Source organism: Ursus arctos, unplaced genomic scaffold (assembly GCF_023065955.2).
Source record: "Ursus arctos isolate Adak ecotype North America unplaced genomic scaffold, UrsArc2.0 scaffold_9, whole genome shotgun sequence".
Lineage (NCBI taxonomy): Eukaryota > Metazoa > Chordata > Mammalia > Carnivora > Ursidae > Ursus > Ursus arctos.
In genome coordinates, this window is record NW_026623111.1 from 31,479,880 (window position 1) to 31,597,228 (window position 117,349).

At 37.6% G+C, this 117,349-nt stretch overlaps 1 protein-coding gene and 1 non-coding gene across 5 annotated transcripts; both read left to right on the forward strand.

The window, feature by feature from the left end:
- The first annotated feature begins 42,078 nt into the window (after nt 1-42,078).
- UBE2K (ubiquitin conjugating enzyme E2 K) lies at nt 42,079-112,675 on the forward strand. 4 transcript variants are annotated; one of them, XM_057309525.1, is made up of 8 exons: nt 49,819-50,250; nt 54,554-54,648; nt 83,560-83,653; nt 87,753-87,811; nt 96,760-96,842; nt 106,465-106,564; nt 109,821-109,949; nt 110,273-112,675. In XM_057309525.1, the coding sequence occupies exons 6-8, from the start codon at nt 106,475-106,477 to the stop codon at nt 110,345-110,347; spliced, it is 294 nt and encodes a 97-aa protein (XP_057165508.1). In that variant the 5' UTR covers nt 49,819-50,250; nt 54,554-54,648; nt 83,560-83,653; nt 87,753-87,811; nt 96,760-96,842; nt 106,465-106,474; the 3' UTR covers nt 110,348-112,675. The 4 variants fall into 4 exon arrangements, with proteins under 4 accessions (XP_026364546.1, XP_057165508.1, XP_057165507.1 ...); XM_057309524.1 differs by lacking the exons at nt 49,819-50,250; nt 54,554-54,648 and adding exons at nt 79,080-79,158; nt 81,338-81,396; XM_026508761.4 differs by lacking the exons at nt 49,819-50,250; nt 54,554-54,648 and adding an exon at nt 42,079-42,440.
- LOC113262561 (U12 minor spliceosomal RNA) lies at nt 57,301-57,449 on the forward strand. The gene has a single exon (XR_003318845.1). It is a non-coding gene; the product is annotated as a U12 minor spliceosomal RNA (small nuclear RNA).
- Nucleotides 112,676-117,349: the final 4,674 nt, after the last annotated feature.

The window sequence follows — 117,349 nt, forward strand, 5'->3', positions numbered from 1 at the left end:
CTTTTACAGTCATCAGAATAAATTAAATTACTCATATTTTGTAGAGTTTGCTGTCTCATTACTATCATGCTATTTCCTCAGATAGAGAACATGAGTTGTATCTTCATAATTTAAAACTGCAAAGGGAACCAAATAAGATTTTGGATGTTCATTTTTTCTGTATAATAATATATAGATAATATTCTATTTACTAATTTTTAGAAAGTAATAAAATTAAGATAAATTTGTACAATGATTTTTCAAATTTTTTGCAATATATTGAAAAAGGGGACATGGTGAAGGAAAATACTGAAGTTTCATGAGTAGAAATCTGAATAAGAAAGACATTTCTTTGGATTAGGAAAATAAAAGGCAAATTATTTGTCCCCTGACATTGGGGATAATGTTTAATAAGCAAGTGTGGGTAATATTTAATAAGTGTGGAGAAGCAGTGTGATAGCTTCAGTATGGTTGCGATTTGCCTTTCCACATTTCTTCCTTTTAGAAGACATTACTTATGGGCACGTGGCTCGTTAGGTGGGTAGAGCATGCAACTTCTTGATCTCAGAGTTGTGGGTTCAAGTCACACATTGGGTGTAGAGATCGCTTAAAAATAAAATCTTTAAAAAAAGATATTACTTATTTCATTCTCTGGAACACATTAAGCACACACACACAAATAAAACTAGGGATTATTGAGTTCTGACAGTTATTAAGCTATGTCTGTTTTTATTCCACAGGCTTTATCTAACTCCTCACCAAAGTATTTCAGTCTCTTTAAAGTTTAAAAGATATCATCTTCGGGGCACCTGGGTGGCTCAGTCAGTTAAGCCACTGCCTTCAGCTCAGATCATGATCCCAGGGTCCTGCTTCTCCCGCGCCCTACCCCAACCTGGGTGCATGCTCACTCGCGTGTGTGCGCTCTCTCTCTCTCTCTCTCTCTCTCAAATAAATAGATCTTTTTAAAAAAAGATGTCATCTTCTGCTGTCAGAATATTCTTTCTCCTAATGTGATATGTAGAATTGTAAATCTTGAAGGAATCCCAAAGCATTACAGGAGGATTTTAAGTACCCATTTCCTATTCCGACTATTATATTAAAATTTATCTGACTAAATCCACAGCCTTTTAGCTTCAGCCACATTCCAAAATGCCACCTATTTAACTTTCCCTTGCTAGTGGAAATCAACTTTAAATTGTTAAAAAGAATCTAAATGCCAAATTAATGGGAGATTAAAATAGATGAAAGGATGGTCCTTTCCTGAACTAGGCTTTAACCTAGGATCAGCTATGACTAGTAATCCTTTGGCTCTGGGAAGGAGGCGCTGGACCTTGAGTAGGAAAGATAATTAGAAACTAAACTGGGATATCGGGGATGCTCTGGAATGTTCATAGATTCAATCCTATAGGATTGTGGGTCAACAAAAACCCACAAATTTAATTAAATGGTACACTAAATATTAAAATGCTCTGCAAACAATAATGAACTAGACTATTAAAAAACCAATTCTGAATGATTTGTAATATTAGTGTTATGCACATATTTGCAAGTCTCTACCACAAATGATGCACTTATGCTTCTAATTATATGAAACAGTTTGAAAGGAGTCTAGCTCAAATCATTGTATCAGGGATTGTTTCATTTTAAGTGAAAAGGGGTCCTGTTTTTCAGCCCACAGCTAAGAATATATGATACTAAATACTACCCTCCCCTGGGACACCTGGCTGGCTCAGTCAGTGGATCGTGGGACTCTTGATCTCAAGATCATGAGTTTGAACCCCACATTGGGTGTAGAGATTACTTAAAAATAAATAAATAAAAATAAAGACTACCCTCCCCTAACCCATTCTGTGTTTGAAGAAGCATCAGCTTTTGGAGTCTACCCCTTCCCCATTGGGTCTAGTGAGAGGTATCAGTTAAGAAAACTATCACAACCCCCACTATTATCCCCTCCCTCATGTAAGGGAAGACAGGAACAATGAAAGTTGCCTTTTAGAGGGAATACAATGTTCTAAAGAGAGGGCATTCTCTCTCCTTACATTGTGAGGGAGAGTAGAGAATTTCCCCTTCCCTAAGATTAGGAAGGGAGTTAACAGAAGAATCATTCATAAAGTAGAGGTGCTTCAACCCTCTGAACTATTACCTGCCTCAATAAGTTGAGAATCAGTGATTGCCTCTGGTCTAAAAATTGCTAAGCCATTCACCTGATGCTGCTAGGGAACAGAAAAAAGAGACATGAGAGGGGCGCCTGGCTGGCTCAGTCAGGAGGCTCAGTCAGTAGACCCTTGATCTTAGGGTCATGAGATCAAGCCCCACATAGGGCACAGAGCTTACTTAAATAAACACATAAGTAAAAAAATATTTTAAAAAGACATGAGAAAGTGAGTACAGCTGAAAGAGGGGGGTGTCAGCTGGGTAGTGGGGCAGTCTGCATACCTACTGTTTGGAATGGCAAGTTTCCCAAGACTCAAGTTGTACTACGTGGTACAGCAGGGCCCTAACAACCACCCCATCACCACACATGCACAAATGTACATGCGATGCCTACCCATACCAGCTATGTATTATCTCCAGCTCAAGTGGGCAAAGAAATTCCAACTCCAAGTTCTGAGGAGAGAAAAACCCCATTAGCCCAGCTCAGTCCTATCCTGGTCCAATTGGCTAGGGACTGACGAGCAATATTATATGTGAGCAAACTGTTGGAGAAGGAGGCATGGGCAAGCTCATTTAAAGAAGTGAATGGAAGGGAAATGAGAGACATCACAGCACAGTTATCTGCAACCAATATTTTGATGATAACAAAATTGGGAAACTGGCCCACTGTAAGAGAAGATATGTTCCATTTCCTGACTGAATCCTCCATTTTGAGGTAAACATCTCAACAAGAACAATGTCATTGACCTACAATATCAAATAATGTTTAATATAAAATTTCATTGCCACTATGACATGACTGTAGTTGGCAAAAGTGGTTACATATTTTATCTCTCCAGTAAATTATTTATGGAAGACACCCCCACAAAAAAAAAAAAAAAAAACTCAAGAACAAAAAGAGAGAGTACTCATTTGGAATAATTGTAATTTTATTAATCATTATGTACCTGACTTCTAGGCAAAATGTTTTTTGGACCATAAGAAGCTTCACAGTATACAAGTAATCATCATTATCAGCAATAATAACAAACACCTATAAAGCACTTATAAAAGGTCAAGTGTTTCTGCTGCTACAGTCATGGTTAAGTCCAAATAAACTGAGCGCCTTCTAAAAGGAAATCATTGTGTGGAGTCCTGGTGCTGGAACAACTGGGATTCCATATTAAAATTTTTAAGTATGGGGGTACCTGGGTAGCTCAGTCAGTTGTGCGTCCCACTATTGATTTCGGCTCAGGTCATGATCTCAGGGTCATGAGATCAAGCCCTATGTCAGGATGCATCTGGGGTGTTGAGCCTGCTTGGGATTCTTTCTCTCCCTCTCCCTCTGCCCCTTCCCCACTCACGCTCTTGAGCTCATGCTCTCCGTCTCTCAAACAAAATCTAAAAAAAAAAAGTAAAAATATAGGAACAAATACAATGCACAAAGATCAGTGGTTGCCAAGATTAGGAGTGGAAAAGGGTCATAGGGGCAGCGGGAGGGAATTATTTCAGGTGTTCAATTGTTCTGTAGCCTGTCTGTGATGGTGGTTACAAGAATCTACACACGCAAAAAAAAAATCTATACGTGCATAAAATATCATAGATATGTACATTACACTGAAAACATGAATTTTTATGTATTTTTGACAAAAAATAATCTGCATAAAGCGCTTCCTTGATACTTTGAAAAATATTACCTTGTATTAACATATGTATAATCATAAGTATTAATATATGTATACATCCATGAAGCTAGCACCACAACCACAACCAAGAAAACTAATTTATCACATCCAAGTGTTGCTTTTGTAATCCCTCTTTCCTCTTCATTCTAGCCCCTCTTCCCCAATACCTAGGGGAAGAGGGGCTAGATATAATAGCTTTATTGGGGTGCCTGGGTAGCTCAGTTGGGTAAGCGTCTGCCTTTGGCTCAGGTCATGATGATGCCAGGGTCCTGGGACTGAGTCCTGCATTGGGCTCCCTGCTCAGTGGGGAGCCTGCTTCTCCCTCTCTCTCTGCCTGCCACCTCCCCCTGCTTGTGCTGCCTCTCTCCCTATCTCTCTCTCTCTCTCTGTGTCAAATAAAATCTTTTAAAAAACAATAGCTTTATTGAGATATGATTCATATACCATAAAATTCACCCTTTTAAAGAGTACAATTCATAGTTTTTAGTATAGTCATAGATTCGTGCAACCACTACAACTTTCTACTTTCAGAACATTTTCATCATTACAACAAGAAACCACATAATCAGTAAGAATCACTTTCCATGCACCTCCTTCCGGCCGCTGGAAACCACTACTATACTTTCTGTTTCTGTGGATTTGCCTATTCCGGCCTAGCAGTGGGATTGCTTGGCCAAATGGTAACTCTAGGTTCAGCATTAAAACTGTCTTCCAAGCAGCTATACCATTTTACAATCCTACCAACAATGAATGAGGGTTCCATGCATTCCACATACATTCTACATTCTCACCAACTTGTTATTGTCTTCTTTTTTTTTTTTTTAATATTTTATTTATTTGACAGAGAAAGACAGCCAGCGAGAGGGGGAACACAAGCAGGGGGAGTGGGAGAGGAAGAAGCAGGCTCTTAGCAGAGAAGCCTGATGTGGGGCTCGATCCCAGAATGCTGGGATCACAACCTGAGCCGAAGGCAGACGCTTAACGACTGCGCACCCAGGCGCCCCGTCTTCTGTTTTTGAGCCACTTTATTGGGTATGCAGTGGTATGTCACTGTGATCTTGACTTGCATTTCCCTCATGACTACTTAAGTGGGGCATCTTGCAGGTACTTTAGTGGTCATTTGTATGTCTTCCTTGGCGAAATGACTATTCATATCTTTCACATGTGTTTTAAACAAATTGTCTTTTTATTGTTGATTGTAAGAGTTATTTATATATTTTGGATTCAACTCCCTTATCAGCTATATCATTTGTAAGTATGTTTTTTATTCAGTGGATTATCCTTTCACTTTCTTGGTAGTGTCCTTTGAAGCAACACTTCTTTGTCCTTTGAAGGGAAGTGCTTCAAAGTTTTTAATTTTGATAAAATCCAGTTTATGAATTTTTTCTTTTGTCACTTGTATCTTGGTATCATACCTAAGAAACTATTGCCTAATCAGAGGCCATGAAATTTTACCCCTTTGTTTTCTTCTATGTGTTTTATTGCTTTAGCTCTTAGGGCTATGATCCATTTTGAATTACTTTTTATATATTATGAGCTAGGGGCCCAGCTTCATTCATTTGCATGTGGAGACCCAGTTGTCCCAGTACCATTTGTCGAAAAGATTATTTCCCCCCATCTTTTTAATGGTTTTAATCTCTGACTGGGAAATACGTCTGTGCAAAACTCACGCATCACTTAATTTCTAAGCTCAGTATCATCATACTTATTTAACGTCTACCAGAGTTGTCTGTCATCTTATGACCTGAATATAAATATTCATAGTTTTAGTTTGCTTTGACATCTGAGAGATGTCCAGGAAGTAAGCTATATTTGCTTTTTTAAAAACCATGTTTCTGGGGTACCTGGGTGGCTCAGACGGTTAAGTGTCTGCCTTTGGCTCAGGTCATGATCCTGGGGTCCTGGAATCGAGGCCCACATCGGGCTCCCAGCTCAGCAGGGAGTCTGCTTCTCCCTCTCCCTCTGCCTGCCACTCCCCCTGCTTGTGCTCTCTCTCTCTCTCTCTGTCAAATAAATAAATAAAATCCTTAAAAATTTTTTTAAAAACCCATGTTTCCTAGTACAGTAATAATTCACATTATTCTTTAGAGACAAAAAAATGTAACTCTTTACAATGTTATTTAGTCCTATAGCTTCTTGTATAAACATATCATTTTTTAAACTGCAAAGATATTGGAAGAACATTTACTTATATCCAGTGACGACTTCGTTAGAGCTAGAACATAGGTTCTGCACCTAGCTTCAAAGTTTACTTTTTAAACAAAATTTACGTAAGTTAACAGAAAACATTTGTGATGGTTTTGTACCGTGTTAACTTAGTTAAGCAAGAACTGAGTCCCAGAAATTTTCTTCCTTACGTAGTTACAGGTTAGCCTGGACCACAAGAGACATTTTGGACGAGGGCAAGATTTGGAAAGCAGAGGTGATAAAGGAGCGATCTTAAAAAAAAAAAAAATTATTGCGACATAATGCACTCTCCATCTAACCATATAGCTCACCCATTATCATCTTTTTGCACTTGAAGGGTCACTGCAACACACCACATACTGTTGCAGTTCCCACACATAGTCACTGATTTGTTGGCTCACTTTGGAGGTGCGAGGCAGCAGCGGGGTCCAGAGCAACTCTGTCTCCTGCTGGATCTTCTCCTTCAGCTTCTCCAACTCTGACTCCTGAGTCAGCCACACATTTAGCTTCATAATGAAGGATACTAGCCTCTCTTGCAAGTTACCTGCATCTCTCAAGTTCAAGGCTTAGAGGTGGTAAGGGACCAAAGCAGGTTCCAGGTTGTCCTCATGGGTTCCAGTTTATCTTTGCTCTTCCCTACTTCATGTCCATTTTTCCTTCTGGATTGCCTGCCATGTTGTCTTCAGGCCCAGCACCACACACAGAAGCAAAAACCACATATAAACTATTTAACCAATTTCCACAACTGCATAAGGTCAAATTCAGATAGCAAATCCTATATCATTTCTAGCGGTACTGTTTCTCTGATCAAATCCTGTTACATCATTACACACTTAGAATCTTTGAGAATCCTTCCTGTCAATAAGACATCTAAGTGTATAATTAATGAAGAGTCAACTGGCCTATGCAACCTTCACCCCTAATTCCAAAATGCTTGTCCGGAGAGTGTTTTATCCAATTGGTTTTTGTGAGCTCTCGTTTCTTACAATATTCAGCTCAAGATTATCACTGGGATATTCCCCCATATTCTGCTTTAGTGTATCAGATGAACACTGAGACTGGATGAAATGGCCTGCGGGTAAAAAATAAACTTTTAGGTCTCTTGAATACAGGAGTACAATGTACAAGACTGGTTAAACTTGCTAATCAGCCTCTTAGGGTCACAGAATTAATTTAAGGGATATGGAATGCCACTATATAAGGGATAAAAATTAAAATGTTAAAATTTAGAATGTATGATTTTAAAAATGTATGTCATCTAGGTATCTTTTTTACTTTAATGTGTAATTCTTACAGATAAAGTTTTTAGTAGAAATTTCTCTCCCTACTGGGTAAAATTGGAAAGGGAATAATACATTAATTGACTCTTTGACTGGTACTACTTGGAGATGCGAAATGAGATCCTTTAGAGTTACTTAAGCCAGGCCTTGCCGGCTGCTACTGCAGAATTGGGTCCCTCATTTCTTTTTTTTTTTTTCTCTCTCTCTCTCTTTTTTTTAAGATTTTATTTATTTATCTGACAGAAAGAGAGTGTACAAGCAGGGGGAGCGGCAGGCAGAGGGAGAGGGAGAAGCAGGCTCCCTGCCGAACAGAGAATGCGGTGGAGGGCTCGATCCTAGGACCCTGGCATCATGACCTGAGCCGAAGGCAGCCACTTAACCGACAGAGCCACCCAGGTGCCCCTAGGGTCCCTCATTTCAACTGATTGTTCAAGGATATCAGGCAATCCACCTGGTTCACTGACAGCAGTTCCAGAACACAGGGTCATGGAAAGCAGTGGCCCAGTGTCAACAGTAGATGGCAAAATTCTTGTGAAAGAAAAGAGCAAGTTGGTCCAGGGCGCTAACTTACGGGCAGTATTCCTGGCAGGGATAGAATTAGATACGAATAGAAGTCCTATTCTCTGACTGTCTAGTGACTCTTGGGCTGTAACCAAGGAATTTGCAGTCCGGCCTGGCAAGTGGGCCAGACACTCACTGCTTAATCAAAGGGGTACTGCTCTTTGGAAATCTTTATGTAAATTCCAAAGGCGGACAAAAGTGAAGCATGTTGCTGCTCACCAAAGAAACCCGATGCAAGGGATCAACACGTTTGATCTCTTGAAGTGGTAACCTGGGTCCATGAAATGAGTTGACATTAGGGAACTCAAGCCAAGAAGCAAGGGACCACATGACAAAATGTACCAGTGGCCTTCACTGAAACTCTAACCGTTAATAACATTTCTGTTTACAATTAGCCTTTGGCAGTATTCCCAGGGGAGAAGGTCCAGCGCATAGCTGGCCAGTAGATAATATTGACCCCTTATCTATTGCTCCAGGGGAACTTAGATGCATAGTGACAGAACTTGATACATATTCTGGGTTGGGTTTTGCATACCTAGTGACTGAAGCCACTGTCTTTAAAACTACCAAAAAGCTGGAACAAGAATATTGTGCCCATTTGGCCCTCTTGGTTACATTTCCTCAGATCAAAGCACTCACTCCTCTGCCCACAAGGGGCAACAACGGGCAAAGAAACATCACAGTCAATGGACCGGCTTATATTCCTTATCACCCTCAAAGGAGTTGATTAATAGACAATTAGAACTGTCCTAAACACACCAACTACTTAAAAAGACACAAGGATTGAAGGATTGGTCTAAAAACCTCTAGCTTGTGTTTTGTAACTTAACATGAGGGAGGCTGAAGTTGGGTCTGTTAATCAAATTGTTAAGCTTTTACAGTGGAAGTAGGGAAAAGAGAGTGGGGGATAATAGAGGCACATAAAGAAAGGTCTTTCGTGGTTTATGACAATTTCCTTTTTTTAAAAAAAGATTTTATTTATTTCAAAGAGAGAGAGCACGAGCAGAGGGAGGGGCAGAGGGAGAAGCAGACTCCCCACTGAGCAGGGAGCCTGATGTGGGCTCGATCCCAGGACACTGAGACCATGACCTGAGCCAAAAGTGGATGCTTAACCGACTGAGCCACCCAGGCGCCCCAGACAATTTTCTTTTTTAATTCTCTCTTAGTCCATTTGGGCTATTATAACAAAGTACCAAAGACTGGGTGGCTTACATACAACAGAAATTTATTTCTCACAGCTCTGGAGGCTGAAAGTCAGGTATCACAGCCTGGTTGAGTTCTAATGAGGGCCCTCTTTCAGTTTGCAAACCACTGATTTCTCATCAGATCCTCGCAAGGCACAGAGCAGAGAGCAACAGTCTCCCTCATGACTTTTATAGGGGCGCTAATCCCACTTATGAGGGAACGACCCTCATCTAATCCTAATTACCTCCCAAAGGCTCCACTCCCTAGTACCATCACACCGAGGGGAGGGTTTTGACATAAACTTCGGGTGTGGGGATGAACACAAACAATCAGTTCATAACTGATTGGTAGTCCCTGGCCTGGATATATAATTAAGAGTTCCTGAGGTTGATAACATAAAACAAGGTAGTATCTACTAATTTGAACCCAACACAAGAATTTTGAAGAGATTGATAGGATAGACTATACCTTCCCCCACTTTACCAAGTTAGGACTGACTGTACAAATGTTCTGTTGCCCCATTTTCTCTACTTATTCAATCTGATCCCCTAAATTTGGAACGGACTGAAAGCTAAGTCCAAACACATCTCATCTCATTACCAGCTACATGGACTAGCCCAGGGGCTAAAGCAGAAGGATCTTACTCAGGAGGAAAGGTTTGAATTAAAATTAATGATTAATGAAAGAAGAGTGAAATTATTGCTGAAGGGAAAGGAGCTGGTAAATGGCTTTTACAGAAGGGAAAATCTAACAATGCTCATGAGGCTTAGACAGAGACTTAGAATAAGAGAATAATATTCTGTCTTAGTTTAGACTCAGGTGTCTGTTTCAAGGGACGGAGCCTGCCAAAACCTCTTCTTCTTTTGAGGGGCGCCTGGGTGGCTCAGTCAGTTAAGTGTCTGCCTTTGGCTCAGGACATGGTCTCAGGGTCCTGGGATTGAGCCCTCCCTGCTCAGTGGTAAGTCTGCTGCTCCCTCTGTCTCTCTCCCTAGCTTGTGATCTCTCACTCACTCTCTCTCTCTCAAATAAATAAATATAATCTTAAAAATAAAACAGAAAACCTCTTCCTCTTTTGAAGAGCCAGAAGTGAGCTGAAGAAAAACAAACTTCCAGGAATGGTCTACCTTCTCAAACCAAATGGTGAAAGTGGGAAGTTCTAACTATGACTCTACAGGAAAATACTAATGTGGCTATGTCTTTTGGGTTTTGTTTCACAGGACATTATCCCTACAGAGGAGAATCGGCCTTTCCAAGGAAGAGGTAGCCTTGATTAATGATAGATTGCTTACAGGTCTTAATCGTTCTGCAGATATATACCTTACAGTTCAGAGAGCTCTAGATTAGGAAGGCAGAAGACTCATAAAGTCAGTATAAAAATATGAGAAAGTTTACGCTGATATTACTTAGGGGTTTAGTTTCTGCTTTAATTCATACGATCTCCTCAACGGTTATTCCAAATGTTTGTTCAGAGTCTGTGCATGCGTTTCAACTGTAAGGCAAGTTAATTTCTGTGGAAATGGGGATAATTGTTTTGTTGTAAAAAGATCTTGACTGCTGATTAGCATGGTGGACTGAACTATGACAGTTGATTCCCACCGTCCAGAAATGAACTTGCGTTGTTTTGCCTAAGTTCCTGCATGGCACTGACCCCTGGCCAAGGCATGAAACGTGTTGATTGACAGTGTTGTTTCGTAACCCTGGGTCTGAGGAGTTTCGGGGTAGTTACGATTTGTACCACTTTGTCAAGATTGGTTATTACTGTCAGTGAGACTAATGCTTTATCACTGGTCTCAGCTCCGCTGTTGAGACCAGCTATTTAGCAGGAATATACCTACATGACCAGTAAAATGTAACAAACTCCACCCAGGACTCCATTTTGGGCTTTTTGCTTCCACGATATTCCATGCACACATCAATGGCTCCTGATCTGAGATAGAAACTGTGTCTGGCTTCAACCTTTACGGGAGGCAAACAAAGCAGCCTACCCCAGCCTCTCCGGACCCCTGACAGTGAGGCTGACTTTGCTGTGATGCAATCTTTACTTTAATGCCATTGGTATATGGCTTTTTTTTTAACAGACTGTAAATTTGTAAGCATTGTCATTTTGAGTCTTGGGAGTGTTCTTGAGCAATAAAACCCTGTTTGACTATTACTGTCAGTGCATGTGTAGGTGTTACACATTACCTTAAAAAAGCCTAAGAAAATAAGGGCATGCAGTTTAGGTTATCATCACGGACTCTGTTTAAAAGATAGGAAAGGAAACAAAGGATGACTGAAGGATGTAATAGTACTTAATTTAGGAGGAACATAATAAGCAGAATATTTTGACTCCAAACCCCACTACTTGAGGGGGGGGGGGTCAAAACTGGCTGCTCTGGTTCCAGTTAGAAACATCCTCAACACACAGCAGTTTATTTGAAATTAGAACACTTGACTAAACTTTCAGCTGTTATGATAACACACTGAGGTTGGCCAAGAGTATGGTCAGATTCCAGAGAATGATTTTATGATATTTAAACTTATAATCCTAGAGTTTCCCCTAACGCCAAGTTAAAAGCACCATGTTTCATGTCTAAAATGAGACAGTGGGGAAATTTAAGGAGCGCTATTGATGAATAAATTGGTATGTTTGGTGAAATACTTTGTAGCATCCCACGTGAGTTGAAGTGGGAATAATTTGGAAACCTCCCCATAGAAAAATGTTCAGATCTTAAATATAAGTTATCTAGGACTAGAGCAAAAGTTTTGAGAGAGCATAAGATTAGTTAGAGCCAGCAGATAAGAATGAAAAAGAGATGGTATTTGACAATATTTTGAAAGCGCAGTGTGAAAGCAAAGAAATCGTACCCTAAAATTATAGAAACCAAGATATTTGCAGCTGAACCAGGGACAAAATCTAGGACAGAGTTTTCCCTAACCGAATGATCTATATGGGTGGAGGCCTGCTTTTCCTACTGGAAGACTGACCCTACTTTCAAGCATAATTTAGGACCTGATATCATTTTCAACAATTAAATCATAGGACAACTGAGTAATGTAAGACAGACACTGTGGTTATTTGATGACTGAATAAACATGACACAGGAAAAGAACACACAGTCCTTGGCTTTGATAAATAGTTCTCCACCCAAATACTGGAAATCACATAAGGAGCAACTGCCATTAAACTATGGATGACTCTGTCCATGAATTACTTGGAAGTAGAGTAAATAGATCATGAGGGACAGTCTAAAATAAAACTTGATGGTCATTGGTCAGCAGTAGCTGAGCATTTTTGATGTGCTGCTTCTTGTGCTGTGTGTTACGTACAGAATGTAACTCACAGTAATGCAATAGGTAACGTTATTGTTACCTTTTCACAGATGAGGAGACTGAGGAGCATTAAGTCACTCCAGTTTTCAGACATCAAGCCCTTGTTTAATGACCTGTGCCGAGTGGCCAGTGGCAGCAACGGAGAAAGAGTATCTGAAGGGAAAAAGGCAGCTCACTAGACTTGAATCACCAAAAGTGATGACTTCAAATGAAGAATTCGTAAGAATTTATTCTAGCTCTTCTTCTACACATCATGCATAATTTATACGAATCATAGCACCAATTAAATTTCCACTTTTATAAAACATGCTCTTTTATTCCTCATTCATTCATTCATTTTTTTCATCATCATCATCATCATCATCATCCAGTGTTAACTGTAGACTGCGCATCGACCTAATATACTAAATCTTAATCAAACAATCAACCAATAAAAAAATCCTTACCTTCTGCTTCCTGGTATGCTGAGGATTTTAACAGAGGGCCACTCCCCTTTAATAAAGCAAAACAATCCCTGCCTACACAAATTTTGAGAAGTTTGCACAACACAAAATAATGCAAAATAAAAATATGTAGAGGCGCCTGGGTGGCTCAGTCGGTTAAGCGTCTGCCTTCAGCTCAGGTCATGATCCCAGGGGCCTGGGACCGAGTCCTGCATGGGGCCCCCTGCTCAGCGGGGAGCCTTCTTCTCCCTCTACCAGCTGCTGCCCCTGCTTGTGCTCTCTCTCTTTCTGCCAAGTAAAGAAATAAAATCTTTAAAAAATAATAAAAATAAATAAAAATAAAAATACACAAAACAGAGACTGAGCTGTCTGATAAAGAGGTCATTCTTTGATTTTCTCTTTCTTATATCCAAAATGTGCACATTTAAACTCCTATTCTGTGAGGGAAAAAGTAACAAGAGAACCACTAAATTGACATTATGTACGGTAGACTCTCTCAAATGCAACAGGCGCCTAATACTTCTCATTGAAATTTTACATTTTAACCATTTTTGTTATATTAATAGTAAATATGCTTCAAACATTTCTAAAGTCACCAGTGTACTCTGATGCTTCCAGTGCTTTTACTAGCACAAAATTAACTTTTAGTTTAAAACTTCTTTTGTTAAATATGACACCAACACTTGAGTTAAGTAAGATCACAGTTCTTCAAGTGTTCTTGCTTTTGGTTACCCTTTCCATATACGTTCATACAATGTGCTTTATTAGTCAAGTTTCCCACCATAATCAAGCAACAGATAATTACTGAACATTTGCCATTTGTAAGACTTTGACGGATATTGTGAAAGAGAAAAGGAATAGATGACAGGGCATTTGCCTATGAAGAACTACACTGACTGGGAGAGATCAGAAAAACAAATGGAAAGTGAACTCCTCTTAAAACATTCCTCCCGTGGCTGCAAAGAAGCTGTTGCTACCCTGGTTCCACAAACACCTGCCTCTCTGGCCACCATCACTTTATTTGCTGGCTCCCATCACTCAGCATTGACCCTTTCACATAACTCTTCCTCAATGTCCTCTTGTTCTTCTCACTATACACGGTCACCCTAAATGACCTCAATTCTTCCACGTTTTCACATTAACGTCAATGCAAATGACTCCCAAATCTGTACCTCTTTGTGCTGAGGAATCCCATTTCCAACTGCCTGCTGGATTCACTCCAGCAGACTGCGTGGTTATCTCCTCTACGTGCATCACACCCCAGGTCCAGAGGTAGGCTTCACTGGGCTAAGAATCCTGTCCAACCTCCTGGCTAGTTATTGGTTTATATGAGTACAAGGCATTCTTTTTGGTCTCAAGAATTGAGTTAGTGCTGGGTGTGAGATTCATTCTAGGTATTGACAAGGGAATAAACAGAGAATGCCACATGGAGAGATGGCCTCTTTTTTCCCCAGTATAGTGTAGGGAATGAAAAGGTTTTTTTCTTCCTATCTAGGTTCTTTGGCCGGTCTAATAATGGAATTGACATGAGGCAGATTAGCAGGAGAAAAATTTAATTTCACACTTACAGGAGCTCATAAAAATATGATCGAAGTGACCAAAGCAGGGAGTTTTTATACCTTTTAGACAAAGACACAATAACTTTGTGAAGAACTAACAAGACAAAGAAGTTTGGGCTTGGGGTAGCAAGTTCATGAAGAAGTAACTAGGTTTGTTTGTATAGCCTTCTCGGCCCTGAATTTCTTATTTCCAGCAATAAGGATGCCTTCTACCCTCCAGGTGCAAGGAGGGCATGCCTCACATGGGGGATTTATTTTCTGTCTTCAGGGGGACGGAGAAGGAGAGTGTCTTTCTTGCACTGATGGTCCATAAGTAACTTTAATTCAAAAGAATCGAGATGCCAAAGTGGCGTATTTGGGGGCAGCCTGTCCCTGAACCCTATCAAACATCTTGTGCATGTATGAGGCCAGAAAATTTGCAAGAATCTTAAAAACCAGCCTAAGGAAAAGGCTGACACAAGGAAGAGAACAGAGCAAGAGAAGGGAAGTGGAACCGGAGGTACTTTAGGTTAGCCTGAAAAACCTGTTCCACCTCCAGATTTCTTCTTTTTTTTTTAAGATTTTATTTGTTTATTTGACAGAGAGAGAGACAGCCAATGAGAGAGGGAACACAAGCAGGGGAAGTGGAAGAGGAAGAAGAAGGCTCCTAGCGGAGCAGGGAGCCCAATGCGGGGCTCGATCCCAGGGACTTGGGATCAAGCCCTGAGCCAAAGGCAGACGCTTAACGACTGAGCCACACAGGCACCCCCCACCTCCAGATCTGATTTGTGAACCCAATACTTTCCTTATTATTCCAGCCCATTTGAGTAAGGGTTTATGCCTCTTGTAGCCAAAAGCATTCTAATTGACATACTCACTGTTGGTTAATGGACTCATCATGGACACAATCATTTACAGAGTCATTGGGATGCCTCCCTCTTTCACAATCACATTGTTCTGTGGTTTCTGCATCCACAGTCTATCTCGCCTTAGCTCCTTCTTTTCGTCCCTTATTGTCATCCCCCATGACCATTACCTTTGACCTTCAGTATTGCAATGCTTCCTAACTGAAGTCTCTCTGCTTTTAATCTTTCCTCTTCTTTCAATTCATCTGACATGTTTCTTTCTGCTAGTAACTTTTTAGACAGAGTGAAAAAAATTTTTTTTAATAAAACATAGGTTGATGCCGTAACTTTGCAGAAATTCCAACAGATTTCCATAACCTATAACAGCATTTCCTAAATGTATTCCATTGAATAGTAGTCTCAGGAAAATATCAAAGAAAGGGTTTTATGATCAAATACATTTAGGAATTTCATCTCTGGTAGCCAGATTCTGAGACAGTCCCCAATGATCCTTCCTGTCTCTAGGTACTTACTCCCTTCTGTGGTGCCTTCCCACACTGTATCAGGATCAGTTTATGTGAGCACCAGAATATGGTAGAAGTGATGGTATGTTACTCCAGGGTTAGGTCATAAAGGTTAGCTTCTGTGTTGGTCTTTCTTGGATCACTCAACATGGGGAAGCCAATTGCCATTTCATGAGAAGAGGTCCATGTGGCAAAGAATTAAGGCCTTCAGCCAAGAACCAGAGTCCACCTGATGGCTTATACTCTTTCTCTACTGGAGTGCTTAAAAGAACAATGGTGGAAGAGCCCTTTCCTCCTTATCACCTTGTCTCTTCAACCTCCACAAATTAGTACAGACTGTGCTGGAATAGAAAAATAATCATTTACAAAGGAGAACTATAATATACAAGAGATGAGAGTTAACATATCAACAACTTGAGCTTTCCTTTGCATTCTAGAAGGGAAAGCACCCAAAGACTTCATTGGGAGGGAGCCCTCATGGGTCCCTTCCCTCCATTCCTAACAGGACAGTCCAGGCTCTTGCACCTGCTTCGGCTCCAAACATCTCCTCTTCAAGATAGTCCTACAACCCCACACTATTCTTGGAAAAAAATCCTGGTCCTGATCTTTCTGTAGGAAAAAGATTTCTTCCCCTGGATCTTTCTCCCACCATCTGCCCGAGTCTAGGCCTTATTGTTTCAAAAAGGGACTATAAGAGGAGAAGTCAGCACAAACCAGTATAAGAAGGCTGACTATATTGCATATTAATACTAATCTGCTTCTGCTGGGCAGGGATTTTTCATCAGTGGGGTACCCACCCTTAATGACTCCAGTCTTCAGTAATTTTCTGAACTTCAACTAGGCAAGCAGCAACACTGCCAGTCCTTTGGTCATTTGTAAGGTAAGTATATCTCCTGAGGACTTGCATTAATGATTTATCTTGAAGATATCAAAGTCTAAATTCACACTGAAGAAAGAATGTGTCCTCTGCCATCAAGACTCCTCGTTGTGTTAATAAGTTCCCAACGGTTTCTTTCCTACCCCTCCAAGGAGCTTGAGGCCATTACAAAATTACTTGCTGGCTTTTACAGTCCCCCTTCTCTCTAACTCAGAGATCAGCACCAGCCCCAGTTGTGTTCTTTAGACTCAGACAGTCCTCCCGATAATAGGTGAGAAGGAAATTATTAATACTTTCCATCATTAGGGCATGGTCCAAAGAAAGCAAGAATTGGAAAAGATCAGGGAAAGGGTGCCTAGTTGGCTCTGTCAGAAGAGCACTTGATCAGGAGCACAAGTGACTCTTGATCTTGGGGTCATGAGTTCTAGACCTATGTTGGGTATAGACATTACATAAATAAGCTTAAAAAAACTCAGAGAAAAAAAAAATGAAGTTGATAGCTTGAATGCAAAACTCCAGGAGAATGTTTTCATGTTTATTCATGCAACTACTATTTATTGAGTGCCTGCTATATGCCAGGCATTCTAGGTGCAAAGACAAGTAAGATGTAAAACATGATTCTCTGAGAGCTCATAGCTTGATGGAGGATCGATTATTGAGAAATTGTTTGGCCAGATGTTTTAACCTCCAGTCCGGTCCTCAATTTGCTAAATGAACCACCTTGATTTCCTTGTCCTCAAAGTGCAATTAGTAAAATTCCCTCAGAGTCTTGAAACTTAATTGCCTAGGCTCTTGAGTGTACAATATTTGATTTGGACAAATATGTGATCTTTAATTCCTGTTTCCTTTCCTAAGTTGATTTCAAAGACAGACTAATAGAAGTCAAACTCTAGATCCCTCTTTAAAACTAGATCAAATCCTAAGCAGCCAGCTCTATGTTGCCTTCTCCTGGATGCCTTCAGCTGCCAAGAATTAAAAGGTTCAGAAGGCATTCTCTCAGAGAAAGAGAGAGAAAAAGAAAATAAAATCAACAAGAACGAATGAGTCTCAGCTATTGCGGAACCTAAAGTCCCAAACGTTTAAGACGAAAAGGCCTCTAGGGGCGCCTGGTTGGCTCAATCAGTAAAGCGTGCAAACCAGGTTGTGAGTTGGGGTGCCATGTTGGGCGTGGAGCTTACTTTAAAAAAAAAAAAAAAAGGCTCTAACCAAATAGTCCAGGCCAGTCTAGTTCTCTATTATTCAGATTCCCTTCAATTCCTTTATAAGTCTCAACCAAGTGTTCAGACACAATCATTTGGGGGGGGTAAGTAGGACATTTGTCTACTCACCTTCCTACAAGCCAGTGCTATTAAACAGTATTTGCATTTCCATGGTAACTCAAAACCCTCCCCTTGTCCTCCTTCATTATGGATTCGATGCATTTCCAGTTTCTTTCCTGTAAGGTACAGTTAAGAGAAACAGGATGGCTGAGATTGGGAAAAGGAGCCAGTGCAGTCCTACAGAGCCACTGATTAATCATAAATTCGCATTTTTCAACATAACATGATGGAGAGCTATGGCATGGGAAGCAGTTCCTATATATTACATTATATTAAAGAGAAAAAACTTGCTTTGACCTCATTTTCTTCTCATCCCTTTTCTCCTTTATCGCTTTTTGCAGGTTTTTGTTTCTGTCTTCTTTTTATTGGATTTACATTTTTCATTGTGTCCTTTATCTCACCAGCTCTCCTTTTCCCTTTTTTTTACACTCCTTAGGACATTGTAGAAATGTATATTTCTAAATTGGTTATGCTGTACTTTTTGTTCTTGAATAGATACTGGGCAAAAGGAGGAGTTCAGGATACAAGAAATTTGTGTTATATTCATTTTCTGCCTCAGTAGAGAAATAGTGCCTTCTAGTGTTTGCAATAACATTTCGTATTTGCACCATTTCCATTCCGAAAAGTAAAATGATACTTTTACTTTTCATAGTTCTACCTATTTATTAAATATATTGGTAATATTTTTATTTTAGGGACTTAAATGTCAGGATCATAAAACATTTATTTAATGAGTTGATGATGGCACTTAGTCCAAATTTGTGAAAGGATTAGAAAAATGTATTCTACTTAATCCATCCCCCAATAAGCAGTCATCGGTGGTCACCAACTGGTGAGGAAACAAATCACAAAAATATGATTCATGATATTGCCAAGATTGCTAAAAAGATGCCATAAATAGAGAATTGCAAAAACTGGTTGCTTGATGGCACCATGAACAGGAAATGTTTCAGAAGGGTTGCTCAAACTTTTTATCCCTCAAGGTATCCTTTTGGGTTTTGACATGGGTTTTGAAGGGATTTGACTGACATGTCTTCTTTCATTCTGCTGCTTGTAAGTCACCTCTGTTTCTCCTAGAACTGGCCATGTTCCTTGGGAGAAGAGCTGTTCTCTCAGAGAAGCAGATATATTCCTTACACAATTTATCAGTTGTGAGAAGTTAGCTGTTGCCCAGTATTTCCCAACTTCCTGAGGCTGGATATGCATTCCCTAAAATGGATTCTCACTTGTCGGCTATTATGAAAACATGAGGAATAACTCTGTGCATGTGCATATCTATGTATTGTATTAGGGTTCTCTGGATATACAGATACAGATACAGATACATAGATATAGACATATCTATAATTATATACGTATCTGTTTTTATGTATCTACATGTACACATATCCTAATGGTTCTGTTTCTATATATTTCTCTATATTTATTTTTATAAAGAGATTTAATATAAGCCATTTGCTCATGCAGTTACAGAGGCTGACAAATCCCCAGATCTGCAGGGTGAGTTGGCAATCTGGAGACCAAGGAGAGCTGATGGTACAATTCCAGTCCAAGTTCAAAGGCCTGAAAACTAGGAGAGCCAATTTTCAGTTCCAACTCAAAGGCTGGCAGGCTTGAGACCCAGAAACAGTTGATGTTCCGTCTGAGTCTGAAGGCAGAACAAATTCTCCTTTACTTGAGGGATGGTTAGCCTTTTCTTTTATTCAAGCCCTTCAACTAATTGGATGAGACACACCCCCATTTGGTGGGGGAATGTGCTTTACTTAGTTTATTGATTCAAATGTTAATATCATCAGAAACACCAAAATAATGTTTGACCAAATATCTAGGTACCCTATGGCCCAGTCAAGTAGATACATAAAATCACTGTTATTGTTAACATATACAAATTAAAATATGTTTATTCCTTTGAAATGTTTACAGCATCTTTGTTCTATACATATTGTTTCAGTATTCATTATTTGAGTCTTATGAATTTCTTTCTTCAAAGCAGTGGACTGTACAATCTCTAATGAGTTATTGTAAACAGTGTCTTTACAAATAACTGGAAAGAATATGGAGGTAATATTTATTGAGCACAAACCATTTATCTGGGGTTAGCTGTTTATACATTTAATTTTCACAATAATCAACTGAACTAGGTAAGATTACTATCATTTTAGAGATGAAGAAGCTGAGACTCAAAGAGGCTAAATAACTTGTCCCAATGTGGCAGAATATGACTCTAGAAATAGAAACAAATCTTAAATGCTCATATTCTTTCCACTCCGATTTGTTATCATTAACAAGCTATATTACTGAGGCAAACTAATCAACTTCTTCAGGCCTTGCAAATCTCTTATTTGCAAAATGACTATGAACTAGATGACTTCCTTTTCTTTTAAATATTTTATTTTTTAAGTAATCTCTATACTCAACATGGGGCTCAGACTCACAACCCCAAGATTAAGAGTTGCATGCTCTACCGACTGAGCCAGCCAGAGGCCCTTGAACTAGATGATTTCTTCGGTCTCAATTGTTAGAGATCATGGCAGACATTTCCAATTATCTACCCACTATCCATTAACTTATTCTTCCTTGCCAATAGGATAGAGACAAACTCATTTAGCATACTTCCTGTTGCCTTTCACCTTTACCCTTATTCCTAACTGAATACAGACATGACGCTAAAAGAGAAACAGCAGGTCTCAATTCCTTGGTGCAATGTTTGTTTTCTACTGTTCCAGCTAAAGATCTTTTCACCTTCATCCCAGGATCTAATGTTGGCCTTCAAAGGACAGTGTGTTCACCCCAGGGTCGAAGCAAAATGATTATAGGTGTGCCAAAATAAATTCACATAATTTAAAACCATGCGTTTTTCCTGAATACAGGGAAAACTTTGTCATTGAAGTAACTTGGAAAATACAGAAACATTGGAAATTTAAAAAATAGGAAGCTTGTTATTCCTCAATTAAGAGAAAGACAAAACCGTTTTTGACATTTTGCTGTGTTTGAATTTCACTTCTGGTCATAGTGGAATGATCGACTGTGAAACTGCATTAAACATATTCAGCAACTATTTTCAGGCGGTGTACAATGAACAGCATAGACTGCAGTTTCTGAGAGAAAGAGATCCATGAGGTGAGTCTCATGATTGATCAGCTCTCTGCTTAGGGAAACTTTCCTAACTGTAGTGCAGAGGGCTTGAATTTGAGCAGAGCATAGGCATCCTGCTGAACCGAGGAAGCAGCATGAGAGTCTGTGGCCTCTGGGTTGGCTAAAGTCTTGGGGGCAAGGCACTGGAGAGGAAGGAGCTGAATAGAAGGGGGGTGTTCCAGATACATCTAGGTCTACATATCTAGATTATATACCTATATATATATTGTTCCACTCATCTATATAGCACTACACACACACACACACAGAGGGAGGGAGGGAGAGGGCTTGATATAGATATATAAATATATATAGTTATAGATCTCCTATCAACATAGAAAAAAGCATTAGATAAAATAAAATAAACATTCATGACATAAATTCCCATCAAATTAAGAATAGAAATGTTCTTAGTCTGTGTAGAAACATGTACAAAAACTGCAGCTAGTATCACTTATAGGTGGACAAAGGAATGCTTTCCGCCTAGGACTGGGCATAAAGATAGGACATCCACATTCAACACGTTTAGTATTTTTGTATCGAAGTCCTTAGCTAATGCAACAAGGCAAGAGAAAAAGATACAGAGATTCAAAAGGAAAAAATAAAACTGTTTCTATTCACCGATCTCATGACTGATTGCTTACAAAGAAAATCCTAGAGAATACACCAAAAAAAGTGCTATAATTAACAAACAGATTTAGCAGAGAAGTAAGGTTAAAGAATCACTTGTATGTCAATGTGTTAGCAACAAACTACTGGAAAATAAAAAATTTTAAACGCTACTCATAGCATTTAAAAATAACATAATTAGGAATATATTGAACGAAAGGTGTCCAAGACTTCTTCACTGAAAAAAGGTAAAGCATGACTAAGAGAAATGAAGGATCTAAATAACAGAAAAATATATCATATTCATGGGTTGAAAGATCCAAAATTGTTAAGATGTCAGTCATGCCCAAATTGATCTATAGACTCAATGCAATCTTAATCGAAGTCTTGAAGAAATAGACGAGCAGATTTTTAAATTTATTTGGACATGTAAGAAACCAAAATAGCGAGAACAATTTTGGATATCTTGTTATTTCAACACTATTTGTTGAAAGACTTTCCTTTCCCATTGCATTGCTTTGATGCTTTTGTCAGAAATAAACTGATCTTATAAGTGCGAATCTACTTGGGGCTATTTTGTTCCATTGATCTATTTATTGATTTTATGCCAGTACTACACTATCTTGATTGATCTATATGACTGTCGTTTCTATGGCTGGTTCTAGAGCCTGTCATCCATGGGGCAAGCACTCAGGAAAGGAAGATGGATGGAAGTGGAGGAGGCAAGAACAAACTGAAATTTGTGGGGTTGAGCTGGACATCGATAGGGTGGACTAGAACTCAGGGAGGCCTTTCATCACCTCCCAGCTTCCAACTTTAATGATGGCGGTGTAATGCAAGGAATCCAGCTGACCCTTCTTATCAAAGAGCTAGTTAGGCACCCTCCCCAGGAGGTGAAGAAGCTGCGGGAGGAGATCTGGCAGGAGCTAGGGTTGCTGTACTGTCCGCTCCAGCAAGTGAGCCAGCAGATAGGAGACAACTATAAGGCTTGCTGGTACCCTGCACTGACATTACAAGTGTAAGAAGAAGATGGCTGCTACTTCACTTCTGCCGTCTAACACTCACGCAAAGTAATCCCTCATGGCCCTGGAACTATGTGTTGGGCAACTATTCTCCATAGTTCTCTCGCTTTTCTGTACATTTTTCGAGCAAAGACAGTGTCAGACTTTATTTTGGAATATTTTTTAATATTTTATGTATTTATTTATTTATTTGAGAGAGAGAGAGCACGAGCAGGGTGGGGAAGAGACGCAGAGGAAGAGGAAGCAGCAGACCTCCCCCCCCCCCCCCGCCCCCACCAGCCATCTGGCGGGGAGACCGACGAGGGGCTGGATCCCAGGACCCTGAGATCGTGACCTGAGCCAAGGCAGACACTCAACCAACTGAGCCACCCAGGCGCCCCTATTTTGGAATATCTTTTAAAAGATATTTGTATAGTGAACAGCCTTAAAAGAAAGAGATAGCGTCTTCCTCTAGGACAGAGGGTTCATTTGTTTGCTCTCCAATATAATAAGACAATAATGTAATAATGACACCTTCCAAGGCAAAGGTTGGGCAGGTTTGCTTGCAGCCCATTATAAAAGATTGGGAGTTTTCCTGGGGCGCGTGGGTGGCGCATTCGTTAAGCGTCTGCCTATGGCTCAGGGCGTGATCCCAGCATTCTGGGTTCCAGCCCCGCATCAGGCTCCTGGGCTGGGAGCCTGCTTCTTCTTCTCCCACTCCCCCTGCTTGTGTTCCCTCTCTCGCTGGCTGTCTCTCTGTCAAATAAATACATAAAATCTTAAAAAAAAAAAAAAAAAAAAAGATTGGGAGTTTTCCTAAGCTCAAAGTCCTTCAGCTGTGACACAAACCCATTACACGTGTAGCACCCACCTGAGTCCACTTCCACGTTGCCCCCGTGGGGGGGTGGGGGTGAGGGCAAAAGAAGCTGTATGAACATGAAGCTCATGCTGCCTGCTTATGCTGTGAGAAATAAAGTCCTCTACCTCTAACCTGGTGTCTCATGTCTTCTGCCAGATCCACGAACTGTGGCAGGCTTTTCAGAGGGTAAAATCTGGAAAATGTGGTTCCAGCTTAGCTAAATTGACCCAACACATCCACTGCAGAGAGACAAAGGGACAGAGGACTGAGAGGTGAGGGAGGGAGGAGGTATGTGGTAAAATGTTAGCAATTGATAAATCCAGGTGAAAGCTATGTAGGTGTTCATTACACTATTCTTCTTCTTCTTTTTTTTTTTTTTTAGAAAGAGAGAGAGGGCAGGGGAGGGGCAGAGGGAGAGAGAGAATCCCAAGCAGGCTCCATGCTCAGCGCAGAGCCTGATGTGGGGCTCAATCTCACAACCCTGAGATCATGACCTGAGCTGAAATCAAGAGTCAGACACTCAACTGACTGAGCCACCCAGGCGCCCCTACACTATTCTTTCAACTGAAATTTTACAAAGTAGAAAGTCAAAAGGGAAAAATCACCCAGATTGCTATGTGAGACAGCAGAGTGGGAAGAGCTGAAGCAGGGATATTACTTTGGAAGTCTTAAGCAGCTAACCAAATGACAAACCAGAAATGTAGGAACCATTTTACCAACTTCCTTTCCCACACCCAAACTATCACCAGGTCACTGGGTTAATGTAAACTCCTAGTCAGCTTAAACTTTGGCATAATTTCTTTTTCAGTACCAATATCTGGATTGGGGCAAGACTAATAAAATAATCTCCTAATTGGCAGTCTTGCCTCCAGTCCAGCCCTCTCTAAGTCATCCTCTGAATTGCTTCCAGGATAACCTTCAAAGATCTTTTCTGACCATGTCATTTCCCCACTCAAAACCCTCTGCAGGGGCGCCTGGGTGGCACAGAGGTTGGGCGTCTGCCTTCGGCTCGGGGCGTGATCCCGGTGTTCTGGGATCGAGCCCCACATCAGGCTCCTCTGCTCTGAGCCTGCTTCTTCCTTTCCCACCCCCCTGCTTGTGTTCCCCCTCTCGCTGGCTGTCTCTATCTCTGTCGAATAAAAAAATAAAATCTTTAAAAAAAACAACCCTCTGCAGCCACGGATGAAATTCAAATTCCTTTACACAGCCTGCACGGCATCATGATCTGGACTCCACACTTGACTTACACATGCACCAGAACAATGGCTATGTCACCCTCTTCTCTATATGGTATTTCTGCTGCCTGGAATGTCCTTTCACCTTGACTTCTTGCCGCCTACCTCTTCATCCTTTCATATTTGGTGACTGCAACACTCGCTGATGCTGAGACACTTCCCTGTACCTCGCACGCAGTGAGAAGTTCCTCCTCTGCTCCATTTCACAGCCTTGCCCATGCTTCAGTTGTTTCACACATCACACACTGTTATATTCTTTATTGACATGGCTGTCTTCCCAACGACGCCATGAGTGTCTTCCAGGCAGAGACTGACTCATTGTTGTAATCCAATGCAAAGGACAGGGACTACATGTGGCAGGTGTTCCAGAACCGCTCATTGAAGTGAACTGAAAATCCTGTCACATTAAGAGAATTTAGGAAGGGCAGAGAAGAGATGAAATACTGAAAATGCCAAACATAAACTTTGCGTGGCCGAATTCTAAGATGCCCACCCAAAGAGTCAGCTCTGAGTCACCTCTTTGAAGTTTGAAAACACATAAATGAAGCAACTGGGTGTAGAATTGTAACCACTTTCTTTGAAGAGGGTTTCTTGCTAGCTATTTGGAGAAATACAAAATGATGGCAAATATCTTTTTTTTAAATAGGAAATCTATGGAAATTCAAATCAAGAATGAAAACATAAGGCTAATTCATGGACAGAGAGAATGAATAACTTGGAAGAGGGAAAATGGTATAAACAAAATCTCTATTATTGATAGAGTATCTCTTTTTCTCCTCCCTGAATTATCATTTTGTACTCTCTGAGAGACAGAATTCAATTTCTATTCCTACCATTTTGAGAGGTCCTCCATTTTAATCTGAAAAAGCTGAACTAAGAGAAACGAGAATAGAGTGGTGGTTACTAGGGTCTGGGTGGGGGGAGTGGAGGAAATGGGGAGAGATTGGTCAAAGGGTACAAACTTCCAAACTTTTGGTGGTTAGAGCTAATAATACCATATTATATACTTGAAAGTTGCTAGGAGAGTAGATCTTAATGTTCTCACCACAAAAAAGAAATGGTAATGATGTGACAGGATGGAGATGTTAGCTAATTCTTTGGTGGTAATTATTTTTGCAATATTTAAGTGTATACCTTAAACTTACACAATGTTGTATGTCAATTATACCTCAATGAAGCTGGGAAAAAAAAGATCTTTGTTTTAACAATAAAGTGGTTGAATTACTGCCTGAAACTCTACATTTTAGAAGAAGCAATAGGATACTTTATGGTTATTATTTTTTATGTAGCAGAAGAGCTCTAAAATGCTTTGCAATAAGCAAAATAATTTTAAAAGCAAGGTTTTGTACTAAACTGTCTATGATACATTTTAATAAATTAATCCAAAACTACTACCTTGTAATACCAGTGTTTAATAGCACCAATGCATAAAGGCAGCGTCAGGAAAAGTGACGTCCTCAGCAAGAAGAACAAGGAACAGAAGGTGTAATGATAACAGATGACAGAGGGAAAAGCAGAATTCACCAGCTCCTACTTTGCTTTCATTTTCCCTCACAAAGAATTATCCTCAAATTGGAAAAGGTGAGAGCTACATGTGAAAGAGAGAATTTTAGTCCAAGGCAGGTGAGGATGTAAGAAAGCATCCAGCCCTTTAGGTAATCTCGCTTCTCTGTTTTACTGAGAGAATTTGAAATGTGGTCTAACTTTGTTGGGAACCGGAGAGGTGCCAGAAGACTGGAGATGGACAAATGTCCTCATTTTCTAAAAGAAGAAACTATAAGCCTGTGAACACATTTTTTCCTTGGCAAAATTCTGGAATGGCAAATTAGACAAATGGTTTGTGAATCTTTTAAAAAGTGGTGAAAATAAGACACAGCATGAATTCACTAAAAAACAAGTGGATGTAAATGAAGTGTTCTTTCTAATAGGGTTCCGACTCTCCCTGGTCTGACCCCTACAGGGTGACACAAAGGAGGAAGGTGGGCCTGGGAGTGGGATGAGGCTGAATTCCCTTCCCACCTCCCCCACTTACCAAAAGTGAGACTTGGACGCTCAAATTCTCGGAGCCTGTGTTTAACCCAAATGTGACGGAGCTCCTTTGGGCTAGCTCTGCTCTTACCCAGGGACTTACTTGAGACCAATCTCACATGTGGTCTTATTACAAAACAACGATTCAGACTTTGAAGGCATTGATAAATAATGGCGGTTATGTTATACACGACACAACAAAACTTCTTAAAAATCCCTTGTCTAATCTGACTCTTTTGTTAAAATTCTTCCCCGTGGGAATCTACATCATCTCCTTCACTTCTAACTCCCTCAAAACAAACAAACAAACAAACAAACAAACCACCAAAAAAGCCCACTCTCCACAGCTTCTCCAGGTATACCTCTGCTTTCGGTATAAATATTTAGAAAATGAATATGTGTTTGCTAAAATCAGACCATACTCACATGTGCCCTAGGGAGCCTGAATTCTTGTGTCACATCAAAAATTAAAATAACAGTACCTATGTCAGAAACTTTTTAAGAGGCCTAGCTTAAAAATTCTATATGAAAAAGTTTTGGTCTTATCACTCAGTAAGTAGCAGCCATTATTATGCACCACTACTCTCATTACTGTGATAGACAAGAAAATCGTATGGACCATGCATATCCTTAATTTTTCAAGGCATTTGACAAATCTTCATGGGCAAGAAGGGTTGGATGGTAGTACAGTTCATTGGAAGTTTAAACAATTCAAACAACGGTGAAATAGAAGTTTCTAGTAGTTTGTCAGAGGCTGCATGGCCCTATCCTGTTAAACATTTTCATGAATCACTTAACATAATGGAGCACATTGGACATGTTAATCAAATTTGTGGCTAATACAAGCTTAATGACAAAACCAAGATTCCAGAAGATCTGAAAAGGCTGATACAAAAAAGTAATTTACTATGGCTTAATGTAAAATCGAGTTACCCCAATGACTAACTCTTACGTAATTATAGTACAGTAACAAATCCAGGAATTAGACATTAGTACAACATGTGTGTATAGTTCTGTGTCATTTTCTCAAATGTGTAGATTTGTGTAACCACTGATACAGTCAAATCTATTGGTGTTGACATTTTACCTTACCTCCGTTTACGTTCCTTTACCGTCCCACATTTATAATAAAATTGTCTTAAATATTTCCTCTACATACATTGAGAACCGGATTAGGTAGTATTATAATTTTTGTTTCAAAGGCCAAATGGAAAACTCAAGACAAGAAAAGTCTACTGTGTTTACCTAAGGTTTTGCTCTTCCTGTGTTCTTTCTTTCTTCCTGATGTTACAAGATTCTTTTAGGGGCGCCTGGGTGGCTCAGTCAGCTGAGCATCTGCCTTCCCCTCAGGTCATGATCACCGGGCCCTGGGATTAAGCCCCACATCGGGCTTCTTACTCAGTGGGGAGCCTGCTTCTCCCTTCCCTCTGCCTGCTTCTCCCCTTTCTTGTGCTCTTTGTCAAATAAATAAATAAAATATTTTTTAAAAAGATTCTTTCTTTTATCATTTCCTTTCTGTTTAAAAGAGAACTTCCTTGGGGCACCTGAGTGGCTCAGTCGTTAAGCGTCTGCCTTCGGCTCAGAGCGTGATCCCGGTGTTATGGGATCGAGCCCCACATCAGGCTCCTCTGCTGGGAGCCTGCTTCTTCCTCTCCCACTCCCCCTGCTTGTGTTCTATCTCTCGCTGGCTGTCTCTATCTCTGTCAAATGAATAAATAAAATCTTAAAAAAAAAAAAAAAGAGAGAACTTCCTTTAGCCACTCTTTTAGGGTAGGTCTAATTTGGTGAATTGGTGTCACATTCTCTTAGTTTTCCTTCATCTGAGAATGTCTTGATTGATCCTTCACTTCTGAAGGATATTTTCTCTGGATAGAGAATTCTGGTTTGACAGTTCTTCTCTTTCACAACTTCAAAAATGTTGTGCCATTTTCTTCTGGCTTCTAAGGCTTCTAATGAGAAATCTGCTATTATTTCTATTGTTTTCTCCCTATAGTAATATTTCATTTCTCTCTGAGTGCTTTCAAAATTTTCCCATGTCTTCAGTTTTCAGAAGTTTGGCTATGATGTGCCTTGACATGGATTTCTTTCAGTTTATCCTATTTGGATTCAGTCCATTTCTGGCTACTGCTTATGGGTTTTTTGGTTGGTTGGTTGGATGGTTGGTTGGTTGGCTTTGCCAAATTTGGGAACTTTTCAGTTACTATTTCTTCAAATATTTTTCTAGCCCAAAGAATGGACTCTTCTCTTCTTCCTCTCTGTTCAGGATTCTTCTTCCTTCTTCCTCTTTGTCCAGGACTCTGAAAATATGACTATTAGACTTTTTACTTGTAGCCCCACAAGTCCTCAAGATTCTGTTAATTTTTCTAAAAATCCAATTTCTCTCATTGTTCAGACTGGGTAATTTCTTTCTTCTTTTTTTTTTTTTTAAAGATTTTATTTATTTATTTGACAGAGAGAGAGATAGCCAGTGAGAGAAGGTACACAAGCAGGGGGAGTGGGAAAGGACAAAGCAGGCTCCCAGCGGAGGAGGGAGCCTGATGCCGGGCTTGATCCCAGGACCCTGGGATCACGCCCTGAGCCAAAGGCAGACGCTTAACGACTGAGCCACCCACGTGCCCCCAGACTGGGTAATTTCTATACTTCTATCTTCAAGTTCAGCAATTCTTTCATCTGTCCTCTCCATTCTTTTGTTGAGCCCATCCATTAAGGTTTTGATTTTGGTTATTGAATTTTTTAACTCCAAATTTCCATTTGTTTCTCCTTTATGTATCCTATTCCTCTTCTAAGACTGTGTCTCTTTGCAAAACTTTCTATTTTGTTCTTTTTCTTTAAGCATTCTCCTAATTGCTTGTTGAAAGATATTTATGGTATCTACTTTGAAATCCTTGTGAAATAATTCTAACATCTGTGTCATTTTGGTTTGGCATCTGTGGTCTTTTTTTCATTCATTTTGAGATCATCCTGGTTTTTGGTATAAGTGTTTGTTGAAACCTGGACATTTGGGGTATTAGAAGACTCCAGATCTTGTTTAGATCTTGTGGTTTTAGCAGGTTTTTCTGCTGTGGTGCGTAAAGGGGGGAGAGAGGGTCTACTTCGTTACTGCCAGGTAAGGGTGGAAGTGTTGGTTCTCTTCCATGATACCTTGGGTGGAGGAAGGGGCATTTGATTACTACTGAGTAAGGGTGAGAGTTCTGGCTTCCTACATGGCCTCTGCTGATACCGTGGATGTGTGTATGCATTGTTACCACTGACAGGTGGTGAAAGTCCTGACTCTCTATTAGGACTCTTCTGACAGCCTTCAGCAAGGAGGAGGAGGGATGTCTTGTGTACAGATGGAAGGCCATGCTCCCCAGATGGTCTCCATGGACACCACAGGGAATCCTATGCTCTTAACCACCAAGCTCTTCACTTGGCTTTCTCTGACACTTACTCAGGCAGGAGGATTGGGATGACTCATTATAGCCTGGAAAAAGTGGAAGTCTAGGCTCCCCACTGGGCCTTTGCTAGTGACTGTGTGGGTGATGTCACAGGTTTTTCTTTCTTTCTTTTTTTTTTTTTTTCCTGTGACGTTTGCATAAAGCAGAGCAATTATTGTTTAAAGGTTTTTTGTCTAGCAAACTATCCCCTTCCTGGTCCTTTGGCTAGAAAAAAAGTCTTTTCTTGGGGACACTATTATTTTAAATCTGTGTCCATTGGTATTTCCAGTATCCAGTCTGGAATAACGCATTGAAAAGAAAATCCAGGAACTCACCACCATTCCTTGGGCCTTAACATCATTCGCTGCTCTGCTTTCTCTTCTCCATGTATTCAAGGATTTTAGTTGCACTTAGTGGAAGGAATAGGGGAAAGTACCTCTATCCCATTTCTTCCTGGATGTAGAAGGCTGTGCTAACTTTTAAAATCCTCATGTCAATCCTATGAGGTAACTGCTATTATAGCCATTTCAGATGAGGAAACTGAGTACAGAGAGGTTAAGTCATTTGCCCAAGATCACACAACTAGTAAGTGGGGATGAGATTCAAATCTGAGACAGTCTGGTGCCAGAGCCCACGCTCATGACCACCACATGGGCTTATGACAACCATTTATTTATTCATTTCAGTCATAGTATCATCACATTTAATTTCATTCATTAATTCAAAATATATATATTGAGCACCCATTATGAAGCATCTTTCTTTCTTTCTTTATTTCATTCTTACGAAGACAACATTAAAAAGACATGGTCTCTGGCCATAAGATGATTACAGTCTAGTAAAGGGTATAGAAATGTAAATAAATAATCATAATAGGACATTATGAGGGTAATACTAGATATATGTCATAGATACAGTGACTGCACAAAAGAGATTGTTAAGTTTGTTTGGAGAAGGAAGGAAAGTTTCACAGATGTTTAATTTGGATTTTGAAAGAATAGGATGTCAGTAAATGGATGAGGTAAAGAAGGATTCCAAGCATAGAGAACAGCATACACAAAGGCACAGAAGCATGAAAATAGATTGCATCACATGTTTGGGAAGCAGTAAATAGAATGACATAGCTGTTGTGCGTGGTGCCTGTTGTGGGGTGGATGGTAGCATTGTTTTTCTCATATTATCCTGATGGTGCTTATTAAACAATTCATTATTTCTCTACCAATTTGAAATGTCACATGTATTACATACTAAATCTTTATAAACTGTTGGATCAGTCCATTCTCACTATACTATCTACTCAGAAAATGATTTGCTTCTCAACAGCTTTAAAGTATATTTTCACATCTAATAGTGTCTTTCTTTTTCAAAGATTCTTAGATTTAGAATGAAATGGTTCAGTGAGGGGGGAAAAAAAGCCCCTGGGAATTTTAGTTGGAATAGCATTAAATTTATAAATTATTTTGAGCAGATGGGAAAATCATTAAAATTTTGAGTCTTCCAATAGAGAAATGTGTCTTTTTATTTGAGCCTTCTCAATAAAGTTTCATGTTTTTTATGTGCTATATAGTTATAATGTTTATTGCTAGATAATTATTTTAGTTTTATTTTGTGAAAACAATTCCGAAATTGATTTTTTAATTATACAAATACATACTGAATTCATGTCAAAGTTTTATTTAATTCATTAATGAGACAATCAGTAAAATTCTGAGCTCCTTCAGAAAAGGAGATCTAGGGGTACCTGGCTGGCTCAGTAAGAAGAGCATGCGACACTTTTTTTTTAGAAAGAGAGAGAGAGAAGTTGCCTGAGCAAGAGCAGGCAGGGGCAGAGGGACAGGGAGAGAGAGAATCTTTTTTTTTTTTTTTTAAGATTTTATTTATTTATTTGACAGAGATAGAGACAGCCAGCGAGAGAGGGAACACAAGCAGGGGGAGTGGGAGAGGAAGAAGCAGGCTCCTAGCGGAGGAGCCTGATGTGGGGCTCGATCCCATCACGCCGGGATCACGCCCTGAGCCGAAGGCAGACGCTTAACCGCTGTGCCACCCAGGCGCCCCGGGAGAGAGAGAATCTTAATCAAGTTTCACAGGATCTCATGACCCTGAGATCATGACCTGAGCAGAAATCAAGAGTTGGATGCTTAACTGACTGAACCACCCAGGCGCCTCAGAGTATGTGGCTCTTGATCTTGGGGCTGTGAGCTCGAGCTCCACGTTGGGTGTAAAGATTACTGAAAATAAATAAAATCTTTAAAAAAGAAAAGGAAAAGTAGAAGCATACAGTTAGTGGGAAAAGGAATGCTGAAATAAGATCGCTAAATTAGATGCAAAACTGGTCAGTGTCCTAAGGGACAATAAAATATAATCTTGGGCTTATTCTTACTATCAACAGAAAAAAAAAACACATTAATCCTATTCATTTCTATAAATTAAGCGCAACTATTACAGGAAAACATCTGGTCCCTAATCAATTATTGGTTAGAGTTACAATTTCTGAGTCAGAGATGATCCTTGTGCAGTTTATTTCAAAATGCTCTAAAAAAATACTGAAGCACAGAATAGCCAACACAATACTGGAAAAGAAGAACAAAGTTGGAGGATTGACCCTCGCTGACTTCAGGATTTACTATAAAGCTGCAATAATCCAGACAGTGTGGTACTGGTGAAAGAGCGAACAAAGAGATCAATGAATAGAACAGAGTACCCAGAAATAGACCCAAACAAATATGTGCAAAAAATATATCTATTTGTATGAATAATGAATATAGTGAACTGATCTTTGACAAGGAGCAAAGGCAATCCAGTGCAATAAAGATAGCCTTTTAGCAAATGGTGCAAATAAATGAATCTAGACACTAACCTTACTTAAACCTATCAGAAAAATTAGCTTAAAATGGACTTAACTAAAAAAATCACAAAACTATAAAACTTCTAGAAGATAAAATAGGAGAAAATCCAGAATTTTTAGATACAACACGAAAAGCATGACCTATGAAAGATGTTATTAATAAATTGGACTTAATCAAAATTTAAAACTTCATCTCTGCAAAAGATATTGTCAAGAGAATGAAAAGATAAGCCATAAACTTGGAGAAAGTATTTGCAAAATACATATCTGATATGGCACTCACATCCAAAATATAGAAAGAACTTCTAAACTTCAACAATAAGAAAAATATATGTCATTAAGGAATTGTGAATTAAAACAATAAGATATATTATTAGAATGGCTAAATTCCCAAACGCTGACAATGCCAAATGCTGATGAGGATGTGGAGCAACCGGAACTCTCATTGCTGGTGTTGATGCAACTTCAGAAGGCAGTTTGGTTGTTTCTTTTTCTTTTTTCTCTTTTCTTTTTTAAAAGATTTTTATTTATATATTTATTTTACACAGAAAGAGAGCACAAGAGGGGGAGCAGCTGAGGGAGAGGGAGAAGCAGGGAACCCAATATGGGGCTCATCCCAGGACCCCGAGATCATGACCTGAGTTGAAGGCAGCGGCTTAACTGACTGAGCCACCCAGGAGCCCCCCCACTTTTTTTAAATAAAGATTTTATTTTTAAGTAATCTCTATACCCAATGTGGGGCTTGAACTCACAACCCTGAGATCAAGAGTCACACACTCCACTGACTGAGCCAGCCAGGCACCCAAGTGGCATTTAATTTTAAATTAGCATACACTGTGCTATTTGTAGGTATTCTAATGAGATTCTATTTTCCCCAATAAATTGGTAGTTTCATGACCAGAGTCTATATCTTATTCCTCTATGCATCCCTAGCAGCTAAAATAGTTACTTGTATACTCATAAATGTTGATAATAGTGCCTTTTCTTCAAATGTAAACCTTTTGAAGAAAGATAAGAATAATCTGTGTTTAAAGGCTTGAGATGATCCCTTATATACATGGTCAAAGAATTTTCAATAAAGACTAAGACCATTCGTTGGGGAAAGACAATCTTTTCAACAAATCTTGCTGGGAAAACTGGACATCCACATGCACAATAATGTAGTGGGACCCATATCTTACACCATATTCAAAAATTAACTCAAAATGGATCAAAGACCAATAAAGTAACAGCTAAAGGGGCACCTGGGTGGCTCAGTCATTAAGCGACTGCCTTTGGTTCAGGTCATGATCTGGGAGTCCTGGGATAGAGCGCCACATAAGACTTCCTGCTCAGCGATGAGTCTGTTCCTCCCTCTCCTTCTGCCTCCTCCCACGTGCTCATACTCTGTCTCTGTCTCTCTCAAATAAATAAATAAAATCTTTAAAAATAAAATAAAAAATAAAAACAACCTCCTGGGGAGGAGGGGAAAAAAAAGAAAAATAAATACACAAAACTGTCTCTCCTAATGTTAACTTAAAAATATACTAATAGGTTAAAGATTTGTAAGAATTCACAACATTGTTAATACAGTGAAATCATAAAAAGGAAGATAAAATGCAGTTGCATCCAATTCTGAGCACAGTGCTTTTGCTGAGATGTTTATATGATATGTCTGTCTTCTGCTACTTTGGATTATGATTTTCATTACAGCTATCCTATGTAGAGAAGCCTGGCCTCTGTAGGGTCTCCTGAGAGTGCCTAAGTCATGTTGCTTGCTAGCTTCAGAGGGCACAGGGAGAATTGTCTGCATATGCTTCCCTAAAACTCTGAAAGAGAGACTTAAAGCTGGATTGTTTACCATAGAAAGGAGCCATTCCCTAGGATGGTACAGTTGAATGTTCAGCTACAGTGATCTGCAAGTGGCTATGCATCTCCACCCCAAGGAGCATCAAGAAAGGGAAAGATATTTATCTATTATTCATAGGGCAATACCTACAGTGGTCATTCTCAGTTGGTCCTTCTGAGTTAGGTCATCACCCTAATGGGGAAAGTTGTTACACGGGGCGCCACTAATCCTAATGCAGGGGCTCCAGAACAGTAGAGAGAGAGAGTGGTAACTTTCCTCAATGACAGCAATATCCAAGAAAGTAAGAAATTATCATTGTACCTTGGTGTATCAGACAGGGTCCTGGCAGGAAACAGGTGGTTAATCAGGAGAGTTTGTTAAAGAGACTATAAAGAGACAGGAAGCTGACAAAAGCTAACAATAGTAGAGACTGCTTGGCACCTCCAGGCTTGAAGGGGTAGAGGGAGCAAGATTACCAGAATCCTAAAAGAGCTCTAGCAGTAGCTGTATTCAGAGAGCTGTTGGACAAGAACTGCAGCCTTTGGTAGGGAAATATAGCATTGCTGATCCTTGGCCTCATTTCCTGCCAGAGCCTCCCATTCATTGGCCACACTCAACGGGAATCCAGAAGGTAATGAAGTCTTATTAATGTCAGGACAATGTTGCAGATCATACTTCCAGAATCTAGGGGCACAGCGTAGAGAATGTTGGAGAGCAGATTTGCAGGAACAAACGAAGACTATCTGACCAACTTAATGAGGCTTATATGATTTATGAAATTCTGTATTCTAAATGAATTATAAATGATTGACATGATTGAGGACTTGAGTAGGTAGAAGATAGTTGTGGAGTTTATTTAGTGGGAAGTTCATGGCCTTTGAGAAGACCAAAGGAAGGGGATTTTGAAGAGTGGCTTCTAAAGGATTTGGGATCTTTGTGTTGGGGCCCCAACGACTCTAGGGTCTAAAATAGAGGACTCTGGTTTAGAGAACAGAAAGGAATTAACCAACTCAGCAAAAACAACTGAGATGGTCAGCAGAGGGCAGTCTACCGGAAAGTTGGCTAGTGTCTTAAACATGAAGTGAAGGCCCTGTAGTCATGTCCCGGTTGTAGCTGCATATTCCTTGGAAAGAGTGAAATTATAAAGTCCTTCCCTCAAAAAGTTCCCACCTAAAGAAACTGTGCCTAACAGGAACCAAATCAGTAACTTAAGACAAGGAAACATATTCTGTGCTATTAAAGTCAGCTTTCCACTCCAGACTGCAGATATTCTGAAAGCCACAATGGTGGGAGTTCTGCTCTATTCTCTAAATTTGGAATCATATAATGTGCATTACAATCAATACTGTGGTGCCCACTGGCACGGAGCTAAGTTTAGAAGTTCGACTGCGGATCTAAATGCTGTTTTCCACTCTTGCCGCTAGAGCTCCTCACCCCAGCTGGGGTGGGTAGGGAAGAAAAGCCAACAAGATGGGAAGGGCAGGATTCAGTGAAAGAAAAAAAGGCAAAATGACCTCAGAGTTATGACTGGCTGTTTCAAAAAAAAAAAAAAAAGTTAAATGAGAGGCTTGGGTAGAACAGGCAGTGATGAGAGAAGGAAAGGAAAAAGGTCTCAAAAAAGCTGACAAACACAAGGTCAGGAGAGGGCAGTAGGGAAAAAAATTGCTCTGCCTTGGGTAGAACAAGAAATCTGAATCTAAAGAGCAGTAACAGTAACTAGCAGGAACTACAAAAAGGAAGACTTGCATATTTCGAATGTTGGCGATTATTATCAGGGCTCAGCAAAGCACTATTATGCTTGCTGCATTTTTTTTACATGAATCAACAGATCAAAACACATTGTTCTGTTAGAGGCAAGGGAAGAGTTACCAGATTAACTCTCCATCAATCTAAAAGCAAGTTGACAACCATCATATATATAATGTTTATGTAAATTACGTACGCTGAAAGTGCGTGACTTTTTAGATCTAACCCTTGTGTCTAAGCTGTACAGTATACTCAAATATTCTTAGGACTCCTTTACACTCTAAAAATATTGAGGATTCCAAAGAGCATTTGTTTACGTGTTGTGTTAGAAATTAAAACAGAAATTATTGGAACATTTATTTAAAAAGAACTATGATGGGGGGCACCTGGGTGGCTCAGTCGTTAAGCGTCTGCCTTCGGCTCAGGGCGTGATCCCAGCGTTATGGGATCGAGCCCCGCATCAGGCTCCTCCACTGGGCGCCTGCCTCTTCCCTCTCCCACTCCCCCTGCTTGTGTTCCCTCTCTCACTGGCTGTCTCTCTAATAAATAAAATCTTAAAAAAAAAAAAAAAAAAAAGAACTATGATGGAGCGCCTGGGAGGCTCAGTCGGTTGGGCTGCTGACCCTTGATTTCAGCTCGGGGCATGATCTCAGGGTCATGAGATTGAGACCCGCATGGGCATGGAGGCAGTTTAGGATTCCCTCTGTTATTCTCCCTCTGCCCCTCCCCCCGCTTGCTGTTGCTCTCTCTTTAATAATATAGTTACTATAATAAACCAAAAAAACTATAATAAACCTATTACATACTCACATAAATAATATATCTTTAGTGAAAAATAATTGTATTTTCCAAGATAAAATCTCTTTAATACCTGGCTTAATAGAGCACAGCTGGATTTTCATACATGCTTTTGCAGTCGGTCTGTGCATATATTGTTTTGGTTGAAGTGTATGAAGAAAATCCAATCTCATATAAATACGTAGTTGGAAAGTGAAGATATTTAAATAACTTTTTCAGATAATTGTGAATATTATTCTTCAGTACTACACTAAATCCAGACAAGTGGTCATTCCTCCAAGGTTAGTTGCAATGTGGAATCTGAAATGTTACCAGTGAATTTTTTGTACTCTGTCCAGTGAATTTTTTGTACTCTGTTACATTAAAATCCATTGGTCTGTCTCAAACCTTGAATGGATGTTACACCCATGCATGATTTTGTAACATCATGCATTGGTCATTTAGAAAATATTAGTTCACTGACTTATGAAGATCTTCCAAATATTAAGACATTTCATTGTACAATTTCAAGCAATCTCATTTATTAATTTCACCACCAATTTAATCAAAACATCTTTAAGTGTATTGGGAAGCTGTCGAGTCACAGGGTCAGATATATTTTCTAAAACTCTAATTTTTAGTTGGAAGTTTGAATTTTATCATTGGCAACATATTCTGCCAGTTGTTTTCCTTGGTATGACAGGCTCACCTAGTTCATTTGTGATAAAATGTCTGCCAAATACCCAACCCTTGATAAACATAGTTTGTCTCAATCATTACTTTAAGTAAAAATAGGGTTCCATGGAAATAGTGCCTAATTTAGCTCACATTGTGCAAATTCTTAACCATGTGCTTTGGTATGCAGAAGTGCTTTCTCTATCCTTCTCATGAATGACACAGAATATTAAAAAGGCATGTATTCAAAAGTTGAAGTTTAATAAAATCAATTTCTTTTTTTTTTTAAGATTTTATTTATTTATTTGGCAGAGAGAGAGAGACAGCCAGCGAGAGAGGGAACACAAGCAGGGGGAGTGGGAGAGGGAGAAGCAGGCTCCCAGCAGAGGAGCCCGATATGGGGCTCGATCCCAGGACTCTGGGACCACTCCCTGAGCCAAAGGCAGACGCTTAATGACTGAGCCACCCAGGCGCCCCTTAATAAAATCAATTTCTACCGCTTCATCAAACACATTCTAAAGTGAAACTGGTAAAAAAAAAAAAAAAAAGGGAGGAGGCACCTGGCTGGCTCAGTCAGTAAAGCATGTGACTCTTGATGTCAGGATTGTAAGTTCAAGTCCCACACTGGGTGTAGAGATTACTTAAAAATAAGATCTTTAAAAAAAAAGTGAGGGGCGCCTGGGTGGCTCAGTCAGTTAAGCATCTGCCTTCGGCTCAGGTCATGATCCCCAGGCCCATCAACATTTAGTAAAAATGTAAAAAAAAAAACAGAAAAAATAAAAGTGCAATTCTTAGTTCAAAAAAAAAAAAAGTAAAACTGGTATTTTTTTTTTTTTTTTTTGAGTAAGCTCTATACCCAATGCAGGGCTCGAACTCAGGACTCTGAAATCAGGTCGGATGCTCCACCAACTGAGCCAGCCAGGTGCCCCTGAAACGGATATTTTTTTCTTTTTCAAGATTTATTTATTTATTTTGGGGGGGAGGGGCAGAGGGAGAGACTCTCAAACAGGATTGATGTGGGGCTCCATCTCACCACCTATGAGATCATGACCCGAGCTGAAACCAAGAGTCAGATGCTTAAATACTGAGCCACCCAGGAATCCCAAAACTGGTATTTTTAATAGTGAGTGCATGGTATTAATAAAATTATTACTAGCACAGTAATTGTTTTTGTTCACTACTGCTTTTATGTCATCAGTGCAAATTTCAACAACAGTAAAAGGAAAATAATGTCTTTTGTATTATGATAATAGTTTGGTCATTGCAGACTGACCCCTGAAAATATATCACGGACCCTGCATTTCTGTGGACTAAACTTCGAGATGATTTCTCCCTATCCCTGATAGAATGTAAGTCCTGCAATTCCAGAGTTTTTCTGTTTCTTGTTCACTGATACACCTCTAGGGCCTACATCATGCCTGGCACATAGTAGGCATTCAATAATTATTTGTTTAATTAATGACCTTTTAACGAAGTAATTAACCAGAACTAGATCATAATAGTGAAGAGCTTATAATGTGCATTACTGGAAACTCGTTTTTAAAAATTTAGTTTTGAATAGGTAAAATAAACAAGAGGGTACATGGTGAAAATTCTCCCATTTTGCCTTCTCCAAGGCATTTAAGTTGCCTTCTCAGAGATAACCCCTACTGTCAGTTTCTTATGAATTTTTCTAGTGATATTTTGAGGATTCACAAGTATTATATACACAAGCATATTCCTTTCTTCCCTCACACATATGGTGGTATACTACACACAATATGGACTGCATAGTGCTTTTTCAAAAGTAAACTTTTTCTTTTGGAGTAATTGTGGATTTATAGAAAAGTTTCGGAGATTCTTGTATACTCTTTACTCACTCCTACTAATGTTAACATCTTACATAACCATACTACCATGTCAAAACTAAGAAATTAATATTGGTACAATACTATTAACTAAATTACAGAATTTATTTAGATTTCACTAATTATGTTCTTTCAGTTCTAGGATCTAATCCAAGATACCACATTGCAGTTAGCATACTGCTTTTTTTCCCTTAAAATGTACTTTGGGAAATCTCTCATATCAGTTAATATGTAGTTGCCTTATTCTCTGGAAGGACTGTAGAATGACTTCCTAGAGGTAGAATTTCAGGGCCAATGATTATGTGTGTTTAAAAATGACCAGCGGTGCCTTGGTGGCTCAGTCAGTTAAGGGTCGGACTCTCGATTTTGGCTCAGGTCATGATTTCAGGGTCTTGAGATGAAACCCTGCGTCGGGTTCCATGCTAAGTGGGGAGCCTGCTTAAGATTCTCCCTCTCCCTCTGCCCCTCCCCCGCTTTCTCTCTCTCTCTCTCTCTCTCTCTCTCAAGCGAAAAAAAAAAAAAGACCAAACCCCTCTCCCCCAAAGAAATTAACATACTCTTCTAAGTAGTCCCCCTGTGATTTGAGTGTTTCAAGTTTCTTCGAAGTTCCAAGATTAAGATTGGAGACTGAATGAAGTTGACAAATGTAAAGTACTCAAAACAGTTTTTGCACACTTCAAAATAATTATTTTTAATGTGCTGACACAAATAAACAGCATTGCATGGTTTACATTATAGCAATAATTCTTTGTACCATGACCCACACATATAGTTGATTCCTCTTAGGACCACTAGGGGGCTCTGCTGGAAGGGTTTTTATAATTTATGTTAGTCCACTTAGAGAGATGTTTCCAAATGATGCTTTAGAATTCTGACCTCTTAAAACCTGAAGAGATCATTAATCCAGCTTCCTTAATTGCAGATGAGGAAACCAAAGTTGGCCAAGATAGCTAGCATGGAGGAAAGCTGGAATCAAAAATCTCCTCTTGGTTCCTATGGCAGAAGTTCAAGAACTTTTTTTTCCATGTGCTTCCACTTGAATGATTCACTGCCCAGAGATATTTCCTTTTTGGTGCCATAATTTTAGTAATTTTTGCTAAGACCGTGTATTTGTGATATTTTTCTAGGAGGATACTTTACTAATCGATCAGGTGAAAGAAGCTCATGAAATAAAAACTTCTAAATAACCTTTATTACTTATTCCAGAATGTTCTAAAGTACTGCTCAGCACCAAAACCATATTACTTACTGAAACCCTAGCAACGACTTTCAAATTGCCTTTCAAACTGACTTTCCACTTAAAACATTTTACTCTTATCTCCATTTGTTCATTCAATATTTATTGAGCGCCTACTAGTGCCAGACACGGTTGTAGGCCCTAGGCTTATAGAAGTAAAGCTACCGTTCCTCCACAAGGAGCATCTATTTCTCCATTTTTCACTTTAATATACAAAGTATTTTCACATGTTTTAGTTAAGTGGTTCTTATAGTGTGGTCCCTGAACCAGCAGCAAGAGTAGCAGCATCTGAGAACTTGTTAGAGATGCAAATTATTAGGCCCACCCCGCACTCTAGGGATGGGGGTCTAGCAACCTGGTTTTTCTAACAAGCTCTTCAGGGATTCTGATGTACCCTCGAGGTTAAAAACTATTTAAACTCGGTATTAATTATTTAAGTAGCTCAAAGATCAACATCTGGCTTCTAAATCCAACTCAGGCATCTACCTGGGGTACCTGTTTCAAATACCCCTGATGGGACCCAACAATGACCGCTCTTACTTCAGTGACGCGTAGTACCTGGAATGATCGTATTAGTGGTGGCACTCTAATGGCTTCAGAACAAAAAAGGACCGCAGTGGATTTTCCTGGGCTATACCAACAGAAAATGTGCCGGATCGAGTTCTGGAATGGTGTTTTTATACACTAGACACAGGCACATTAAGTCTGTGAGTTCTGGGTCTGGCTGAGTCAGGACGGCGCTCCTAAGCGCTCGTAGCTGAGCGGGGCCGGGTGAACCCGTTAGGTTGGACTCAGCGTTCAGGCAGAGGCCATGGACTGGAAGCCCTGACCACACCACAGTGATTTCAAGAGGGGCGGAGGAACAAGAGTGGACCCGGGAGGCCCTGGCAGGGCCGGCCAGCGCGGAAGCCGCACCCTCCTGGCCCCAGACGCCTGCAGGGCGGAGCCGCGCGGCCGCAGCTCGGCCAGAGACGCGCGGCGCGGTGCGGCGCGGGCTCGCGTTTGAGGCGTATGGGGCTACAACGGGAGCGGCTGCGCCGCCCGGCCGGGTCAGCGTCTTGCGCATGCGCGGACCCGGCGCCATTTTGGTGGCCGGGCGCGGAGGTGATTCCACACTGAGGAGAGCGCGGCGGCCGGGGTGGCAGTGGCAGCATTCGTGTGCTCGGGTGTGAATCGCCGAGGGAGGAGGCGGTGGTGGAAGAGGTGGCGGCGGTGGCGGTGGTCGTAGCGGTGGCGGAGGAGGCGGGTACGAATCAGCTGCGGGCGGAGACATGGCCAACATCGCGGTGCAGCGAATCAAGCGGGAGTTCAAGGAGGTGCTGAAGAGCGAGGAGGTCAGAAATGAACTCCCGGACATCCCCCACCCCAGCCCAGGGCGGGAGGGTTCTTCCAGCGGCGACCCCAATATCCCCGGTAACCCCTGGGTGGCCCTCCTTGCGGTCGCCCTTCTGCCTGTGGGGAAGCAGCAGTCTCCCCCTGCTTCCGTCGCCTTCTCCTCCCCTCCCTGGGCCCTGGGATGGACCGCCTCGGGCGGGTGGTCTGGAGAGGAACACGGTTTGGGGGGCAGATGGAGAAGGGGGCACTTCTTGGAGAGGTGTGAGCTCTAGAGAGAGCCCCGAGGCAGTGGCAACAGCTGGAAGTGTGGCTGTAGGGTGTGGAGGGAGCAGGCCGAGCCTGAGAAAACCCGGGAAGTGGGTTGGGGGAAGGGGAAAGGTGGTAACTGGATCCGGAGAGCCGCGCTGCTCAAAGGCCCACACTTTTGAGGGTATTCTACGTTGTAGCCTGTTTGGCCTCCACTGTCCTTTCCTTTGGGAAGGAGCGGTAAAAGGCCTTAGGTATTGATGAAAGAAGGACGTTCAGAGTTCCTCCCTCCCTAGTTCGGTGTTGGGAGAGAAGAGGAGACATAATGGGATACTATTTTATTTGAGTGGGAGATACGGGAATTTTCACCTGAGGTAGGAAATTAATTCCAAATTAGATCATTATCTCATTTTCACCGACCCCCGCAACCCCCAGTTTCTAGGCCTCTTTTCTGTTGACATCTAAAGCTTTTTGATTGGGTGAAGGCAGGTTGTTTGGTGTCTTAAAGGCATTTAAATATTTTTCGTTAGGAAAAAATAATGGTACGAGTAGCTTATTTCAAAATATTGTTTACAAGTTACAGATCAGAGTCTCTTCTAAGACAATGCCTCTGTGACTGTTGTGTTGTGCCATGAAACTTCATTATGATGTCCCTCATAGTTAACTTGATTCTTACTTTTGAAAAACAGCCCTATTAAAAACATGGGATTTCACCAGATCAGTACATTATTATACCTCCTTATCGAGTAGGTTTGTCCTAATGTATCATACCTGAAATTATTAAAAACATTTTTTTGTTTCAAGCTCCTCTTGAGTCTTGCAGAATTTACTCTGATGTTGCCCATAGTTGTTTATATAGTATATTCAGAATATCCTAGTGATTTGACTCAAAACTATGCAAGAATCAGTACAGTTTTTCAGACCCAAATCAACAAGAATGCCAAGTTGTTTTTCCTCCTTGGATTTAACAAAGAGAGATGAAAAAGTAATACTGAAATAATTATTATTTTGAAGATGTCACATATCATTATTGAATGTATCATTACTATTTGTGTTTTCTCTTATGTTGAAACTTTGATAATCTAAATGATTTGTGAAATTCAGCATTCTAAGTATGTGATGAGTAACAGATATAAGTGATAGTACTTGAGCTTTGTCACTATTCTACAGTGATCATTTTTCCAGTTAGACATGTTGAATATAATTCTTTAAAATTAACTTAAAAATAACAAATACTAGCAGATTTATTGAATGTAGTAGTCTATAAGAAATGGTCTGTTTTACAGAGCATGTGTATGAACTCTGACCTCTGTATTTGTTCAAGTGCCAAAACTCTGAATGGAAGGATGACTTTGTATTTTTGCGGTACAGTGCAGAAATAGGGTCATAAATGTCTGTACTGTTAATACAGTGAAACAATGATTCTAACTTTTTATTTGCAAGAAAATATATTCCACGATAGTTGACATATATATATTCCTAATGAAAGATTGAGTTAATATAGTTGCCAACAGCCTAAAACATTTCCTCTGTAATAAAGTTGTACAAGCCTGAGACTTAATATAAAACTTTCAAATGTTTTATTTTCTGTTACTTAAAAATGGTAAGTTACTGCTCTCGTAATTCATATGGTATCTTTGCTTTATGTGAGGTGACTTTCACGATATTTTTAGTACTTCAATTAAAGCTTAAAAGAAATCTAGTGTCGCTGTAGTGTGCATATTGTTAAAACAATACTGCTCTTTATATGTAAGGGATGCTGAAGCCTTGCTTCACGTAAGCATTATAGTAGTTCAGAGGAAGAGAATAGAAAATGCAAACAAATTGTTTTTTTGTTTTAAGAAGAGTACCTTTATAAATCTGTATGGAAACTTCTTCTAGAAAATAAGTTGCAAAGTACATTTAGGAAAGGGTCAGATAATTTAATCTTGGATTATAACCAATAAATAGCTTTATTTTCACCAATATTTTATTTCATCGATAATTAGTAGGCCCAGTTCTGTAAGTGGATTATGTTGATTACTTTCAGCTCATTGAAGGACTTGTTCCACGTGTTTCCTTTTTAAGTGTGGGAATGTAGTATTTTGAGTGTCTGGTCAAGTAATCAAATATTTCATCATTTCATCTATGTAAATCTCCGTGTTTACCAAAGTTTGTTTCATATTCTCTTGTTTCCTAAGAATACCGGTTGATTTAAGGACACTTTTTTTTTTCCCTTTTAAGTTGTCTTATAAAGATAGCTGACATTTGGTGAATTCTGACCATAAGAAGTTACAAGTGGCCATTCTTGGAGTGTGTTAATTAAAATATAGTCTCCAAGATAAATCAAATGTGAAAAGCAAGGTGCAGAATAGTGTGGAGGAGGCCACCATTTGTTTTGAAAGAAGGGGAAAACGTGTATTTGACTCAATGAGAAATTGGTGAAATTGATTACTTGTGTATAAGGGAATTGGGTGTCTGGGGTAACAGGCATCAAAGGATCCCTTTTGAGTTTTGAGTCATGCCAATATGTTATTTACTTAATAAATAAAGGCATCTAGGCCTTTTTTCCTTGAGACTGTTTGGAAATCCATCCTTTATGTGTCAGACATTAATTTTAAATGTGTGTGAATTTTAAGTAATATTTCAAATTGCCAGGAATGGAAAATTGATTAAAATACATTTTACAGTTATTTTATGAGTCGAATTACTAAGTGTTGATTGTGAGGATATAATAAAACTATAATCTGTATTCACACGTTGTATTATTATTGCTGTTACCTAACCACCATTTGTAGAGTGGCTCTTAGTACCATTTGTTTATGCATTATTGCTGATTTTCAAGAACAGTTCTTTGAATTAGATTTACTATTTCTTAGATGAGGACATTGAGATTCAAAGAAGTTAAATTATTTGTCTACAAACATACAGCTTTGGGATTTGGATCTAGGTCTGCTTTTGTTTATATTGTACCACACTGTCATTACTTTCCAAGGATAGGCATGCTTTAATTATTTAAAAATAACTGAGACTGGTTTGTATTACAGGTTATGGGATTTAAAAAAAATTTTTTTTATTATATTATGTTAGTCACCATACAGTACATCCCTGGTTGGGTTATGGGATTTAAAAACAACCTAATTTAATAGTTTAAACATTAAAATAAGTGTCACCTGGGGCAGCCTGGGTGGCTCAGTCGGTTAAGCATCTGCCTTTGGCTCAGGTCATGATCCCAGGGTCCTGGGATGGAGCCTCACATCAAGCTCCCTGCTTAGCAGGGGAGCCTGCTTCTCCCTCTCACTCCGCCTGCTGCTCCCCCTGCTTGTGCTCTCTCTCTCTGCCAAATAAAAATAAAATAAGTGTTACCTGTAAATTACTTAAAGATTAACTTGCATGTCAATATGCAAAATACTTAAAATTTTTTTTTGAGAGAAAGCGTGCATGCACTCTCTCTCAAGCGGGGAGAGGGGCAAAAGGAGAGTGAGAGAGAATCTCAAGCATACTCCCCATTGAGCTCAGAGCCCCACATCGGGCTCCATCTCAGGACCCTGAGATGTGACCTGAGGTGAAACCAAGAGTTGGACACCTAACAGACTGAGCCACCCAGGCACTTCTGCAAAATACTTTTAAATTTGAAGCTCAGTGAGATAAAATGCCCTTAATTCAGTGCACATACTCTAGTTCGTTATATGTTATCTGTAGTTTTTTCATACTGTGATTGTACTTTGCTAACATTTTCTAAGATTTCAATAGGGAATATTTAAAATTATGGCATTACAAATTGATTTTGTGAAAACTGCTGTCGTATAAGTTCTCTTTTAAGTGTTTAAATGGATTTTATATTTAGTGTTATTTTAAATTTAATATATTTGATCTAGTTTGATCTATAGAACTAGTTGGCAAGTCTTTAGAAGGAAGTCTGTTGCTTTCTGTAGACCCTGGTTTCTCATCCTTAGCACTATTGACGGTTTAGGCAGATAATGAATTCTTTGCTGTGAGTGGCTCTTCTTTGCATTGTAGGTTGTTTAGTAGTACGCTGGCTTTTATCACTGATTTCCAGTAGCGCAGCTAACCCTTCTCCCTACCTCCTTACCCTTTCTCCTTGCCAGTTATATCAACTAAAAATGTCTCCAGACTTTGCCAAATGTTGAGAACCACTGCTGTAGTTGAAACTCTTTAGAAGAACATTTCGGACTATTAACTTTGTAAGATGTGTGTAGTATATTTTATCTAAAAGATGGACAGTAAAGGTACAAAAAGGTTTATAGCATGGCTCCTACTAGCTTTTAGTGATTTTTTTTAAGATTTTATGTTTGTTTTCCCTTTGTAAATGATTATTTTTCTCTTTTAAACTTCTCCTTTTTGATTGAAAGAAAAAGGTGAAATTCCTTGCTGGAAATGAATGTAACCAGAATTTGAACATTTTTTTTTAAGAGTAGAAAAGCAGTTTTTACAGTTACATAAGTTACAGCTCTGTGTAACTTATTTATATAGTGTGCCTTATGGGGTTCTGGGTGTGGGCTGACTGAGGAAAGCTTTTGATGGGGTTAAAAAAAAATTGGAGCCTGTCCACGTAATACTGTTTGGGGTGCATATTTTGTTTTATTTTACTATTATAAAGACTTTGATCCCTGTCCATCAGGCATCTGGGTGCATCTGGGATTCCCTAGCATGTCACCCCTTTGTGAAGAATATATATTCTTATTTTCCAGTAAATAATGTTATCAATAATTATTGAGCATATTGACCACAGCTCCAGAAAATTTACTTGGTTGGAGATAAATAAAAATGTTAGGTGCAAAGAGTAAATATTATGGGAGTTTTGAGGGCATGTGTATGGAGGGAGGGTTTTATTTTGTTTTGTTTTGTAGTTTTTATTTTAATTCCAGTTAATATACAGGGTTATATTAGTTTCAGGTCTATAATATTAAAGGGAGGTTTTTGAGCTAGGTTCCAAGGGAAAGTTAAGACTGACCTCAAATTTCACATGACGGTGCCAAAGGAATTAGAGGAATAGTGGAATTTATAAGTAAATGATTTTTTTCTGTAGGCATCTGAGTTGGAACTAGGGAGCAGAGATTATTGACAAAATTAAGTAGGAAACACATGTACATATTTAGAAAGGTTGCATGCACAGCTCTGATACACACATAGTTGTGGAATTAGCATCTAAGTATCTTCGCTGTTTTCTTTAGGAAAAAACCACCTTCTTCACGCTGAAGTAAAAGGTAACCATAAGGTATCTGACCAGTACCCAGATCAGGTCTGAAACAATATTACCAATGCCACAGTAACCCCCAGCCATCCCTTTGCAGGGACTTTCCTGATTTACAATAGTACAGATTAGCTTTGAGTATGTTTGAGTGAAAGAGTAGACGCAAATGTGTACTATATGATTGTTTTAATTTTGAAGGTTTTCAGAAGATGCCCTTCAAAATCTTTGTTCAGGGGGCACTTGGGTGTTTCAGTCAGTTAAGCATCTAACTCTTGATCTTGGCTCAGGTCTTAAACTCAGGGTTGTGAGTTTGAACTCTGCATTGGGCTCTGTGCTGAGCGTGGAGCCTACTTAAACACAAAATCTTTGTTCAAAAAATAACAGTAGTAGTGTCTTAGAAAATGTGTTAAAATGCATTGCGTATTTGAGTTGAAAGATCTAGGCCAAATTCCTCATCTATAAGATCAGGAGACTGAGGCCTGAAGAGATTGTTATTTAGTGATAAACAGACTGGTTAATGAACCCAGGCTTTTTGCATAACAGTTCATCCTAACCATTATATATGGTTGCTTTATGGGACTATTTTTTTCATAAATAATACTGTAAATGCTAAATGACAGTTTAATATTGACTAGTGTATTTAAGTATATTTTGCCTTTTTTTTTTTATCTTGGTGTGAGAACTTAAATTTGGTAGGAGGCAGAGATATTTCACTCCTTAAGCATGATACAGTAAATTTAGATTAGTGATTAAGAACGTGGGCTTTGGAATTAGATTTGCTTTGAGTCCTGGCTTTTCTATTTAATACCTGCAGCATTGACTCTATATCTTAGTTTTCTTATCTGTAAGAATGTAGGAAGGTTAAAGGATCTTTACAGTGCTCAGAGCAATTCTGGGACATATGAACGGATAGCTGTTAACATGTCAAAATTAGCTGTATGTTCATATTCTGCTTATTGTTGTTTTGGATCATAAAGGTTTCCTTTGGTGGTGTAGTGATAGCTCTATGTGAATTTGCCTGAAGAAAAGATTTTAAAAAGGGGGCTTTAGTACTTTTTTTTTTTTTTTAAGATTTTATTTATTTATTTGACAGAGATAGAGACAGCCAGCGAGAGAGGGAACACAAGCAGGGGGAGTGGGAGAGGAAGAAGCAGGCTCACAGCGGAGGAGCCCGATGTGGGGCTCGATCCCATAACGCTGGGATCACGCCCTGAGCCGAAGGCAGACGCTTAACCGCTGTGCCACCCAGGCGCCCCGGGGCTTTAGTACTTCTGACAGACAGAGTTTCTTTGTCATCTATGTGCGAACAACCTGTGGCGAACGGGAATGCAAAAGAAAAATATGGGCCTTGTTCTCAAGGTGTTAATCTTACTTTAGGAGACAGTTGTAAATTGGGCAAGAGTTTGTGTTAAAATGTGACCTTTTTAATTGAAAAAGAAGTACTTTATTTGGAAGTCTTTCAGATAATACAGCTTTACAGGATTATTTGGGATTTCTTGGTGTGGCTCTGATTGCCTTGAACTGCACCAAGAAGTCTAGATTCTAATCCTGTGGTATATGTAAAGTAATCTTGAATCCCTTGGTGAAATTCCTATTTTATTTTATTTTATTTTATTTTATTTTATTTTATTTTATTTTATTTTATTTAAAAGATTTTATTTATTTATTTGACAGAGAGAGAGACAGCCAGTGAGAGAGGGAACACAAGCAGGGGGAGTGGGAGAGGAAGAAGCAGGCTCCCAGCGGAGGAGCCTGATGTGGGGCTCGATTCCAGGACTCCAGGATCACGCCCTGAGCCGAAGGCAGGCGCTTAACGACTGAGCCACCAAGGCGCCCCAATTTTATTTTTTTTTTAAGATTTTATTTGAGAATGAGAGAGTGCACTCGAGAGCATGGGTGGGGAGAGGGGCAAGGGAGAGGGAGAAACAGACTGCTGGCTGAGCAGTGAGCTCGATGGGGCTCCATCCCAGGACCCTGAGATCATGACCTGAGCTGAAGGCAGACGCTTAACTGACTGAGCCGCCCAGGCGCCCCTAAAATTCCTATTTTAGAATTGGGTGTTGGAAGATAGAAAGTGGCGGTCACATCCATCTGACATCCGTGGTGTTCTCTTATGTAATTTTGCAAAGGAGAGAACTTCGGTTCATTCAAAACCTTTGTCCTTTTTCTCCCTTTAGTTCTTTGCTTTTACTGCAGATTTAAAATACTAAATACTTAAGAGTTGAATGCCTACTATCTGACATCTTATATGTATGGCAGCCTTATGAGATGGATGTTGTTCTTATTTTACAGATTAGAAAATTACAGCTCTGAAGAAAGTAGGTAACTTTCTCTGTATCAAGCAACTTGTTGGTGGAACGGGTTGAAAAGTAGGTCTCTGACTCCCAAATATTTACTGATTATGGTGGAAAGACTAGTGTGTACAATCATTTCTGCTCCTTGCTACCTGTCCATTATTTTTAAAGGTGCTTTTTAAAATTACGGAATATTTTAGATTTAGAAGTTTAGAAAACAGTAGGTGAGAACGCCTTTATGTTCATGGTATAGATTTAACAGATCTTAACTCTCTCATACTTGGTTAACTCGCCCTTTCCCCCAAGAAATAAAACATACAGATGAAGTTCACTCTGTAACCTTTGCCCTTTTCCATTCTCTTTCTTAGAAGTAACCACTCTGCGGAAAATGCCTATATCCTTCCCATTCATACTTTTGTTTTTACTATTGAAACCATAGTATTTTTGAGTGTAAAAGCACTTTTTAGTGTTTTTAAAAGCTTAAAATTTTTTTTCATAGATGATTGTTATATTCTACATCTCCTGCAACTCTTCTTTTTATTTTTTTAAAAGATTTTATTTACTCATTTGAAAGAGGCTAGCGACAGAGCGAGCACAAGCAGGGGGATAGGCAGAGGGAGAGAGAGAAGCAGACTTCCCGCCAAGCTGGGAGCCTGACATGGGGCTTGATCCCAGGACCTAGAGATCATGATCTGAGCTGAAGGCAGACACTTAACCAACTGAGCCACCCAGGCACCCCTCCTGCAACTTTTCTTTTTAGTGTTACTTTTTTTTTTTTTAGAATTTATCCATGACAATGCATATCGCTTTGGTTCTTTAAATTATGTAGTATTTCACATCAGTTTTTTTGTTGTTTGTTCATTTTCTATGTGCAGCGTGTAGTTTCAGCTTTTAGCTGTTGTACCAAAAAAAAGCATTGAATGTTATTATACATGTTTTCTTGGACACATACGAGTTGTTCCTAGGAAGTAATATTGTAGGATCTGAGTGTATTTGCATCTTCTGCATTACTGGATATTGCTTCAAGCTACCAATGATTGTATCAATTTACACACTTCCAGCAGTGTATAAGAGTTCTAGTGACCTGACATTTCTAAGACTTATATTTTTGTCAGTCTGATGGATGTGAAATGGTAGCTTATTTTAATTTTAATTTCCCATGCCAGTAGAGATATTAAACATATTTTTGGGTTTATTGGCCATTAGGGTTTGTTTTTTTTTTTTTTTTTTTTTTTGCAAACTTAGTGTTTTCATTCCTTACCCATTTAAAAAAATTTGGGGCACCTGGATGGTTCAGTTGGTTAAGCATCTGCCTTCAGCTCAGGTCATGAGGGATCGAGTCCCACGTCTCTTGCCCTGTGCAGCCTGCACAGCGGGGAGTTTGCTTCTCCCTCTGTCCCTCCCCCCTGCTCTTGCGCTCTTGCGTGCGCTCTATTTCTCTCAAAAATAATAAAAATCTTCAAAAACTTGCATGGTTTGTATTTTTCTTACTGATTTACAGGAATTCTTTATATATAATTTTATCTACTTCCATTATGTGGGTTAATTTTTAACTTTTTTTATGCTTTATTTTGTAATTGTGGTATACTACACATATAAAACTTACCATCTTGTACAGTTTTAAGTTAGAGTTTCAGTGTACATTATTGTACCACCATTACTACTATCCATCACCAGAACTCATTTCATCTTATAAAACCAAAATTCTGTATCTATTAAACGCTAACTCTACTTCTCTTGCCCAGCCCATGGCATTCATCATTCATCATTCAACTTTTTGTCTCTGTGAGCTACTGTATTATACGTTACTTGTCCTTTTGTGACTGTTTCATTTTGCTTAACTTTGTCATATCTTTTGTCTGAAGTTTAATTTTTTAAAAAAAGATTTTATTCATTTATTTGACAGGGAGACAGTGAGAGAGGGAACACAAGCAGGGGGAGTGGGAGAGGGAGAAGCAGGCTCCCCCCCCCCCCCCCACCCTGGCAGGGAGCCTGAGGCAGGACTCAGTAGCTGAAGGCAGACAACCAACGACTGAGCCACCCTGGCACCACTGAAGTTTAATTTTTAAGTAGTCACACTTTTAGGGGGGCTCCTGGCTACTCATTTGGTAGAATGTGTGACTAGATCTTGGGGTTGTGAGTTCAAGGCCTGCGTTGGGGGTAGAATTCACTTAGAAAGAAGTATGTCACATTTTTCTGTTTTTTTTTCCTGTATGGTATGCTTTTTGTATTTTGTTTCAGAAATCTTTTCCTTAATTATCATAAAGATATTTTATATTTGGTTATAGGAGCAAATAAAGGTTATATTCCTTAACTGCTGTACTCAGGCTTCTGTCTCTACCATAGCATATGGAAACTACTTCTCTAGGCATTACCAGTATCTTCCCATTTGTCAAATGCGGAGTAACTTCTCATCAGTCCATTTTGTACATCTTTTACTTCATTTCTCAGAGCTTGCCTCTTGGGTTGCTCTGATACTGCTGGTTTTCCTTCATACTATGTTATTACCCTTTCTAAGTTGATTTCATCCCTTATTCTCCATTTATCTCCTAAATCTTTGTTTCCTCTTTTGCATTCCTTTTGTTAATCACTCTAGGTCAGGTTGTCATATCCCAGATGGACTATTTATAGTAAAACAGCTTGCTTATTTACATTTATTTCTCTGTAGCCTCTGTTCAACCCTCCTGGTGCCATGCCATAGGATGGATTTATTTATTTTTAAAGATTTTATTTATTAGAGAGCAGGGGGAGGAGAAGCAGACTCCCCACTCAGTAGGGAGCCCGACACGGGGCTCCCTCCCAGGATCCTGGGATTATGACCTGAACCGAAGGCAGGCAGACGCTTAACTGACTGGGCCACCCAGTTGCCGCCGTGCTGCAGGATTTAATTTTTAAAATATGATCTTGTCGTTTTCCTTTAGTTTCTCTACTGCCTATTGCATAAAGTCAGAACTTTGATACTTTTGTTGTAGCCTACCTTTCTTGACCTGTTCCCTGTCAAGTCTCAACACAGTTGCATGCATACACATACTTCACTCTGTCTCAGACCTTCAGCTACACTAAATTGCTCACCATTTAGTTGTTTTGTTTGCCTGGAATAAGCCCTTACCTCCTCCTTTGCCTTCGAAATGTACTTATCCTAAAATGCCACTCCTGATAACCTTTTGCGAAAATAGTTTCCCCCTGTTTTCCAGTGTCATTTTGTCAGAATTTTGTTAGTTACTATATATATATATATATCTTGGTAATTGTACATATGTCTTTCTGCTCCGGCCAGATATCATTGAGCTCTTTGAGGATACTTATTCATCTTTTTTCCTTCATCTTGTATAGTGCCTGGAATTGGTAGGCTTAGTAACATTTACAGTAAGTCAAAAAATTTTTGATAGACATCTTTTTTTTTGGAGTTGCTGCTGAAAGTGCATAAACCTTTGCATAGCTGTTAGGGCAGGCCTTTTATTCTGTTAATTATTTTCTTTTTATTTATTTGTTTGTTTGACAGAGAGAGACAGCCAGCGAGAGAGGGAACACAAGCAGGGGGAGTGGGAGAGGAAGAAGCAGGCTCCCAGCAGAGGAGCCTGATGTGGGGCTTGATCCCAGAGCACCGGGATCACGCTGTGAGCCGAAGGCAGACGCTTAACGACTGCGCCACTCAGGCGCCCCACTGTTAATTATTTTCAACATTTTTGGGATTATATATTTTTCTAGTGATTACAAATGCAGGGCTAGTATATGTAGCTTTCTTTCTCAAGTGACTGTGGGTACTTTACTTTTAGGTTTCTTTGTTTTGTTTTTGTGGGGTTTTTTGTTTGTTTATTTTTGTTTAATTAGAGAGAGAGAGCAAGAGAGAGACCGAGACCGAGAACGTGAGCAGGGTGGAGGAACAGAGGGAGAAGCAGACTCCCCACTGAACAGGGAGCCTGATGTAGGGCTCTATCCTAGGACTCTAGGATCTTGAGTCCTGGGACTCAACCTGACTGAGCCACCCAGGTGCCCCAAGGTTTCTTAGTTTTATGTGAACTATCCTATTTGGGATTGGCATAAAGTGTGGGTTGTCTGATACTATGGTTTTTCAGCAGTGATAATACATTTTGCTTCATTTTTCTTAAATCCTTCTTAGTAGTTTCTTTTTTTTTCTTTTTAAATAGAATATATTGAAGTTTATGCCTCTATTGAACATTTGGTTATTTCCAGTTTTTGCTGGTGCATGTGTGTAAGAATTTTAGGTGTGTATCTGAGAGTGGTATTACTAGGCCGTTGGGTGTTTGGATGAGATATTAAGTGTTTGGATGAGATATTAGGTGGTTATATGTGTCAAACATTATTTTTATCTGTAGGCTTGGTCATACTTTGATTATATCCTTTGGTGTTTACTTAGGTGCTTTGTCTGCTCTTAGGAACTGTGAGTGTGAGTCATTGAAGGAAGAGACTTATCTTATATTTTCAGTTCTCCATTGCTGAGCTCATTGCCAGGTAAGCAGGAGGCTGTTGTTTTCCCAAATGAGTTTAAGGATTTTTTTTAAGCACCAGGGAACTTATCCCCAACCATTATGAAAGTATAACTGCTTATCCTGCTTCTGAGACTAGGGACTTTATAATATGTTGATAAAGGTAGCCCATAGATGAGGTTGGGTTTCTGTTCAGTGTTAAGTGTTGGTAATTTGGTTAGTTTGTGATTTGGGGTGTTATAATGTCAAAGCCAAAAGCTGGGAAATAAGATGGTGGGAAGGCAATTTTTTTTTTTATTTATTCTGTAGTTTTCTCTGTTAAAGATCTCAGGGGGCATCTATTCTGTATTATGTATGACATCATCTGTATCACCATGGATTAACTTTTTAGTTTAAGTCTACATTTTTCTTCATTTTATTCAACAAGTATTTATTGAATGCCATCTGTGTTGTTAATAAAACATAGTCCAGGGCACCTGGACTGGGTGACTCAGTCTGGGTGGTTCAGTCAGTAACGCCTCTGCCTTCAGCTCAGGTCATGATCCCAAGGTCCTGGGATTGAGCCCCGCATTGGGCTCCCTGCTCAGCAGGAGTCTGCTTCTCCCTTTGCCCCTCCCCCTCCCCCTGCTCATGCTTGTGTGTGCGCGCGTGCTCTCTCTCTCTCTCTCTGAAAGAAAGAAATAAAATAAATAAATAAATAAATAAAATCCTTTAAAAAAAGACATAGTCCATGCTGTTATGGAGTAAATTATAGTCTAGTAAGGCAATGAAACATTGAACAATTTTATGTGTGTTTGTTGAGTTTAAGTAAGGAGAACGGTTGGGGTGGGGTAACCTAACCTCAGGAAAGAGTTCCTTGGGAATAACCCTCCAACTGATAGTTGGGAGGGTAAGTTGAAATTAACTTAGTCATTCGTTAGGATGATCAATTCTTATATGCATACAGAAAGCACTGGTAATCATTATACAGTCAATGTAGAATTGCTTTTCCGTTTTAAATAAATAGCCAGTTTCTGTGAATACAAAAGTAACAAATGTTTGCTTATTATTGAATTTTGAAAAATACATCGAGCTATAATAAAGTAAAAATTATCTGTAATCCCACCCTTGGGGATAAGTCTTTGATTTAAAATATTTTTGTTTGGGGCGCCTGGGTGGCTCCGTCGTTAAGCGTCTGCCTTTGGCTCAGGTCATGATCCCGGGGTCCTGGGGCCGAGCCTGGCATCGGCATTGGGCTCCCTGCTCAGCGGGAAGCCTGCTTTTCCCTCTCCTACTCCCCCTGCTTGTGTTCCCTCTCTCTCTGTGTCTCTGTCAAATAAATAAATAAATAAAATCTTTAAAAAAATAAAATATTTTTGTTTGTCTATGAAATATTTCAAACATGTAGAGATACACCTTAATTTTGGTTATTCTGTTGTTTTTTTCTTTTTTTTAATGTACGTGTACATATATACACATGTTTAGAAGTTTTTAAAAGAGCTTTGAATATAATTCCAATCTGACTTTCAACCCAGATTTGTAATTTGTAATTTTTTCAGTGATTTGAAGCTGTCTTTCCCTACTAAACTCCCTACTTTTTTTTTTTTTTAAAGATTTTATTTATTTGAGAGAGAGCGGGCATGCACAAGTAGGGGAAGGGGCAGAGGGAGAGGGAGAAGCAGATGCCCCACTGAGCAGGGAGCCCAATGCTCCCTGAGAAGCTCAAGAGTAAGCATCATGGGTCATCTTTATATCATCGTTACCAACAGCTCTTTTATTTATTTAACAAATATTTGAGGGCTCCCTTTATCCTAGGTACCATGATATGTGCTGAGACTATAGTGATGAGTGGGGCAAGGTAAGACAGGCAAACAAGTGATAAAAGCAACACAGAGAAATACAATATTGTATAGATGAAATTAATTGTTTTTGACTGGGTGTTCAGAAAAGGCATTTCCTAGGACTCTTGACTTAAATTGAGATCTGAATGATAAAGCTATGTCTTTAGGGGATGAAAACATTCCAGATCAGAGGAAATAGTGAATGTAAAGGCCATAAATTAGGAATAAATTTGCTATGTTTAAGCAAGCAAAAGGTTATTGTGGTTGGAGTATTGTAGGTAAGAGGCAGTGAATGATGCAAGATGAAGTTGGAGATGTAGGCGGAAGCCAGATCACATAAAACTTCTAAGTCCAGAGTAAGGAATTTGTATTTTAAGTGACTCTGAAAGCCATTTGAGGATTTAAAGAAAACCAAAAAAAATTTTTTTAAAGATTTTATTTGTTTGAGAGAGAGAGAGCGCGCGCGCACAGTGGGGGGGAGCAGGAAGGAGAGGGAGAAGCAGGTTCACTGAGCAGGGAGCCTGATGTGGGGCTCGACCCCAGGACCCTGGGAACATGACCTGAGCCGAAGGCAGATACCTAATGACTGAGCCACCCAGGCACCCCTCAGAATTTTTGTTTTTAAAAGACCACTTTGAGGGCCCCTGGGTGGCTCAGTGGGTTGTGTCCAGCTCTTGATTTCAGCTCAGTTCATAACCTCAGGGTTGTGGATCAAACTCCTCATTGGGCTCTGCACTGGGTGTGGACCCCACTTGGGATTCTGTCTTTCCCTCTTCCCATTCCCCCTCACCCACCCCACCCCCTTGCAAGCTTTCTAGATCTCTCTTGCTTTAAGAAAACAAACAAAAAACGCTTTGATGCCTTTAACTTATGACTAAGGAAATAACAATTTGGGGTGACGCCTGATTGCTCACTGCTAATGTGAGACGTGTTTTTGAGCAGGTAAAGGTTGCCCCTAAGGTTACTCGTCTACTTTGTGGGATTGTTGGGAGTCAAGATCTTCCCGTCCCCCTTTAAAAAAAAAATACCACTTTGGCTGCTGTGTGGAGAATGAATTGAAACTGAAGATGTAAAGAAAAAGGATTTAGGAGTTAGGGGTTGAGTTTGGCTGGAGTAAAGTCAAGACTGGAGAGAAGTTTCCCAGAGTTGCTTGGTTGGGGATTTTACAGTGTTAATAAACTACTAACTTTCAATTTACCATTCTTAGGAGTTTGACCCTTGTCCTTAAACTCTCAAAATGCCTGTCAGAGGTTCAGACCACATGTCTGAATTTCAGAAAGGGTAAGGCATAACCCATATGTCCGCTGAGTTCACCTCTTTAAAGAACTTTCTGAGAAATCCCATTGAATGACTTCTGTTTTTATTTTTATTTTTTTTAATCCTGGACTGTGTCATAACATCTTCTTGGTAAGGGAAACTGGGAAAAATTTTTTTAGCTGAGCACATGCTCCCCAATTAAAATCAGGGTTTCATTAAGAAGGCAAAAGGAGAAAGGAAATTGGTTAGGCATCTTGCCCTGTGGAGGTGGTGAGTGGCAGGAATGAACTAAGGAAGACTTTTTGGGAAGCCTTTCTAATAGCCTAGGCATGAGATGATTGTATTTTGGGATTATAGTTGAATAGGAGGCTGAAGAGAAGTATTTGGGATATATTTTAAAGGTAGAGTCACAAGAGCTTGTCGATGGTGCAGATGAAAGGTGAAGAACCTAGAAAAACACCTAGAACTTTGTCTTTAGCAACTAGACAGTTGGTGGTGCTATTTTCCGAGATGGGAAAGAGCGGGAGGAGCACATTGAAAGTGTCAGGGAATTAAGAGTTTTGCTCCGTTCTTGTTAGGTTAAAGCTTAGACTGGGTGACTTACGTCTAGGAGAATTTGGTTAGAAAAGGAGGGAGTCTAGGACAAAGTTCTAGTTTTTGTCATGGACCCCTAGCATCTTTTGTGGTTGAGCCTAGAAGAAACATTCAAAGATAAGGAGAGTGAACTATTAATGATATATTAGGAAAACCAGGGGAGTGTGGTGTCTTTGAAACCAAGAGAAAACAGAGTTCCAAGAGTGGTCAACTTTGTCGTGCTAAGGGAGAGAAATGACCACTGAATTTGCAGCACAGTTATCATTGGTGACCTTGACTAGAATATTTTCATTGGAATTGTGAAGATGGACGGAGTTAGTAAGAGGAAGTAAGGTGAGGAACTGGCAGCTGTAGTCAACTTTGTAAAGTTTTGCTTTGACAGAGGAGCAGAGAAGAGAGGGAGGAGCTGCAGAAGAATATGGCTTCAGAAATCTTTAAAAAAAATTTTTTTTTAAGATTCTGTTTTAGAGAGAGAGCGTGCACACAAGTGCGGGCAGGAGAGGGACAGGCGCCCTGTGCTGAGCTCAGAACCCGACTCGGGGCTTGATCTCACAACTCTGAGATCATGACTTGAGCCAAAATCAAGACTCAGATTGCTTAACCAACTGAGCCCCCCTCCCCAGGTGCCCCTTACAAAATTTCTCATATTCTATTATGCTTATGTGTTGATGAATGGGAGAAATTGATTATGCTAGAGAAAGGAGGAGTGATTGAATTTGCGAAGTCCTTGAGAAGAACAAGGGGGGTATTACTAGGATAAATAGAAGGATAATCTTTAATAGGAGTGGAGACACTTAGGGCAATGTTGTTTTCATTTGGGATTTGTGGTCTTCACTTGAACATGAGACCAATTAATGATAGTTGTGTGGCAGACACAGGAAGGTGGTTTTGTTTTGTTTTTTTAAGTTAATTGGGGAATGAGTTTAACTAGCAGTGGGGCTTTGCCATATGAGTACCATGAAGGAACAAAAGTATCAAGGTTAAGGAAGGGAATGATTGATAATGACGGAGAGTGGGTGATGTTTCATTAAGCCAGCTAATAGCTGGGTTTGGAGTACTAAATAGTGAACTTCATCTAAGGAGGTCGGGAATCTGAGAAACTTGAAATGGATTTCAGAGAAGGTGTGATTTTTGGTGATGACAAAATTATGTGTATGACCATGGGAATAAGAGCTTACAGTCTTTAAATATTTATTAGAAGCACAGTCTTTGTCTCCTTACTATTTTTTGAGAATTTAGAAATGTACGAAGATGATGAGTATAAGCAGCAGTCTCTCATTAGGTACAAATAGCTGTTGCTAGTAACATCCTTTTTTGGTTTTTTATTTATTTTTTATTTATTTTTTGTTTTTTAAACCAAATCAATGTCTTAGTATGTAGTATACTGCTTTGCATTTTTTTTTTTTACTCTTAATGTATTTTATATTTCCTTCCTTCCTTCCTCAGTAGGCAAGACCTGAGTTGAGATCAAGAGTCAGACATTTGGGGCGCCTGGGTGGCTCAGTCACTTAAGCGCCTGCCTTCGTTTAGGGTCATGATCCCTAGGTCCTGGGATTGAGCCCCGAATTGGGCTTTCTGCTCAGCGGGGAGCCTGCTTCTCCCTCTCCCTCTGCCTACTGCTCTACTACTTGTGCGCTCGCTCTCTCTTTCTCAAATAAATAAATAAATAAATAAATAAAATCTTTAAAAAAAAAAGTGTTAGATGTTTGAGTGAACCACCTAGGCACCTGGTATATCTTATATTTTCTATGTGGTATTAAATATTCTTTTTTTTTTTTTTTAAAGATTTTATTTATTTGATAGAGACAGTCAGCGAGAGAGGGAATACAAGCACGGAGAGTGGGAGAGGAAGAGGCAGGCTCCCAGTGGAGGAGCCCGATGTGGGGCTCGATCCCAGAACACCGGGATCACGCCCTGAGCCGAAGGCAGATGCTTAACGACTGCGCTACCCAGGCGCCCCATATTCTTTAAAAATGTTTACTGTTTAGGGGTGTCTGGCTGGCTCAGTTGGTGGAGTGGGCAACTGTTGATCTCGGGGTTATGAGGTTGAGCCCCACATTTGGTGTAGAGATTACTTAAAATCTTTTTTTTTTTTCCCAAGATTTTATTTGTTTATTTGACTGGGAGAGAGGGAACACAAGCAAGGGAGTGGGAGAGGGAGAAACAGGCTTCCTGCTGAGCAGGGAGCCCGATGCAGGTCTCTGTCCCAGGACCCTGAGATCATGACCTGAGCCAAAGGCAGACGCTTACGACTGAGCCACCCAAGCACCCCAAGATTACTTAAAATCTTTTAAAAAATGTTTGTTTAATATTAAATAGCATTAAATAGTAGTATTTAATTTATAGTAGTATTTAATTTATATATTTAATATTTAGTATTACCTGACTAAACCATTCTTTTTTTTTAAGTTTTATTTATTTAAGTAATCTCTACACCTAACATGGGGCTTGAACTCAACGACCCTGAGATTAAGAGTCTTGCTCTTCTTCTTTTTTTTTTTTTTTTTTTAAAGATTTTTATTTATTTATTTGACAGAGAGAGACAGCCAGTGAGAGAGGGAACACAAGCAGGGGAGTGGGAGAGGAAGAAGGCTTCCAGCAGAGGAGCCTGATGTGGGGCTCGATCCCATAATGCCGGGATCACGCCCTGAGCCGAAGGCAGACGCTTAACGACTGAGCCACCCAGGCGCCCCATTTTGCTCTTCTTCTTTTTTTTTTTTTTTAAAGATTTTTTAAATTTATTTATTCGACAGAGATAGAGACAGCCAGCGAGAGAGGGAACACAAGCAGGGGGAGTGGGAGAGGAAGAAGCAGGCTCATAGCGGAAGAGCCTGATGTGGGGCTCGATCCCACAATGCCGGGACCACGCCCTGAGCCGAAGGCAGACGCTTAACCCCTGTGCCACCCAGGCGCCCCAAGAGTTTTGCTCTTCTAACTGAACCAGCCAGGCGACCCTAAACCGTTCTTTTATTGAACATTTACAAGTTGTTTCTGTTTTTCCCAGTGTGTGTGTGTGTGTGTGTGTGTGTGTGTGTGTATTGAATGGAGTATCTTTATATAACTTTTACATGAATTTATTTCCCTAAGATAGATTTCCTGGAAAAAAGTTACTGGGTCATAGTGTCTGAACTTTTCATATGCTGATGACCAAAGTGCTTCCCAGAAAGTTTGTTGTAAATTACTCTAGCACTGGCACTGCATGAGGCAGCCAGTTTCATCATATTCTCACCATTAATACAATTTTTAAAAAGTCAAACAGAAAAATCATTTGTCCAATTTTTTAAAATTTTATTCAACTTTTTATTAGAAATTTTCTTTCTTTCTCTTTCTCTTTCTTTTCTTTCCTTCCTTCCTTCCTTCCTTCCTTCCTTCCTTCCTTCCTTCCTTCCTTCACCTATCAATTTGCAAGAGAGAACATGAGCATTAGTGGGCGGAGAGGGAGAGGGAGAAGCAGACTCACCACTGAGCAGGGAGCCTGAAACGGGGTTTGATCCCAGGACCCTAGGATCATGACCTGAGTTGAAAGCAGATGCTTAACTGAGCGAGCCACCCCAGGTCCCCCTTATTAAGAAAATTTGCAAGTGGAAAGTTGAAGTATACTTATATTCCCACCACCTAGATTCAACAGTTGTTAATGTTACTGATACGAAGGTAATTCACTACCAAAATCTTGAGATTCCATCTCCTAAAAATAACATTCTTTTACATAACTCTAGTATCATTATCCTACCAAAGGGAAGGTTAATTCCTTGGTATATAATATTCATATTTCCTCAGGTTTTATAGCCTTTTTTGCCAGGGGTGGGGGGGGGGAGCATGTTCTACTTAAGGTCTACAAATTGCAAATGAGTATAATTTTTAGCGTTTTAAAATTTACATTGGTTCTCTCACATACACCCTTTTTTTCTCTTTTTGATACTGAAAATCCTGGAGATTCCTTTATGGTGGTGCTTTTTATATTTCTTGTAACCTGGGAGTTTATGTGTAAAGATTTGACTATATTCAGGTTAAACATTTTTGGCAAGAAGACTCCTAGTGTAGTAGATATTTCATATTCAGTCATTAATAGATGTGTAATAATATCAGGTTGTCTCACTGTTAGCGATGCTAGGTCATTTGATCCTTGCCTGCATCAGTTATTTCATTGGGGGTTGTGGAAAGTTGATTTTCCTAATTGCCAACTTTACATTGCTTAGCTAATATTCTCCTCGAAAGAAAAGTTTTCCATCATCAACTGGAATGAAAATTATTATCAGAGTAAAGATTTGGTATAGTGGTCACCTCCAATGGCAATAATGGTTTTTCCCTTTCTCTTTTTTTATTATCAGTATGTGAATGTCTTGGTCACTGTAGGCTACCATAACAGAATACCATAGTCTGGGTGGCATAAACAACAGAAATTAACTTTTTCACAGTTCTAGAGTTGGGGATTTTAAGTCACAGCTTCAAAAGTAATTTGAGATCTGTCTCTGTTGTTTGAAATTCTTGTGGTTAAAATAACATTTATGCAAAATGAATTCGTGTTGGATTTATAATAGTGTTTGTGTTTAGGTGAAAGGATTACTGGTAAGTGGTAGAAGTGATGGCATATTTTCTTGTCTTTTCCCTTTTTTAAGAAAGATATAATTTTGTCTCAATTTCAGATATATATTCTTTGTCAAATTAAGGTCTGTATTTGTCAAATTAAGGCATTTCCAAATACCTTTTTAATTTCTTTAGATTTTGTTTGTTTTTAAGATTTATTTATTTTAGAGCATATGTGTTCCGGGTGGGAGGGTGGGGAGAAGGAGAGGGAAAGAGAAACTTAAGCATGTTCCTTGCTGAGCGTGGAGCCTGACTCATGACCCTGAGATCACCACTGAAGCTGAAACCAAGAGTCCTGTTCTCAACCAAATGCACCACCCTGATGCCCCTTAATATTTTATTTTTAAGTAATCTCTACACCCAACTGGGGCTCAAATTTACAACCCCAAGATCAAGAGTCTCATGCCCCACTGACTGAGCCAGCCAGGCACCCCCCAAGTACTTTTTGATAAAAGTTTTCATGGAATGAAATCATTCTTGAATTCTTGGAATAAATCCCTCTTGGTCATAGAGAATAGTACTTTAGTTTGTGATGCATGTTAACTAAGATTTTGTTTAGAGTTGTATATCTTTTTAGTGAGACCTGCCTGTATTTGTTCAGAATTGTGCTGGGTTAAGTTTGTGGGTGGTGGTCAGAGCCATGTTTGTTTTATAAAATGTGTTTATGATCATTGTACTCATTTCATTTTTTTGAATCAGTATGGGATTATTCTTTGTAAATTGGGGTATGTGTTTGAGAACCAAGTGGCTTTTTAGAGTGGTTGCTGAAAGGCATATTTTTTGTGAATTTCTTTTTTTGTCTTAATGTTCTGTTCATGTTCAAAATTTTTGTCAATTTAGGTAGTTTTTAAAAAAATCTCTTATGTAATACATTTTATTTATTATTTATGATCTGTTACTAATATGTAGCAAATACAGGGTATGTTTTACTTCATTTTTTAGTTTCTTTTTCCCACCTTTATTTTACTTATTCTTTATCTTGTCTATTGAGCCCATGACTTTTCTATTTTATTTTACTTTAGTTCCATTGTTTTTCTTCTTTTGGTTTCGGTTCCTTAGTTTTGTTATTTTTTCTTTTTTGCTGTCAGTGCTTTTTAGCATTTAAAATTCCTTTGAATTTTCTTAGTAATATAGGAATTTGGAAGGTTAGAAAGTTGTTCTAAATTAAGGGTACAGGGTCTTTGTGAAAATTTTTTCAATATATTTCGATGTAGAAATATACAGAGTAAAAGTTTTCTTCTTTTTTTGGTGGGGGGGATCATTTACTAGAGAGAGAGAGTGGGGGAAGGGGGAGAGGGAGAGCGAGTCTTAAGCAGACTCGGCACTGAGCCTGCAGCTTGATCTCATGACCCAGAGAGAGCCAACTGAAAACCAAGGTTGGATGCTTAACTACGCCACCCAGGTGCCCCAGAGTAAAAGTTTTCAGTACTTACCCCTTCCTTCCTCTCCTCAGTCCTAATCCTCTCTTTCAGGGGGATCTTTCAATAACTTTTTCTATGCATTTATATGTTTAGTAAATACAGGAATTTTCAGTTTATGAACTTTCTTAAATACGAACAAGGGTACAACCACACTAAAAGTATTCTAGCTCTGTGTGTGATGATAGTTGTTGTAAAGGAAGGCTTGTGCAATATCACAAGATTTAAGAACAACAACTTTTTGTACCTCCTGCTTCCGCAGATGCATAGCTTCCCTCATCAGCATCCCCTACAAATTACCAAGGTATAGGTTACATTTGTTATAATTTATGAGCCTACACTGATACATCACAATCACCCAAAGTCCATAGTTTACCTTAAGGTTCAGTCTTGCTGGTGTTTATTTTATGGGCAATGTAATATGTAATGACATGTGTCGATCATTATATCATACAGAGTTTTTTTTCTTTCTTTTTTTAAGTTTATTTTTTAGTAATCTCAACACCCTACGTGGGGCTTGAATTCATGACCCCAAGATCAAAAGTTGCATGCTCTTCCAACTGAGCCAACCAGGTGCCTCCCCAGAGTATTTTCTTTTTTCTTCTACTTTTTTTCACATAAAAACATTTTTATTTTTATTATTTTTTAAAATTTATTTTTATTAGCATATAATGTATTATTTGTTTCAGGGGTACAGGTCTGTGACTCATCAGTCTTACACAATTCACATTGCTCACCATAGCACATACCCTCTCAGTGTCCATCATCCAGCCACACCATCCCTCCCACCCCCCTCCACTCCAGCAACCCTCAGTTTGCTTCCTGAGATTATGAGTCTCTTACGATTTTTCTCCTTCTCTGGTTTTGTCTTGTTTCATTTTTTCCTCTCTTCCCCTATGATCGTCTGCCTTGTTTCTCAAATTCCACATATCAGTGAGCTCATATGATAATTGTCTTTCTCTGATTGACTTATTTCACTTAGCATAATACCCTCTAGTTCCATCCACGTCCTTGCAAATGACAAGACCTCTTTTCTTTTTTTGATGGTTACATAATATTCCATTTTGTGTGTGTGTGTGTGTGTGTACACTACATCTTCTTTCTCCATTCATCTGTTGATGGACATCTGGGCTCTTTCCATAATTTGGCTATTGTGGACATTGCTGCTATAAACATTGGGGTGCGTGTGCCCCTTTGGATCACTACATTTGTATCTTTGGGGTAAATACCCAGTAGTGCAATTGCTGGGTCATAGGGTAGCTCTATTTTCAGCTTTTTGAGGAACCTCCATAGTGTTTCCCAGAGTGGCTGCACCAGCTTGCATTCCCACCAGCAGTATAGGAGGGTTTCCCTTTCTCCGCATCCTCGCCAACATCTGTCGTTTCCTGACTTGTTAATTTTAGCCATTCTGACTGGTGTGAGGTGGTATCTTGTTGTGGTTTTGAGTTGTTATTTCCCTGATTCTGAGTGATGTTGAGTACTTTTTCATGTGTCTGTTGGCCATTTGGATGTCCTCTTTGCCTGTTTTTTGTCTGTTTTTTTTGCCTTTTTCGTTTATGTCTTCTGCCCATTTCTTGATCGGATTATTTGTTCTTTGGGTGTTGAGTTTGATAAGTTCTTTATAGATTTTGGATACTAACCCATTATCTGATAAGTCACTTGCAAATACCTTCTCGCATTCTGTCGGTTGTCTTTCGGTTTTGTTGACTGTTTCCTTTGCTATACGAAAGTTTTTTTATCTTGATGAAGTCCCCTTAGTTCATTTTTGCCCTTGCTTCCCTTGCCTTTGGCGATGTGTCTAGAAAGAAGTTGCTGTGGTTGAGGTCAAAGAGGTTGTGCCTGTGTTCTCTTCAAGGATTTTGATGGAAACCTCTCTCACCTTTAGGTCTTTCATCCATTTTGAGTGTGGTATAAGGAAATGGTCCAGTTTCATTCTTCTGCTTGTGGTTGTCCAATTTTCCCAAGACCATTTGTTGAAGAGACTGTTTTTTCCATTCGACATTCCTGCTTCGTCGAAGATTAGTTGATCATAGAGCTGAGGGTCCATTTCTGGGCTCGCTATTCTGTTCCAATGATTCGTGTGTCTGTTTTTGTGCCAGTACCATACTGTCTTGATGATTACAGCTTTGTAATAAAGCTTGAAGTCTGGAATTGTGATGCCACTAGCTTTGGCTTTCTTTTTCAACATTCCTCTGGCTATTCGGGGTCTTTTCTGGTTGCATACAAATTTTTGGATTATTTGTTCCATTTCTGTGAAAAAAGTTGATTGTATTTTCATAGGGATTGTGTTAAATATGTAGATTGCTCTGGGTAGCATAGACATTTTCACAATATTTGTTCTTCCAACCCATGAGCATGGAATGTTTTTCCATTTCTTTGTGTCTTCCTCAATTTCTTTTATGAGCATTCTGTAGTTTTCTGAGTACAGATTCTTTGCCTCTTTGGTTGGATTTATTCCTGGGTATCTTACGGTTTTGGGTGCAATTGTAAATGGGATCAACTCCTTAATTTCTCTTTCTTCTGTCTGTTGTTGGTGTATAGAAATGCAACTGATTTCTGTGCATTGACTTTATATCCTGCCACTTTACTGAATTCCTGTATGAGTTCTAGCAGTTTTGGGGTGGAGTCTTTTGGGTTTTCCACATAAAATATCATTCTCAATGGCGAAAAACTGAGAGCTTTTTCCCAGAGTATTTTCATTGCCCTAAAAATCCTCTGTTGTCATCCTGTCCATCTCCCTCCCCACCACCACTAGTGCTGACCTTTTTACTGTCTCCATAGTTTTGCTTTTCCAGAATGGCATATAGTTGGAATTGCACAATATGTAGCCTTTATAGATTGGCTTTTTTTTCACTTAGCAATAGGTATTTATGTTTCCTCTGTATCTCTTCATGGCTTTGATAGCTGTTTTTATTCTATATATGTACATGTAATAAATATATATTTCATATTCCATTATCTGAATGTATCACAGTTTATACATTCATCTACTGAAGTACATCTTGGTTGCCTCCAAGTTTTGGCAGTCATGAATAAAGCTGCTATAAACATCTGTGTACAGGTTTTTGTGTGGACATAAGTTTTTAACTCCTTTGGGTAAATAACCAGAGAGTGTGATTAGTTCTGTAAGAAACCACGACTGTCTTCCAGGGTGGCTGCATAATTTTGTATTCCCTCCAGCATCAGTTGAGAATTTCTGCTGCTCCACATCCTTGCCAGCATTTCGTCCATATTTTGGGTGTTCGAATAGGTGTGTAGTGGTATCTCATTGTTTTAATTTGCATTTCCCCTGTGGCGTATGAAGCGGACCATCTTTTCATATGCTTATTTGCAATCTGTATTTCTTGTTTGGTGAGGTGTCTGTTAAGGTCTTAAGTTCATATTTTGTGTTGTTTGTTTTCTTAATTGTTGAATTTTATGAATTCTTTGTGTATTGTGGGTAACAGTCCTTTATCAGATATGTCTTTTGCAGTATTTTCTCCCAGTCCCTTTTTCCTTCATTCTTACGACATTGTCTTTAGCAGAGCAGTTTTTTATTTTAATGAAGTCCTACTTACCAATTATTTCTTTCATGGAGTGAACCTTTGGTACTATATCTGAAAAGTCATAGCCATACCAAGTTTATCTAGATTTTCCCCTTTATTATCTTCTAGGAGTTTTATACTTTTGTATTTTAAGTTTAGGTCTCTAATCCGTTTTGACTTAATTTTCATGAAGGGTGTTGTAAGGTCTGTGTCTAGATTTTTTTTCCCCGTATGTACGTCTATGGAGAATATTTGTTGAAAAGACTGTGCTCTGTTATATTGCCTTTGCTCTTTTGTCAAAGATCATTTGACTGTATTGTATTTATGGGGGTCTATTTCTGGGCTGTCTATTCTGTTTCATGGATCTGTTTGTTCTTTGGCTAGTACCATGTTTTGATTACTGTAGTTTTACTGTAAATCTTGAAGCTCGGTAATGTCACTCCTCCATTTTTTTAGTTCTTTGATATCATTTATCACAGCTTTTTGAGTTTTCCTCATATAGTTCTTGCACATATTTTGTTAAATTTACACCTCAGTATTTTGGCTTACTCTGGTGCTAATGTTAAATGGTATTGTGTTTTAAAATTCAAATTCCAGTTGTTCATTGTTGATATATATAAAGTGATTGACTTTTGTGTGTTAACCTTGTATCCTGCAATCTTGCTATAATTACTTATTCTCGGAATTTGACATTTCTTTCAGATTCTCTACATGGGTGTCATTTGTGAACAAAGTTTTGTTTTTTCATTCTCAATTTGTACACCTTTTCTTATTGCAGTAGGTAGAAGTAGTATAATATTGAAAAGGAGTGGTAAGAGGGGATATCCTTGACTTGTACCTGTTGTTACTGAGAAAGCTTTGAGTTTCTCACCATTAAATATGATGTTAGCTGTAAAGTTTTTTGTAAATATTATCAAGTTGAGAAAGTTCCACTCTATTCCTAGTTTATAGAGTGTTTTTATTGTGAATGTGTTTTGGGGTTTGTGAAGTGGTTTTTCTGCATCTATTGGTATGATTGTATGGTTTTTCTTATAGCCTGTTGTTGTGATTGGTACATTAATTGTGATTTTTGAACATTGAATCAGCATGTATACCCAGGATAAATTCCACTTGTCATGGTGTACAATTGACCCTTGAACAACACAGATTTGAATAGCACAGGTCCACTTATACATTTTTGACAAATACAGTACAGTAATGTAAATGTGTTTTCTCTTCCTTATGATCTTGTTGGTATTTTCTTTTCTCTAGCTTACTTTATTGTAAGAATACAGTATTACTACGTGTAACATACAGCATATGTGTTAATAGTTTGTGTTATCAGTAAGGCTTCTGGTCAGTAGTGGGCTATTAGTACTTAAGTTTTTGGGGAATCAAAAGTTACATGCAGATTTCCAACTGTATAGGGCATCAGCACCCCGACCCCCTTGTTGTTCAAGGGTTAACTGTATAATTCTTTCCATTCATTGTTGGAGTAAATTTGCTAATATTTTTTTTGAGGATTTTTGCATACGTGTTCATGAGAGATACTGGTCTGTACTTGTCATTTGTTTGTCTGGTTTTGGTATTAGGGTAATACTGGCCTCATAGAATGAGTTAGGAAATACTTCTTGCTTTGCTTCTACCTTACAAAAGAGATTGTAAGCAGTAGAGAGTTGGTATAATTTCTTCCTTAAATGTTTGGTAGAATTCATCATTGATACTATCTGGGGCCGGTGCTTTTTGTTTTGTAAAGTTATTATTGATTCAATTTCCTTAATACATATAGTCCTATTCAGATAGTCTATCTTTGTTGAATTTTGACAGATTGTGTCTTTCAAGGAATCAATTCACTTCATCTAGGTTATCAAATTTTTGAGCATAGAGTTCTTTGCAATATTACTTTATCTTTTTTTAATGTCCATGGGATTAGTGGAGATGGGTCTTTCATTTCTGATATTTAGTAATTTGTGTCTTCTCTCTTTTTCCTTAACCTGTCTAGAGTTTATCAATTTATTGATTGTTTCAAAAAACCAATTTTTGGTTTAGTTGGCTTTTCTGCTTATTTCTTGTTTTCAATTTCATTTATTTCAGTTTTATTGTTTTCAGTTTCACTGCTTCAACTTTTAAATTACTTTCCTTTTCCTTTGTATATAATTTGTTCTTTTTCTGGTTTCATAGGTGGAATCTTAGATTATTAATTTTGACTTTTTTCTAATATATGCATTCAACACAAAGCTCCCTCAAAGCACTATTTTTATCACCTCCTGCAAATTTTGATGTTGTCTTTTCGTTTTCATTTAGTTCAAAATATTTTAAGATTTCTATTAATATGTCTTCTTTGACCTATGTGTTATTTAGAAGTGTGTTGTTTAATCTCCAGGTGTTTTGAGGTTTTCCAGCTATCTTCCTGTCATTGATTTCTAGTTTACTTTTATTTATTTTTTAAAGATTTTGTTTTTAAGTAATCTCTACATCCAGTGTGGGGCGTGAACTCACAAACCCGAGATCAAGAGTTGCATGCTTTACCAACTGAGCCATCCGGGTGCCCCTGATTTCCAGTGTAATTCCATTGTGGTCTGCAAGTATACTTTTTATGATTCCTGTTCTTTTGAATTTGTATGATTCCTGATCTTTTGAATTTGTGTTTTATGGCCCCAATTATGGTCTAGTGAATGTTCTATTTGAGCTTGAGAAGAGTGTATTATTCTCCTGCTGTTGGATGAAGTAGTCTATAGATGTACATTAGATCCAGTTTGGTGTTTGCTGATCAGTCCATCTATGTCTGTCTGCCAGATCTCTCAAATAGTGGTAGAGGGATGTTGAAGTCGGACTATGGTAATGGATTCATCTCTTTCTCAAAGTTACATTATTACTGCTTCATGTGTTTTGAAACTCCGTGTTTTTTCCCTTAAGATTTGTCTGTTTAGGGGCGCCTGGGTGGCACAGCGGTTGGGCGTCTGCCTTCGGCTCAAGGCGTGATCCCGGCGTTATGGGATCGAGCCCCACATGGGGCTCCTCCGCTATGGGCCTGCTTCTTCCTCTCCCACTCCCCCTGCTTGTGTTCCCTCTCTCGCTGGCTGTCTCTATCTCTGTCGAATAAATAAATAAAATCTTAAAAAAAAAAAAGATTTGTCTGTTTATTTATTTTTGAGGGGGGAGGGGCAGAGGGAGAGAGAATCTTTTTTTTTTTAAGATTTTATTTATTAGAGAGAGAGAGCGCGCACGCTTGAGCAGGGGGAGGGGCAGAGGGAGAGGGAGAAACAGACTCCCCCTGAGCGGGGAATGTGACATGGGGCTCCCAGCCCAGAACCCTGAGATCTTGACCTGAGCCAAGGGCAGCCACTTAATTGACTGAGCCACCCAGGTGCCCTGAGAGAGAGAGAATCTTAAGCAGACTCCCCGTTGAGTACGGGCCTGACATGGGGTCGATCTCACAACCCTGAGATCATGATGTAAGACGATATCAAGAGTTGGATGCTTAACTGACTGAGCCACCCAGACACCCCTGAACTCCGTTGTTATGAGAACAAGAGAGAGTGGGGGGAGGGGCAGAGGGGGAGAGAGAATCCTTAAAATGTGGGGCTCTATCTTAGGACGCTGAGATCATGACAGCTGAGATCATGACAGCCGAAATCAAGAGTCAGACACTTAACTTACTGAGCCACCCAGGCACCCTCTTTTGGCTGTCCTTGAATAATGCTGCCATGAAATGGGTGTGCAGATTATTCGAGACCCTGCTTTTTGAGCATATAGTCGGAAGTGGAATTGCTTGATCACATTGTAATTCCATTTTCAATTTTTTGATGAGCAACATACTGTTTTCCATTGTGGCTGCATTCCCACCAGCAATGCACAAGGCCCCGATTTCTCCACATCCATGCCAACGCTTGTTATTTTCAGTTTTTTTGATAGTAGCCATCCCAGTAGGTCTGTGTATCTCATTGTGGTTTTGATTTGCATTTCCCTAATTATAGTTATGTAATGATGTTGAGCATCTTTTTATGTGCTTGTTGGCCATTCGTATATCTTGTGGAGAAATACCTATTTAAGTACTTTACCCATTTTTTAATTGGGTTTGTTTTTTGTTGATTTTAAGAGTTCTTTTATATATCCTGGATATTAATCACTTGTCATTTATATGACTTGTAAATAATTTCTTCCATTCCGTAGGTTGCCTTTTACTCTGTTGATTGTGTTCTTTGATGCACAGGAATTTTACACTTTGATGTAGTTCCAGTGTATTTTTATTTATGTTGGTGTCATATCCGAGAAATCATTGCCAAATCCAGTTGTCATGAAGCTTTTAAGTTTTCTTAGTTTTATAGTTTTTCCATCTGCTTTACTGTTAATGTGTCTTTGTCTTTATATTTAAAGTGAGTTTCTTTTAGATAGCATATAGTTGGACCTTTTTCTTTATCCACTCCAATAATATCTGTCTTGTTATATTTAGATTGTTGACATTTAAAATTATTGTTGATTATTGTTGATATATTTGGATTAATGTCTGCCTTTTTATTTTTCACTGTATTTTTTTTAAGATTTTATTTATTCATTTGAGAGAGAGAGAGAGAGCACAAACAGGGGGAGAGGGAGAAGCAGACTCCCCGCTGGGCTGGGAGCCCAATATGGGGCTTAATCCCAGGACCTTGAAATCATGACCCAAACCAAACGCAGATGCTTAACCATCCCGAGCCACCCAGGTGCCCCTTTTTTCTTTATTTTATTTGTTGCTCTTATTCTTTCTCTTTTTTGTCTTACACTCTTTTTCTGCCTTAACTTGTTTTATTGAACATTTTATATGATTCCATTTTTTTTCTTAGCACATTATTTGTGCTTTTTCTTTTTCTTTTTTTTTTTTTTTTAGTAGTTGCCTTTGAATTTGCCATATATAGTTTACAGGTACTCTTGGTAATAACGCTATACTACTTCACAGGTAGTGTGAGTACTTTGTAGCAAAATTCACATTTCCTCCCTCCTGTCTATTATAACGTTTGTCATTCGCTTCACTTATCCATAAGGTAAAATCACCAGATACTTTGTTGTTGTTATTGCTTTGAACATACTCTTATCTGTTAGATCAATTAAGAATAAGAAAAATCAGGGGCGCCTGGGTGACTCAGTCTGATAAATATCCCACTCTTGATTTTGGCTCAGGTCATGATCTCAGTGTTGTGGGATTGAGCCTCACATCAGACTCTGTCCTGGGCGTGGAGCCTGCTTGGGACTTGCTGTCCCTCTGCCCTTCCCCCACTGTCTCCCCCCTACTCCCACTTCCCGCCCAATTCTCCTCCCAAAAAAGGATAAGAAAGATCGAAGATTTTATTTTACCTTTATTTTTTCTCTAATGCTCTTTCTTTATGTAAATTCTGAGTTTCTGATCTATATCACTTTCCTGCTTCCTGAAGAATTTCTTTTAACATTTCTTGCAAGATATGTCTGCTGACAACAGATGTCCTACTTTTATTTAAGAAGTCTTTATTTATCTTTCATATCTGAAGGATAATTTTGCTGCATATAGGTTTTAGGTTGATAGGGCTTTTTGCTTTCAACACTTTGTTTTTGTTATTATTCTTTTAAAGTAATCTCCACATCCAACATGAGGCTTGAACCCATCACCCTGAGATCAAGAGTCACATGCTCCACAGACTAAGCCACCCAGGCTTCTGCTTTTAACACTTTAAATATTATATTCCATTTTCTTTCATGATTTCTGAAGAGAAGCCCAATTTAATTTTTATCTTTGCTCCTTAATAGTCAAGGTTTGTTTTTTCTTCTGATTTCTTTCAAGCTTTTCTCTTTGTGTTTGGTTTTCTTCAGTTTGAATATGATATGCCTAGCTATGGATTTTTTGGGATTGATCCTATTCTTTATTCTCTGAATTTCTTGGATCTGTGATTTAGTTTCTGTCATTAATTTAGGAAAATTCTTAGTCATTATTGCTTCCGATATTTCTTCTTTTCCTTTTTTCTTTTTCTGGTATTCCTATTAGTTGTATGTTATTCTATTAGTTGTATGAGATTCTATTTTATCTTTTTCATTTGTTTTGCCTTTGCATTTAAGATTTTGGAGTTTCTGTTGACATTTTTTTTCTAGCTCACGGATTCATTTTTTGTTTGTGTTCACTTCCTAACGAGCCCATCAAAGGCATTTTTATATGTTACAGTTTTTTTAAAAGATTATTTCTAGCATGTTCTTTTAATTTCTTGTTAGAGTTTCCATCTCTTTGCTAACATTACCCATTTGATTTGGATGTTGTCAGCTTTTTCCATAATGGCACTTAGCATATTAATTGTAGTTTAAAATTTTTAATCTAATTCTAGCATTTCTGCCATCTGAGTCTTTTTCTGTAGTTTTGTTTTTTGGTATGCCTTATAAATTTTTTCTTGAAAGCCAAAGTCACAAATGATGTACTGGGTAAAAATAACTGAGGTAAATAGGCCTTCGGTGTGAGACTTTATGTCTATCTGTCCAGGGATACTGTTTGCTGTAGCTATAGATATCAGAGTCTAAAAACTCCTCTTATGCTCTTGTTTTTGTCTTCCCTGTTGCCCCTGCGGCTAATTAGAGACATCTTTTTTTTTTTTTTTTTTAAGATTTTATTTATTTATTTGATAGAGAACGAACAGGAGAGGAAGGGTAGAGGGAGAGGGAGAACAGATTTCCCACCAATCAGGGAACCTGATATAGGGCTCAATCTTGGGATCCCAGGGTCATTGACCTGAGCCAAAAGCAGATGCTTAACCGAATGAGCCACCCAGTGCCCCTAGGGACATCTTCTTAAGTCAGGTCTGAGACATGGCAGTTCTTTGAGTTAGTTGTAATCCCCAGTTATTATACAGGAGCCTTAGTGATGTGGTGGTTGGGGGAGGGGAAACAGTCTATAGTCTCAGTCTTTTTTTTTTTTTTTTAAGATTTTATTTATTTGTCAGAGAGCGTGCACAAGCCGGGGGAGTGGCAGGCAGGTGGAGAAGCAGGCTCCCTGCTGAGCAAGGAGCCCCATTGTGGGACTCAATCACAGGATCCTGGGACCATGACTTGAGCTGAAGGCAGACGCTTAACCGACTGAGCCACGCAGGTGTCTGTGGGTCTCAGTCTTTTGGGGAGTCTACCCCCCCAAGCTGTGACCTTCAAAAGTGCTTTTCATCCCCCCCCCCCCTTTTGATGATACTGGAAGAATGGAGGGGTTTGGTATAGGGTATTTCCCTTCCCTCAAGTTGGTTAGATCTATTTTAAGACCTAGTTGGTTAGGCTCTGGTGAAAAATGTCTCTTGAGGGCAGGCCTTGTTAAGAAAAACCGAATACCCTAGGTGTATTTCAAAATGGCTTCTTTCCCCTTCCTCCTGCCAGGAGCATGAGGGCATTTTCATCTGATCTTCACTGTGAAAACCTGGTAGGGAACCTGGAGGTAAAAACTCAACAAAAGCGGGAAGGCCCCTTGAGAGTTTTTCACTCTCAAATTCATCCCGACTGTGCCTCCAACAGTTTGTCAATCAATTATAGTTTAGGTTTTCCTTCCTGGGTTCATGCTTTTGAGCTTTTGCCCTGGTAAGTTTGAGTCTTATTTTCTGCCCATCAACTCTCCACCATTTTGAGGGCAGCAGTTTGCCCTGTGGCTTCAATTCTCTGATGGATTTAAGAGGAGTTGTTGATTTTCAGTTTGTTTAGCTTTTTTCTTCTGTGGACAGGAGTGATGATTTTTAAGTTTTTACATGTTGGGTTGGAAACCAGAAGTACACTCATTTATTTTTGTTCGTAGTAGTCTATTAAATTGCACTGTAATTCTTGTAGACATCCCTCAGTTAATGTATACTTAAATTAATGTTTTTCATTATATTTAATGCATCAGTGATTTCCGTTATGGTTATATATTTTTTCCTACTTGTAATGAAATTATTTCCTTAGGTAGTTTCTAGGAGTGGTAATACCGGGTTAAAGAGTGTGACAAATTTTATGGTGTTAATACCTTTTGCTGTATTGGCTTTAAAGGGGCTTCTGAGTTTTATTGGTATTCCTTCAGCCTTACCAGTATTGGACATTAAGAATTTTGCCAGTTTAGAAAATGTAAAATGTAATATGAGATTACTTTGCACGTGGTTGTCCAACTGGTCTAGTACCGTTTTTGTTGAAAATAATTGTTTTTTCCTCCCGTCAGGTTACTCCTTTGTCAAAGATAAGTTTGACTGTATGAGTATGGGCCTATTTCTGAGCTCCCTATTCTGTTCCATTGGTCTGTGTGTCTTTTCTCTTACCACTACCATGCTGTTGATTTTAGCAGCTTTATGATAGCCCCATCAGAAGTGGAAAAAATGGAAAAGGAATGACTTTTAAGAATAATTTTCAGACAGCACCGTGGTCTTCCATCTATCCCAGATCCATAGTTCTTAGTGTGGTGGTTTTTTTAAGATTTCATTTATTTATTTGAGAGAGAAAAAGAGCACACAAGCGGGGGAAGGGCAAAGGGAGAGGGACATGCAGACTCCCTGCTGAGTGAGGACCCTGATTCGGGTCTCAATTCCAGGACACCAGGATCAAGACCTGAGCTGAAGGCAGATGCTTAACCGACTGAACCACCCAGTCTCCCCCATTGTTCTTAGTTTTACTACCCTAAAGGAATCACTATTACCAGTTTCTTTTTCTTTTTTTAAAGATTTTATTTATTTATTTGACAGAGACAGCCAGTGAGAGAGGGAACACAAGCAGTGGGAGTGGGAGAGGAAGAAGCAGTCTTCCCAGTGGAGCAGGGAGCCCGATGCAGGGCTCCATCCCAGGACTCTGGGATCACGCCCTGAGCCGAAGGCAGACACTTAACGACTGAGCCACCCAGGCGCCCCTAAATGTGAAGAAAATAACTATTTTGCTTATTTTTTCTTTATGCGGTCTTAAGAGTGATATATGTAAAGTCTAAAGTTTGAGTAAGTGTAAAATAAAAAAATTCTAGGGGTGCCTGGGTGGCTCAGTTGGTTAAGCATCCACCTCAGGTCATGATTTCAGGGTTGTGAGATTGAGCCCCACATTGGCTTGTGCTGGGTGTGGAGCCTGCTTAAGACTCTCTCTCTCTGCCCCTGCCCCCTTTAAAAAAATCTAAATGACAAAATATTGTGTTATAGTATAAGTAAAGGTTTTTTTTGTTTTTTTTTTTTTTCTTACTGGCATACAACAGGGCATCCTATAATTGATGGTATCTTAGAGTCAGTGAAATTAAATCTGTATGTTTGGCTCAGGAGTCATTTTTGAAACTTGGCTTCACTAATTATTAGCTGCGTAAACTCTTTGTATCTCAGATTCTTTATTGGTAAATGCATAAGATTGTTAGAAGGGTCAAATGAGTTATTACATATAAATCAGAATACTACTTATAAGGTGTTATATAAGTATTAGCTATTATTTTTACTGTCTGCCAGCAATATTAGCTACTCTCTCCTTAAAACATTTTTCTTCCTTTGGTGCCAGTGATAACAGACTCTCTTGGTTTTTCTTGTCTTGCTCATCATCATATCTTCAGCGCAGATCACTCCTGAATTTTAGACTATGAACCATGTTCTTGGCCCTTTGGATTTTCATATATAACTCTTCTCTCAACATGTCCAAGTCAGAGTTTTATTTTCCCCTTTCCCAGACTCTGACCTCTCACTTTCTTGTTTCCTTATCTTAGTTTTTTATTGCACTATCATCCAGTCAGTAGAAAAGCAGACTATAAGAGTGATCCTTGTTCCCTCTTTAAGAGATCATACACTTTTAGAGGGACATGCAGACTCCTTCCTAGAAGTTTTACCTCATCTCTCTCTCTTTTTAAAAAAAATATTTTTATTTATTTATTTTAGAGATAGCATGGGTACAGGAGGGAGCACCAGCAGGGGAAGGAGCAGAGGGAGAGGAGCAGGCCAACTCCAAGCTGAGCAGGGACACTGATGTGGAGCTAATTTTGAGATCATGACAGCAGTCGGATGCTCAACTGACTGAGCCACCCAGGCACCCCTCTTATCTCTCTTAATTCATTTCTTTCTTTTCATCCAAGTGGACTTTCTTTCTTTCTTTCTTTCTTTTTTTTTTTTCCAAAATGGACTTTCTAATTACTGTCACTGATTCCTAACCTTTCTCTCTGTATCTGCTTTAATCTACCTCCAGGCATTTTTCCTCGCTATAGCGGTTTGTTCTTTAGAAGACTCAAATCTGATTGTCAAATCACAGCTTTAAATGTTTCTCATTGTTCTTCTTGACCCTGCATAATCTGGCTCCTGCCTACTTTCCCTGCTTCAGTTTCTGCTCCTTTATTTTGTGTGTATTCTAGGCACATTGGTGGTATTTCAATTCTTAAATATGCCAGGTCCAGTTTTGTTCTGTTTTGCAGAGGGCGGACTTTCTGCCTGAAATGCCATCATTGGCATCATTCATAAATCTTTTAAAGGTAGTTTCCTCAGAGAAGCTTCTTTACTCTCAGGATATTCTGTATTTCATTTAAAAATTGTATAATTGTTTAATACTTTAGAATGAAAGCTCTATATATGCGGGTAGGGTGGGTTAGAGAACATTTCTGGCTGATCATTTTACTACTCAGTACCTATTTGCCTTATGAATAGTGAGTACTCAGTAAATATTCATGGGATTAATATGTTCAGGACTTTATTCTGCATTATATATTGTGTGAAGTATGATGACAGAAATCCGGAAAGTAAAATTTTAATGACAGACTGTTGCTGTAATTGGAAAGGCTGTTATTTCCTGGTTCTCTGTAGCTACACTTGTCCAGTATTATAGCCACTAGCTACATGTGACTTTTTTTCAAGTTTTTAAAAACTTCGACTAATGTACAAATCAGTGGTTATTAGTATATTCACAAAGTTGTGCAAGTGTTATCACTAATTCCAAAACATTTCATCTCCTTAAAAATAATCCTTGTATCTATTAGCAGATCCTTCTCATCTCTTCCTTCCCTCTCCTCTCTTAACAACCTATAATTTACTTTCTGTATCTGTGGATTTGACTAGCACATGTGACTTTTGAACACTTGAAATGTGGGCAGTCCAAATTGAAATGTGCATGTGATTTGTCAATTAAATACTGGGTTTCGAAGACATTGGTTTTTTAAAAAATGAAAATATCTCAGAAATTTTGATTACATGTTAAAATGATAATTTGATATATAGGAGAGAAATTATTAATTTTTCTACTTCCTTCACTTTTTAATGTGATTACTAGAAAATTTTAAAGTACGTTTGTGGTTTACTTTTTTTTTTTTTTTTTTAAGATTTTATTTATTTATTTTTGCAAGGCAGAGGGAGAAGCAGACTCTCCACTGAGCAGAGAGCCTGATGTGGGACTCAATCCCAGGATCCTGGGATCACGACCCAAGCTGAAGGCAAGATGTTTAACCGACTGCGCCCGCCCAAGGGCCCTGTGGCTTACATTATTATATATCTGTTGGAGAGCACTGATCTAGAACTTGTATTTAGTAAGGGTCATAAATGTCCCCATGGCTTCAGTTCCCTTCTGGTCTCTTAGTTTCCATGTCAGCTTGCTTTTGGTATGTGACATGCCTCAAGCTTCAGAATTGTTTTTACTTATTAACTGCTTGGAAAGTGAATGTCTTTCTTATTTGAGGGGCCTTAGAATCGTAGGGGGGAAAAGGTCATTCATATTAAATTAGGGGGAAATAATGGCAACTCTTAAGCCTTTTAAAAAGCCTCATTTCCAACAAATTAGGAAGAATTGAATTTCACATTTATTTGCATGATACTGGTGAACAGTGCCCCTAAATTTTGGTAGTTGTGATTTGACTAGGAAACAAACTAAGTCTTTATAGCATATGAGAATGATCTATAACTTTAGGGATAATTTAGAGTTATAGTTGTCTATCTGAAATTTATATTGAAATTTTGTTTTAGAATAAAATTTCCAGAATAAATACAAGTGAGAGTAGTGTGACAAGTGGGCCTTAAAAAAATATAAAATATTTGCTTTAGGTGGAAGTTTTCTGCTCCTACATCATTGTCAGAAGTCAACATAGTACAATATTAAGTGACTGCTATACATTCAGCATTTACTTTGTGGCAGGCATTGTTTTATATATTGTGTTAATTCATTAAATTCCCCCAAGAACTGTATGTAGTAAGTACTGTTAACAATTCCCAGTTGACAGAGGTTGAAACTGAGGTTCAGAGTGGTTAATTAACTTGCTTGAGGTCACATGTTAGTTTAAACAGGTTAAATAACAATGTACTTAGAGCTTTTATGATAAAATCAGTTTTTAGTTTTTCTCGCTAGAATGTAAGCTCCAAGTGGGCAGATACTTAGTTTTGTTCACTAACACTTGAGATTTCTTTCTGGCATATAGTAGACTCCAGGAATTATTTGGACGAATTTTGTGTTAATGTTATCAATTCACCAAGAGACTTGGCCTTGGAAATCTATTAGAATTGCTTTTAAATTCAGTACTATTGATTATTAGCAGTAATGCTGGTTTACCACATTCAGATAAGATTTAACATTATATGCTATTTTGCATACATTTTTATGCTTTAATAGTTCATTTTAAAAATGTTTACTAGGAACTGTAGCTTCTATTCATCTCTTTTCCTTTTGTGTGGTAGAAACACATTGGAGCCACAAAGGAACATCAGAAAAACCAGGACTACCAGAAGTCCCAATGTGTGTTTAGTTGAGTTGGGAAAAGAAAGTATAGAAAAGCAGTTTTGCTGAGGTCCTCACAAAAAATGTAGCACAGTGGTAACACAATTCTGCAGGGTTTCATCCAAAAGCCTTAGCGTTCCTGGTCATTAAAATGAATAACACATTGTTTTGTTATTTTTAGAAATAACATTTCCATTTTTATTTTTTATTTTTTATTTTTTTAAAGATTTTATTTATTTATTTGACAGAGATAGAGACAGCCAGCGAGAGAGGGAACACAAGCAGGGGGAGTGGGAGAGGAAGAAGCAGGCTCATAGTGGAAGAGCCTGATGTGGGGCTCGATCCCACAATGCCGGGATCACGCCCTGAGCCGAAGGCAGACGCTTAACCGCTGTGCCACCCAGGCGCCCCAACATTTCCATTTTTAGACTGGAAACAGACCTGTGAAATAAATTTTATATAGTAGGACTTTGAAATCAAAGGTTTTTGTAATTAATGTAATTAGGGGAAGGGTAGCTATGCTACTCCTTTCCAGAATATTCTCATTTAAATTTGAGGTATGTATTCTCATTTTAGAGTAATAAAATTGAGAGATATTAAATGACTTACCTAAATTAATGCCACAAATAAGTGGCAGAACTTGGATTCAACTCTCATCTGTCTGACTTCAAAGGCCATACTTTTCAAAATACTGTTATCTTTTGCCATTTTCTGTATCTTCCTTACAGTTCTTGAGTGGGATTTTAAATTAGTTGTTGGGGGGACTTGGATCTGAATTTTGGATTGTGGAGTAACTGGACATTGAACTGTGGAGATAATAAAGGATAATTGTTGCGTGATGGAAAAATTAAGCTGTGAAAAATCTGTCTTTAACTTTCCATTTTCTTTTTATCTTTGGTTATCTGCAGATAAAGACTCTACTCTATCTAGACCATATAGGATGCTTCTTTATAATGGATTCATCATGGTGATTGTATTTTTTTTTAGCTAATTATTTAGTACATTTTTTCATACACTAATAGTATGCCTTCTGTAGAGGAGGAAAATAAGATACATTTTTCTCTAATTATAATTTGTGGGTAATGAGGACAGAAATAAGGACAGGAATACTAATAAAATCAGTAATTGTTTACTTAGCATTTTACTAACTTGAGAATTGGGGGCAATCTGGAAGGCAGCTTCTCTAATTTCTGTTATCTCCTCTTTTCCTCCCCAAAACTTTAATCATGTCCTTTAGTATCCTGACATTTTAAGGTTATTTACTTCTTTTTGGAAAAGGGGGTATTGTGGGAAACTCGAATGAACTTTGAAAGCATTGATGATTTGCAAGATCTGATTACTCTTGTTTTACTTAGAACTTGCAGGAGAATTGGAAGGCTTATAGTTCTACTTGCAGCTTCTTAAATTGGTCAGTGAAAGTGTGGTGCCTTTGATTTTCATTTTAACATTATTCATTCCTGTGCATACTGGACAAAGTATTTTATCATGGGTAAAATTGTATATTTCTTCCACCGCAAATACCAAGGATGATAATGATTTTTTTAGGGCACAGGAAGAAGTTTCCCATGTGTATATTTGTAATTAATTTTAATTTTGGGGTAAAATTAACTTCAGAAAAATATGAAATACATTAATCCCAAAGGTAAAATAAAAAAGGTTATGAAACAAACCTACTAATTAGAATGTTTTATAAAATGCATAGTTTTTAAATCTTATGTTATTAAAAAGATAAGATTAATTAGAAGTCATATGAAATCTTTAAAATTTGGGTTTTAAGTTATATATTTTTTCAGTACTTAACATTCTGTATTAATACGAACTGCTTAGTATAGAAAAAGAGTAAAATTGGTATCTGCTTGTTGGAGGTTGGGGGAGGAAGCCATGGACCTTAAAACAGTAATTCTTACATTGTTCATCCAGTAAACAAGTGTAAGAAGGTAGGTTTGAAAGCAAAAAATTTACTCTTGAAATCTTGCAAGGCTTTCTTTTGTAAGAGTGGATATGTTGTGTTACTTAGGTAAAAATATGAAATTCTAACCAAAAAAAATGAAAACATAATGTGTACACTAAGGATTTATGTTTTTAACAATTGAGAAAAAGCGAAGGTTTACCGTATTAGGAATTTAGACTTAGACCAGTAAGATGTTAGTGTAGATTACAAAATTTAAGTGGAGAGCTCGTTTGCAGATAGGTACTTTTGAACATTAATGTGAATCCCCCTGGAGGGTTTTCTGAATCATTTAAAGTCACCGTTGACTCAGAACGGATTGAGAAATTGAAATGATACTATAGATGTGAAAGGACTTTGAGAAATGTAACGTGCAAAATAAATAGATGTAGATAAATTTAAAATAACAGTCTGTTTTGAAGAGTAGGTGGTTGCCACTGACGTAAACTAAGCAGTTTAGCTTAGTTTAAACTAAGCAGTTTAGCTTAGTTTAAACTAAGCAGTTTAGCTTAGTTTAAACTAAGCAGTTTAGCTTAGTTTAAACTAAGCAGTTTAAAACAAATTGAAGAAGGCATTAGATGATTCTAGTGAGGCATTTTAGTCTTCAAGAATTTTCATGGAAAGGGAAATAAATTAGCTATATGCTTAGAGTTTTCACCATCTGGGTGGATGGAATACTATTTCAGTTAACCTAAACATCTAGAGTTGTTGTGGTTAGTTTAAGTGAGAGTTTATACCCTACATGGCTTTTAATGACCCTGAGTTTTCTGTTCATATGGATAGAACCCATGTAACCTGTGGGTGTAGTATAGCAGCATTCATCTACAGATGAATAATAGACTTATCACTTTGGACGTAACATACATGAAGTTGGCAAATATAAAATAGGTGTTTGCTATTTTTCTCTAAACATTCTAGTAAAGTTAACAAGCCATTGTACTGTTGTTCAAAGTGGTGTTATTTCGTTAAAAACAATGAAGTGAAAATTTGTTAGTGTTTTGGTTTTAAATATTCTTAAAATTGGCTAATTAAATCCTAGAAAAGCACACGCTATTAGTTTTACTAGAGCAGATAATCAAGTTTATTAAAGAGGGGGTTACAAAATTTTTTATAGATAATATTTTAAAAATAGGCTTTTTTCTTGCTGATATAACTAACATTTATTTTCTGTTTATTTTTAAGACGAGCAAAAATCAAATTAAAGTAGATCTTGTAGATGAGAATTTTACAGAATTAAGAGGAGAAATAGCAGGACCTCCAGACACACCATATGAAGGCAAGTACTTTTTTCTGTATCAAAATATTGTGCGTATGAGAACTTATCTGAAACATTAAATCAGAATAATCTTAAGCATCTATAAACTACATGGAAGGTTAACTTCATTTGGCTTAGGGTATTACAGCATTTAAATAATAAATTTAGATATTTATATAGACTGATTTTCCTTACTAAATTTTAGCTAATTTTTTTCTTTCCCCAACACAGATTTATCAGAGCCAAGTTAAAATTGTATAGGTTAAAATTTAACAGTAGAAAACACCTAGCATGTTAAGCCTCTAATATATGGACTATAGATGCTCAATTACCCTTCATATGGTATCTATAACAAATCTTGCCTTGAATTTCTGACTGATAAATTTTTTTTTTTAAAGCTCCTCTCCTCTGTTTGTCATTAAGTATTTCATTCATTCATATGTCTTCACACAGGCTGTATTCCAAATATTTAATTTTCTTTATTCAGGAAAGGTTTGAGTGATTGTTTCAAGATAAGAGGAAAGAAAGGAGGCAACTTTGCTGAACTTTGTGTTCACAAACTAAGTCTGTAGCTACTTTAGACTATGGAATTGGGTGGCAAGATAAAGAAGCATTTAGCTTTTTATTTCTTCATTAGGCAAATCTTCCATAATGAATATTATTGTAAATTTAGGTTATGTAACAAAACCAAGGTTCTTGCATATAATAGGCATTCAAATACATGCTTAGTAAAAATCATAACAATTTGTAGTAGTAGTAGTAGCATTTATTGAGTTCTTACTTTTAGAGCTTTACATGTATTTTCTCATTATCCTTACAACAAATCTTCTGAGGTAAGTAGTTATCACTGTTTCATAGAATGAGGAAACTGAGGCTCAGAGAAATTAAGTACCTTGTTTAAGGTCACACGTCTGAGTGGCACAGCTGGGATTTGAGTCCTAATAGCCTTTGACTTCAAAGCCAGTGTTTCTAATTTCTTTCTCCTTTTGAGTAAATGAGGATTGACTGAATATTAGAAGTGGTGGTTATGTCTACTTTGAATGAGGTGGTTTTATAATTCCTTTATGAACAGTTAACCCAAAGTCATCAGAAAAATCCAATATTCTAGAATATTTTTGTTTTCATATAAATTTTTTAAAGACGCTAGAATGTCTTTATCATATCCTACTAAATCTTGATAAAATTTTATTTCCTGTTTTATAGTTCATATGAGCCATTTCTTGACATTATTTAGTTTTGTATTGTTTATTGAGTGCCTCCTATATATGCCACACCTTGTCTGGATGCTTTCATGGATGCTGTTCAGTTAGTCCTTTTGACAATCATTAGATGGAAAAAAGATCTTTAGTAAAAATCAAGTTCTTGTCTTAATAGTAGTTATTGTATGGAAATGATACATTAGCTTCTTCTTAAAGGCAGGCATTATACATATTCATTCTTGAATCTTTTTTAGGTTATTTAGGTGTATTTTTAAAAGACAGTATGGCAGTAGCATTATCATTCTAGAACTCTTCCAGCAAACTGATATTTATAAACTGTGAGGCACCTCCTGAACTAAGTTAGATAGGCAGAATGTTCATTACCTTCTTATTTAAGAGTTTGTTTCTGCTGCCACTAAATGAAATATTAATGTTTAATAATACTAGTTTTTGTTTTGATAAGACTAGTTTTAAAATGCTTTTTGGGTATAAATTGTGTCCTTTTTATCATAAAACTATTGAAGAGAAGTTCATTTTATTTAGGAAAAGCACTATTCAAGGACATAAACTAAGATACATTTTGGAAACATGAACATGAGAAGTATTTTGATAGTATTTATTGCAGGGCTCTTGCTAGTTTTTGAGAGTTTTTTTTTTTTTCAATCTCAATAAGTAAGGCAAGTGTTTCTATGTGGAATGTTAAACTGTTTATAATCATTAACTAATGAGGAAGCTTTTATGTTGTGTTAAAAGTAATCAGATTGAAAAGTAGAATACCCATGGAAAAATTAACCATATTGTACGTGCTACTTAACTCCATTTTCCTCTTTTGCTGTAATAGTGGCAAAGGAACAGTTAAGTTCTTGAGCCTTTCTTCCTAAGAATTGTTTTGAATTTATGGAATAATTGTTGATATTTTTAAAAATCTCATCCCTTCCCCATCTTCTTTTTAGATGAAGTTAAAATTAAAGATTATAAATTTTTAATATTAAAAGCTCTTCTTTAAGAAGAAATCATTTATAGTGAAAACTTATGAATAATATAGTTATCGTAAAGCTTGCTTAGTTGTGTTGCTCTGATGTATATATATGTATCAAATAATGCTATGATTAATATTATGGTGGTTATATATTGAAAGCTGTCAGATAATAAGGCAAGACAGAGCATATTAATAGTGTGTGGAGTAAAAATAGAATTGGGGGAACTCTAGGGTCCAGCATTATTTATATAGTATTTTTCTGGGCTCTCACACTGCTCCTAAGAAATTTTTTTGGACATTCAAGAAGGAAGAACTTTATATGAAAGATTATAGAGTCAGTAATCTAGAATTTATCAGAATAAATCTTCCCAGTAGGATTCTTAGGAAGGAAAAAAAACCCACATATTTCTCAGGCCAAATTTATTATACTTATATTTGAAGCTGGCATTTATAACTCTAAACAAAAACACGTCTATCTATAAACACAGAATTTTCTCAGGTACTCTTCTCTTACCTATCTTATTTGTTTCTTTTGTTTTGACTATTTTCCTTTATATTGATTTCACTGTTGCCGTATGCTCTGTGATTCAGGCATCTAGTTCAACTCATGCATCAGGGACACCATTAAAAAGAATTAGCAAGAAAAGAAGAATTGGGACCAGAAAGGGCTTGAAGAAAGTGGTACCAAGTGAATTGCTCTTTTGTTTTTCTCCCAGATCCACATTCATCTATTCCTAACAATGGAGGGAGGTGGATTTGAGAGAATCCAGGATATACTGAGAATTGAATTATGAAATTTTGAAGTTAATAATACTGTGCATAGTTTTTATTTTATTTTACTTTTATTATGGAAAGTTTTAGCTATATACAGAACACAAATGGTATAATGAATCTTTGGTGTACTTATCATCCGGCTTTAATAAATATCAACTTAGGGCCAGTCTTTGATCTGATCCATCCCTTCATTATTTTGAAGCAAATCCTAGGCATAGTTTCATATGTAAGTATTTCAGTTGTACAGTTTTATCTGTTACATTTTGGAATAGTGTGTATTCTATGTTAATGGATCATAAAATCTTAGGATTGGAAGGTTCCTTGAAGTTAGGATTCAAATCCACCCTCTTCCCCAGTGGAAGACTTCCCCCTTCAGAGTTTCCTGCACAGCAGTTACCTTCCCCTTGACTTACCCACTTACGGAAAGCTAGATAAACTTTTTAAAATACGTATTTCGCTGCTAGTTGCTCAGGATGACTTCAAAACAGAATACTGCATTCTGTTTACACATTACTGGTTAGAACAACCTCTTTGTAAGGTGTTTCCTTTTGTATACCTATTGAGAGGAAGAGAATAGTTTTTTATCTTTATGCCTATCTGTTATTGTTGAATTTTATTTTTAAAATTTTAACAAGAAGTGTTGGCCTTTCATTTAGGGCGCAAGTTAAAAGTTTGGGGAATTTTGGAATTGAGGGAACCAGCTAGAAGTAGATTTTTTCAGTTTATGACATAACCATATGTCCTTTTTCCTCTGTACCATCTATACCTTATACCTCCTTGCCTTTTCCCTTTTTATTCTTTCCATATTTTCTGTTATTTAGCAACTCTTTTCAGTGTGGGCTAGAGGAAACAAGGAGACGTGACCTGTATTACCTAACTGACCCAATGAAGCATTGGATTATCTTTGGATTTAATGTATTCATCTATCTCTAGCTGTTATTCACCGATAAACTAATATAGTTGTGTAAAATGGCTATTTTATATGTTTTAAATAACCTTTCAATTAACTAGTGTTTTTATTATTTCCTTTTTGGGTTTCACCTTTAAAATGAATTTGTTGTAATTGAATATGAAATAGTACATGTTTTGAAAAGTTATGTCATTATATTTGGCTTCAGATATTTGAAGTGAGCAGCATTCTTAACTTTCTGTTTCCCCCGTTTTTTAGGAGGAAGATATCAGCTAGAGATAAAAATACCAGAAACATATCCATTTAATCCCCCTAAGGTATTGTAAGCATATTTTTTGTGCATGAACTTCTAAATTTTTTTCCCATTTAATTTATATTTTAGTGCTTATTAGGATTACAGCTTTTTGAGTTGTCTGTATAAATTTAGTATGAACAAGATTTCAGGTAATGGCAGATGGTTTGCTTCTGGAATTAGAATGAAAAGCAAGCTTACTCAGAGGCAGCTAGTAATGGCTGTAGACAGGAATAGGATTTTCATCTGACAGTGGCTTAAATTCTAGGTCTGGAAAAATTTGCAATGTTCCCAAATTTAGAGAACCCTTATGCAGATTCTTACTTGTCTCAAAGAAGTATGTTTTGGGTGGGTTTTTTTTTTTTTTTTTTGGAAGAGTATATTCTGAATTCATTCAGTAGTCTTTTGAGTACTATGTGCCAGTGTAGCAATAAATAAGACTTATACTGTCCTTGCTTTCATGGAGCTCACATTCTAGCAAAAAACAAAATTATGAACAAATAATTGCAACTGATGAATATTAAAAGAGGAAATGGAATGCCCTAGGTCATGTATAACAAAGAGAACTAACCTAAACTTATTTTTTCACTGAACAGCTTCCTTTATGTCTTTACTTTTGCTATTATCACTTTAGTGTAGGCATTCAGCTTTATTACTTTCCTGTTTTGCCTATTATTTAATCCATCTTTGCCACTCCTACTCATTCTTTGCAGTTCTGTTCTATAAATCTTTCTAAAGTGCAGTTTTGATGTTTCTTTTCTTTCTTTGTTAGTAAAGTCTAAACTCCTTAGCTGGGCATTTAAAACCTCCTACAGCCTGACCCCAGTTGTCTTTTACATCCTAATTTTCTACCACCCTTACCCACTACATGGTTCTTATTTTCCAAAGTGGATTATTTGCTGTTTGTAGATGGTGCTTATTATTTCATACTTTTCTGTCATTTTCACTTGAATCGTTATCTGTATCATTTAAAATTCTAGGGTTTTTTTTTGAGGTCTAGGTGGAGTATATCACCTTTTACATTCAGCTGTATCCATCAGATTGTTCCTCTACTCTTTCAGTAGCATTTTATGTAATTTATATACAGTTGACCCTGTGAACAGTGTGGGGTTAGGTGCACTGACTCCCCATGCAGTCGAAAATCCATGTGTAACTCTTGACTCCCCCAAAAACTTAACTGCTAATAGCCTACTGTCCAGAAACCTTACCAATAACAAAGTTGATTAACAACATATTTTATATATGGATTTTATATTGTATTTTATACTGTATTCTTACCATAAAGAAAGCTAGAGAAAAATATTAAAGTCATAAAGAGAAACTTAAAGTACTGTACTGTATCAGAAAAAATCCACATATAGGTTGACCAGTGCAGTTCAAACCCATGTCATTTAAGGGTCAACTCTAGTACCAACACAAATACAGTACCAATTAAAACATTTGGGGTATGTAGCTTTCACTAGCTTTTATGCCCCTGAGGTGAAGGACCACATCTTAATACATCTTTGTATTTTCTGTGACTCCTTGAGTGTCCTTGAGCATATGATAGCAGTCAGTCGAAAATATTCTGGAATTCATTCAACCTATTGGTTGTTCCCATTTAAGAATAGACATGGTAATGGAAGTTCCAGGGTACATTGGGGTCATCTACTGGTTTGGAGTGTCTATTATTCTGTATCTTACGTACATCTAGTTTCTGATATGCCCACTTGATTCTTTTAAATTGTTGTAAAATACACATAACATAAAATTTGCTATTTTAACTATTTCTAAGTTTGCAATTCGGTGATATTAAATATTAAATATAGTCATGTTGTGCAGTCATCACCTCTATCCATCTCTAGAACTTTTTTATCCTACCTGTTAAACAGTAACTACTCCCTTACCCCATGCCCCCAGCTCCATAACCATTGTTCTACTTTCTCTGTATGCATTTGATTAGGCACCTCAGTTAAGTGGAATTACACAATATTTGTCCTTTTGTATCTGGTTTATTTCACTTACCATAATGTCTTCGAGGTTCATGCATATTTCAGCATGTATCTGAATTTTACTCCTTTTTAAGGTTAAATAGTATTCCGTTGTTCATATATGCCACATTATCCATTCAATGAGGGACAATTTGGTTGTTTCTACCTTTTAAGCTGGTTGATTTTTTTTTTCTTGATTTTTTTTCCCCCTCTGTTATAAAAGTAGTTTGGGGGCTCCTGGGTGGCTCAGTCGGTTAAGCATCCAACTCTTGATTTCAGCTCAGGTCATGATCTCAGGATTGTGAGATCAAGCCTTGCGTCGGGCTCCATGATGGGCATGGAGCCTTGAGATTCTCTCTCTCTGCCACTCCCTGCTTGTGCTGTCTCTCTCTCTCTTTCTAAAATAAATAAACATTTTTTTTTAAAAAGGTAGTTTGCACTTTTTGTAGAAATTTGTGAAAGTTATGTAGTGAATTATGAAAAAAGAAACATTTTTCAATATGACCATTTAGAGATGACCACTATGATTAAGCTGTCATCTTGTATCTGTGACTTAATTTTCATCCTCATCCTGGTTACTCTCCACTGGATTCAGTCTAGGTTTTAATGTTATCATTGGGATGAATACACACTTGAGGATACTTTAATTGTTGAATACCATAAATTTAACAAAAGATTTTAAATGTTTAAAGATAAGGATGCCCTCATAGCCTAAAAAAGTTTTTTAATGGAAATGAGGAAGAAAGAAAAGATCTCAAAAGAGGCTGCTTTCAGCCACTACATTTTTTACTATTCAGTAATGGCAGTAGCAGCTGTCACTTCGTTTGTGCTAAGAATTTTATATGCCTTTCCTGAAACAGTCTTAACAGTTCTAATAAATGAGGGACCTGAGGCTTAGAGGTTAAATGGAACCCAAATCCCATAAGGCCCAGTGTGCTCTACTTTTTTGATCCTGATGAGGAAGGAGTGAGGGCATAATCTCTAAAACAATGAATATGACTGCACCAACAAGAGCAGTCCACCAGAAAGTTCAAATCTACTTCAGCCATTTAATTGGCTTTATAATTTTTTTTTTCAGTAATCTTTGCCCACCGTGGGGCTCAGACTCACTACCCCAAGATCAAGAGCTGCATTCTCCAACTGAGCCACCCAGGCACTCCTGGCTTTATGATTTTAGGCAAGCTGTGTTCCCTAGTTGCCTCATCTATAAAATCCTCACTTAGGATTATAAAGATTAAAGGAATTAATCCATGTACAAATTATTATAATAGAATTCATAGAATTATGAAACATTTTTTCACATATCTTTTTAAGTTTTTTTAAAATTTATTTTTATTTATTGAGAGAGTGAGTGAGAGCGAGCGAGCATGAGCAGGGGGAGGGGCAGAGGGAGAAGCAGACTCCCCAAGGAGCAGGGAGCCCGACACTATGCTCATCACAGGACTCCGGGATCATGACTCAAGCCAAAGGCAGACACCTAACCGACTGAGCCACCCCAGGCACCCCTTTTACACATGTTTAATATCTCTGAAATGAAAATACACCTTTCGATGGATGACATGTCATAATTTAATTGGCAGATTTTTTTTTTCCTCAGGGTACATAAAGTAATGGTGTATTATATTATATAATTCCACGATACCTGAGATTTAATGAAATAGTGAATCTTATAAATGTGTCTACGCAGAGTAAGCACTATGTAAATATTAGCATTAACCAGTGACTACCACTCTAAAAGGCCCTTCTTGAAGTAGCCTGTTGGCGTCCTTCTGTGACATCGTTTGAAAGTATAGCATTGACACTTGTATTTCCTGTATAAATTGAAATTCTCATTCATTGCTGGTGAGAATGTAAAATGTTGGAGCTGCTTTGGAACATAATTTGGTCAAAATGGTAAACATAGAGTTACGTTATGACCTATCAACTCTACTTCTAGGTACCTACCTGGTAGAAATGAAAACATGTCCACACAACAGCTTGTATACAAATGTTCATACCAGCATTATTCATAATGGCCAAAAAGTGGAAATGACATAAATGCCCATCAACTGAATGGGTAAATAAAATGTGGCATATTTATACCATGGAATATATTTTGGTTATAAAAACAAATGAAGTACCGATAATGTGGTATAAGATAGATGAACTTTGAAAACATCATGCTACATGAAAGAAGCCAGACACAAAAGACCACACATTGTATGATTTCATTTATATGAAACATTGGAAGCAGCAGATCCATAGAAACAAGAAAATAGGTCAGTGGTAGCTTAAGACTGGGGGTGTGTGAGGAATGGGGAATGACTGCTGATGATTAGTTACATGGCTGCCCTGTGAGTATACTGAAAACCGTCATGGAGTTGTGCACTTTAGGTGAATTATGATCTCAGTGAAAGTGTTTAATTATTTCCCTCTATAGTCTTATATAGCTCCAAGGCGATTGCATAGCCCTGGCTCTGTTTCAGGCACTTGATATATTATTTTATTTAATGATTGAAATCAGTGTTTTATTCGTCCCTCTCTCACCCTCCTTTTCTTAGCACAGTGGGAAAAATACTCTTAACATGAGAACAGAGCTCCCATTGTTCTTCAGGCCACTACTATCCTAATTCTAGACATTCCTTATTGAGGTAGCTTCAAGATTTAGAAAAGTCTTCCTTTAATCATTCTAATGTATCTTCCTCCGGCTTCAACTAGTTAATCTTAGTTGTAATTTAGTATTCTTTTAAATATGGTACTCATCCCATTTATGGCATTAAGCTTTTGCAGTAAATGTAAATGATCATATTATAAATATGTTCTAAATATGTTACTGATTGGTAAATATAATGGAAAAAATGGGGAGTATTTGTAAATTTCTTGCTGGATTTTGTTCACATACGTTTAATATGTAGGCTCGGGTTTAATTTTAAGCCTCATGAGATAACAGTACTGAAGGTAGCTGGTTGTGTTCTCTTACCATTGTGCAGCTAAAATGTAAGGTTGAAACTTACATGTTTGGTAACAGTGGTCACAGAGTATTTCTTTTTTATTATTCTGCAATAAATTATTAACCTGAAGAGCAGAAGGTTTGCTTCTAAATAGAGAAGATATATCTTTGAGTCAGCTGAATATAGTGTAGAAGGAATTTAATTCAATGCATACAACTAGTGTTATTTCTAAAGGGAATTATATTATTAATGAAAAAATTCATTGAATTAGGAAGACTCTTCCTCAATGATTTGTCTAGTTATGTATTAGAGATTAAGTTGTGAATTTTCCTGTTTTTTCTTGACATAAATGTAGTTTTATATGTGAAATTGACCATAAATAACATCGTTAATAACTTTTAATGGGTCTGCCCATCTGCACATGCATATTTAAAATAATATAGCATTTTTTTTGTACAATAAGTTAGTTAAAGCTGGTTTCATATCGTAACATCCTTGAGTTCAAAGTTTGAAACTGGTAATTCAGTGGAAATGTGAGCTTAAATTTACCATGAAGTAGGTGCTGAAGTGTTTGAACTAAAGAGTGAATGAATAGGATACTGTCCTCCAGGAGGAGATAAGATTAGTGATGGAAAAAACAAATAGATTAGTGATGATGGTATGCCAATGTAGATAATAAGAATAGTCTCCTTCCTTTGTTTTGGTCTCATAACACTGTGTACATTGTGTTAAGATTTATAATTCTGTATAATATGTTCAATATTTTTAAAATTTTTAATATTTTTATAAAAATTTATCCTTTATAAATAGATATTTATTTATATTTATGTATTTTCAATATTTCTATATAAAGAAGTTCTTTTGAGTGTTCCTCAAAGGTAATGAGTGTTCTGAAGTTCCCCAGATGGTGCTGGTATTAGTGTCATTGGTGAAAATAAGGAGGCTTGAATTGTGATTAGTAAGTCTTTTAATACTGTAAACCATTTCGTACCTGTTTTGTAATTAGTGTCAAATATGACTAAAGTAGGTCATAATAAATGTCCTTGTATTTTTACTTACTCTTATGCTTCATCCCTTCAAGTGTTTTTGATTCTACATTTTTGTTGATATACAACAGAGGTGTTGGCACTATAAGAAAACGTGACAAATACAGTAGATGTTAATTGGATATAAAATAATAGGACACAATTCTGGAACACATGTGGATACCACTAGTAATATTAAGGCTTGAGAAAGAAAAAGACATGAAAAAAATCTAAGAAATGAGGTAGTTGATAAAGAATAACAAAAGAAGAATAGGAGATACATAGTGGTAGATCACAGAAAAAACTAAGATAAGTACTTATATCCATAGTAGTGGGTGATGGAATGTCCTCTTGAAAATTTTTTTATTACATCATTTGGAAATTTCGAAGGCATTTATTCCTAAAACTGTAGATTAGTACAAAGTAACATAGTTTAATAATTTCCTTGATCCTGCATATATGCATATTTGTTTTCATACAGAATTTATAGAGATCATGTATTGAAGACTCCTCTTTAAAAAGACACCTTAGATCACTTGCCTAACCATAAACCGTCTGATGACTTCAGTAGTAATTTAAAATTCCTGGGACACCTGGCTGGCTAAGTCAGTGGAGCATGTGATGCTTGATCTTGGATTGTGAGTTTGAGCCCCATGTTGGGTGTAGAGATTACTTAAAAATAAAATCTTTTTTTTTTTTTTTAAGATTTTATTTATTTATTCGACAGGATAGAGACAGCCAGCGAGAGAGGGAACACAAGCAGGGGGAGTGGGAGAGGAAGAAGCAGGCTCATAGCAGAGGAGCCTGATGTGGAGCTCGATCCCGTAACGCTGGGATCACGCCCTGAGCCGAAGGCAGACGCTTAACCGCTGTGCCACCCAGGCGCCCCAAAAATAAAATCTTTTTAAAAAATGAAATGAAATTCTTTTTCCAGTGTTGAAGAGATTGAGCAGTTTTTGTTTTAAAGTCACAAAATGCTGTAATGTCCTTGAGTTACTGAAATTATGGCATATAGTTATTTCGTATCTTTATGCTTTAACTCGGTGAATGGTAGAAATTAAGATACGAATATCGTGGTTATATCTGTTAGGAAGAAATGTTTGTTGTACATAACACCTGTATGCCTGTCTTTTTTGACCTGCTCTATATTTGAGAGGGATGTTGGTTAGCTCTAATAACAGGTTTGTCATAATGGTAATTGCCTGTTCATTCAGTGTGAGATACTTTAGGTACTTGGGATACGCTAGTAAGCAGGATAAATACTGAGCCTTTTAGGGAAGCCTTTTAGGGAAGACATATAAGGAAGAGATTATAGAAGTGTGATCAGTATGATGACATAGGAAAGTATGGGGTGTTGTGAGAACAGATGAGGAAGAAGGGATATGGAAACCAAAACTTAAAGGATTAAGTAGGAATTAGCCAGGAGAAGAGGGCATCAACATGTGTTACTGAGAGAAGAAACAGCTATGAAAGACCCAAGGGGGGTGGGGTTTAAGATGACTTGAGAGATAGGCTAGGGGTCAGTTTAAGAGTGCAGGCTTACATAAAGGGAATGAGAAGTCAGTAAAGGGCCTTACATAGAGTAGTGAATTAGTTATTTTAAAGGGTACTCTTGGTTTCAATGTGAAGAATGGATTGAAAGAAAAAGAACTGAAGGTATTAAAGTCAGTAGACTGTTTAGTAACCCAAGTGTAGGATGATGGTCTTGTTTAACGAGTTTAACGAGTTGGTGATTCTGTGGATTGAGAGAAGTAGATACCTTTGAAAGCAAGAATTAAAATGGACCAACACATGGAAAGATTCCATCAGTTTTAGATGTTTTGAAGTCATTGGTAACTTGAAGTTCTTTTTTAGCATATAAGTTAGTGAGTAATTAAGTGAGGAAGTAATAACAGGTAGTATAGACAAATCCAGTCACAAGGAGAGAAGTGGAAGCTATCTGCTTAGCTTCTTTCCATAAATAGCTTAGATTTGGAGCACATATTGATGAGTTAATTTTTGTAGAGTACTTAGAACATTGCTTGGTTTGGGGCACCTGGGTGGCTCAGTTGATTAAGCATCTGACTCTTGATATTGGCTCAGGTTTTAATCTCAGGGTCGTGAGTTCAGGCCCCACTTGGGCTTGACTCTGGGCATGGAGCCTACTTTAAAAAAAAAAAACAAACCATTGCTTGACTTACAGCAATTAATCTATTAAGTGTAAAGGAGTTTTGTCTCAGATGACTATTATATATGTCAGATATAATAATAATAATAATAGGTCTCCCCCAGATAATAATATTTGGTCCTTCAAAAGCTCGTAAAAACTGATGAACTGGATTTCATTTCATGGTGAGAGAAGCATTAGAGTTAGAGTTAGAGTTAGCATTTTCACTTTGTCGGTTTGTTATCCATATTAAGACAAATAATGAGGTGATTAGAGACTCAGAATCTGAAATGAGATTGTGTAAGTTTGCATATTGTTCTATTGCTAACTAGTTATTTGATTTTGGATAAATTTCTTAAACTCTAAGCCTCGGTGCCAGTGTCTTTCGAATGTTTATTGAATTAAAAAAAAAAAATCTGAGAAAACAATTTCTACAGAAAATTTAGGAGCCACTTACTACTAAAATGCTTCCGTGTACTGATTTTGCTTACTTTGTCCTTCAGAGCTATCCTACATCCTACTTGACGCTAAATAAATTGCCATTTACCATCTATATTAATTTTGATTTTATGTTACTTTACGTAATTAGATTTTAGTCTGTGTTGTAGTTCTCATAGCATGGACTATTATGCTAGGGAAATTGTAAACACCTGGTAATTGTTGGATTTCTTTAGGGGTGAGCATTTATTAAAAGGTTTAAAAAGAATGTATGTCACTGACAGCATTCAGCTTACTGAATGCTTTGTCTTCCACACCCTTCCCTTCAGCTAGGCAAAATGATGGTAATGTAAGTATGGACTTTTTTTTTTTTTATCTGTGGATTTCGTTTTCTTGTGGTTGTACTTGAACTATATGTGTTTTATTTCTTTTACTTAAAAACTCAAGTGTGCTTTATATTCTAGGTCCGGTTTATCACTAAAATATGGCATCCTAATATTAGTTCCGTCACAGGGGCTATTTGTTTGGATATCCTGAAAGATCAATGGTAAGAGATTTTGAATTCACTTTCTTCCCTCTCAATGAATTCCAAGGCTATATAATCAGAGTGTTATACATGTAATTGCCTCAAAACATAAGCATATATTATACTTTCTCTTATTTGGGCTGTAACTTTAAAACTATGAAGTCTCTTAAGTGCATAATCAAAAATGTGTTGGGGTGTCTGGGTGTCACAGTTGGTTAAGTGTCTGACTCTTGGTTTCAGCTCAGGTCATGAGCCTGAGTCCCATGTCAGATCTGCACTAATAAGCATGGAGTCTGTTTGACATTCTCTCTCCCTCTCCCTCTGGCCCTGCCACCACCTCTGTAAAATAAATAAATCTTTTTTAAAAAGTGTGTTAGAATTGAGATCACAGTCATTATCCGGGTCCTGGGATCGAGCCCCACATCGGGCTCTCTGCTCATTGGTGAGTCTGCTTCTCCCTCTTCCTCTGTGATCGCTTTCGCTCTCTCTCAAATAAATAAAAAATCTTTAAATTAAAGTAAATAAATAAATAGTGCCTTATTAGGTAGTGTCAGATGCTAGCTTTACATCTTGAAAAGTCTTGATTTCATTTATTTTGGTAAATTTGGTTCTTTGCTGTTTCTGGAAGATACTTGGTGAAAAACTAAAAAAACTTAAGTATTGAAGTGATCAGCTCTGATTTGGATGGAATGTAGGCAACAAAAATGTTAAAAGTTGTGTTAAGTTAGCTTAGGTAAGGTTCTCAGATTTGAAGAAAGAAGTACCTTTGTAAGTGATACCTTCGTTTGCATAGCACTTTATAGTGCTTTCCACATGTTTTATCTGATTTGATTTTAACAGCAGAGTGTTTCCTGGAGCCATTAAGTTCAGTTCCTGACTCTGCCATTTACTAAACTGTGGTCTTGAGCAAATTACCTAGCCTTTGTGCTTTAGTGTCCTCATCTCACAAGATTGGGTTAGTTACTACTTCATAGGGCTGTTAAAAGGATTAAATGAATTGTTTATGTAATTTTCTTAGAGTAGAGCCTGACATATTCTAACAATATGAATGGAAAAAACTAAGACAAGAAGTATCTAAAAAAGATATCAGAGTGGGCGAAAACAGTGATAAGCTATGTGTTTGATTTGTTCAGAAAGGGAAAGAATGGAACCTGAATAAGGTGAAACAGAAATGACAGCATTTAGTGTTGGGTGATTTGGTTTATTTAGTAATTAGATAAACAAGAATTGTTCGTTTGGTTTTGCTTTTCTATTCTAATATCACATCTGAATAAAGCCGCCTCCCTCAGATCATCTCTTGGGATCTGGTTTCTTGATCTGTATTCCTTACCCTTAAACATTGAATAGTGTGAAATAGAACTAATTTTATTCTGTCATTCTTTTAATTTGTGACTTTTTGCAATTTGTAGGCCTCAGTGTTTTTATCCATAATGTTATCTCAAAGACCCTTTATAATAGTTTGATCATTCAGCGATACTAATGAATATTTGCAGACATTGTACTTCTTTCACTTGGTCTCTGGGACATTAGTTCTTCTGTTCTCCCTTTTCCTGTGCCTATTCCCAGATTCCGTAACTAGTTCCTCCCTTGTTTCTAGGGGCTTTGCACATGAGAGAGTACTTCTTGGGGCTAGTAAGTCTTTACCTCTGCTACTTTTCATCTATACTCAGTTTCCTGGTACGCTCATCTGATTTTAGAACTTCACTTTTTAAATACCACAGCAACTCATAAATTTATCTTTCTTGGACTCCACACCATGCTGCTGCCTGCTTAACATCTGTACTTCAATATGTATGTAGTAGACATTTCAAACTTAAAACATGTTGAAAACTGAACTGACATTCCCCTAACCCAAACCTGTGTCACCCCATCTAAGTTATTGGCAACTACATTGTTGCAGTTGCTCTGGCCAAAACCTCTTCATGATCCTTGGTTCTTGTTTCTCTGGTACCCTGTACCCTGTTTGCAAATCTTACTGGTGAAACTTCCAAAATCTAATTAGCAGTTTCATTACTACTACCTGGCCCAAGTCACATTACCTCTTTCCTGAATGATTACTGTAGCCTGCCTCCCTGCTTCTGACTTTGCCCTACCCAGCAATTCTCAGAGAGTGATACTCTCCTTCCTGCTCCCTCTCCCCACATCCCTTTTTAAAAACAAATATAGCTCCAGACTAAAATTTTCCATTGACTCCCCTCTTTGTTCGGAGTTAAGCCAGCAGTACAACCACTTCTGATTATCTCTGTATAGACAGTTGAAAGATTATGGTGTATATGTAGAAAGAGAACTTGGCACTTTTGTACTGAAACACTTTTTGTCGACTGTTCCATTTCCTTAGCCAGATGTGAAATAGCTGAATTTAGTTTCATTTCATATCTATATAATTGAAATATTTTAAAATGTCAAAGACACATAGATAAAAATAGGTGAGATTAGATATACATGAATATCATAAGGCCCCCCCCCCCCCCCCCCCCCGGTTACTGAGGTATAATTGACAGTCAGTGGATATAATTGACAGCCAGCTCTAGGGTTCAGGTCTGGAATTTGGTAAAGAAGACTAGAGGATAGTAATCTTCAGAAAAATAAATTGAATAAACATTGAATAATTTGGGATAGGTGTGCTAGAAAACTGTCTTGGTCTTTTGTTAATACATATGTCAAGTTACCTTTAATATTTAACAACTCTATGTTTATTAACTCCACAGTGTGTTCTATATGGAAACTATTTTCTGATGTTTTTCCACTGACACCTATTATGACTGTAGGTGTCTATTTACCCGGGGAAATAGAAGAAAATGACTACACATAAAAATTGCACTCAGTGATACTGCTTTTCTAAAGGACATGAACAGGCATTAAGAGAATACCTAGATGGTTGATAAGCAGTGCTCAGCATCATTAGTCATCAGGGAAATGCAAATTAAAATTATAATTAGATATTACTACATGCTTATAAATAGTTTTCTTGCATTGATGGTAGGAATGTGGTTCAGCCACTCAACCAGCATACATACACCTTTGGTTTGGCCCAGCAATTCCACTCCTAGGTCTATATCCAAGAGAAATGAATGCATATGTCCACCAAAAGACTTGTACAAGAATATTTGTAGCATGTTTATTCAATAACCTAAATGTCTATCAACCAGAAAATGGATATATAGTGGAATAATCGTACAGTGAAACACTACATAGTAGTTTAAAAAAAAAAAGCGTATTGGGGTGCCTGGGTGGCTCAGTCAGTTAAGTGACTGCCTTCAGCTCAGGTCATGATCCCATGAATCCCAAGATTGAGTTCCACATCGGGCTCCCTACTCGGTGGGGAGTCTGCTTCTCCCTCTGACCTTCCCCCCTCTCATGCTCTCTCATTGTGTCTCTCTCTCAAATAAATAAATGAAAGCTTTAAAAAAAAAAGTGTATTGACACAAACAACATGGATAATTCAGACAGACATGTCGAGTGACCAAAGCCAGACACAAAGGAGCACATAGTGTGTGATTCTGTTTTTATAAAATTCAAAGTAAGCCAAAACTAATTTATGGTGATAGAAATTAGGACAGTGTTGGGGGTAGGTGAGGGTTGTGAAAGGGAGTTGCAAGAGTGAGGTTTTTTTGAGGGCTGTAAATACTCTGTATTTTGATCTTTGTGCTGGTTACATGGGTGTATACATACATAAAAATTCATCCAGATGTATAACATTTAACTCGGCTTATTATACTTTAATAAAAACTTATAACAGAAGAGCTGCCAAAATCTTCAAGAAGCAGTCAGTGTTTTGAATAAACATCAGTTATATTGATGGTCTTCTGAAGACCCTTAACAGAAAGTTAGTCAACAATACTGACAATTCACATAGCTGTTTTATGTTTTGAAGGCCCTACTGAGTCTGTATGCATGACTATTTAATTAGCCATCTTAACTGTGTTTATTGAGATCTGAGCAAAATTAATTTACTGAAGATAGATTTATAAGGTACATCATCCACTGACTTAAAATTAGCTGACACATTTTGAAATTTCATATTCCTGTTTGCCTGTTAGGATTTGTTTTTTACACACTGAATCCTAAAAAATCTGAGTGCATTATGAATTTAGTCAGTACTATGTAAAAAGAACAATAAATGGAATGAAAGGTTGTGTTTTTACGTGTATACTTTTTTCACGTTACTAAATTTAGATTTAAAAATTAATGTAGATTAGTCAACATACACATGTTTTTAAATTCTTTTTAAGATTTTGTTTACCTGAGAGAGAGTGAGCAAGCGCATGGGTGGGGGGCAGGGGAGGGAGAAGCAGGTTCCCCGCTGAGCAGGGAGCTGGACATGGCGCTCAATCCTAGGACCCTGGGATCATGACCTGAGCTGAAGGCAGACGCTTAACCAGCTGAGCCATCCAGGTGCCCCAAAAAACATACACACTTCTTTACACTATCAAAGATGTTATAATTTCTATAGTTTTTAGAGCCAGAAGACTAGGTTTTGTTTTGATAATAGTTTTATTACAATGGATTATTAAAACAATGTGATTGTATACCATTAATTTTTTGTCCAACTTGAAACTTTTCATTTGGGTTTTTTTTTTCTCTAGCATTTAAAAAAATTCATTCATTCATTCATTCATTCATTTTTATCTGCACCCACTCTTTTTGGGTTTTGTGTGTGTGTGTGTGTGTGTGTGTGTGTGTGTGTGTGTGTTTTTAAAGGGGGGGGTGGAGGGAGAGAAAGAATTTTATGCAGACTCCACACCCAGCGCGGAGCCCAACATGGGGTTGGATCTCACAACCCTGAGATCATGACCTGAGCCAAAATCAAGAGTCTGACACTTAACCAACTAAATCAGTTCTTTGTTTTTTTTATTAAAGTGTAGTTGACATACAATACTAGTTTCAGGTGTCATTTAGATTTCCTTTTAGCCAATTCTTAATGGTTTATAAATACCTCCCCCAACATTTCATTATGAAAAATTTGAAGCATATAGAAAACATAACTTTTTCTCATTGAGATTGTTATGAATCAAATCTAAGATTTTTCCTTTCATATTGAGAGCAAACTCTCCCTTTCAACATGTTCATCTTTAGGTTCTTAGTGTCTGATTTTTGAAGTTGTTAAGTTCAGGGGTTTATAAGTTTGTGTCCTTCCAATAAAGACTGTAAATAAAATAAAATATGTAAATAAAAGAAGTAGAAAGTATTTATAGTAAAAACTTACAAATCTCTAAGGGAAAAGCTTCTCACTTTATTTTATTTTATTTATTTTTTTTAAGATTTTATTTACTTAACAGAGATAGAGACAGCCAGCGAGAGAGGGAACACAAGCAGGGGAAGTGGGAGAGGAAGAAGCAGGCTCATAGTGGAGGAGCCTGATGTGGGGCTCGATCCCGTAATACCAGGATCACGTCCTCAGCCGAAGGCAGACACTTAACCGCTATGCCACCCAGGCGCCCCGAAAAGCTTCTCACTTTAAATAAAGTTTTTTAAGGACACCTGGGTGGCTCAGTTGGTTAAGCGTCTACGTTCAGCTCAGGTCATGATTCTGGGTCAAGGGATTGAGTCCCAGATCCAGCTCCTTGCTCAGCAGGGAGCCTGCTTCTCCCTCTGCCTGCCACTCCCCCTGCTTATGCTCACTCGCTCTCTTTCTCTGACAATAAATAAATCGTTAAAAATTAATTTTAAAAAGTTTTTTATATTGTAAAATATCTATGACATAAAATTTATCATCTTTGGTTTTTTTAATTGACATATAACATGGAAATCTTCACTGTTTCAAGTAAGTGTACAGATGACTATTATTAAGTATATTCACATTGTTATGCTACCAGTCTCCAGTACTTTATTTTTTTTTAGAGCAGTTCTAGATTCATAGCAAAATTGAGAGGAAGTTACAGAAATTTCCTGCCCCTACACATGCATAGCCTACCCCATTGTCAGCATCTTGTATTAGAATGGTACATTTGTTGCAGCTGAGGAACCTGCATTGACCTATCTCAATTACCCTCAGTCCTTAGTTTATATTGTGGTTCACTCTTGGTGTTGTCCATTCTATGCATTTGAACAAGTGTATGATGACATGTATCCATCATTATGGTATACAGAGTATTTTCACTTCCCTAAAAATCCTCTGTGCCCTCACTCTTCATCCTTCTACCCTATCCCCTCCCATCTTTTCATCTTTCAAAACTGAAACCATACCTATTAAACAATAACTTCCCATTTCTTTCATCCTCCAACAATGACAAATTCTCCTTTCTGTCTTTATGAATTTGGCTTTTCTATGAATTCTATGAATTCTCATGAATCATAATATTTGTCTTTTTATTCCTGGCTTCACTTAACATAATGTCATCAGGATTCATCCATGTTGTAGCATGTGTCTGATTTGTCTTCCTTTTTAAGCCTGAGTAGTATTCCAATGTATGAATATACCACATTTTATTCATTCATGGGTTGATGGAAATGAATTACTTCCACCTTCTGGCTATTGTGAATAATCCTTGTTATGAACATGGGTGTACAAATATCTGAGTCCCTCTTTCAATTATTTTGGTAATGTACCTACAAGTGGAATTGTTAGATCATATGGTAATTCTTTGTTTAATTTTTTTAAGAATTGCTATATACTGTTTTAATTGTTACTCCATTTTGCATTCCCACCAGCTGTGCATAAGGATTACAATGACTCCACATGTTCACCAACAACCGTTATTTTTCTGTTCTGTTTTGTTTGATAGTAGCCATTCTAATGATGTGAGGTAGTATCTCATTGATTTGTTTCCCTAATGATTAGTGATATTAAGCATCTTTTTACACGCTTATCAGATATTTGTATATCTTCTCTGGAGAAATGTTTGTTCAAGTCCTTTCTCATTTTTTAGTTGTTTTTTTGTTGTTGAGTTATAGGAGCTCTTTGACATTAACCCTTTATCAGATACATGATTTGCAAATATTTTCTCCCATTCTTTGGGTTGCCTTTCACTCTGTTGATTTTATCCTTTGCACAGGAGGTTTTTCTCTCTACACAGATAACTTTGATATAGTTAGACCAATTTCTCTTATTTTTTCTGTTGTCGCCTGTGCTTTTGATGTGCTGTCCAAGAAATCATTGTCAACTCCAGTGTCCTCGTATGTTTTCTTCGAAGAGTTCTGTAGTTTTAGCTCTTGCGCTTGGGTCTTTGATCTATTTTGACTTAATTTTTATATATGGTGTAAAACAAGGGTCCAAATTGATTCTTTTAAGAGCTCAAGTTTTAAAGGAAAGGTTTATTGGCTTGTTGAGATACAAATAAAGCTACTCATGTAACGTTATTAAGGTTTTGCTAAGATTTTGCAAAGATTTAAATGGCTTTTATTTTATGTGTTTTCATGTTTTTATTGTAAGTTGAAGTGAGTTTAATAATTGTTTCAGTATGAAATACTTCCTTGAGTGACGATTTTTCTTTAATATTCAGATTCCTCAAAAGAAATAACTGTATTAAAAATTATATAACTTAAGATTTTGTTTGAAGTAACGTCATGGCTTTTTCATTTTTTTTTTTTTAAGATTTTATTTATTTGAGAGAGAGAGAGAATGCATGAGCAGTGGGGAGGGGTAGAGGGAGAGGGAGAAGCAGGTTCCCTGCTGAGCAGGGAGCCTCAGGTTTCTGGGATGGAGCCCTGCATTGGCCTCCTGTTCTCTTTAATGCTAGCATTAGCATTTCAGCTAATTTTTGTTTCATAACCACTCTTCTCCTGTTCCTGTAAGTATCTCTGAAAGGGTAAATTGATCAATAAAAATTTTTATTCTGATAGCATTTTAGATGAAAATTCATTTGTAATGTAATTTTACTTTACTATATAAAATACAGGTTTATAGTTGTGATATTGATTTTATTATATTGGTTTAGAACAGCCTTTCTTTCCTTTTTTTTTATTTTTTTAAAGATTTATCTATTTTAGAGAGGGAGGGAGAGAGAGAGTCTTAAGTAGACGCTGCACTGAGTGCAGAACTTGATGTGGGGCTCGGTCTCACAACCCTGAGATCACAACCTGAGCTGAAACCAGGAGCTGGATGCTTAACAGACTGGATCACCCAATTGCCCCTAGAACAGCCTTTCTTAATTAGCTCACACTGTAATCTACTAAAGCAGTATTTCTCAAACATTAGGTTGCATCAGAATCACTTTTGGAGTTCTTGTTAAATCACCCCAGAGTTTCTTATTCAGTAGGTCTGGGATGAGGCTGAGAATTTTCATTTCTTAAAGTTCCCCAGGTGATGTTGACACTCCTGGTTGGTGAAACTACACTTTGTGAGATACAGTGCTTTAAGGCATCCATTGTTGGTAATAAGTTACCTTTTATTGTAATTATCCTTGGAAAATTGAGAAAATAGTGACTCAGTAATTTTCTCTGTTACATGGTTAAAATGAGGAACCCCGTTGAAAAAGACAGATTTAGAATATCTAATTTGTGTGGTTAAAATGGGCTTATTGTGGGGTGCCTGGCTGGCTCAGTTGGTAGAGCATGCGACTTGATCTCGCGGTTGTGAGTTCGAGGCCCACATTGGGTGTAGAGATTACACAAAAATAAAATGTTTAAAATGGGCTGGAGTGCTGGGGTCAGTTGGTTAATTGTCTGCCTTCTGCTGAGGTCATGATCCTGGGGTCCTGGGGATCGAGTTCCGTGTCGGGCTCCCTATTCAGCGAGGAGTCTGCTTCTCCCTCTCCCTCCCCCTGCTCATGTACTCACACTCACTCTCTCTCCCTCCCCCTTTCACTCTCTCTCAGATAAATAAAATCTTTAAAAAAAATAAAATGGGCTTATTATTTAATACTCTTCAACATTTTAAATATTTCACTGTTGGGTTTATTGTATTTATAAATATATCTATATTGGCCAAAGAGTTTTTTAACAGAAATGGTAAGAATCCTTGCTGGTTAGGTAGATACCATTTCTTAGATAACTATTTGCTTTATATAGATGCATGAATTAAGTGATGTATTTTATTTTATTATTTTTTTAAGATTTTATTTATTTATTTGACAGATAAATAAATGACAGTGAGAGGGGGAACACAAGCAGGGGGAGTGGGAGAGGAAGAAGCAGGCTCCCAGAGGATGAGCCTGACGTGGGGCTCGATCCCAGAACGCTGGGATCACGCCCTGAGCCAAAGGCAGACGCTTAACGACTGAGCCACCCAGGCGCCCCTAAGTGATGTATTTTAAGCAAATAACTTGCTCTAGTTCAGAATGTTATGGAATGATTTCATGGTTTCTTGAAAATAAGGGATATTTGCTTGATGTCATTTTACATGTTTTTGGAGTGGCACTGAAAGAAAATTATATATACTAGTTTATCACTTTATGTCTAGAGAAATGGATAAAAAGTTATGTCAGTGAGTAAAGCTGACCAGAAGGATATTGGCAACAATAAGAAAAGGAAGTCCAGTTCAGGATGGTTTGACTTGTCTTAAAAAATAGAAAGACTCATTTATTCGTTGTAAAGAAAAATATATGATAGGCAGATATATAAATTTATATAAATTACATGATTAAGATAAAATCTAGATAAGTTTTAGCTCCAGTAGTTTTTATATTTTATCTAGAAAACATCCACTATGCTTTTATCATGCAGCATGTTCTTAACTATGGTATTTTCCTGTTTTGATTTTTAGGGCAGCAGCAATGACTCTCCGCACGGTATTATTGTCATTGCAAGCCCTATTGGCAGCTGCAGAACCAGATGATCCACAAGATGCAGTAGTAGCAAATCAGGTAAGGTAGCTGCTTTCAAAAGACTTCCTTATACTTACCTATGAGTCTCTACTACTGTAGTGGTTTGTAGTATTAACACGTGCATAGTTCTATTGAAACTAAATTTGGAAGTGGTTTTCTTTTTTGCGGTAAGATTATTTTATCAGATGTAATAGTGCAAACTTTATTGATTTTTAATATACTAATTGGATACATGATAGCAGCTTTTTAAAAAAAATTAATGGAAATTTTCGAACACAGTGTCAAAAGATTTATACAGTGAACACCCATATTCCTACCTACATCCGGATTCTGGGATTAACATTTTACTATACATGCTTTATCATGTGTGTATCCATCTATCTATCCCTCCATTTAGTGATAATCCCTCCCTGGTGATAATTTTTGTAACCGTATAAATGTATTTGCATATTATAAAAATAAAGATAAAAATAATACATATTTTACACTATTTATGGAACAACAGTGAATGGTCATTTGATCCCTCTTTCACATTTAAGAGAACTGAAATCTGAGTGCTCAAAGCACAGCCACCCTACTGGAACTATGGCTTTTATGTGCACAGAAAAAAACATCCCTGAGAAGCCATTCGACTTTTTTTCTTTTCTTCAAGTAGCACTCTCCTTGGAGGATCACAGTTCTGAGGTTCAGGTTATAAAACATTTGCTCCATATTCTCCCCCAGCTGATGATAATTTTAACCAGCTCCTATGATTGAAGTGGCATGGTAAAAGTTACCAAGGCTCTTATTGCCAAGTGGAATAAATATTTTTCAGTTCTGATCTTTCAGTTCTGATCTGATCTCCAAGGCAGAGGTCAGCAAATTATAGCTAGAGCAACTATTTTTGTAAATAATGTTTTATTGGAGTACAGCCACATCCTTTTGTTTACCTTCCAGCCACAAGTGGCAGGGTTGAGTATAGTTACAACAAAAACAGTATGGTCTGAAAAGCTTGATATAATTATTATCTGGTTCTGTGAGAAAGTTTGCCAATCCCTGTCTAAACCATTAGGATTTCCCTGCCGCCACCTAGAATTTTTTTCTTCTCTTGACTTCTGAGATACTTTCTTCTCATCTTGGTAGTTGCAATTGTTCCTTCTTAATTCCTACAGTTATTTCTCTTCTTCCTCCTTCTAAATATAGTTTCTTGGTTTCGACACTGTTCCTTTTATTTTCCATTACATATGGTCACTTGGATGATCATATCCACACTGATATTATCACCTGTAAGTTGAGAAAAAGTTTAGGCTTGACCTCTCCTTAAGCCCAAGAGTCTATTCAGAACTGGATAGTTCTATATGAATGTTTCATGGCTATCTCAGCAAAACGTTCCCATGCTGAACGTAGAATCTTAAATCCTGTGAACTTATCCATCCTTATATGATACCATTATCAGCTTAAATATCCAAGCCACAGACTTGGAATTCTCTGTGCCTCCTGTTCTCTTGGTGATTCCATTCCCAGTATCTCTGTCATCATACTTCTCTGATTTGCCTTAGTTCACATTTTTAAAAACTTCTCAGGCGCCTGGCTGGTTCAGTCAGTTAAACGTCTCCGTTTGGCTCAGGTCATGATCTCAGGGTCCTGGAATCGAGTCCCAAACAGGTTCTCTGCCCAGCAGGGAGTCTGTTTCTCCCTCTCACTTCCCCTCTGTGCTGTTCCTCCCCCCAAATAAATAAATAAAATCTAAAAAAAAAAAATTCTCAATTCAGCTGTTCTGATGGCTGTCCCTTCCTCGGCCTCTTCCTCATCCTATCTTCTACATTGATACCAGTGAGCTTTTAAAGTACAAATCTTACTTTACTACTAAAAACCTATTAGAAGCTCTGTTATCGCCTACGTGGTAAATCCACATTCTTTAGTTTGCAGTGTCTTTCCGTGATTTCAACTGTCTACAAACCCAGCTTCATCTCCTAAACTCTTACTGTTCCTTGGACTCCCACTTTTTCAAGATGGCGTTCATTATTACTGGTCATTTCACCCAATGTGCCATGTTTCCTCTGCCTGGTTCCTCATAGTAAACCTATTCCTTTCCCTTGAAAAGCTGTTCACTCCTTATTTTATGTATATCCTTGTTAATACATTTCTACTGTTTGTCTCATAGTGCTTAGAATTAGGGTTTTACATGCTGTATGTATGTATTGTTCATTTGCTTTTGGTAGTCAGAAGCATGGCTTGAATCTCAGCTTTGATTTCCTATGGAGTTCTGAGCCTCAAAGGCTGAAGTTGGACTTAGAGCTTTCTTCTGGCTCCTAAAACAGTTCAATAATTTGACTTCCTCGTTAGGAATTAACAAGGTAGAATCTAGTTTTATCATTTTAATATTATAGTAGAAGCTGATCAGTCTTAAAATATTTAATACATGTAAAATACTTTTAAAAGAAATATTAAAGTGAATTGAACAGTTATTTTAAATTTATACTTCATTTGTTAATTAATGTGGGTTCCAGGGTATTTGAGAATAAATTTATCTCTTTCTAATGAGAAAGGGAAGTCTTACCTTTCAAAAGTACTGTGTAGTGAGTTCACAAACATCTCAAAACATGCTGTAAATTAAGGCTGCATATTGAGCATCTGGCTGGCTCAGTCGGTGGAGCATGTGACTCTTGATCTCAGGGTTGTAAGCCCCATGATGGGTGTGAGATTACTTAAAAATCTTTTTTTTTCCTGTAAGTAGGTCCCATGCTCGACACGGGGCTGAACTCATAATCCTGAGAACAAGGGTTGCACTCTCTACCAACTGAGCCAGCCAGGTGCCCCCAAAATAAAATCTTTTTTAAAAAAGGCTTCGCACATGGTATTTTCTTAAATCATTGTATACTAATACAGGTCTAGCAAAACAGCACAGTCTAGTTGTATTCTATTTCTGAGCTGTGGTTAATGCAAAAATTGGTTACATTTGTTAGTTAATGTCCATACAATTTTAGAAGCAAATAATTGGTTGTATAGTGTTTGACACTTTGCAGTGTTTAGAAACATGTCTGTACCTCACTTCACGTAGTATTAGTTTTCTGTTACTTATATCTATGGAAATTGGAGATTAAAGTTGATAAATATAATTGGTCTTTTTTTGGTCAACACTTGTGAATCACAGCTTCAGGTCAGACTTTTTTTCTTGAGTGATCTCATTTGCAACAGAAAGTTGAATCAATCACATTTTAAATGTAAATTACTTAGAAAAAGCCAGTCCTTAGGTAATTAAGTTTTGAATATTGTGACTGCGTTTTCATGTCGTTCAATTTTTTCTTCATTATAGTACAAACAAAATCCCGAAATGTTCAAACAGACAGCTCGACTTTGGGCACATGTGTATGCTGGAGCACCAGTTTCTAGTCCAGAATACACCAAAAAAATAGAAAACCTATGTGCTATGGGCTTTGATAGGGTAAGTAACAAAAGGCTTGCTTATTTTGATAATATTGATTGATTTAAAATTATTGCTGCATATCCTTGGCTGACAAAAGTGGTTCAAGGATACTCTAAATCTAGTTTTAATAAACTTTCTTCCGTTATTGCAGTCAGCGACTTTTTCTTTTCCTTTTACTGATTCTAGTCATTGGTTTAGAAGCTTTTTATGCACTACAAATACAAGGCAACTTAAAAATCAAGAAAACAAGGTGTGCTTCCTCAATGTAAAGATAGTGCATAATTCAATATTTTAAAAATATTTTGAGATTTGATTTTTTTGTCCCCTTTTCTTCTCTACAGAATGCGGTAATAGTGGCCTTGTCTTCAAAATCATGGGATGTAGAGACTGCAACAGAATTGCTTCTGAGTAACTGAGGCATAGAGAAAGAGCTGCTGATAATAGTCAAGCTTGCCCCTTCTTGAGGAGCATCAACATCTGTTATTTTTAGGATTCTGCATAGATTTCTTTTAAACTGGCATTCTTGCCTCATGATGTTATCTAGGCAACATTGGAGACTGAAAAAAAATCTCTGCTCTGTAAATAAAGCTAATTAAACGTCTGTGTAAATTTAAAAAGGGGAAATACTTTAATTTTTTTTCTTAATAGTGTAAAAATTCTTTGAGCTAAGCTAAAACCATGGAAAAAACATGCTACTTTAGTGTTTAGCAGTGTACCAAGACTAGCAAGAGTTTGCTTCAGGATTTCGTTGAATAATTAAGATAATATTTTGAGTGTGTCAGGGCCATTCAAATTGTTGGTGTTGCATCACAGCTACCTTAACTGTTTTTAACATGGATCCTCTGTGCCTGTGAATTTACTTGCATGCTTGTACTTGACTTCTTAGGATGGGTAGCTGAAAAGACCACCATTTTAAGCATTTGAGAATTCTTAAATATGAGATTTATCCAGAATTGAAGATGGTGACCTATTCAGAGCCTTTTTGTCCTTGTCAACAGACTGGGACACCATATCTATTTTTCCCCCTCTTACCACACACAGCTAATATTCTAGTAGTAAATTTCTCTATATTTGGTGGAGAAATATGTCGAGGGGCAGTATCCCTTGCTCCATTTTTAGGTCGTCCATTTGGAATGTTTTGTTATAGTTCTTCACTCTTAAAACTTTCCTATGTGAGTAATAATGTAAAAATGGAGCTGCCAATTTTGTTCCTCTTGCAAAAACAGTAAATACTTGATGTTGCAGTATTCCCAAGATTTAATGAAAGACCCAGCTTAGTTTTTCAGTGAATTTGACATCTGTTTTTAAACTGATGAAATTTTCTTTGAGAACTTGCAAGAATGCGGTCAACTATTGGCATTTTTTTAGCCCAACTTTGGCTTTATAGAGATTGCTTTATCAGGTACTTTACAAGTCACTCTTGCTTGCATTTGCCCCTATTGACATATGAAAGCTGTGTGGTGTTTTACTGTACATACTTCAGATACACATAGGAATAGAAGTGTGTTATAAATCTAGCTTTCTTTATGATGTTTCTGATAATATGAGAATTGAAAACTTTACCTTTTCTTGTACATAGTCAGACTTTCTATTCGTATTAAAGTTACATTTCATTCTAAGTTCAAAAGTTTGAAAATTATTAGTTTTGCAAGCTCAAACACTAATGTGACCATTTTATGAAGGCTGAAATGGATTTATGCAGGCAGTTCTATACATAGAAACACAGTTCTTATTAAATTTTCAGGACCAATGCAAAATAACAAAAATGTAATGGAATGAGAATGAATTAAAGTAAGGCTGTATATTGAAAGTCATATTATAAAAGGTTTGCTTTCTTCAAGTGTTATTTATCCTAAATTATAATCATTAAGTGTTTGGAAAATAGTTTTGAACCATAAATTCATAATAATTTCATTTGACTTCTCAATAATCTTAGAAGCAATAAAAGAACCATTATTAAATATATTGTAATGTTAAAGATGTGAAGGTTCTTCCAAAAACTTTAAGGCTTTCCTAATTAATAGTAAGCTCTTGTAGTTAATATTATTGCATACTAAACACAAGTTGCTATGTTTTTTTCCCCTATATTTTAAGCATAAATTTCTTTATACAATCACTTCCTTAATTGTTATAGTTTAGTTACTTTCTAAAGATGCCAAAGGAAACAAGATTTTTCTTTATTTATTTTAAATAGCTAAAACCTTGTACTTTTCTTTATATTTTGAAGTAAGGTTGGGATTGTGTGAAATGTGGACAGTTTTGTTCCACTGTTGGTTAGAATTATTTTTTTTTAATGGAGGGTTGACTTGGTAATATTTGGATTATTTTAAATACCAAACACATCTACCCATTTTACTATTTGCCTATATTATCAGGGTATATTTAATTGTCCTGTGGTTAGACAAAAGAGAGAATGAACTCAGAGGTTACTAAGGTCAAACATTACATACTTAGCTCTTGGAGGCAGCTATACCTTTATACCTTGCCTTTGATTTTTATGCACATTAACCCCATAAGTAATCTCATCCAACTACAGTTCAATATCCTCAGTGCCCAGGAAATTGAAAAGTACAATATTTGGTATAAGAAGTTATCCATAATGCATTTTTCATTTCAAAAATTCATTTACCTCATTTACATTAAATGTGATAATCCCTCTTTCCTTTCTGGTGCATTTCCCACTTTCCTTATGTTTCTTGTTTTTTACTTCTCTACAGATAAATGTATTTCCCCAAACATAAAAATTAAGGCAATTGTTTTTTTTCCTCTGGTCTTACGGGTTTGGAAAAAGGACACTAAAACTGCAGGTCTAGAGAAAAGGTACCCTGGTGGAAATTATTTTTATAATTCTCAAATTTTTTGTGATTCATCAGTTGTAAAGGCCTCAAAAATTATGGTTAAATATATATATTATATATGCATATATATATATAATATATATATTTATTTATTTTAAATGATATCTCATTTAGGGCAGGCAGATTTGCTAGAGGTCACTGATATTCCAGTAGGTTTTTATTATAATTGGGTCTAATTTCCGGGGTATATGCCCAACTTTTAAAAGGACAAATACTTAGTTGTATAGTATTTCACTACAGATTACTGAATGAATGAATAGCAATTTGTCACCCAAGTAAGTATACAGTAGGTGGTATATCAATATTTGAGAACTCTGTACTAAATTAGATTCTCTGAGTTGGCTCCCCAAAATATTTGGAATTGTGACTGTGGTTTACTTAAACACATAATACATTCAAGTATATATATGTTTGGACTCTGGATATTTTGCCTTTGAGGAGAATAATCTATGAAATGAACGTAAGACTGACTTTTTTTTTCTTTTTGGAAGTATTTCACATTTGTGATTGTTGGTGGCGCTTAAAACTATGCAAAAATAATTTTTAAAAAAATCTTTAAGAAAGAATTGGCAGTTAAAGTGGATATTACTTATTTATGCACTACGAATGCAGCATATTTGTTACTGTTTAGGCTGCTTATTAATAAGTTTATCAATGTGAAAAGCAGATCTTGGCTGTAAGTGTATGCCTGATTTGAGCTTTTAAAACTCTGCAGTAGGGTATGATAATGTTCCCACAGTACTTGTAGCAAAACAGGAAATAAAGCATTTTTGTTGTTTTAAAGATTTAAGATGGATTTGGGCAGGGAAGGGTTGGAGCCAGGTATACTTTCTTGTACATAGATGGAAACAATGTTTGGATATGATAAAGGAAGCTGTCTGTTTACAGTTAACTTTATTTCATGGACTTTTACAAAATGTATTAATTACTTTTTCTAGTTCAAAAAATTTCAATTCCAGGGTACAAACCATTGGTTTATAAACAAAAATTTGCATTTCCATTCCTTTAGTACCAGTTTAAAATAAATGCTAACATCAGCTGTTTGCTATCAGTGGGGAAGAAGGCAACTTGAAGTATTTACTGATAAATAGCCTTTTCCCCAAATGTTACTTTTCTGCAGTGTCTAACATATGATGTCACATGTTCTATTTGCACTGTTGCAATATGGATCAAAAATCTTGTGGCATAGGGATAGGGGAATGTTAGTCTCTCCCTTGTCCTGTTTGTTCTGTTACTGCTTTATTGGACTGATCTACCCTCATAAACCTGTGATCATCACCTAAATGTAAGTTGTGAATGTGTCACCTTTTGCTTGGTTATTTCAACCATGCTGCTATATATAGTCAGGTGTGGCACAGTTTATCAGTTTGGTTCTAGGGGGTGAGTGAATACAAATCATTGCACTGTGCTGTTAAATGATCCTTGTGTGCTTGCTGTTACCTACTTTTTACAGGCATCATAATAAAAGCTAGACTATTTCTTTGGGGGGAAAGAGACTTATTTAATGTAATTTAAAGACTTTTCCAATAGAAAATGAAATACTATTGAAAATAATATCTATTTTTTAGCTTTCAGCAATTGATGGTGCTTTGTTGTGGTGTCTGCTGGAAGTCTACTGCCATTATAGGGATTCTCATTAACCTCACTGAGAAAGAACCTTGCTTGTTAGCTTCTCTAGATCTCTATTCTAAACAATCTGTTAGTGATGATAAATTCTGTAGGAGGGTCTATTCTGAGCCATTAACTTCCTGTAAGGGGAAAATGGGAGGGTTACCAGAAAGACCATTGAAGCAGGGTGGGCTATGGGTGGAGGGTTGGGTATTTGTCTTGAGAATTAAAAACTACGAAACACTTTTGTACACAACTGATTTTTTAAAAAATAAACACATTTTTAAAGATGTTGAATTTTTTTTCCCCCCTTACTGGGAATTCTTAAAAATAAATGCATGCATGTTTTCCCCTGAAAATGGTTTATATCTTCTTTCTGGTACTCAACTAGGTAGGTGGTTAAACTTCCACGTTACTTTGAGCAAGAAAAAGAAGTAAATAGATCTGTCTCCTAGACAAGGTTCATAGTAATAAGCATATGATGATAAGTGGGATAAATTATATTGGATCTTTGAATTTTAAAATGCATTGGAGCTGTTTAATTAAAGTTATTTATTTGAAAATAGAACATTATTTGGCTAGGTTCTAATCTGAAATGTAGAGTAATCCAGAGTGAATTGGTACTGAAAGTAATGTTTACTCTGTTTTCATATATGCACCCAAATCATCCTGGAAAGGTGGGTAACCTCTTCCCATGGAAAAGACTCTTGAATTGTTTTAGAAAGTTCTGGGTTACTATCCTTGGATTACCCCTGCCTCCAATACTGATCATTAAAGGAGGCTATCTTGGTTAGGGTTTGTACTAGTTTTTTCACAAACTGATTGTTACTTTATGTCTCTAGGGCATTCATAACCAGCTTTCAGCAGACCTATGACTTTTCTGTAGCCTGGAAATGGAATTGCTCCTGACTGGAATACCAGTGTGAAGTGCTCTTTTGATGGAGCAAGCTGGATCTTTACATATTAAATCAAGAATAACAGATGGAATTCAAGTGAGCTCTCATACCAACCCCTAGCAAAGGATGATCAGATTTAAAGGGTAGTAAACACTTGGTATATGCTTTGTTTCAATCATCAAAGAATTAGATTTTCAGTGAAATAACATGAATTCTCTAAGGCCTTTTAGGAGTATGTCCTACAGTAATATACTATCCATATACTCATCTTGCAATGTTCATTTTACCCCATTTAATTTCAGTAAAAAGACATTAAAGCACAACTGTATTATTCTAATCTCCCTATTGTAAATTACCTTTTAGTAAGATACAAAACCAAAGTCAAGAAGGCCAAGCTGTTTAAATTTAAAACTCAGTGTGCAATATTTGTAGAGCCTTTTTAAAATATACATAGGAAAAATAAGACAAATACTATAAAACTGGACATTTGAGAAACCCAAAGTATATTATTTCTAACAGAGTTAATATACCTAATACTTTGTTTTTCATTTACAGCAAAAAGCTGTGCTACATGTACAGAATATGCCTAACTTGATTTAAGGGCAACTAGTAGTGCCTTTTCTTCACTTACACAACTAACATACAGCTCTTTAAGTATCGTATTTATTTCTCAGTTCATTTTTAATATGTGAAATACATACATTCCTTTTTGTGCACATTATTATTTGCGTTATATTGTTAGATGAACGACCTTGTGTTCTGAGCAATATTGAGGAACAAGAGTAATGACATTGACATTGCACTGGTATCTTCTAACCATATTTATAGAATTGTAGAATTTTAAGGGAAATGGAGCTTCTAGGCTCGCTCTTTTTTTTTTTTAATAGAAAAATGACTTGGATACCTAGAATCACGGGGTTTTTGCTGTAGAAACCCCATCATATTGTTAATTTTTATGTGCCTACTAAGCTTGGTAGCATTTTAAGACATTTTAATGCTATTCTTGTTTTCCTTAAAAATAGGAAATGTGAAGGGATCATTTGCAAGCATGAAAAGGAAAACAAGTTCAGGTGGGCGTAAGGTCTTCAAGGAAAGTGTACCCAAACCAGTCAAATCAATGGTATGAATTGAACAGAATGTTTTGGTAAATAGCTTCAGCTGTATTTCAGGTTCCATGACTTCTGTTGAAGTTGCTTTACATGCACCAAACATACTATTTTCTGTTTTTGGAATAATAGAATAAATAGCAGTGTTCTTGGTTTATGGAGCCCATAGAAAATGATCTTTTTTTTTTTTTTTTTTAAAGATTTTATTTATTTGACAGAGATAGAGACAGCCAGCGAGAGAGGGAACACAAGCAGGGGGAGTGGGAGAGGAAGAAGCAGGCTCATAGCGGAGGAGCCTGATGTGGGGCTCGATCCCAGAACACCGGGATCACGCCCTGAGCCGAAGGCAAACGCTTAACCGCTGTGCCACCCAGGCGCCCCAGAAAATGATCTTTTAAACCACAAAATCTAATTAGCCCTAAAAACCATTTGTTCCATTTGTTTTATTATTTTTATTTTAATATTTTATTCCACTACAGATGCTTCAGTTCATAATTGAATAATGTCATAGTTTTGTGTATTTGAAAGCAAGGTATAGTTCCTTTCAGGTTAACCTTACTAAGATGTCATGATGTAGAGGTAAAATCAAAACACAAGATATTTATAAAGGAACAAATATGGGGCACGTAGCTGTCTCAGTAGGTAGAGTATGTGACTCTTGGGGTTGTGAGTTCAAGCCCTACATTGGACATAGAGCTTACTTAGAAAAACAAAAACGAATTCAGGATAATAGTCTGCTGAGGTGATTATTAGCGTGGTTGATTTTCCTTTAAAAAACGTTTTTCAAATAACAAATAAGCATTTTTAGAAACCAGAAGTAGTGAAGAGCTCATAGTGGGAAATTTATAATCCTCTTCCTACGTGTAGTCCTAATCCATTGAGAAAGTAGCTTTTAACTGTTTCTGGTTTTCCTTTTTAGGTTACCTCCTGGTCTCTAAGCAGTGTGCATA

Excerpts from the sequence above, each read along its gene's own strand:
- UBE2K (XM_044387676.3), top strand. The coding sequence starts at position 81,268 with ATGGAAAAATTAAGCTGTGAAAAATCTGTCTTTAACTTTCCATTTTCT. Across the intron at positions 83,654-87,752 it reads TCCAGACACACCATATGAAG|GAGGAAGATATCAGCTAGAG; the intron begins GCAAGTACTTTT and ends CCCGTTTTTTAG. Across the intron at positions 106,565-109,820 it reads ATGCAGTAGTAGCAAATCAG|TACAAACAAAATCCCGAAAT; the intron begins GTAAGGTAGCTG and ends TCTTCATTATAG.